General features: G+C 36.2%; 2 protein-coding genes across 2 annotated transcripts; both read right to left on the minus strand.

The window, feature by feature from the left end:
• Nucleotides 1-15465: 15465 nt before the first annotated feature.
• On the minus strand, nt 15466-33689 carry LOC140144999 (uncharacterized). The gene is made up of 3 exons (XM_072166792.1): nt 21275-33689; nt 20815-20874; nt 15466-18608 (listed from the first exon to the last, which is right to left on the minus strand). Exons 1-3 carry the CDS (start codon nt 33626-33628, stop codon nt 18597-18599), a joined length of 12426 nt encoding a protein of 4141 aa, XP_072022893.1. The 5' UTR covers nt 33629-33689; the 3' UTR covers nt 15466-18596.
• Nucleotides 33669-110179, minus strand: LOC140145001 (uncharacterized). Its single transcript, XM_072166793.1, has 16 exons — nt 110063-110179; nt 104392-104726; nt 103025-103190; nt 57468-57576; nt 56053-56090; nt 53775-53912; nt 53434-53541; nt 53066-53176; nt 52140-52259; nt 51795-51917; nt 51180-51314; nt 50694-50807; nt 48842-49039; nt 41723-41842; nt 33727-35119; nt 33669-33694 (listed from the first exon to the last, which is right to left on the minus strand). The coding sequence occupies exons 2-16, from the start codon at nt 104676-104678 to the stop codon at nt 33669-33671; spliced, it is 3186 nt and encodes a 1061-aa protein (XP_072022894.1). The 5' UTR covers nt 104679-104726; nt 110063-110179.
• Between the last annotated feature and the right edge of the window lie 29688 nt (nt 110180-139867).

Genomic DNA, 139867 nt, shown 5'->3' on the forward strand with positions numbered 1-139867 from the left:
AGCATCTGTCAAATATGGTACATATCTCTTGTCACTACTATAATTAAAAGGTGGTCTCCTAACAAATATGATCTGGTTTAGTTTTGTATGTGAGGTGAAGGTCAGAGTATAGTTGCCTTTGCAAATCCACAATATTAGGTATTGGTTTTACACCCACCTATGTTTACAACATCAATCTGTCTCAAAAATCTGTTATCGGTCAAGTATGTCACATATCTGTTGTCACTTACTGCTATAATTGAAAGTGTTCTCTTATCATGCAGTTCATATTGCATTGTACAATTTAAAATATGGGAAATTATAGCACTGCTGGAACAGGGTACGGTGTGCTACTAATAGCAAGATAGCACACTGCCATGACTGCAGAGTTGTATTTCTCCAAAAACTACAATTCAAATAATAAGCTAAATTGCCTAATACATTTGTGCATACTCATGAATTTGTATTTCTGCATTCCCCAAAAGGTCAACAGGAAGTCTCAAAAGAGGTCACCAGGTATATCGTCACCAAAAAAGGTATCCGCTAGGTCCCCGAAAAGTTATCGGTAGTTATCCGCTAGTTCCCCAAAAAAGTCACCGGGTGGTTACCCGCTAGTTTCCCAAAACAGTCATCGGGTAGTCATCCGGTACCTATTACCCGAAAGGTATCCACTATGGTTTCCCAAAAATTTATCGGGTAGTCACCCGGTACCTATCTAATTTGCATGTGAAATTTGCCGGTGTCTACCCGGTGACTATCGGGAAGTTATCCGAAAAGGTCTGATATTTTGCTATGGGTACTGCTCAGCAAACAAAAATGTATTACAGAAAACGTTTAAATGTCGGGTTATATAAAGGGTATAAAAACGTTTAAATAACATTCCAAAAACATTCTTGAAAACTTGATACAAAACATTCTAAACAGATAATTAGATTTTAAATATTTTCAATAATGTTTTAAAAACGTTTTCATGACCTTTATATAACCCGACATTTAAATGTTATTAAAAGGTTTCTAAAAAACATTTTAAGAACATTTCTGTGTTTGCTGGGTTCAAATATTTGAACATAATGTTATTTAAGTATTGACACAATATTTGGCAAAAATGTTTGCAAAAATAGTTTACAATAACATTTTTGATAACATTTAAAAATATTGTTGTACTGTGTTTTCATACAAAACGTTTTAAAACGTTATCATGACCTTTATATAACCCGACATTTTAATGTTATTAAAACGTTTTTACCTAAACCAAAAGCCAAAATATAACTTATTTAAAACGTTTTTTAAAACGTGTTTGTGTTTGCTGGGTATTTCAGTTTCAGATTTGCCGCCTGTGGCCCGGGCTTTGGCCCCCATGGACCAGATCGTGTCACAAATATTGTAAGGAACACTTGAGGTTTTGACTTTTAAAACCTACATTTTGCTCAAAAATTGTGCTGGGATAGGTCGTTTTTAACAGATTTACCACGTTCGCCTTGCTATAAACATTGAATTGCGTTATCTGTTGACCTAATGAGAAAAGTGTTTTTAGGGGGAAGTCTTAGCTTTCGTTCGATATAAAAAAATTCTGATTGGATGAAGGGAACACTTGAGGTTTTGACAGAAAGCAATCACAGAGGCCTTTTTCCAGCTAGAAGCTCACACATCTCTTACGATGCTCTTATGATGCACTCAACCGTGTAGTGTAATCAAAGACTGTGTTGAGACAATTCACTGTTTGCTTGGAAGGTCTTGAGCGAGAATGTGTGCTCAAGTGTATCGAGGTGGAAACTGCGCATAGATGGTTTATTAGAGAATCGTGTTTGTATACACACCTTTCTATATGTCTACGATGTACGATTATGCAGAAATGTAGCATTGTGACGTCATAGGTCTAATTTTGGCACCACATGGTGCAAAATTGAAAAATACTCCGATTTTGATGAAAATGGTCCCAAATTATTGGCCTTTCCATGATAAATCAGAAAAATAAAATAATAGTTTGTGCTATGTAGGATGTTTCGTTACCTCAGTACACATCAAAATCAACAATACCTATTGAGTCACATTGAGTTCTAATTTATATTGAATCAATTTGACCTTGACAAATTGTTGTGTTACCTGGATAAAAAAGCACCCAAGATAGTTAAAACTATCTTTTTTCTTATTTCTTGCAACAAGACAAATAATTTGAGACCAGTTTCATCAAAATCAGAAAAAATTTCATTTTCACCGGGCCCCTATGACCTATGACGTCACAATGTTACACTTTTGCCCTTAACTCCATAAACTTACATCATAGATAGGTCAAAGTATACTTTTTCTGAATCCTTCAACCAGTGGATCACGATGGTCTAAAGTTCAATGACCTTTTCCTACTAGAATGAGGGTACTGTTAAAATACCTAATCATGCAGTTATTGTTAACTACATGTATGCACACAACACAGGGGCACTCACAATAGGCAATTGAACCCTACTGGTAGCGCTGTGTTGTAGATATAGGGATGAACTAGTTAGCATCATATATCAAAAAGTATAAAATCTATGATTTTAGTACTTGCTCTATGTTTCAATTACTTATTCTTTTCCAAATATCTGAATCTTCAACCCGGTACAAGCTTTAATAACGGGGGAACATACATTTTTATTAAAAAGAAATCCTACCATCTGTCCAAACTCGCCGTGTTATTCCAATGCACATTTTGCTTCACCGGGCAGCCCTGGCTTGGTCATATTTGGAAGATTGGTGTCATAAAACCGTCATAGGTACAAATTTAGTACTTTCGGTCAATCAAGTATGGCTTATTCTCTACATGTCAATTTTAAATAATTGGCATAGTCCTTATAATAACGGTGACAAAAACGGTGAGTAAATGACAGCTAACAGCTGCCTTTCAGTGAAAAATACCCAAAAAACTCGGTCAGTGGAGCTCCGCTCGTACATGTCAATAGCGTCATTATCGATTGGATTAGTCGTCCGTAGCGGACAATTCGGTCGCTCATTGGATTAATATTATCAGGTGGTAATAAATTTGCATTGGACAATAGATTACTATATAATGGTTTAGTACTGCATATATCGGTTTAATCTTCAATAAGCGGGTCTATGGCTGAAAAGGTCACGGTGAATTTGCTGTGGACAAAACTGCACTATGTCCATAGCCTATAGCTCCATAGCTATAAGTACTATTCATCTGCCAAATATGGCAACTTTAACATGATTTGCACGATTGTAGTGCATGTGAACTGAAATCAATTGCACTACTAACAAGTAATACTACTCTACTAAAATGTTTAATACTCCACATGAAAGTTGGTAATAAAACAACCCCGGGAAAACAACTCGGCAAAGTAAGCAAACAATGATGGTACACAGTACAGTGATATGAAATGAAACGGATATTTCCCTGGGGATATTTCGCAACATGTAACCATTCGGGGATATTTTGCAATTTCGTAATGTTATCTTGATAGTTCAAAACATCTTGCGAATGGTAGTGAGCTTTGGCAAAATTGCATTGAATATTTCATAGCGAGTGTGTAAGAATTCAAATATCACAGATATGGTTGAATCCAACCAAAAGTGTCCACGGGCCAAAAATAAAACTCCAAAATAAAAATGTCTCCACAATTTTTTCCTTTTGCCCATTGATTGATGACATGTTGGCCTTATAGGAACCAAAAGTGCCATCACTAATCTTGAAAAATAAATCCAGGACGTGTGATAGTAAATGTGACATCAAAACCCAATGTTACCTACGAATACCACTCGGATGCTTTCATTATCGCAATACTAATCAACCTAAAACAACTGGAATATTCCCATTAACACTTTTTTCGTGTAATGTAGACCACGGGGTGTCAGGAAAATGCTAGTTCAACCAGAAAATATTTGTTTTATTTTTATAACGCGATCAATATGATCTTAGTCAATTTATGCTAGTTTATTTTTGAAAATGAAGTTTAGGTCAGTTTTTGTAATTTATTTATCAAATGAGTATGAATCAATTTACATATTGTATAAGAACGAGTGGGATATCTGTATTCAGGAATATTAGGAATTATACGCATACACCTAATGCTTTATAAAATGATAGGTGAAGAAACCCGGGTATTCGTAGGTAACATGAGCGATTTAACAATTTCTATATTGCGTTTAGAGGTTCAAATTTTGCTATTATGATAATGAATGAATAAAATGGTAGTTTTTAGATCTCTTTCAGATGGTACGTCCAAATGAATAAGTGCTTTTACCTTAGATCAAATTTTTTTTGATGCTTTTAGCAAGATTTGAACACTTCATTTTGATATACAAGTAGTTAAACAGCTAATTTACATAATAAATAATTGTTGAATGAATCCGTATATGGGTAATAATATTGTCCGGGGGTACCGCTTAAAGTTTTTGACAATTAACTTCCATTGGTAGGGACATTTCGTTACATTAGTCATGTATTATGCTGTATTCGTAAGTAACATTTCAGTATTTGTAGGTAAGAATTAGACTTTTGGTGGATATCGCAATCAAATCTTCATTTTATAAAGCACTTTGAATGTCTTATTTTCTTTATGTGCGTTTATTGATACTTGAAACCCTATCATGTATATTTAATGTCGGTTCACAGTAGTTGAAAGAGGATTGAAGTAAGAAACAAAGGCACTAAAGTGACTTTAATTTGCTTAATTGCACAAAAAAATCGCTTAAAACCGTTATTGCAGACTTGTGAGGTCCATCTTTGAGTCAGTAACGTCTTGTGGCCTTTCGTTTGAGGGCAACTATAATTAGCTTTATACTAGGGTCCAACACTGTGTTGTCTAGATCATGAGACAATGAGAAAAGTCGTTTTTTCCATGGTATTCGTAGGTAAACTTAGCGAAAACGTCAAAAGTTACCTTCGAATAAACCAATTTGGACACAAATTACTCAGAACCAGAAGGTCGGTAAACGTTTAAAATGAAACACACATGACAGCTGACAAATCCAAGTATTTATCCCCTTCTAATCTTCTTCGAATCTGATTTTTCTTTCAAATCAGCAGCCCATCGTCTATTTCAGTATATATTTTTCAACAATTAAGCCCTATTCAGTTTTGCATGGTGGGCATGTATGTGAATTCGCAACTTTCATTGACATATGATTTGATAGCAAACATACAGGCCTTCGTTATGTACCAATATGGGCATTGGCATGAATGGCTGTGTTTCACAATACTGTCATGATGTCAAATTGTATTCGTAGGTAACATTCGGTTACCGAAATTTACCAACGAATACTTGCTTTTATTGGTGACATCTCAGAAATGTTTAAACGCAGGCTATTGAAACTTGGTAGAAATAAAGAGTGTATTACCCTGCACCTATTGCTTAACTATTGTTTACTATTCTCTCAGTCTGTGGAAATGACACAGCTTTTAACATGTATTCGGAGGTAATGCATATTTTTTACCAAACCTACCTTTGTGCCATTTAGAATTTATAGCAGCTAAACACAATAATAAAGATGTCCGAATGCAATGCATTTCAGTATTGGACATATCAAAGCTTGTATCAATTGCGCATTTATTAGTGATTTCCATTTTTAAAGATATATCTAGTGCTATGAAAAATTGTATTCGTAGGTAATGTAAAAATATACCACTCAAAAAATTATCACAAAAAATTCATAATTATGTACAAATATATGAAAAATTGAACAGGCAATCTTTGAATACACACCTTTCAGGAAATCAATTTAGATTAAATCTAATGACTTCTTTTCATAACTGATTTAGATGTTTTTAAAAATACCTTAAGAAATATTTTGAAAAAATGGGTAAAAATAGCATGTTTTGGGGTCTCTGTGTCTAAGTTTTTCGCAGCAGGGGGTCTTATTATATATGGCGCGAAGCGTATGATCAAGGCGAATAAACACAATACAAAAACGAATGCCAATTGATTAATACTTTTAAGTTATGGCCCTGAACATGCCGTGTACACTTTTCGCTGGATTCGACCATATACTGTCGTAGGTCCTGTGGTTCTTGAGTTATGTTGCAAAGAGAGCTGAAACAACAACACTTTTTTAAAACGTACATAACTCATTCACAACAATAAATTAAGCAAGTTTTCAAAGTCTATGAAATATGTTAATTGATATTGGCTTAATCTATTTAAACTTAAGGTGGTACTACACACCTTGATAAATTTGTGACTATTTCTGCATTGTTCTCAAAAATTAATAACACACTGGTAAAGTTATGTATATTATAGGGACAAGGAATCCGGTTACTACACTACACTGAAATTTCAGTGACTCAAGACAAGCGGTACGTTATTTATGATAAGAAAAGAGGTACGCTAGAATGTACCTTATTTCTTAACATATATAATGTACCACTTGTCTTGAATCACTGAAATTTCAGTGAAGTAATTGGATTCCTTGCCCTATAATATACATAACTGTTGTTACCAGTGTGTAGTTATTTTTTGAGAAAAATGCAAAATTGGTCACAAAATTTATCAGGGGGTGTAGTACCCCACCTCAATCCACTAAATATCAAAACATTATACTTCTTGTACTTGGCATGTATCAAACCATATTGGCAAATGATACGCACTTTTCATGCAAAACGACGTCTTTTTAAATGCAGAAAGAACTATGCGGATGTAGCCTTTAGTAAAAGGTGTGGCACTTTTAAATTTGTACTAATTTTAAATGAATGTATACTTACCAAAGAACAGCTGAGTGTATATGTACATGAAGAACAAAAAATCAGTCGGAACTAACAGCTGAAACTCACAGTGCCCAGACACTCTTTTCTTCACAACACTTGCATTTTTTATCTAGAGAGATCGAATTATCTTTCCACAATGTATACGTGAAGTCTCCTTTTCATCTGCGTATATCCAAATCTCATGACGCAGTTTCTTTCAATCCCTCTGGGCCTCATAACACCTAGTGTAGACACTGCGGATTGATATATATAGCCTAAATGTTTATTAAAGATTCCACAATGTAAAATCCAGAATAGAATTATAATGACCGTGTGAATCAGTTAGGCCCTATGTATAAGTTTAATAAATGTGATAAAATTATAAGGGGAACATGTATTGTTGAATATAATTTGTAGATTTACTTCCCCAAAATGGGGTTTACTTTTTATGCGTAAAACCAGGAAATGAAGCCTGGGTAATCCCCTGTTACTATTCACGCTCATAGCTGATCATGCAATTCTGTTATTTATAATGCTGATGAAAGGACGTCATGGCTCTTTGTATATATGTCATAGAATGTTGATTCCCATTTACCCTCCAGAATGTTTTAGTCCGCGTAACGTGCGTCATCCGGGGAGGGGGGGGTGATTGAGAGCAGTGGCCATTGTTTTGGTATTGTTTAAATGCAATTTGTCCGAGGAATTTGTTTAATCTGGATTTTCGCGACAGTGTCTGATCATGACAGGGCCCTTGTCAATGACGTGACCAGTGGCCCATCTTGCTAAATTACACACAATCTTTTATCGTACAGGATCTTCTTTCTTCTATCGACCTTTTTATTTGCTCTAGCACTTACATGCTTACACCGATTTTGACCTAATTTGGTCACAACCATCACTGACTATGACCATACATGTCACATGAAATTCATGGGGTCACGGGTCATATGGGTCAATACGTCATTTCAACTCAAAATTATCTTTAGTTTCGAATTATTTCAATTGCAAACATTAAGTGAGTTGCTTTCTTATACAGTGCAACAAACACATACCGAAGTGACATTGTGCGTAAACAGAGTATAGACCTCAATAAAATGTATATGTCTGTAACGATACCGACGTGTCAATTATATTTAGGGACTATCTCTAAACTTCAAATTTACTAGTACTACTTTAACTTTGTGTGTGGCATACACAGATCGTGTTTTTGCCATGGTAGTGTGATGTGCCCTAGGTAATTTAATTTGATCATTTAAAAGCATCCTCTTTTTATGACATTTTTCAGTATGGTAGATATCTACGAAAAAAGCTTACTCCCAAAATTTCAGTTGATTCCGATTTTGCGTTTGCGAGTTATGCATGATTATGTGTATTACACTGCTCCATAGACCACTGTTGTAATTTCGTTCTGGTATACCAGAACGAAATTGAATTAAATGAATTAATCTGGTACATAAACATCATGAAGCCAGATGTTTCCAGTGATATAAAAATCTCAACTTTTTTGAGAAAAATGGGGGGATGCTGCTGTGGATCTTTTTAACTTTAGAATTTTAAGCTATTTCATGAGAGATATTTCAAGTAATCATGCAAGAAAGTGTGTACAAAGACATTTTTGTTATCATTACCATTACAGTGTACTGTTGTTGTTCATTCGTGTGAGAAATAAGAAAAGTCTCCCATAAATTTAAGGGGTGGCAAGGGGGGACTTCCCCCTAAAAATTATAATAGAAGAAAACATTAAGCAATAATTGCCCTGTGCATCTTACTTTTTAGCACTAACATCACTGTATGCTTTGGGGCCAAAAAGGGTAAAATTGCAAAATTTTGCGCACCTGGCCCACCAAATAGCAGAACACACCTTCAATTGGGGTTAAAATAGTGTAAAGTAAAAAAAAGTCACAGTAAAACAGGAACAAAATATGCTCATCCTGACCCCCCTAAAATTTAATACTACCGCCGCCACTGCATGTGGTAGATGACATGCAACACGTGCCGTACGAGGCTGACAGCCCGTTCAAAATAGACGGTTAGCAGTTACAAATTGGAAAGGAGGAGTAGAGAAGAGAAAGGGATAAAAGGAGAAAAACAAACAGAAAAAAAAAAAAAAAAAAAAAAAACGAAGGGAAAAGGGAGAAAAGAGAAGAGAAAAGTTAAATTGCCATTTAAAGTTAAATAAATACCACGGGTAGATGTCACATTTGGAGGAGTCTAAACCTGTTGATCTCAATTATGGAGTTGCATTAAACACTGGAAATTCAAAAAATGCTCTCTAAGCGAGTGTTCATAAATACTTTTGTGAGAGATTTAAAAAAGTGGGTCCTAAAAGGGGAATTAAAAAATCAGTCCTTAACAGGTCCCGCAGAAGTTTTTTGTAAATGGAGGGTTCTAACGGGATTCGTGCAATTTGGTTCATACTTTTGTTGAATTTGGGTAAAACATGTACCCTAACCAAAAAAAAGAGACAGAATATGTACCTGTACAACAATAAATAGTAAAATACTTCATCTTGGTACAAAGCATCCTTGATATGCGAAAAACATGACAAATCCAACGCAAGGTCAAATGAGTTCACATTTCAAAACATAAAAAGACAACCTCACATCACCAGAGGTCAAAGGTCAAAAAAGGTCAAATGTGCAATTTCGCCCATATATGAGGGGAGCATAGACTGCAGCTACTGTCGCCTCATTTGACCTGAAGAAATTAGATTGGTCCATTTCCCAAAATACCACAACATCAAATTTCAAAGTAATTAAGCAATATCATATTACAAGATCATATATTATAATAGTGAGTTCAGTACATACAACAAAATCAGTTCATTCACTTATCCATTAAAATAATTAACAAATTGATATCAACCAAAGTCAACAATTATCAAACGGAGGCAATCTAGAACCAAAAGTCACATAAAACAACACAATCAAAAAACATGCATCTCATACTACTAGAAACCACAAATAACCCAAATGATATTCGTGGATCCTGAGCAACAGCAGCTCTAGTTCCTGTTTTCGTAAGCAGCAGCATAGCATACCTTGGCATTTTGAACGGTAAACAAAATACCGGTACGTTGCTAGGGCACATACAAAGGTCTGTCTCAGCATGATTTCATCAGCAACGGGAATACCCTTTTTCTCCAAATGTCTAGTGAGGGCAGCAGACTTGTGTCAGCCACATCATGGTCTGATGTAGTTGATACCAGTCTTATAATAGGGTCCGTTTCTTGAAGCATGGCTAGTGTTCAAGCTTCCTAAGCCATCAGGTTTATGCCCGATTAGTCCTATATAATGGTGCTTACAATTCCACACCATACATTACCTAGAAAGATAAATTAATAAAATGGATCCACATTGGTAGGGCTAGCCTAGTGGCTTAGGAAGCCCGACAACTAGCCATGCATTAAGGGTACTTGCCCATCAATTTCATTCAGGGGCGTGTTTGAAAAACGGCACAGCGCATTAGTAAAAAGAATAAAAAATACTAAAATTTTCACCGGGGTTCGAACCACTGCCAATTGCACTATGAATGCTAAAGATGCCTACTGTGCCACGGTGACTGTGGTTAACATTCGGCGATTTTAAAAGATATACATATCAACACGTTTCTAGTGTATTGAAAATCAGGAATACGGTCATAGAAAGACATATGACTCTACTTGTCTGTTTGTTTTTCATTTAATACAAATTAATTTTGATGAATTGAACTGGTACGACACTTAGGACTCGTGATAAACGACGATTAATTTAGTAATACTAAAATGAAAACGCTGGGTCATTCACGACGTCATTTGTAATTCATGTCAAAACCTAGGGAGGACCACACACATCCGTGTTGCATGTATACGTGCGCAATCGATACTCAATGATCCAGACAATAGCGTTTGAATATACCGCCCTTATGTCACTTGCGGGAAGATATACTATAGGCCTACCCTAATAGCTTACAATAGATACCCCACCGTGAATAGCTTTCTTCATTGCCTCGCTGTGCCAGTATATACGCCTAGCGTACGCACTTTTGAACCATATTTTGTTCAAAAATGATAGGAAGGGACTGTTTTCAGCTAAAATGTTGATTATCAGCAGATGCTTGATGATACCGGGAAGTGTTGCAGAAAGATAAGCGTACTCTTTATTTATTCAAAATATCACATATCAATGAATTTAAATTCGAAATCCAAAAAGGAAATGTCAGGTCAAAATTTTCACCTTAGAATTATTGTGAAATAAAACCAAACCAAATTTAGGCTCCGCAAACAACGTCCAATTATTCCCATTGGTGTTTGCTACACGTGCATATAATAATAATATAATAAATATGATTTGGGGCTAATTTGAGAAGAGTTAATGCCTCGAGTTTCAAAATACACCGAGTGATGTTTTTTGATCAAAACATCGACAATTCAAGACACTGTAAAAACAAATCAAGAATTTTCTGGGATAATTGCAACTAAGTATAATGAAAGTTATGATCTAAGCTACCAGATGCATCATTAATTTCCTGACTATGATATTTAGTTGTGGGAAAAGATTACTTTAATGTTTTGGCGGGATTATTTCCCGCCAAAAATTTCAACCAAAAAGAGCATGTAGCCTTAAGAAATTGGAACTTAAGCTGGTTTCATACCATGCGCGTATTTTTGGGGGGGCTTTGGGGGCGCCAGCCCCCCGGGGTAAAAGCAGGGGCGGCCAAATTGAAGGGGCGGCAGTAGAAGAAGGGGCGGCAAAAACAGTGGCGGCAAAAACAAAGGGGCGGCAAAAAGAATTAGTACATAGAAAAGGGCGGAAAAATTTGATAAAGCATAACATTTTTGGGGAAAATGGTACTATACATCAAAATGTGCTGCTTTTAGGGCGCTAGCGCGTGAAACGGTTTTTTTGGGTTTTTTTTCTCTCTTCACTTTCTCAAACGACCGAGAAAAAAATTGGGTCAACCTTTTCGGGCTGTTGAGGAAGGGCGGCAAAATTGAATTTTCTTCAGCCCCCGGGGTTGGGGCGGCCACGGTACGCCACTGCATACTACCCTGCCGCTTGCCGCTGAGCGGCGTGGCGCACGCGCATTGCAGACAAACGGACACAATCAAGGCTTGTCATTGGTTGAAACGCCCTGCCGGGAAAGTATGCTGGGGGCATTAGTCTCTATGGTTACACACTCCAATTATGTAATGCAGATATTTTCATGGAACATTAATGTTCGAGCTTTTCGTGCACATAGCTATCGCGAAAATAACACTCACGGATTTTTAAAAACATTTTACGTATCTAGGTGTATATATGTAAAAAATTCACAAAATTATAAATTAAAAAACAAGTGTAGTAGATCCAAATCGGCAAAGGTGATAAAACATTATGATGATAAAAATAGAATAATAAAAGATTTTTTTTCTACCAGCAGTTAATACCATTTACTGTGATGTACCCTGAGTAATTTCATGATTTCGGGGCAGACATTATGGAAGTATTGTGCTCTGCAATTGAATGTAATTACTGATATGTGCCTTCAAAGAAAGGTACTTGTGAATCAGTCAATTTGCATAATGTGCTGTTAATCCAGTAGGGCCTAATAACGATAGAGATTTGAGTACGTCAAAGTGCCCATTTTTCCCTAAAAAGGATATACTCACCAAGTCTGGTTTATAAAACAACACCTCTGTCAATGTAAGTGGAGCAGAGTGGAGGAATACTTCTTCCTGAAGAAAGTTAGTGAATGGCGAAAGCAGCCGCGTTTGGAAGTTGTGGAAGATGTTGTACACAAAGAGGCATTATTTTGGATAATACTTCAGAGAACATACTTCGGTTGTCCAAGATGTAAATTCATATAGGTGTTAAAAATAAACTCGGGACAAATGTACACAATATCATAATTTAGTGAAGCAGTGTCGCAGCAGTATATGCCATCAAAGTCAGGCAAAACATTGCTATCTTTAAAAATCCGCCAACATAGCCATGATAATTAATTAGATGAGACCCCAAAGTTTATTTCTGAAAATAAAAGACCAGATTACCATTGTTATGTGCCCTGAGTAATTTAACTTGATTATTAACTTTGTTTATCATTCAAAATTATTTCATGAGATAGATGACATGTTTGGGAATCCCCTCTCATGTATCAAGTTGATCAAAAACAAATTGAATCATATGTAAGTTTGGATTGTTGGTAATCCCCTGTTCTCTAGGAAAATCCCTGAAATTGTAAAGTGAATATGACATCATGTTGGGAAAACCCGGGGAAAACTCTAGGAAGTGATGTATTGTGAAAAGTTAATGCTTGTAATTATTCTTGGGAATTCCCAGATTACATCATATGTTGTGAAACTAGTAGCTGCCTATTAATATAAAGGGATATTTTTTATGCTTGGTATACAGGGTGTATCAAAATTAAGTATACAGTTTGAAAAATGCCGCTAGATTAAAAAGTATGAGGTCTGTGGTCAAAATTCTCTAGTTGATATAAGGATTTGGTGGCTACTTTTGTGAAACGAGTACAAAAAGCAGTTGCGCGAAGTCAATTAAAATCAAAACAACATACAAATCACAAGAAAGTCTCATCACTTTCTTTAATGTTTACAGTTATTGCCAGTTTTAGTCTTAGTCTTCCACATGCCCACAATTCTTCTGTATGCAGATTTCGGCTCTTCTCAACATGGGGTTCACAGCACGTCTAATGAGAGGTCTGTCCTGCCTGAGAATGTCAACTTGTGAAATTATGCGTCTCTGAAGTTCATCAAGGCTGCAGGAGGACTTGTGAAAACATTTAATGCCAACTCTGCTTCATCGCCAATGAGGAAATCTTCCAGGAAACGTAGAGGACGTTCAAGAAGCCACTGACAGAACACAGTGCGACGTTGGTGATCTGCTTGCTGAAGTTGATGTCTCTTTATCGTCTGATAGGGATGAAATCGCAAGTCATAAACGAGTTATTCTGTTAAAGGTTGCAGATGGTATTCCAAGTCCATTTCAACAGCAGCTAATTTGACCTCCTGTTTGCCCCGCCTGCAGAGTGTTACGGACTGCTTGGATATTAGCAGCAGATCTTCCAGATCGGTGCGCGTGCGACCACAATGTTCTCTGTTCAGATTACGACTCGTTCCAGTTATTTGATACTTCGCAACATTTTTGTAAATAGCACCACGTGAAGGGGGACGTGCATTTGGGTACTGCTGGCGGAATCTCAGAAGCACTTTTGCTGGACTCTGGGTGCGATGGTACACTGCAACAAGGAAGGCCCTTTGCTCTAGCGTGTACTGTGGAGTATCCATTTTAATGTTGCTATTCTCCTTGTCAAGTAAAACCTAGCATATGTAAAAAGATAGTTGCCCAGATTTACCAAAAGTCACGTGTTATGTAACTCACACATGCACAGGATTGGAACCCTAACAATGAGGACAAATGATCTGTACACCTGCATGTTTCTCATGGCTGCACAACAATATCAAGCACCGGGCATTTAACCAATTGACTTCGCGCAACTGATTTTTGTACACGCCTCACAAAAGTAGCCACCAAATCCTTATTAATGGTCACACGCCAGTGATTTTTCAGCTGTAGGAGGACAAGATGTTGATTAAGTTATCAATTAGAGAATTTGACCAAAGACCTCATACCTTTTAATCTAGCGGCGTTTTTCAAACTGTATACTTAATTTTGATACACCCTGTATAAGAAAATGTTAAAACAATTCTTCAGAGTTAAAAGTTTTGTTATGGGCTAGCTAGTGTGCGTACAGACCATATGCCTTCAAAGAAAGGAAATTGCGAACAAGACATATCTAATGTAGTCAATGTACTACTATCCAGTAATATAGGAGAAGATCTAAAATTCATCAAAGTGCGTACCTCTTCCAAGAAAGGAATATATATATATATATATATATTATATATTTCGCTCCTATATTTTATAGTTGAGCACTTTATCTAGTGATGGTTTCACTATAATTTCTTACTATATATATATATATATATATATTCTTAATTCTGTCGACTTGCTGAAGTCTGGTTTATGAAACAACACATCTTTCAATGTAAGTGTAAACAGGGGGATCCAAGGCAAACCTGTTTCCTGAAGAAATTGTGTGTAAGATGAAAAATAGCACCATTTTGGAGATAGTCAACTGTGCGGGAATTTATGCAAAGGATATAAAAGTCTTCAGTGGACTTTGCTGAACAGTGATCTTCGCAGGACAAGTGAATCTGGAAATACATCAAGAAAATTGACATCAGAACTTTCAAATCAACAAAAGAAGAAGGCTGCTGGCTAATCCATGATCAAACATTTTGCTGGATAATTTTAAACCAAAATGATAGCAATTTCATCAAATTTGTGTGTTTTCAACATTCTTGTTATTAAAGTTGTTTAAGAGAAATGCATAGATGTGAATAGGTCTACTTGAAATCCTTATGTAAAAAAATGCCAATTTTTTTTAGACCTCTAATTTTATAAATGACTGTATTTTCTGGCGAAGGACTATTGTTGGACAATAAAGTACTGCTTATGTAATGTGTAACTTATCAGGCTATATTTCAGACTTTTCAAAATCTACTTAAGGGGCCTAACAGGTTTTTAGTTATGCCGAAATTTATGAGAGGGGGACTTACTTTTTTTAGAACCGTTTATCCCTGCTTAGAAGATGATAAAAGTACATTTTTGTAATCTTCAATGCCATCATGTACTCATCATGTACAAATGGACATTAGTTTATGAAATTTAGCACATTTTTATAAAATAGTCCATCAAGTTTACAAATTTAGCAGTACGACCATTACGTACAATACAATTCAGGTGACATACTTTTATTTATAACTTTGCAAATTTATGGCCTACAGACATGACTTATCCATCATTTTATAAGTTAAATAATTCCCTTCAAACCCAAGGGAGTAAAACTATTTAAAGACGAACACTAAGACTAAAACGTCACACATGTCTCTCACTTGAGACTGTTTAAAAAAAATCATGGTATATAATTATATAGTTACGAGTTTGACCTGATACCATAATTTACTATTAGTGGCCTAACAGACTTATTATTCGACGTAGAATATTCGATGTAACATATCTACGTTATTTAATGCAGTGGCGTAACTAAAGGGGGGGGCAGGGGGCAACGTGCCCCGGGCGCCACCCTTAGGGGGCGCCAAATTGACCAATTCAGCATCGATTCTGCGCCCCTCCAAGCGATGAAAAGCAAAATTTTCGCGCGCATTTCAGCACAATTGAAAGAACATTTTAAGACCGATATTCAACTTCTAGTAACCAACATTAATTAGTGGTAGGCCTTATTTGTTCAAGAATGGGGGGGGGGGGTATTATGTATCCTTAGCCCTGGGCGCCACAACCCCTAGCTACGCCACTGCCCTCGTCTAAGATATTCTCGGGTGGGGGGGTAGGGGCGCCAATTTAGTTTCTTGCCCCGGCGCTACCAACCCTAGTTACGCCACTGATTTAATATATTCCCATTCTATTTCCAGTAATGTTTAAGGCGCCCGACTTGTAATCCATAGGTTGTGAGCCCCGCTCGTGCCAACGTGTTGTGTCCTTGGGCAAGGCACTTTATCCTCGTTGCCTACTGGGGGATGGGGTGGGGTTGGATTGGATGTTTGTATCGTTGTTTGTTTCAATGTTGCAATATTGGCGCTGATTAAGCTGCTGCCTGCAAATTGCATTGTGTCTGTTTAGGTGTGTTTAATGTACAATTCTAGCAATTTGACCTGCGGGTCACCATTAGAAGGGCTTTTTAGAGTTTGTAATAAAGCCTCCCTTTTCTAACGAAAGTTTGATGACATAAAATCGATAATATATTTGTACTAGATATTCTACGTAACATATTATGGATTTCGTCATCAAAGATTCGTTAGAACTTAAACATTACTGGAAATAGAGTGAGACTAGATTAAATAACGTAGATATGTTACATCAAATATTCTACGTCGAATACTTGGATTCTGTAGCGGCCCTTATGGTCTCAGGTTTGACAGAGTGCCGATTCACTGCCGAATATCGACTCGTCTCTTTGTTAAACTCATGTCTAACAAGCATGGATTCTCTTGAGTTATAGAACAAGGGAGAGGGCAGCATATTGATTATTTAACGGTGATTCAGCGTGATATCAAGCATGATAAGTGCGAGAAAGTGCATTGCATATAGGGTTAGTAAACGATGCAGTACCGTACCTGCAATGATACCTGTTCTAATATTTCAAGAGATATCACGCGCAACATCTAATGCACTTTACAAAGTAAATCTACTTATTTCTTTTAATTCTTAGTTGTATCACCGCATACAAACATACATTTTTACAAAATTAAATCATCCACATTCTTCGTAGTACGGCATCATACAAACACAAATTGTACGATTACTAAATCAAACCATGCATATTAGTATTAGTTCAGCCTTATATCAACAAGTTGTAGTCTAACAAAGTGAAACCACCTACATTGTTAGTGGTACGGCCTCATACAAACAAGTTGTACTATTATAACATTAAGCCATCCAGATTCTTAGCAGTACGGTCAGAGTACGACTATCATACAAATAAGTTGTACAATTACAACGTTAAACCGTTCAGATTCATACAAACAAGTTGTACTATTCGTCGTTATATAAAAATTATACTATTACAAAATTAAACCATCTAGATTCTTAGTAGTACGGCCTTATATAAACAAGATGTACTATTATAAAATTAATTAAGCCATGCATATTCTTAGTAGTACATCCTCATAAAAACAAGTTGTACTATTACAGAATTAAGCCATACATATTCTTAGTATTACGCCATCATACAAACAAGTTGTACTATTACAATATGAAATGAAACCATCCATATTCTTAGTAGTACGGCCACATAATTATAAACAAGATGTACTATTACAGAATTGAGCCATACGGTTAAATACCACTAATAGGTCTGGGGATACATGGAAATACATGTACGACGTGTAACTAGACTATTTGTTTGCATGGCATCTAAAAAGACTGCATTAAAACTGCGCTGAAATTGATCAAGTTATATAGCCAAAAAAAGTACTGTTTAGGGTTTGATGCTTCAAAATGGTATATTTTCTCTCATTATATGACATTTTTGTTGTAATAGTACCAAAATTCATACGCACGGCTTCAGTGTTTGGTAAATATTCGCCCTACCATATTATGCGCACTGCCATTTTAAGGTGTTTACGGTTCAGTGCGTTAAAACAAGAAAAGTCTCAGTGCAGGTCAACCTATGTTGAGTTTTTGATCATTTGGCATCTAAATCATATAGATTCACCTGATATTAGTGGCATTTAACTGTGAGAGTTCTGAATATGAGAAAATTCCACCCGAAATTATCCATTTTCCCATATGAAACCCGTGTAGTAAATAATTAGTGGTATTTAACCATGCATATTCTTAGTAGTACGCCATCATACCAGTAAGCTGTACTTTTTCAGAATTAAGCTATACAATGTCATATTCTTAGTAGTACGGTCACATAAAAACAAGTTGTACTATAACAGAATAAAGCTATACATATTCTAAGTAGCACGCCATCATAAAAATAAGTTGTACTATTTCAGAATTAAGCTATACAAATTCTTCGTAGTACGCCATCATACAAGTAAGTTGTACTATTTCAGAATTAAGCTACACATATTCTTCGTAGTACACCATCATACAAACAAGTTGTACTATTACAGAATTTAAGCTATACAAATTCTTCGTAGCACACCATCATACAAACAAGTTGTACCATTACAATATGAATCTTTCCCCATGATGCATTTTGCCCTCTCCCTTGGAAGCGCATCGTATTGTGAATCTACCGAATTTCAGGGATCAATGACATGAAAATCTTTATGTTATTGAATATAAGCCCACCGATCTTTCGTATAATATTTAGTTGCTTAGTTGCTTAGTAGTTTTCCATCCACGTCCAATCAATGCACCTACACTGTTCACCAGGATACCTAATTACAAAAATATAAAACGTAAAGTAAAGAAAATTCGTTTACCTGATCTTTTTATATTACTGCCCTACAACAACAAAAGTACACAACAAAACTATACTCCACTAACATGGACGCACACATACAAATAAGTATAAACCAGCCTGTTCCACGACGACAATACGTTCGTGCATGTCTGTCTGAAACCGGTTTCTCGTTATATTCCGAGATATTAAGGTGTAGCGTTCTCTCTTGGGTATTTGTGTGTATTTTGGGACGTTTTTGACACTCAACGTGCTCAGCTAGCACTGCACATGCCTCAATACATGACGTCATATGCAACCTTTGAGCGTTAGATGATTGAAAAAAAAACAAAAAAAACCACGAAATAATTCAAATTTGCGAGTGAAAAAGTACCTCACTTTTGCAGTGCTTTTTTGTCTTCAAAATATGGGACGTTAAGGTGGTACTACACCCCCTGCTAAAGTTTGTGACTAATTTAGCATTTTTCTCAAAAATAACTACTATACACTGGTAGTTATGTTATTACAGGGGCAAGGAATCCAATTACTTTGAAATTTCAGCGATTCAAGACAAGTGGTTCATTTATATGTTAAGAAATGAGGTACATTCTAGCGGTACCTCTTTTCTGATCATAAATAACGTACCGCTTGTCTTGAGTTACTGCAATTCCAGTGTAGTAACTGAATTCCTTGCCACTGTCATATACATAACTTTTGTTATACCAGCGTGTTATTATTTTTTGAGAAAAATGCAAAAATAGTCACACATTTATCAAGGGGTGCAGTACCACCTTAAATGCTCTCTTTGAAATTTGTTTCTTCGGAGCAGTATTAACCGGTTGTCGTCAGTCGTCTCAGCAGTAAAGAGTAGCACAAAGCAGTGCCTTAAATCACTGATCAACGATGGTTGCAACTTGGTATCCCGTCTTACTTTGTGAATATCACAATCGTACAATTGTGAATATATCACAATTCGTCGGCTGTATTCCATAGTGGCGTATAGTGATTTTTGGTCATTTTTTTTAAAATTGGCACATATGTCTTTAATGATGTTCTCTTTCATTTTTTCTAAGTCTCATCAGTCATAATTAGCTAATTAATTAGTAATTAATTAATTAAATGTGGCGTATAGTTACAAAGTGACATTTTTCGTATTCCATAGTGGCGTATCGACCATACGCCACTTTTTATACACATTTTATAATTATGAAATATCGGCAAAAATGAAAAACATCGTATGTCATAGTGGCGTACGCGTATTGGACCTATACGCCACTATGGAATACGATGTTTTCATTTTGCCGATATTTCATAATTATAAAATGTGTATAAAAAGTGGCGTATGGTCGATACGCCACTATGGAATACGAAAAAACAAGGTATTGCGTTTTGTTCGTTTTCCATAGTGACGTATAGTTTTATTGTCAGTTTGCCAGCAAAAGTATGTATTTATTTCTTTTGAAAAATATATAACAATAAAATCTATTTAGTTTACTACAGAAATTTCACATCATTTACAAAATATAATGAATGTCTGATTTACACAACTCGATTTTAAATTGGCATTTCTTCAAACCCGATTTTCTCGAAAAGTTGTTTATTCGCGGCGCCCCACTATACGCCACTATGGAATACGGACGACGAATTTAGTACTATTGAATGGGTTGGATTTTCCCGTTTCCGTCTTGAACTAGGGCCCTCAACATTTTATTTTGACGGTTATCTGCTAAGAACGTATTTAACGTTGTTAATCGGTGACGAATCCATACTTTTTCAGTGGCGTATACGCGAACGCAAGTTACCGAAAGCGCGCACTATGCGTGATCGAGTAAAATTTGTCATACTAGGAACTCGTGTGTTTACATGTTAAATTCAGTTGGAGGTAGCGGATAAACATTGCCGTTTCATTCTGTAGTTTTATACGAAATAATCATGTGAATTAAACGATCGTTAACTTGTTTGCGTTGTTGAAAGGATATCAATATTGTTTCACAGTTGTTTGTCACCGCTTTATTTCACTAGCTTTATTTCGCTCGAGCAGCTAAAGCTGATATCGCAGGCGACGTGGACGCATCGTTGAAACCGGTGATAAACAACGGCGAATCCCAAAGAAAGTGCTATCCATACAGAGTACATTAACCAAGTTCTGTATGAAAATTGTACACAGTTTTAATATCTGTCTCAATCAATAAAGAAAATTGTACCTGCAAACGGAATTTTCCGCCCTTCGGCTTTGGCCGCTTTGAGAGTATAGGTTTTCTTTTCTGTGTATAAATAGTAAAGGAAAGATTTTTGTGAAAATCCTGGAAAAGTAACATTTTAATACCAACAAACATTTAAAGATACTGCTGCTGCTGATGATATTTTTGTTGATGATGATTCTGATAACAATAATGATGATAACAGGCCCGTAACCAGGGGGGCTGGGGCGGACCCCCATCCCAAAAAGTACCTTTTTTTTGACCCAAAAAGTCCCATTTGCGAGCGTATCGAGCGAAAAAATTAATACAATTTTGGAAAAAAATTAACTTTTTCAAAATCCGCCCCAGTCTAAAAAGGTCCAAATTTTGAAAAAAGGTCCACTTATCTCAAAATCAGCCCCCAATAAATCCTGGTTACGGGCCTGGATGATAATGGTAAATTACATTTATATTACGTAATTACCTGCAATGCTTCAGCTATTATGTCTGCAACAGCCTTCGTATTCGCCACAGTCAATCCCTCTTTCACAACAAATTGTATGTTTTTCTGGATATCTTCTTTCATATCACTAATCACTCTAAACTCGTCATCCAGCAGGACATGTAACAGTTTTTCTGAAGGATTAACTTTGAATGATCGGAGATAGCGACACATGAATCTTTTCAAAATAGTTGAAACTTGTTTCAGATCAGCATCGTTCAAATCGGATTTCATGCACCGATCTTCGAGCGCATTTTTAGTCTTTTTGTCCAGAGGGAGTTGATATTGCCTAGGCACTGTTTTACTCTTATCCTCAGCAACTATATCCTCAACCTTCAGGTACAGATCTACAATGTGTTTTAGCCGTATACTCGTATTCTGGCAAAGAATGGTCTTGATTTTTGAAACTGCATAATTGGAATATGAGCTTTCTATGTACTGACTTAGCAGCTCATTTGGGTCGCCACCGGTTCGTTTCAAAAACACCAACGCAATTTCCAATAGTTCAAGCAAATTTGGCGCAGAATGGCGATCGAGTGATTCACTGACGTCGATGTCTAGTTCCTTTTGTTCAACTGCCGCTTCAACATCGAACAAAATGGCAGTGCATGTATGAAAAATGTCGTCTGTAAACTCAAAACTTCCGAACAGGTTTTCACTTGTAAGAAAAGCACTGTGAATTATGACATCTTCTACTATTTTCTTTTCTATCTGACCAAAGTCATACTGATTACGTAACACTGGGTTGCAATCTAGATCATGGTATAAAATACACACACTTTTCTCGCTAAAGCGAATAATTCCATTTCTCCTTCTCAATTTGAGATCCACCCACGGTATGCAAACAGTGTTGTCGTCTTTTGTGATTACATCTAAACAGAATTCATAGTGGTTGAGTGCGAGGGCAGCCACTTCATTCAAAAAATCATTTTGAGCTTCTTGAAGCGTTTCAATAATGCGTTTCATGTCATTCCGCGGCTTTCGTCTTGGAAGCAAACTGGCTATGACTGGAGTATCCAAACTCATTAACTGAGGTTCTTCATCTTTCCCTGTTTTCCATCCCTTGCAGACTTCATTCCACGCATTTTCGAATTCGTTAAATTTGGTCTCGTAGTAATCCTTGCCAGTTTGGCACTGCAAATCTTGCAAAATATCACGATGTGTTCTGGTTTCTGCTGTTAAACTGTCAATGCGGTAACGTAAAAGATTGCTTATATAAAAGTTCCACTTAAGTAAAGCAGGCAAATACTTGAGATATGACAAGACTCCACATCGGCGAAAAATAAGGTACAAAAATGGATGTGATTGAAAACTGTGTGGGCCCTGAGAAAGAAACGAGGCCCTGCAATCTTCAAAGGATGCTGAAGGCATGTCCAATAAGAGTCTATCTACATCCGTATTAAAACACAATAAGTGAGGCGTTTTTGAGCTCTCTTGCTTAAAGGTATGAATCTCCCGATGCATACCTCTTACAGTCTTCTCAATAATTAATGCCAAATTCTGTTCAAACCGATTTCTGTCCGTCTGATCTGTCCAGTGGTATCTATTAGCAGGATCAGAAATAATGTTCATACTTTCTCTCAGTATGGCGTGTAGCAGCATAGTCACCTCTTCATAGTCTAAATTAAGTAGTTTTGTCAATGCTTCGAAATCCATATCAATAGATTCACTCAAAAATATCCTAACACGTTCTAAATGTATTTTGTCTGTTGATGCATGACCCTCAGGTCTAATGGCTTTCGAAATAGAATGCTTTACGCTCTTATCAATGCAACAGCCTAGTAGAGCTGAACAATTGAACAGTAATTTGATAATTCTGTACGTCACAGGTGATAAGGACCTTATTCCCAGAAGAAGAGATTGATGATCTACAGAAGAGTCCTTAGAACAGTGGTATCCTTTTTGATCTGAGTATCGCATCGTGTTTTTTGAAACATGAACTTCACGCAGTCTGTCCTTTATAATATCAGACCTGCAAGAACTACATTTAGAAAGTAGATCTTTTTGAGCGACGCCTACTACACAGGTCTGACCACATTTGCAATTATACTGGAAAACTTCTGGAAGAGGCTTTTTCATATTTTCAAATGTCACTGTAGGTATCCCAGATGCAGGTAGGTATAGATTACTGATGCGAACAGGTCGAGTTAGCAACTGCAAAAATGCCCCTGAGATATCTCCTGAATATATAATGGCCCCGATATGAACAACAACCGACGCTTTGTGGACGTCCTTCATAAGGCTCTCTGGCTGTAATTTTAACCAAGTAGGTTTAAGCGTAGCATGTTTATCATGGGAAGATGTTTCTATGAGGCGGTCAACGAAATCAGTGAAAGGGTGGTGTTCAGAACGTTCCTGCGTAAACCACGCCATTAGTTTGTCTTTCAGTTCCGTATTCTCTTGTTCAAAGAACCTTTTCGTTGGTCTTTGAAGATACAGTTTGTCAATGATAAGTCCAACAAACGCTAATCTGTATTCTACCTCGCCTAGCTTTCCACGTAATTGGTCTTCTTTCCCTGTTGCAAAGGCCTGGCAAACTTCATTGAATTTCTTAGCGTATGCTAAAGGATTGTAATTCAAATATCGCATATTACTGCTTTGTTCTCTTCTATACTCTTGTAACGTCGGGAAATACTTCGCACTCAAATATTCTGCATACTTTTCAGGCTCACTACTTCGTACTTTACATTTATCCATAGAAGAAACAAAATGATACTTCAACGCGTTTAGGCGTGGGTTTGTCGTTGAAGGTAGCAGCTTGCCTATAGCCATTGAAACGGTCTCGGTGTAAAATACTGTGTTGTCCACCATACCTTCAAAGTGAGTACTAAATACTTTGAATACTGTGCGAACATACGCTATAGCGCAGAGAAATTTCATAGACATCTTTGTTGCACTTGAGATCGTTTTTAAAACTACATCTGAGATATCTTGCCATGTGAAATCAGACCCCTGGGTGACGTGTTCAAACAAAAATTCTTGAAGTACATCGTAGCAAACGATGTTAAATGGGCAATCAAACGCGGCTACTTGATTTACAAGGTAGCGATCAAGCGTCTCAAGACATTTCATATTCAGCTCAAGTAAGCTCTTGGGTGAAAGAATGCTCCGCCAACATGATTCAACGTCGTCTTTATGGAAATATAGGGATTCAGACAGGTCCATGTTTATGAGTGTATATATGACTGCTCTAGCTCCGGAGATAAGACCATGGGTAGTTTCGTTCCTTATGATGCTTATAAAGGTCGGTAGAAGTTCTGTGTTTGGATCCACTTCAAGACAACGCCCAATGTAAAGACAAACTAAGTCATCATTTTCGCGACCTTCAACATTGCCAAGTAGGTTGACAAAGGCTTCAAATGTCGTTCTGGAAAGAAGAAACGTTGTTTTTCTTTCAATATCTATACCATCAGTTTTTAAGGCACTCTCAGCCAATTTCTGCAAATCATTGGCGCAAGTCTGCTGACTTTTTAAAATGAGCAATCTAGAAACATCGATACACAATGTCAAGAAGTGTAGCCATGGCGAATCGCTATTGACGAAGGTTGCGTGTGAGGCAATAATGCTGGCTTTCTTTTGCCATTCATCAATCCCACCGCAGAGTTCTACATTTTCCCTAATTGGTAAGACCTTTTTACAGACACCGGATACAAGCAGATAACAAATCTCTTCGCAGTGTGTGTATTCCTCATGCATACCAGCAAGCAATCGAACTTCAGGAACAACTGACGAGAAGTTTTCTCCAGTTTGGTCTTCTATGTTTATTTGACGATGGTCACGATTTGCACTATTGTCTAAGGAACCCAGTGTTTGGTCAATTGAACTTAGTATTTGGTCAATTTGAATGTCTTTCCAAATACAGGACTTTGCGATGAGTCCAACAACCCTTGGTAGCATATGATCTGTCCAAAATGCAACGTAGCACCTGGCTATTTGCACATACGGTTGCGTAACATCTATGACACCAGCAAGTCCATTTTTCATAAGAAACCATTTTGTTGTAGTTATGCGATGGTCCAAGTCACATTCTGGAAGAAAGTTGCTGGAAACCATCTTGATGAAGTCATCTTCAAACAGCCCACCTTGTACGTCTTCTAACTCTGGATACTTTTGTTTGATCATTTTTGCCAGTTGTTCGCTAAGGCGTTTTGTGGAAAAAGCACTGTCCACCGCGACATGGTCCAAAACTAAGCTTTGATATGATTGAATTTCTTCATGAAATAAATTGAAGAAGGGGAACTGGTAATGAAGCAGTGGCTTCTCTATCTTGTACGATTCACTGCACTGAGGTGAAGATATATCAAATAATGTAGGAGAAAAGATTTTCTCGTTGGCAAAAAAACAAGCCCACAGCTCATTGTTGCCAGGTCTTGACATAAGACTGCTCCATGCGTCCAGTTTCTCCACAGCAAAAACAACCTTTGCAATGCTATCACGAATGTAACTTTTTATGTAATGTTTCCGAGCTTCCGCATGTGAAAACCATTCTCTGAGTAAACTTAAGTCTGAAGCAACGTTTTCTTCCCAAGATTTTTGGGTTGCCTCCAAAGATTTTTTCTCTTTTTCTCGAACACAAAGTGCGACCTTTTGAGCCAGCTCGTTCACAATTGTAGCATTTTGAGACATAGTCTGGACTAGGGCCTTCACTTCTGACAATTCACGTGATTTCTCTTTATGCTCATACGAGATTTGAGCAAAACACCACAACAGCTGTTCAGTCATAATATCAGCTACACAACTATCAACAACACTTCCAATGGACGAACTTCTCGGGGATGTAACGGCATATGGGTGTGGCTCAAGCGTTTCAATTGTAAAAGGCTCCCACCCACCAGAAAAGTTGAACATCCAGGGTTGTTTTTTGCACGTGTCCGTATTTCTGTCCACGTGAAAGATGAAACACACATGTTTTACACCCCTGTCTTTGCATAGAGTCCCATTGTTGTATTCAAGCCGATACTGATCGACTAAGCTTTTGGCCAACAGCACATGTTTTGAATCATTCAGGGTATTGCATTGGATTACCAGCATTTTGGTACTTGACAGAAGCCAGAAAGTACGGAGTCTTTTATCCAGCTGATTGTAGGATTTGAAGTTGGATAGTCTCTCAATTTGGTATGTCAAGCAACCATCTGCATTCATCAAAATCTTTGTTAAGTCAGTATGAAATGTGCTGAAAGTATACAGAACTAGTTTTGACCCATCTTGCGTTATTTCTTTATTCAGTGTATTGAAAAAGCGTGTTGCGTTCTCGTCCATAACAATGCTCTGCATAAGGACAGCAATACCTTCATGTAATGGATAGTTGAAATATTTTTCTTTTATTTCCAATATGGTGGTTACGCTTTCATCCTTTTGGTCTAGGGCAAACACAGAGAGCGGAAGCCTTAATATAGCATCGGAACACATCATTCTTAAGATGCATGTCGTACAGACTTGAATTAATTGGTTCTTGTAATTAGTTGTATAAATGGATAAATCCGGAAGTGTTTTGTCCAACTTCATTACCATTGAAGGGATCATGTCGTCATTAAAACCAATGATGGATTCTTTCAAAGTAAATGTCAATTGATCTTGTTTCAAGGTAGTAACATCTTGGACCCATTTACGAACTTCAACCACGATGTTGTACTGTGACTCATTCATTGCATCAGAAAAATTGACTCGCTGCTTTTCAAATCGATTCAAAAATGGCGGATCGCATCTGCCCTGCTCCACGTCATCTTCATTTACTAGGACAATACACTTGAACTTCGGGTGGACGATACAGATGTGATTTGCAAATGGTCCTAGTGCAACTCGACATCTTTTGGACTGTTTGACCTCTCTGTAATTTTGATTCAGCATGTCGTATAATCCGCCGTATATTCTTTCTAGATTACGAAGAACAAGCGTACCCTCATTTTCCATTTGGATTATTATTTTCCTAAGAATCAAATGATCGTAAACTGGTGTGCAATCGTTCTCGTATTGACTACCGTAAAGTACCGTGTAGTTAGTCTTCATTACGGATTGTGTTAGAATACTAACAGCGGAATCATCATTCTGTGTGATGATCATTAGATGTCGAGATGTTTCATCTTGGAGGCATTCGTCGATTAAATTCAACACAGTGTTCCTTAAATCACCCTCTTTTTCACACGTGATAGTATCGTGATATTTTCTTGTGATAGTATTATACACCTCCGATGTCTCAACTTCTCTCAATCCTCCAAAATTTCTCCTGACGCTTCTTTCAATTGAACCGGGTATACTCGCATTAGTCGTGGCATATTTCACCATTGAGTAGAAGTCGCGAAGACCATGAAAATCCGCACGGATTTTGATATCAAACTTCTTGGACTTGTATGCATGGTAACCTTCTACAAGCTTGACAACATCTGTTGTATGTTCTTTTGAATAACCTGTACCTCTATTGTGTTTGTTGATTGCTTCAGCTGTTTCTTCAAGGTCTGCTTTTATTGGATCTGGACGCGACAATATCACAGCACGGTTCATTTTTGCTGCATCTAACGTCCAATTTGATATTCCAATAACTGCGACTGAAGGAAATCCTGTTTTATTAGGATCCAGTAGACTATGTAGAACTTTAAGAGGATTACATTTCGACCTTTCAGCTAGTCCAATTTCATCCAACAAAACAACTGGATACCTGCCATTGGCTCTGTATGTTTCAGCTGTGTCAAAGATCTTTTGAATGCCTTCCGATGTAGAGGACTCAGTTCCTTGAAAAGATAATTTGTATATTTTAGGTAATGTTTTGAAGAATTGTTTTTTTGATTGCTGTCCTTTCAAATGTGATTCAAGGATATTGACCGAGAGGGATTTACTGCTGCCTGGTTTTCCTACAATAAAAACAGGAATTTTGTTCATTATTGCAGCCAGAAGGACGAACACGTTTTCCTTCATGGCTTTGTTTCTAGCGATACCCTCTGGTAAGTCCATTACAGCTAACAGGTCACTTTGCTCGGCTTCAATCACACCGTCTACATAGTTGCATTTGAATCCACACTTCGATGCAAGGAACTTCCGGTATTTACTTCTATCTTCTTCCTTAGCCAGTCTTGAGTGGTAGCAAACGGCAAACGCAAGGATCATACCTCTGTAGTTTTCCTCTTCATAAACCGTTTCTGATACTGCTTTTCGTAGTTTTGCCATACCCTTGTTTTTCAAAAACACATTTATCATCCAATTTGCTACTTTGCTGCATCTGTTTACATCACGTAGACTTACACAGTAAGACGTGTTCTCATATTGTCGAATGAAAGCCTGCGATTCCACAAGCAAATTGACAAAGATTGGATTGATCCTCTCAGAAATTGTCCCATGTACCATTCGCTCGATGTAAACCTTTTCGTCTTTTTTATTCAAGGAACCGAAATCCCAAATGAAGTCTAGCATAGTGCCTGGCGGAGGATGAACACGATACACTAGGTTGTCTATGTATCCCGATTCGTCGATCCCTGGTTGTTTTAAGCCTGCATTCGTAGATTCTTTGTCTCTCTTTTTATAAGGATTACACGATGCAATACATACTAAATTTGGTGGGAGATCCTGACCGTCGAAACGATGGTGGCACACTATTTCATTTAATGTGCCAAGGAGGGTTGATGTATTGATTTCGTCAAAATATGCCCAAACTTCACGTTGAGTTCTATTGTCCCTATCTGTTTTCGTTGTTGATAATAGCTTGGTTCCAGCATGTACGTTGATAACTTCACTTTCAGTTCTACGGTCCCCATCTGTTTTCGTTGCTGATACTTTGCATCGTTCAACGAACTCACTGATTTCAGTTAGCGTGGTTCCAGCATGTACATTGATGATTTCAAATGTTGCATCGGAAATAGCGGCTAAATATTTGATCAACAGAGTCTTTCCACACCCAGTCTCTCCTTGAATAATAACAGGTACACGGGCATTAATTCTCATCAGAATTAACATCATTTTCAGCATGTTATCAGGGGTAACAACGTAGTGACTCATCAGTTCTCCGTGTTTTTGCAGAAATGCTGCTTCATCAAATGGCTTATCAGTAGTCCTGCACATTATTTGCAACGTCTTTTTGAGATCAGCTTCCGATAAATTCTCATAATCAGGCAGAGAAGCATTCTGAGATTCAAAGTATGTTTTAATTGAATCTGGTACGTCAGATACAACTCTATACAAGATGTGTATAGTGTTCAGGTCTTGTCTGTTAAAAATCACCAGTTCGTGGTTACTTTTATGCCATTCGATAACGCCTTTCATTCTATTCTCAAGTCGTGTTGCATTTGGTAGTCTAGGAAAGCTTAAGCCAGACCTCTTTGATTCGAATTGTTTCATTACTTCAAACGCCGATTGAAAGATGATCTTTACAAGTGATGATCGAATTCTGAGAGGCTTTATCTTGTGTATCAAGAAACTGAATCTGGTTTTCATTGACCATTCCAGTGTCGGTATGGAGAAGAAATCTGACCTTGTAAAATGTTCTAAAGATTTTGCAAGGACTTTCAGAAACGCATGAACAGCTGTGTATGACATTGGTTGTTGTTTGTTAAAAAGCTCTAATAGGATTAGCCGACATCGCGTCTGATCAATGACCTCAGCTTCATTTTCATCGGTTTGGTTTTCATCGATTTTCATCGGAATTTGGATCTGTGTTTTGTCTAGAGTTCTCTTGTCAAGAGCTTGTTTGTATCGACATACAACTTGTATTGGACTGCCTATATTTGTAGAAATAACTAGGTCGTCTAAATTCTGCCACCGTATGTGATGGTTTCTGAACATTCTGCATAGTGACAAAGAACCGCAAAGGTAATTATCAAAGGTGTTAGCTATTTCCAGATAAATCCGTTTTCCATACCACTTGAAGAAAACATCACCTACAGTGATCATGCCAACTATAGCAAGTTCAAATATCAATTCATCAAATATTTGAGGCTTCTCTAAGCTTGTTATGTCGAAGTGCAAATCATCATGTTCAGTACTGTTCCTTGTCATATCTTTAATATAAGTTAATAGTTCAACTTTATTCATGGTTGCTCCAATTAGAACTGACTTAACACTCATTTGGTTTGTGGATCTTTTGAATACGTAGTTTGTTTTCCCCTGACCGGCGTGGTCTGAAGTTACAATCTTAATGTTAGGATTGTCTGTTTGTAAGCTTCTTTTCATTTCCTCTTCAGCCATTGGTTTAACCTTGCGCACATTGCATGATGGGAAATGCTGCACCACTGGATGGTAGCGATTTCCGCGACATAAAATAGCCAACATGACGTCTGAATTACTTTTTGCTGTATTTTGTAGTCGCTTAATTCCCTCTATTAAGTCTATCTGTACTTCATCTCTAAGGTTTTCAACATCTACAAGAAAATAAGGCCTTTTGCTCAATATTGTTTTGCCAGCGACTGATCCCCAACATCGCGCTAAAAAAAGGGTAATATCCTCGGTGCTTGTTTGCTGTTGACAAAACATGATCTCACTCGGTTCGGGATAAGTTCTAGTCGTGCATGCACACAGTGTCATCAACGTAAGAATGTTGTCAATCGATCGGGCATCAACATCATAATATGCGACAAAAATATCCCCAGGTTCCACGATAGAATAGTCTGGATTTGTTGTTATATCATCTCCTAGTTGAGTAATTGACCTATGAATAATTTCTTGCCTTCCATTTTGTTCAATGAATGTATCTAAATAACAAGCAATGGTGACTAAACTCTTTTTTTGAATAGGCATTGTGTTCAGCAATGAACTTTTAAAATCAGGTACCTTCGGTTCTGTCTGTAGGTCAGCATGCGGACATATGAAGTGTAAAAGAGTTTTTATGTCTTCGGAAAAAGAAATTTTTCCATCAATATATCTATATAAATCCCACAATTGCCTCGAAGTGAAGTAGTTCAAACAGAAGTGTTCTGCTCTTTCTTTGAGTAAGGTTGATTCCCATGTTTCCAATTCACCCTGAAGTTTATTATGTGCGTCTTGAAGGTTCAATGTAGAAACTGGCTCCCATAATGGTCCCTCGATAAAACCTACTGCATCGTCTAATTGAGAATACAACTCTGCAATTTCGTAAGCTCTATTGATATTCTCAAGAAATTTAGCAGCTTCCGATCTGACTTCCTTATCTGTTTCAGTCTGTAGTTCAAAGGAACAATTAAGTAAAGCACGGTTTCTGATATCATCTAATAATTCACTACTACAAATTCCATATTGGGATTCTTGATGAGGATTTTCCTTCATCTTTTGATTCTCATTTTGATTCTCCTTTGAATTCTTGTTTGCAATCCCCTTTTGACTTTCCTTTGGATTGCCCTTTAAATTATCCTTTGGATCCTGCTTTGGATTCTCATTTGGATTCTCCTTTGGATTCCCCTTTGGATTCAATTTTGGATTCTCCTTTGGACGCACTTTTGGATTCTGCTTTTGATTCTCCTTTGGATATTGCTTTTGATTCTCCTTTGGATTCACTTTTGGATCATCAGTTGAATTCTCCTTTGGATTCTCATTTTGATTAACTTTCGGATTCTGCTTTGGATATTCCAAAATTATATCATAAGTATTTGTAGAACGGTTTCTCGTGAAGCAAAATCGTCCACCTTGTTGTACAGAGGCCCTAATGATATAGCTATCCAGTTTGCCATAAGTTGCTATGCTTTTGTAAACATCTTGTATGAGGTAAATATTATGATTACATTCTACTACCAAAGATTTAATGCATGTTTTTTCCTTTTCATTTTTAATATCCGATGGTCGTTCACTTATTTGCTGAGTATCTGTTTTTCCTTTTCCTTTTTTGATATCCAACGGTGGCACGCATATTTGCTGACGAAGAATCGCCATGAATCTGACAACACTTATCTTTTCACGTTCTAAGAACGGCATCATCTGTTCTTTTAGATCCATAAGTTTCAACCATTCATCTGAAAATTTCCCAAGTGCATCTGCCACATTCATCAGATCTTCATCTCTGATTTCTCTTAGAAAATGCAGTAGCGCTTTAGATTTGGCCATTTCTTCTAAAAACTCAAACATATATTCATGTTTATTTTCTTTTTTCAGTTTCTTCTTGAACCAAGACAGAGTGGGAATGTTATCGAGCCATGTTCCTACGGATTGGTTAATATCACTGGTAAGGGCAGTCATTTTTTCGATATCCTGCTCAGTCCCGGGATATACAGTTAATAGGACACTTCGTAGAAGACTTTGATGTTGTTGATATTCCTCAAACATGACAAGTTCCTTGAGATCACTATGTACATTTTCGTTTATGACGAGTTCATTGAGGTCAGTTTTCGGGTGAGAATGTATATCTTGTATCAATTGTATTTCCTTCTTCAATTTCTCAGGTGTGTCAATATTCTTCATCACCTCTAGCATATCTTTCAAAAGCGTTTGTGAATCTACCATGTAATTGCGTGTCACAATCTTTTCTAAAATGAAATGGTATTCTTTGCAACAATCGTCAACGAGGTACGTAGCAAATACAGATAATGTCAAATTCGCTTTCTCACTTACTTCTTCCGTCTGCGTAATCGCGCTTAATTTTGTAAATGCAACGTTTTGAAATATAACTGATTCCAATGTGCTCTCCACTCCATGAATATTGTCCAAAAATGTACACACATCTTTGTCGATAATTTCGATGTCACAAATTCTCCCTGTCTTGTATTTTTTGTTTGCTTTTGTTATGATTTTCATGTCTTCCTTCTTAATAAAATGATCTGCAAAATTAATATTCGTCAGGAATACGTCACATGTTGAGCGATGCTTCACATATTCAGTTTTCATGCTACATATTTCAGATAACTCACTTTTAAAAACGATAGCATCTTGACCCAGTAAACACGTGACGAGTTCAACAAGTGTGTTTTTCTTCTGTTCTGTCTCCAGAATGCCCCAAACAGAATCGTCTAATTGTAGCTGTTTCGTTTCAATGTTGCCTTTTATGTCCTGTAATAGTGTACATACTCGAAGAAACTTCTGACTTTCTTGTAGCTTCAACGACAGTCTCCCTCCTCGGAAACTCCATTCTATAAGTTTGTCCCAAAGGAAGAACTCTTCTACTATGTTTTCAATTGTGCTCATTTCAAGTGTTTCAAGAACTGCTAAGATAACTTTAACAATACTCTTTAGTTCAAAGAGGTCAGTTTGGTTGGAAGAAAGATATTGAAAAAGTTGTTCCTTTTCTTTCACACTTGCTTTTTTGTCTGCTATTATCTGCAAAATATGGCGATATAACCATGACAACCAAGATTTCGATTCAGTTGTATCACCCTTTTGCTGGTCATGTTTTAAGTATACCTTGACAAGCTGTGTAACTGTTATCTTAGATTGTTCGAAGCTACTGAAAATCATACCTTGGAATTTCGAGGTTATTTGAATGTCTCCAAGATTTTCAATTACTACAAGATATCCATAAGCCTGCTGGCAAAATTCTTCCAAATTTAGATTACATTCTTTCACCAGCTCTTTTAAGCCGTTTGATATCAATGAGTCAATATCTTCGGAACCAAATTGTTTCTTTACCTCTTCAGTTATCATTAGTTTCAAAAATGCATCGTAAGACTTCATTCTGTTCCATTTAGGTAGTATATATTTCTTGACATTATTTCTATCCGACTTTAACACGAAGTGTAATAATCTTTCTTGGTCAAAAGGCCATGGCTCTTCTTTAAGGATATCAAGAAATTTCTGTGCAAGAAGATTTGCTATCTGATCAAACATTGTTGCTACCTTAAATTCATGAAGAATACATATCATGTTCAGTCGCTCCGATTGTTCACATGCATCTATCAGTTGTGTCAGAGCTAACATAATTGTACTTATCAAGCTAGTAAGAAGGTTGGAAATATCACAATCTTCAGCACATTTTTGTATAAAATAAAATAGTCCATCTGGAGAATCGATTTTCATCAATAACTTCTTAATCATATCAGTCTTGGCGTCGCTTGGTAGGCTCTTTATTTTGTTCATAAACGAATCGCATAATTCTGACATCACAGCATTTGTTATAGGACTTAGTTCAATAATACCGTCAGCAAATGAAGCAGCTTCAGTTTTTAAGACAGGAAAAGAGTATATAACACCATGAAGCCACGTACCGTCAATTTCGTGAAGGAGTCCCATAAGAGCATTCTTAATATGTAGCTTATTTTGCTCAATTGGTTCCGACAGCCGACTCAGTTGTTCAACTGATGAAATAAGAACAGAAGCTGACTTTTTACCGATCTGTGGAAACGGTTTTCCAGCATATAATTTACCAAGTAAGATGACAAGAGATAGAAGATAATTTGGCTCAGGTGGTGACTGGCCTTCCCCTGTGTTTTCCAAAAGCTGTCTCATCCACTGTGCAAACATAATACGAGGTTTTTGAGGACGGGAACACGCCATAAAAAAGGAACGAGAAAATCTATCACTGTTGTTTAAACATTTTTGGAGATTATTATTGCTTGACTTCATGGCTTGTTCCATGCAAAGAAGTTTGCCCCTTAACATGCAGTTTTCGAATTCTTCCGTTCCTTCGGATAAGCCCGTGTGAATCAATTCATGATATGTTTCTTCACCATTTATCTCATGTGACGTTGTAATAATGCTTTTAATACCAGCTGATATTGAAAAACAAAAAGGTTGTGGCTCAAGATATATTGCACAATTCCCATAAAACCACTCTTCGGTGTTTTCGCTATGGGTCTTGAAGAAAGTGGTCGTTGAATTGCAATCGTATTTCTCAAAGTTGTTTCGATTTGCTTGGCTGATAGTAAGGCAGATGGTAGGTCCGTGACTAGGTCGATCTACGTTACTTCCGTGTATTGCGCTAACAGGTGTTGCGACCACGAAGTCTATAATCTGTGAAAAAACATTATTGCAAATTACTGATATTGAAGTTGGTCTCAGACATACGCACAAATTGGATATGATGGCCACATTTGATATTGATTGGAGCTCGCATGGACCTTGTGAATATGTTAGTAACGTCAATTAGAATATAAATGTGTTCAAAGGGGTTCCGTAGAAGTTATTCGCCGTAGATGTAGTGATGTAAGTAAAGATACACATTAAATTATTGTTATTGATCAGTGTACAGTGCCCCACTCAATGAATCTATACAAAACATGATTTGAGCATTTACACATTTCGAGAATATGCCTTTCCATCCACATCAAGCTTCTAATCTAGCGAGCGTATTATGAATACCATAAAAAACCCGATAGTTAGCATATGTGCTTACTCTCGAGCGCTTTTGAAACATGCAAACACGAAGAGCCCCATCCACAAAAGTGTAAAGGATTTTGTGCAAATCATCGAAACACATAGTTACATACGAATAAGTAAACCTGCAAATGTGTGTCTCAGCCCCATTAGCTCAGTTGGTAAAGTGCCGGACTTTGGTACAATTTCATGTTTTCAAAAGCGCTCGATAGAAAGCACCTATGCTAACTATCGAGTTTTTACGGTATGATATTTTACCATTCTCGAGGTTTAAAAACAATATTAATGTCCCCTAATAATCTGTATCATTTTGTTTGCTAACCATACAGAAAAGAATAACTTTTAGTATTGAACGTATAGACAAATCCAACAAGCCACACGGTTGTTTGATTTGGTCATTTTTTATTTTATCTAAAATATCATATAATCTTCAATTCTACACCTGGACAATACCAACAGCTATCACACTAACATATACAAATACGTTTGTAGCTATTTTTAGTATATCCGAAAACAAAAAATTGTTTTTAGTATATCCGTAAACAAAACAAAAAAATAAACATGAAATTTCATAAATGATATTTTTAGTATAGATTTTCGTTTCTATATCAAATTATTCATCTTTTTCTGCTATTTGTGATGTTCAAATACCATAATTATACAAGTGTCTACCCCTTACTACAGTTTACATGTCATCAAACAACCGTGGGCAACTGATGGTTAGGGGCTGTGCAATAATTATGGACCCTGGGGGTACATTTGGGGGGGCTGGGGTCAAAGATTTTTGGCACCCGAAGGGGGGGGGCGGAGGGGCAATTTTGGCAGCCGGGGAAGCAATTTATTTTAATTAACACGCTCTAAAAAGGCTCAGGAACTCAAATACCGTAAACGTTCGCCTAATGGCGCTTTTGGATTCTTAAAAATGTGAGAGCGCCATCCTTGTAAAATCTCAACAGCATTAAGGATACGTGTATGTTAAATTGAGCAACCTGGACATAATGCCTCAGAAAAAAATATCGTGACATGACCCAATACTTTAGGTCACTAGGCTAGTTGCTAGAGCAGCAAATGTTTTGGGTTTCTTCATGTATTCTTTCTCAAAGTGTTATTGGACTTAATTTGTAAATCGATTCATACGTTATACCTAACTCATTTTGGTAAATCTTTTTATAACATTGTAATTTCTTCATATTTTTTCAATATTCTTCAGTTCAAAATTACACCCTTCTATTGTCTGACCCGTTAGCTCAATCGGTAGAGGGTGCGCCTTGAATGGTGAATGGTACCTGTTCGAATCTTGATTTCTGCCCCCACTTTTATGTGAAGAAGGGTCAAGAAATGTTTTTGGATTTTGTCCCCATTTTACGAAAGAATATTGTGAATTTTTTTAAACTTAATTTTAATTTTCTTATTTTTTTTTAGATAAATAGGCACTGCGAACAAACGGCAACAAAAACCGCTGACAAAATTTGCTCCACCTGCTACCTATCAATGCGTGATATATTCCACTACATTTAACAGTTAAATGACCTTTGAAAAATAGAACGGCCTCAATGTTTCAAATTGTGTTACTACATTACTTTATTCATTTATGCATTATAAATGATCAGCTATTTTTTCTTTTCTTAAAAGGATCGAACCCAAGTAGATCAGACCATTGATCATATAACTATCAGACCACGGAGTAGTTACGTAACTCCGTGATGGTATCGGAACCAAGCACTGTTGGCGTCATTACGATCACGCTATTTTGGTATGCCTTTTTTGTGTACTGGTTCATTACTTAAGCGCGTGATCCCGTTGACATAGTAACATTACGTAACTTCGATACCGGGCTTCGAATTCGATACTGAATACGGTAGTTGTTGAGTGCACATAATATGGAAAGCCATTGGGGTATTGTGTGCCTTCCAAAGCGCCTTATAACATGTTCTCATTGTGTTGTGGAATCCTAGTCCGTATTCAATGATAGCTATAGAGGCCTTGCGTTTATCGATTTCCCGTAATCATGGCGCAGTGCAGTCCATTCAATCAAATGTTGTCATCAACCTATTTGGTCGTTATCATCGTAGTGCATTTTGTTATGTGTGTGAGGTCGCGGTAGATGCAATCATGCTTTTATGGAATGCATTTGAGTAGTCCGCCACTAGATTTACGGGATGATACGTCATATGCACAGTCTCTATTCAGTTGGTCGTTGTATGATTTTGTTCGTTCACTCATTCAAATTTTATTTATATCATTTGAAGACTGAGCCTATTATGATACATCCTCCGTGGAACAGTTTCAAACAAATATAGCTAGGGATTATTGGGGCAGAGGTTATCTTTTGAATCCTCTTAGAGGGCTATCATTTTTTTCGGAAGGGGGTCCCAAATTTACAAAAAGTCTGTGTCAATACAATTGCGCACCCCCTATTTCGGCAACAAAAATTTTATGATCCCAAACCCCCATGATGCAGTCATGTCTACAGTAGAATTCATCTCGACCTTTGCAGGACTTAACCCCATTAAAAGCTATTAAACCAAGATAACACTCATTGAAACAGCTCAACTGATTAAATCGGATCTTCTCTGGTTGTGCACAAGTGACTGTTTTCATGTGCGATATCGCAATAAAGCTGGTATTCATAGCTTCAGTTGGGTAACCGATTACAAAGGAAACGAAAGGAAACAATGTTATGTGTGGCTTTGTTCACGAAATCAGACAATGTCGTGCTTTTTGTAAACCAGCATTCTTGAAAATGAGCAACATAATGATTTTTGACTTAACACGGTTTAGAAATAATTTCTTCATATTTTTGGTGTTATCTGTCGTTTACATGTCCTTCCTAAACACAAAAGTACGACCCTCTCCAAACACCTAAATTAGCTAAAAATTTAGGACATGTTACAAAACTTTATTTTCTAGAACCTATTTAGAATAATTTAAATGTAGCTTTTACCGGTTTTTTGTGGCATCCTTCAGAAGTGAGCGGTCCGATACCAATATTTTCGGTCAAATCTCCATTCAAATAACACGGGAGTTGGCTAGCTATGCCTTGCCCTCACTCATATTTTACAAAAGTACGACCATTTCTGAACATCTAACCTAGCTGTAATTTTAGGTCATGTTAGAGAAATATATTTGCTAGAAGTTTTGGAGAATAAATAAAATATTGGCTGGTTATTTTTCACACAGTGATGTTAACTAGGCAAGTGTCCATTCTCCCAACATACATCATTTGTAGGGGTCACGCGTCAATGGTGAGAGCACTGTGTATTGTGTATAGGAAAACGGACAGTAACTGCAGTATGCATAATTGTATTGAAATCAGTCTTTTTGAATAAAATAACACACTTTCTGTGGTCATCGTGTGACTCCCTACATTTTGGTCATAAAACATTTTATGACCCACTGCTATTATTCTTTCCAAGACTTTATGACCCCCGTATATTTGGGACCCCCTTCGAATAAAATGATATACCTCTTATGACCACTGATGCATAGGCAAGGACACTCGCGCGAATTGAAAGTTCGTCTCACACACATGACAATCAAATAGGTTCATTACAACATTTGATTGAATGGACTGAGTTACTCTAAAATGAAACGAAAAAACAAAGAATCATGAAAAAGACACATAATAAAGATAAAATAATATAAACAATGTTAAAGATAAAATCAAGAAAATAGAGAATAAAATTTCCTCAAATCAGAAAAAAAAACATTGACAGACATCATAATCTGTCAGAAATTACTGCATGAGATTCGAACCATCAATCTTCTCCACAAGTTCTTTTTATCCTCGCACTATAGTCTAATGCTCTGCTCACTGGGCCACAACGTATCAGGTGAATGTTTACCGTATTATCATGAACAAGTTTGTTCGATCTTGCTCATAATTGTATGTGTCGATAGGTTTCATCCTTTAACTACACGTACCCTTAATGATCAGTGATAATAGTCGGCTTTTACAGGGATGGCGCTCTCTCATTTCCATGAACTCCATACCGCCATTAGGCGAACGTTTACGGTATTGCAAAATTTTGCGTTGGCTACGCTCGCATCATATCTATAGACCATTTAAGGGTAGACGAGGTATTGTTGGTCGAAGCAGCCAAAAATTGATTTGTTCACAGCATCCTGCGAATGGTAGTGAGCTTTGGCAAAAATTACATTGATAGCGAATGTGTATAAAATAAATAAAAATAAATTTCGGATTTGTATAGCGCCTTTTCCCAGATCTAGGGTTCAAAGCGCTGTAATTTCGATGCCATGGTGAATCATCAGAATCAGATTGCATCAACTAGGCATTGTGCAGCCGAACCCGGCGCTTATAACCTATCCGCACTTAGATTGTAACATCCACCATTTAGAAGTGTAGAAGAATTCAAATATCACAGATGTACTTTGTAGGTCCTGTGGTTCTTGAGTTATGTTGCAAAGAAGGCTGAAACAACAACACTTTTGTAAAACGTACATAACTCATTCACAACAATAAATCAAGCAAGTTTTCAAAGTATATGATTTGTAGAATGAATTTTTGCAAAACATCAAAATTTTACTGCTTCGACCAACAATGCTTCGACCTTTAAAGTTTCCAAATTGGAACGCCCTAAATTTGGCATGTGCAAAGAGGGGAGGGGGTTCAAAGAGGGTTTGGTAAGCCGAATGAGGGGGGGGCAATTATTGGCGAGGCATTTGAAAATTTTACCGGTGGGACGCTGGGCTCGTAATTATTGCACAACCCCTTAGAATTTATTCCGCCATTTCCGGGGTCCATCCGTGATGTTGTGATTGCCCAATTAGGTGGATAAAAGCCACTTAAAAAATCGATCTTATTTGGTAAATACTTTTCTTATAATTCCTATCTTCCTACCGTTGGTGGCGTTTTCTAACTTCAATCAAGTTGGAATTAGCGAATCGAAAATTTGAAAGCGAGGACGATTGTGTAGCCTGGCTATAATTAGCGAATCGAAAATTTGAAAGCGAGGACGATTGTGTAGCCTGGCTATCGTCCTCGCTTTCAGCCTGATTGGAGTTAGCCAAGCCAAAACGCCATCAACGGTAGAAGGTGCCAATTATGAGAAAACTGTTGCATTGTGTTGTCTATGTGTAACTCGGATGATGGAATGCAGCTCAAAAATTCAGGTCAAAATTCGAGGTTCTGGTTAAACTGTGGTCCGTCGGTACCAGTGAGGTCATTAGTACTATTAATCTCACATTGGGACCCATAGAACCCCAGAACATCTCGTTACAGTATATATTTGTATATTAGTAATAATATTACCTGTCCCCAAACCTCCATGTAATTATACAATATAGACGAATCCAACGAGTCAAGCGATGGTCAGAATTCATTCGACCATTACTGGGTCCCATTCGCAACAAATAGGCGTAGAGACTGGCCAAATGGGTGTGTAAAAGCCGCGTAAAAGTCAAAGTCTATCTTTAGTGTATTGTTGTTGTAAACATTGATAAATCTTTTGTCTACAACACGGCTGATGAAATGCATTTTAAAATCCCTACAAGGCTGCATCATTTCACATTTCAGGTGGGATGGCCCAAACGGGGACCCAGCAATGTCTGCCGTTGAGGTGCAGTAATGTGTGATATTGGGTTCTACTTTGGAAATATGTGCTTATTTAAGCATCTAGCGGCAAGTTCGCGTAAAAACTGGCAACCAATTTATTTTCTTCGGGGATGCTGTAAAGTGCAAACTATTCTTTTTCTGAGACCTCTAGGCTAGGCGAACAATTTGCGTCAACTTTTACAAAAATTGGAGCAACTTTTACTTTTGACCCATCCACAAAAATCAAATCGACCTGTGACCTTTTGTTGCCCATAACTTCTTAACTTTACATTTCTGGGATCTGTGGGGCCAGACGCATAATTTGACATGTTTTAAAGTGCTATTGGAATAAAATTAATTAATTGCCCCCTATACGATCCTATGGGGTCATTTGTGGGTCTTTTTGAGGGTCGCGGTCTCAAAATATTGTTTGGCAGACAATAGATTCGAGTTTAGCATACCCAAATTAACAAAAATAAGCTGGTTGACAACTTTTACGCAAACTTGCCGCTAGGAACGCGATTTTTCCAAAATAGAACCAGTCTAATACTACAATTCAAACGATTTTTTTAAATGACTTCAGCATATAATGCGCAATTTGTGGCACAATTCCTGCTCTACTATTTTGTAATAGTATCTCACAATTTAACAATTGCTGCCTTTTTGACTGGTTGGATAATACTTACCTTGACTGCTGTCCGAGTGTGATTCGTATGATTGAACTCGCACATGCACAGATTGCAAATGTACATGTCGCAATAGTTGCATTTAAACCGGATATCTAGACTATGTCCGCATGTGCGTGTCTGCTGAAAAAAGGATGATACGAACTTAATAAAAATAAACCAGGAGGGGTGAGAGTTCATAAGGACAATGAAGGGTGAGTGGCATTAGCATAAAATCATCAGACTAGGGACACTGCCAAATCATGCAAAGAGGGGGCCTTTTATATTACAGCAAAGGCATGTGTTTAAAACGTCCAAGCACAGCAAAAGTACATGGTGTATATGGCTAATTTTGGACAGCATGAATAAACAGCAGGTCTTAGCCCTGCTTTTAGTAAAATCTGAGACTTGCCATTAAACTTGGGGGGAAATGGAACGTTTTAGAACTTCAACAACTTTAGGACTTTGAATGGAAGCAATTTTTTTCTTCAAAAATGGCGAAAATGAAAAAGCAGTTATTACAAATGACATGCATTTACAAAAATTCAATGGGCCCTTTGTAGTTCTCCATAATAGTTTGATGAAAGAAACTGGCATTTATTTACCACCAACACTGTTTAAAGTAAGCTCAAAGTATTATTATGAATTGGTACGAGCAAATCCGTCCTCTGTTGTCCGTAGGGGTGTGCAAACGAGCAAAAATATCAAACGAGTGGATTCTTTGGCCATTGTGGCTGCTAAAATGAATCTGGAAAGCATTTTGGCATAAAATTAATTTATGAACTGGTTCAGTGGACTTTGGACAAAATATAAGAATCGTAGTTTGTAATATGTCAGTTGCATTATGTTTTTGAGGTCTCTGAATTGAAACAAATTGAAATGATTGTGGTATTTTTATGCTGTTAAATAAATGTACATCGTAAATTGACATACAAAATGAGTTAAAAAGAAACGGTATTCTACATTATATCTGCTAAAGCATGTTATAGCAGCAAATTCAACATAAATCGGTTGCTTCCGTAAGTGTTTTCGCCTGACGATCGATAGGCTGTTGACGTTGTTTACATTATGACCCGTATTCAGTACACACCTCAGGAACTCATCTCAATTGGTAGAAACGTTCATAACATTAACAATAAACCCTTCCATGTAGATAAATGGAAGTATATGAAACATCCAGTTAGCAACCTGGACAACCGATTCTTTTGTTCTGCAAGGCTCACTCAGTCATTTAATGAGGCAATACAAACGATCGAATTTGGTGTTGAAATGAGCTAAATTTTGCGTTACACCTTTTCATTGTAAAATTAATTTTTCGGCCAAATGAAAAGCAATCCTTTTCATTGTTTCAGTAAATGTCAGGAAAAACTGTAGTGCTTGATACTGTTTTTTTTTTTCAAATCCTAGTGTTAAATTTAGGCGTGAAATTTAGTCATTTAGTGTAAGATTTTCGATTTTGATAGGCTTAAACTCTGCCCGCGAGCCTTTTTTTTTGGATCAACCTTTTAGCTTTTCAAAGTAAGATAATTCGCTAATGAAGGATTTTTCCCAACTTTCTAACGCACATCACCGTGAGCGATATATCATAGTTTTGTCAGAATTTCCGTTTTGATTTCACCATCTTTCACTGTCGGCTGAAAAAATTTCAAAATCAACACGTGAAATCTAAGGCCAGTACTAGCATTGTGGATCGATATCCCTGGGTTTAATAGGAATACCGGCATGGCTATAGCGTTGCCAGAACTTCAATATAGCAAAGAAATTCCCAGACCTATAGCGCTCCTACTGATCATGTTTAACCAGAACACCCAATTGGGGATTTAATCGCTGGTCGGGCAATTTGCTTTCAATGAAAAATTGACCTGGATAACAACAAAGGAAATATCGACTATTTCTGCTGGTTGCTCTCGAGATAAAAGTACTCACCATTACCTACTTTTACTTAGTTTGACATTTTCGGAGCACGAATGGAAAAAGGGTAAAACAAAAACGGAAATTCTGACAAAACTATAACATATAGACCCACACGATGTGCTTTACAGAGGTGGGAAATATCTTTCTTTAGCAAACTATTTTAGTTTAATAAAAATATCACACTAAAAGACACAATGTGATGCTTAATTTTAACACCAGGATTTTAAAAAAAAAATGTATATCCAAGCACCAAGTTTTTAACTGACATTACTGAAAAAAAAAAAAATATTGCTTTATATTTGACCGAGAAAATTAATTTCATAGCAAAAAGGTGTATCTCTGAATTGTGCTGATTTTTACATGTATCGATCGACTTTTAGCGCGACTAAGCATTTCTAAAGAATTGGTTGTCCAGGCGGCTGACTGCATCTTGGTATAGCTAACATCACCAGACGGGGATGCCGTGCTGGTAAGAATAAGATCAGAACAATCGATACTCTTGTCAATAGACATGATAGACTTAACCCCAAGCCCTAATCACCGGTACCAAACACCTTTTCCCGGGCTGGCCTAGCCAAACAAAGGAAATATTTCTTGTTGTTTTGGAAACTCTTTAATTGCTCATATTATTTTATCTTTGGAACTGGTTGTTCAATTTCAGTGGGGTTTTTCTGCAAACACCTTTCCTTGCAATCAATACCGCTTTCTGAAACTACAGAATTTTTTTATTCAATAAGCTTAACACACATTCACCTGACATTCACTGACATTTGGGTCTTATTAAATCCTCTGAAAATGTTGACTTTGCATGTCGACAGGGATCCTGTAAATGTAATCATGGCAAATAAGGTAAAAGTAGCTGCTGCGTGATCCCTGATTTGGCAAATTACTTTCAAATTCAAAGTTCGGCCGAGGGTAAAGACCAGGTCGCCATTCTGGGCCCGCACCTTTTCCAATACGTACTAGTGTTTTAGTTAGCCTTCCCAAGTCTACAGTACCCCCACCATCAAAGAAATCAAGCTTTCTGCCAAGAATTTTCTTGACCAATGCTCGCTCGGTCCTAAATAAGACTGATGAACTTGAACAGGTGGCTATGAAGAATGAAAATGCTGATATAGCTGTAATTACTGAATCGTGGGTCAAAACTAATACCGCACCCGAGCAATACAATATTGAGAGCTACAACGTATTCAACAACCATCGTGTTCACAGACGTGGAGGTGGCATTTTGATCTATGTGCGTGACAATATCAATGCAGAGGTAATTAATGAGGTGGTTGTCCCAAATGAGCTGGAGGTCACATGGTTGTTAGTCAGTCATCCAAAGCTACCAAGAAGAACTCCATACCTAGTCATTGGTGCTGTTTACATCCCACCTGACTCTCCTCATGAGGACTTGTTGATATCTCATCTGATTGAAACCATTGACTATGTTCGTTCCTCAAAACCACAAGCTGGTGTAATCTTGTTAGGCGATTTTAATCGTACGAATATTAGACCATTATGTGTAGGAAACAGATTGACACAGGTAGTTGACTTGCCAATTAGAGAGGACGCAATTCTGGATTTGATTATAACAGATTTTGCTGAGTTATACAAGCGACCCCACATCAGTTCTCCAATTGGGCTTAGTGACCACAATATTGTGTCAGTTGGGTACCTAAATTTTCCAAATGTGTTAATATCAAGCAAGTTAAGACTGTTCGGCCAATCAAAAACTCTAATCTCAAAGAATGTGGTAGATGGATCCAGAGTCAAACCTGATCCACTGTGTTTAATGCCAAAGATGTCCAGGCCAAGGCTGACGCTTTCTATCAAACAGTTAATGAGGGTATTGACAATTTTTTTCCAGTCAAAACTGTCAGGTTACATGTTAATGACAAACCTTGGATGACAGACCGTGTCAAGAACTTAATTAACCAAAGGCAGAAAGCGTTCGCCAAGGGTGACAAATCCACATGGACTGACCTCAAAAACAGAGTTATCAAAGAGATCAGAAAGGCAAAAGCTGCCCATAATATCAATAAGGTTAGGAAACTCCAGAAGACTGAACCAGGTCGATGAACAAGGAGATCAGGTACCTGGCAAACATGTGAGTGTTACTAGCGCCATCAATCAACACTTAGTCAGTTTTTCTAACTCACAGCAGCCATTGAAGTTGACTGATCTCCCTGCATATCTACCCAGTCCTGTGCCACCGCCTATGGATCAACCATGGGAGATCTACCATGATCTTAGTAAGTTGTCTGCTTCCAAAGCAGGGGGTCCTGATGATATCCCACCACGGCTTCTTAAAGAGTATGCATATGAGTTGAGCCACCCGGTAGCAAATATAATCAATGCATCCCTTAAGCAAAGTATTGTTCCTACCCAGTGGAAGGAAGCCAATGTCATCCCAATCCCCAATCAAGCTCCGCCTTCAATCGACAAGTTGCGTCCAATTTCTCTAACTTCGTGTCTTGCGAAAGTCGCTGAAGGAAGAGTTTGCAAATGGATTGTGGATACCATTCAGCCCCATGTAGACCAAAGACAGTTTGGAAACCAGAAGGGATTGTCTACCACCCACTGCCTTGTTGATGTCTATCACCACTTGATGTCAGGGGCCGAGAAATCAAAAAATGTTGGCACACTTGTGCTAACAGATTTAATGGACCATAAGATCACAGTCACAAAGCTTTTCAAGCTTGGTGCTTCTCCTTCCCTTGTGCAGTGGGTGGTGGACTTCCTTTCTGGGAGGAAACAAAGAGTGAAGTACAAAAATACTTACTCTGAGTGGGTACAATTACATGGTGGTGTACCTCAGGGCACTATCATTGGCCCTATTGCCTTTTTAGGCATGATCAATAATGCGCTCACTGAGTTTGATGACAACAGAATGAAGGTTTGGAAGTATGTTGACGACCTTATAATAGGTGAAAATAGAGCCATTGATGATGTCACTGAGGTACAGCAGTGCTTGGAATCTCTCCATGAGTGGTCTGTCAGTAACAAACTTAAGTTGAATCCAAGCAAATGCCAAGCCATGAGTGTGTACTTTGGTAAAAACAATCCCCCCGATGTTGATCTACGCATCTCTGAGCACTCCCTGGCAGTAGTCCAGAAAGTCAAGTTGCTGGGAGTTATCATCCAAAATGACTTGAAATGGCAAGGCCAGGTAGACAATATGCATTCCAAAGCTAATGGAAAAATGTTCATGTTACGTAAACTTAAAGAAGCAGGTCTCAACGCAGGTGAAATCCTCTCTGTCTACAAAGGTTATATGAGACCGGTGTTAGAGTATGCAGCCCCCTTATGGCATGCAGGTCTCGCTCAGAGCCAGGAGGACCGTTTGGAGAGAATTCAGAAACGTGTATGTAAGCTGCTCCTTGGAAAGGAGTATAAATCTTACTCCGAATCCCTTGCAACTCTAGATCTTGAGCCTCTACACTCCCGCAGACGGCAGATTTGCAAGGAGTTTGCCTCCAAAGCACATGCATCTGAAAAATTCTCCAGATGGTTCCCTGCCACTGACTATTCTTCCTCAATGACCCTAAGAAAGCCCCCTAAAGTCAAGAGTTACAGGTGGAAAACCAAAAGATTCAAGGAAAGCCCAGTTCCATACATGGCTGAACTCCTGAATCATGCTTAGTATTCCCCTGTCCATCTAGTGATTTGGTTTGATTCATTTTTTGTGCGAATGGATGGATGGGAGGGTCTGGTATGATTTGGTAGCCCAAGCCCTTAAGTGCAATTCCCTCTCCTGTCATATTATTATATTATTATATCTTTTTATTATGCCGTCACATTGATATTCTATTAGGTTGAGTTTTTGTGCAATGGTAAGTGTAGGAGTGCATCAGTGGATGTTGGTGGGTGTGTATGGGTATGGAAGGGTGGGGGGTGTGGGGGGGGGCGGGTGTGCAGGGATGTGTTTGAAATATGGTGCTGGGGTGAGTTCGGTTGAGTATGAGCTACAGCTATTGTACCTTTTAAAATTTTCATTGAGTATGTATTGTGCAATAATTCTCGCTATTCACAATAAGGGCGCCGCCAGCGGTTTGCGATGTAATCGTGATGTATCATGGGAAAAGGGCGACATCCAAGTCCGCGCAATACGAATATTACCATGCTATTACATAGGAACACGTGACAATATTTTTTTAGTTTGTCAAAATAAAGGTGTTACACGCGAATCGATACTCAATAATACTTAATAATGTGATTTGAAATGTGCACAATTAATTTTTTCTCTATCGATTTGCGTGTAACACCGTTATATTGACAAACTAAAAAATATTGTCACGTGTTCCTATGTAATAGCATGGTAATATTCGTATTGCGCGGACTTGGATGTCGACCTTTACCCATGATACATCACGATTACATCGCAAACCGCTGGCGGCGCCCTTATTTTTTTTATTTTTATGTCGGGCATATCTAGGCATTAACAGCTGAAATGTAGGAGATAACGCTGACGAAACTTCGGCCAGATACAAGTGACCTGGTGAACGAAGTGGGTCGCCGTAGATAGCTGGTCGGGGTAATTTTATAGGACAGGCAAGTGTAGCCGACAATCGGGCGTTACCCTGATCGGAACCGCCTGTAACAAGGTCTTTTTATCATGGATCATCTGCCCCGCCATTACCAGATGAACCACGGGCAGAGCAGAGATTTTTTTTTTTTTTTTTTTAGGTCCTGCGGGGAATCGAACCTGGACCTCTCGCACCAAAGGCAAAGACCTTAACCAGTGGACCACGCTGCTCCCCTTATTGCGAATAGCGAGAATTCAAGTTTTTGTATGTATTTTATTATTGCCTTTCTTTATAAATTTGATTGTAATTATTGTAATTCACCATGCAATTCAGCCATTTTGGCTGCTATTTGAGTGTTTTAATAAAATATACCTGAAATAATGCTTCAATAAATGCAAAAATTCATGCAAGGCATGCAATGAAGCAAGGCTATAAATAAGTACTGACTGTATTTGGTCTACAGAAACCATTGGCCATGTACCCAGTTTTAACGAAAGTCTACCTCCCCGTAAAGGATCAGAATCCCGGTCGCTGCTCGTCGACAACAGAGTGGCATTTGAGCCCGATAACCAACGCTGAAATACCTTGCAATGTGGGCATTTTTTGGTGAAATAAACACTAAACCTGTTAAAAGCAATATAAGCCCTATCCAGGTATTGCTGCTTATGGCATAAAATATTATCTTCATTAAAGTATTAAGATAGATTTGACAAACCTTAGTTTCTACATTTACTTGGGGCTGTTGTGTACCAAATACTGGTGCTGCCCTGGTTGCTACTGCCATAGCACCTGGATTAGAAGTGTTGCAAGCTGGGCACACTGCACTGGTAGCATCGTACTGACAGAGGCAACCATCACATGTCCATTTTCCTGGCTTAGGTTTGATATTGGCCATCAAATCTGCACCAGGTTTCTGTTAATCAATTGGAAAGAACAGTTAATGTTAGTTCAATAGCAATATCAGATTTAGATAATTGTTTTAACAAAGGTATTATAAACTGTCAACGACTTCAAGTAGCTTGAGCTTCATGTTATATCTGTTTATTATGTACTCTATGATTGATTATTGTGTTTTAATGATTGCAGCAGGTGTATATTTGGCTGATTTTAATTGTTTTAGCTTTGTGTAAATTGGCCAAGCATTATTGATGTTTGTGTATTATTATGATTGCTGGTTCTATCCTGTTGTAGATTAAGATTATGTATTTGATGGTTTTTATGCTTTTGTAGTTTTAAGATGTTTGAAGTTTACTGTAATTTTTGTGCAGCGCCTAAAGACCCTTTGTTTTTCGTGCATTATAAATGTCCATTATTAATAATATGCTGTTGCACATTCAGAACCGCATGAACAAACATAATTATTTTGTTGTTGTTTATAAACATGAAGACGCAAATTCAGGTTATTGATATCTTATAGTGACCGTGTTGTGTGACGTAGTCTTAAATATTTAGAAGAATCTGTCTAAATGTGAGTACAACATCTCACATAGTGCAGTTATGCAGCACAGCAAACATGATTCGACCTTTGCAGTACTTAAACCTGGTTAACAGGAAATTACTCCAGCAAAATCAATCGATAAAGTCTAGTCCATCCTGCATTGGATGGTGGACTATGCCCAAATATGCCACCTGCCAATCAATAATCACCCACTTAAAATCCCCTGACTCTCTCCACTGACCAAAATTATGGACAGATTTGGGAGTTGTTTTTGCTGATATCTGACATTTACATATCAGGGAGGTACGACCATTTGCAGATGCCCCATCTACTCAGTTTTTAGCCTACATGTAATGTATACATTATTCTTGATTGACATCAAGTACAAAAAATATCCGTCAAGTCTTTTAGTTTTAATGCCCTTCGGAAGAGAGCGGTCCACAAAATGAGTGATAGTCACTAAAAGTTGCATTCGATTTACACAGGAAATTTTTGCAGGCCATGCCGTGCCCTTCCTTACTAAAACACAAAAGTACGAATATTTCCAAACATCTAAATTAGCTAAAAATTTAGGACATGTTACAAAACTATATTTTCTAGAATTTCAGAGAGTACAAAAAATATTGGCCGGTTAGTTTTTACACAGTGACGTTAACTAGGCAATGCCCTATACCTCTAACATACACCGTTTGTAGAGGTCACACGTCAATGGTGAGAGCACTGTGTATTGTGTATAAGAAAATGAACAGTAACTGCAGGTTGGCTTTCATTTGGATTTGATTGAGAAACAGTGTCTTCCTTCCACGTTACCAAATAAGGTCTCTTACGCCTTGTCATATAAGTTTAAACATTCAAAACAAATACATTGGCCAAATGTTGTGAATGATTTGTCCCAGGTATTAAAAATATGCTTAATCTATACGCCCCTGCCAAGATTGAGAAAGGTTATGCATTTTATTCAGATTTTAAAAGTATTTCTAAAGCTACCTGCTTCTTTGCAAACAATTAGAAGTGTTGCTATTCTGAAACTGGGGTGAACAAACTTTATAGTTTTCGAGGTCGTGTAGTTCGAAAAATCAAAAGTTGCCAAATCTGAGTATCCCCCGGGGTTTATACTGACATTACTTACCACAGGTTGGTTTACATTTGGATTTGATTGAGAAACTGTCTCTTCCTTAACGTCTTTATTTTGTGCAGTAGTAGAGCGGTCTTTTGCATTTGTGACCGAAACACCGTCGAAGACCTTTTACGATGTGGTAATATAGAAATTAAAAATATATAATTAGTAAAGATCCAAACTAGTTTATCCTTACAACAACAAGCGATTATCTTAGCAGGGATTTGAACTCATTACCATCGGATTTCTACTGATATTTAGATTACCGACTGGGCATACAATAAAAAACGGGAATAAAGGTATCAAAGCAAATTAGACAATGCTCGTCGTCAGTTTGTGCATAATGCCAAATATAAACCGTCCTGACTGAACATGTGCTTTAAATGATATGAAAGTCTTTGACAAATTGTGCCAGAAATCTTATTACACCTCCCACGGCGCGGCTTTTTGATACCATTTGATCCATTGATACTGTCTTTCATATTTGAAATTAATTACCTCAGCTTGGCTTTCATTTGGATTTGATTGGGGAATGTTGTCTTCCTTAAGGTCTTTGTTCTGAGCAGCAGCAGAAGCGTCTTCTGCATTTGGGCCCGGATCACCATCGAAAACCGTTTGCCTTATGGGAATTTTCTAGTAGAAATAAACATGAAATCTTTTATAACACAATAAGCCTTAATGATTATGTAGTATCAAATCCTTTTTAGGTTTTTCTGGTTATTATATCATATAATTTAATTTAGTATCAATCCTTTTCAGGTATTGCTGGTTTTATAATGTCATATAAAATGAATACAACATCCCAGTTTATACTCCAGTGGGTACTAGGTACAATTGACCACACGGGGACATGGGTCTCATTTTAGGTTATTTGGTATATCAATGAACAATTTTTTATCTCAATTTTGGAATGTGGATTGGCAGTTGTTTTTCTTCATTAAATTTGGCAGGAAAATGTGATTTTTGGTATAGCGATAGGGTCCAAATTTCTTGTAATAAGAAGATTGGTATATGCATGGATGGGTCGACTTTCAATTTCAAAATCCGCACCCAAACCAAACTTGATTATTCCCCGGGGTTTATACTGGAGTTACTTAGCACAGGTTGGCTTACATTTGGATTTGATTGAGAAACTGTCTCTTCCTTAATGTCTTTGTTTTCAGCAGCAGCAGCAGACGGGTCTTCTTTATTTGTGCCCGGATCACCGCCGAAGATCTTTGCGATTTCGGAATTTTCCTGTAAAAATAAAAACATATTCTGTCATTTAGAGTACAGTAGCCCATAAACTCAGTGTGACCTTTGACCTTCCTGATATTGCACAAGCTGCATGTGTGCTATATGAAAGGACATTTCAAAGGAATTAAAATCAGAAACTTAATAAAATGTCAAACTTTTTACTCAATACAATCAATTAGACTTCATCCAAGCTGAACAAAGAATTGAATCATTCTTATTTACCTGTGAAGTATCATCTTTCTTTTCTTGCAGCTTGATATTGGTAGATGGCAGGGTAGGAGCACTATTATCCGCATTAACAGCATCCAAATTTGGTATCTTCTTTTCGGATGCATGTAATTCCTGTTCAAAGGTAGACAAATTGTACCATAAATCCTGCCCAGAAATAAATACATCACCAAAGCTTAACATAGTTGGTGTGATCTTTTGCATGTCATTTGATCCAATGATACGATCTTTTCTTACATCCTACGCTTAAACCCCAAAGCTTAACATATTGATAAGATTTCTCATGCCTCATGTGATCAATTGAATACATGAATACAAAGTCCTTTTAAATCATTTTAATTCCTTCAGTTAGATTTACCTGGTCAATATGGTAATTTTTACGGGCAAATGAATGGATTAACCTGTATTAGGTATGACGATTAGCATTTCAGGGACTTCGTGGGGTTCATTTTAAATGCTGGACTTGGGTGGTTTTGTGAATCATATACAAAGACAACAATGTTTAAATGAGATTACCACAAGTAAGATAATACAAAATAAAGCACACAGGTATGTATAATGTTGATAAGCATTCTGCCATGTAATATAAACCACACACGTTCCTTTATTAAACCCATTTTTTTAAAGTCACTCTCCAGCAATGAATGTTTTACAAGTGGACTTTTATACATACTGGATTTCAATCAATGTGTTACAAGACTCAAATCATGGAATTGGGCGGTTCTTTCATACATGCTATTTTCACATGCTCAAATAGACACAGAGGATGAATTTGAGTTGTTCTTTCCTACATATGACAGGCCTATGTATAGCAACAATGTCCCATGCTTAACTCAATTTGGCCAAAGTATGGACTTGGGTGGGTTTTGTATTCATATATTCAATTGATAGGGTCTCTTATAAGAATTGAAATTACTTACCACAGGTTGACTTTCATTTGGATTCGATTGGGGAATGTTGTCTTCCTTAAGGTCTTTGTTAAGCGCAGCAGCAGAAGAGTATTCTGCATTTGGGCCCGGATCACTGGAAAACTGGAATAAAGATATCAAAGCTAATTAGATATACTCGTCATTTTTTGAATACCTGTTACCAGATTACTATAAACTTGCCAATCGAACACGTGCCTCGAGCGATAAGAAAAGTCTTTGACAAATTGTGCCATAAATCCTGCCCAGAACTTAAAACGCAACACTTAAATTACACACAAGACTTATCATCTTGATGTAATCTTTTGGGTGTCATTTGATCCGATGATACGGTCCTTTATAGTTTTACTGAAATTACTTACCCCAGGTTGGCTTTGATTTGAATTTGATTGGGGAATATTGTCTTCCTTATGGTCTTTGTTATGAGCAGCAGCAGAGTCTTCTGCATTTGGGCCCGGATCACTGGAAAACTGGAATAAAGGTATCGAAGCTAATAAGATATACTCGTCGTCATTTTTTGAATACTTGTTACCAGATTACTATAAACTTGCCAATCGAACACGTGCCTCAAGCGATTAGAAAAGTCTTTGACAAATTGTGCCATAAATCCTGCCCAGAACTTAAAATACAACACCTAAATTACACACAAAGCTTAACATAATTGATGTGATCTTTTGCAAGACACTTCATTGAAGTTACTTACCTCAGGTTGACTTTCAGTTGGATTTGATTGGGAAATGTTGTTTTCCTTAACGTCTTTGTTATGAGCAGCAGCAGAAAAGTCTTCTGCATTTGGGCTTGGATCACCGTTGGATTCGACCTTTTGAGATGTTGGAAATTTCTAATAAAAATAAACATGAAACCTTTTATAATACGATAATAAGCCTTAAACAATTACGGAGTATCAAATCCTTTTCAGGATTGCTGATTATCATGTCATATAGATTGAGTAAAACATCCATAATTTCAATCTTGCTTGTAAAAAGATGGAAATAGATGTATACCGCCGGGGGTACTCAGTACCATACAGGGATGTGCCGCAAACATGGGTCTCATTTGCGGGATTTGGTAAATCAATGACCCTTTTTTCCAGGGCAGCGAAAAATAATTTCCTTTCTGGGAACGTGAAGTGCTGTTTGGAATATTTTCTGCCAGCACGGAGCCGGAGCGCGAGTAAGAACGGGTGGGGTCACCGTCCAGGGCCGAAGCCCCAGCGGGGGTCCAGGCAGGGGCCGGCCGTTGTACGAAACTACGAATTACAAGCAGGTTGCAAACATTTATACCAAACATCTGAAAATTCAAATATTAAAAAAAAATCAGTCAATTTGAGAAAGTACTAGGCCTATACGGTGTAGTACGAAACGTCTTTGAGGTATGTTTAACATCTTTATGTGGAAATACTTTTGGATTTGTACACAAGAACATTTGCAAATTATGAATTATGGATAATCCTGATGAATTTATTTACGGAATTTAGGTCTACTTTTTGAGAAAATTAGCGCCATATAAAAAGGCCAGATTTTCCCGTGTAGCATCCGACTGCTTTGACCTTTGATGTTTTGACCTCGTCTGTTCATGCGCACATAATCGTAAATATCACTCAAATTGTCGTGTTTTCATTTCAAATTTTGTAGAGATCATATTCACAAGTTCCCAGGGGCGTAGGCAGTTTTTTTGGTCGGGGGGGGCAAAAAAATTGGGTAATTTACACTATTTTGTCCATTATCAGGATGAAAATTTTACACTATTTTGGCCCATGATCGGGCTGAATTTCGGTAGAAAAGGGCTCCTTGCCCCTTTTCTTTTCTTTTGCCCTTCTGATTTGCTCTTTTATTTTTTGTCAGAGTGGCACTTTTTTCTTTCATTTTTTTTTGTCGGGGGGGGCACTCTACCCCACCTTCCCCACCGCTTGCTACGCAACTGCAAGTTCCAGCAAACATAATTTTCAACACTAAAATTGTTAATATTATACCGATTTTGCACAATTTTTATGCAAAGTTGAGACTATAGCTGATTTAGTGGTATGAACCCTTGAAAAACAAGATGACAGTTATAGACTCTAGCGCGTTTACTTTCTGGGATCCCAGCGGTGTCGTCTGGTCTGGAGCTCTTGTTGACGCAGCAGCGTTAGAGACTACAGTGGATCGAGTCATATACAAAATTTAAAATCAACAAATTAAAAGGCATCTGTTTATTTTCATATTTTGTTTACAAATAATCCTCGCGTTCAATTTTATTGATCAGAAATATATTTTACAAGAGGTGGTTTTCACAGAATATTTTCAGATCTGAAGGAAAATGGTATTAAATGATTAGGATATTAAAAATATTTTTACCGTCTTGTTTTTTTTTTCTGCGACTATGATTTTTTATCTGGGAACGCCGGTACCACGATACCGGGGATTTCAGAGTGCCACCCCTGACAAAAAATGAAAGAAAAAGTGCCCTCTGACAAAAAATGAAAGAGAAAATCAGGAGGGCAAAGGAAAAGAAAAGGGCAAGGAGCCCTTTTCTAGCAAAATTCAGGGCCAAAATAGTGTAAAATAAAAATTTTTCCGCGCTACCCGCGCACATTGTAACAATAAAGCCTTTTATAGCCGGATAATGGGCGAAAATAGTGTAAAATACCATTTTTTTCGCGCTACGCGCGCACATCATCCCAATAAAGCCCTTTTCGGGAAGCTCGAAGACATACAGTCCCTATGTATTGTATGATGCAACTGCATTTTTTTTTTCTTTTTCCCCAAAATTTTATTTTGCCCCCCTGACCAAGAAAGCTGGCTACGCCCCTGACCTGGTCTTTGCATTACTGCTTTGTAGGTAGGAAGAAAAATCTTTGCCTGAATGGTGAATAATAATTTGAATATAATTATAATTTAAATAAAAAGAATCCATTTAAAAAATATAAATAAATCAACAACCCTGATTGGCGGTATAATAGTCCAAATTGTGCGAAATTTGAGTCATCAATCTATACTTACATTTACTGGCAGTTTTTGGTCGCCTTGCTCTTTGTTATCTAAATGAAATCAGGAAAATAATATTAGCAATTATTACTAATAAAAGACTAAACAAGAAATAACATGACATGAAAATTTCTTTGCATAACTTGACTTACATTTTGTTGATTTGAAAAATTCAAAAACCTGTGAATAGAAGGGTCCTTTTGCTACCCTTCCAAAGTTGCCCTATTTCCCAAAAATAATGGTGATTTTAAAAAGTTGCACTTTTCAACATCCTATACATGTAATGTACTAGAATTGATTTAATGGTGTGTTTGTTTCTTTAATTTTCCTGTATACGATAACCAAGTCACCCATGCAATCATCTTGCAGTATAAAACAATGATTGATTTACATGTACGGGGTTTTTCTAGAAGGTTTTATTGATGCGGTGTTTCAAAAATGGTAAAATCAATTTAGGAGTTACAAAACATTTCTTTGCATAACTTGACATTCATTTTGTTGATTTGAAAAATTCAAAATGCTGTGAATAGAAGAATCATGTTGCTACCCTCCCTCCCAAAGTAATTCCTAGTGATTTTATCATTTAGAAACAACTGCTGATTAAAAACGTCAATGAAAACCTTATTTATGTCAAAATTAGCTTCAAAGAATCATTATTTTGCACTACATGATGGATGTAGGGTGACTAAGGGATCAGAGACAGAAAGGTGAAGGAATTAAATTAATCATAATATTGATAATAATTTGTACATTACATGTATGGGATGTTGAAAAGTTCAAGTTTTTTTAAAGCATTATTTTTGACAAATGTGACTATTTTTGACCAAATCAAAAGGATTTTGAGAAGAGATAACTTTGGTAGGGTGGCAAAAAAGATTACTCTATTTATACCTTTTTAATTTTTTAAATCAACAAAATGAATGTCAAGTTATGCAAAGAAATGGTTTGTAACTCCTTAATTGATTTTACCATTTTTGAAATATCGGCTCAATAAAACTTTCTAGAAAAACCACGTACATGTCAATGAATCATTGTTTTATACTGCAAGATGATTGCATGTGTAACTGGGTTATCTATACATAGAAATTAAAGAAAACAAAGCTCACTAATGTCCATTTTTGTTATACATTAATACATAAAATATTAGGGCGTGACTGGATTGGTCAAATCGCTACCAGCTACCTCCAAAACAACTTTCTAGCGACGCAAATTACAGTCTGTACAAGTTATTAGTAAAACGTTGTACTACTTGTATAATGACAAAAACAAATATTGTTGATTACATAACATATTAATACAAAAAGTTGCTTTTTATGAATGATTACCAGTTGGCGTCGGAAGCATTTAAATTTGGGGAATTGGGGGGGGGGGCGTGCGCAAAAAATGTTGATTTCAGACTATTTGAGCCCAAAGTGAAGGTACATCTTTACCTTCTTCCGGGTTTTTATCCGCTCCTCCTCGAAGTCCTCCAGCAAACTTGATGTAAATATTAGATTCATCTTGTATCCCGTGGTCTTCTATTGTAAGCAGTTCAAATAACTGACGAATTTAGAGAAACAAAAAAGTAGGCAAAAAAAAAAAAAAAAAAACGAGGAAACGTGTTTCAGCAAATTAATGTACTTTAATAACTAACAACACTTGAAAACTAAATTCACACTTGTTTTCAAGCTGAATTGTTGTATTTATCGGAATTTTGCAAGCATTTAGAAGCATTATTTCCTGGGATTTATTTCAACTCGTTATTGTTTCTTGTAGAAAGGATTTTTTTCAGGGGGAGGCAAGGGGGGATGAGGGGATCAACATTAGACAAAATAAACATAAATGGGCTAATTAAAGTACAAAAGAGGTCAAGGCGTCCAGCATGGCAACAAAAACAAAAACCATTTTCGTATTTAAAGGGCTCATAAAAGGTTACCAGTAAACGTCAAAATGTCGACTCTATTAAAGGATATAAAAAGTTGCTCATAATGTTATTTAAAACTTGGCAAAAGAAGAATGTTGACATTGTTTTAACATTGACAATAATTATTTTAATAATTAGCCTAATCTTTCATAGACGCAACATTTATGTCATTTAAAAAGTTACATAATATTTTAGGGATATTGTCAGGGATATGGCTACTCCAAATTCTAGAAACATACACCATTAATATTTTTGGATTCAAAACACATGTATTATCCTGTTATAGCTACATTTTAATCATTTAGGTAGTTCTAACTGGCAATAATTGTCAAATATTAATATTTTGTTCTATTTGAGGGTAAATGGGCCAAACACATGTAATTATGCATGTTTTCTTACAATTGCAGTCACAACATGTCAAGATAGCAAGGGCACGTCACATGCCATGCCAGCGGCACGGTGAAGTTGGCTCGAGATTAGAGATTAGAGATTAGACATTCGTTATTACGTTGAATATTACACTTTCAATCGTTTTTCTGCATCGATCAAGGGTACTGGAGTCATTTGAGACCGTTTTTGGACTTTCAAAAATTTTGGCCCAAAAATGTCAAAATTGTTGTACTTCGTTATTTGGGCGAATTTCGACCTAAAACCCACTTTTATGCATCGGTCAAGTGTTCTCGAATATTTTTACACCATTTTTGGACATTCAAAAATTTTAGCCAAAAATTTCAAAATTTTTGAACTTCGTTATTTGGGCTAATTTCGACCTAATAATCACTTTTATGTATCGATCAAGTGTTCCGGAGTATTTTGACACTATTTTTGGACATTCACAAATTTTAGCCAAAAATTTCAAAATGTTTCAACTTCGTTATTTGGGCGAATTTCGACCTAATAACCACTTTTATGTATCGACCAAGTGTTCTGGATCATTTTGACACTATTTTTGGACATTCAAAATTTTGGCCAAAAATTTCAAAATTTTTGAACTTCGTTTTTTTTGGATAAATTTCGACCTAAAACCCACTTTTATGTATCGGTCAAGTGTCCTCGAGTATTTTTACACCATTTTTGGACAATCAAAATTTTAGCCAAAAATTTCCACATTTTGAACTTCGTTATTTGGGCGAATTTTGACCTGAAACCCACTTTTATGCATCGGTCAAGTGTTCTCGAGTATTTTTACACCATTTTTGGACATTCAAAATTTAAGCCAAAAATTTCAAAATTTTTGAACTTCGTTATTTAGGCGAATTTCGACCTAATAACCACTTTTATGTATCGGTCAAGTGTTCTCGAGTATTTTTACACCATTTTTGGACATTCAAGAACTTCGTTATTTAGGCGAATTTCGACCTAATAATCACTTTTATACATCGGTCAAGTGTTCTCGAGTATTTTTACACCATTTTTGGACATTCAAAAATTTTAGCCAAAATTTTTGAACTTCGTTATTTGGGCTAATTTCGACCTAATAATCACTTTTATGCATCGGTCAAGTGTTGTCGAGTATTTTTACACCATTTTTGGACATTCAAAAATTTTAGTCAAAAATTTCAAAATGTTTGAACTTCGTTATTTAGGCGAATTTCGACCTAATAACCACTTTTATGTATCGGGCAAGTGTTCTCGAGTATTTTTACACCATTTTTTGGACATTCAAAAATGTTGGCCAAAAATGTCAAAATTTTTGAACTTCGTTATTTTTGATAAGTTACGAGCTAAAACCCACTTTTATGTATCGATCAAGTGTGCTCGAGTATTTTTACACCATTTTTGAACATTCAAAAATTTTAGCCAAAAATTTCAAAATTTTTGAACTTCGTTATTTGGGCTAATTTCGACCTAATAATCACTTTTATGTATCGATCAAGTTTTCCGGAGTATTTTGACACTATTTTTGGACATTCACAAATTTTAGCCAAAATTTCAAAATGTTTCAACTTCGTTATTTGGGCGAATTTCGACCTAATAACCACTTTTATGTATCGATCAAGTGTTCCGGATCATTTTGACACTATTTTGGACATTCAAAATTTTGGCCAAAAATTTAAAAATTTTGAACTTCGTTATTTTTGATAAATTTCGACCTAAAACCCACTTTTATGTATCGGTCAAGTGTCCTCGAGTATTTTTACACCATTTTTGGACAATCAAAATTTTAGCCAAAATTTCCACATTTTTGAACTTCGTTATTTGGGCGAATTTTGTACCTGAAACCCACTTTTATGCATCGGTCAAGTATTCTCGAGTATTTTTACATCATTTTTGGACATTCAAAAATTTTAGCCAAAAATTTCAAAATTTGAACTTCGTTATTTAGGCAAATTTCGACCTAATAACCACTTTTATGTATCGGGCAAGTGTTCTCGAGTATTTTTACACCATTTTTGGACATTCAAAATGTTGGCCAAAATTTCAAAATTTTTGAACTTCGTTATTTTTGATAAATTTCGACCTAAAACCCACTTTTATGTATCGGTCAAGTGTCCTCGAGTATTTTTACACCATTTTGGACAATCAAAATTTTAGCCAAAAATTTCCACATTTTGAACTTCGTTATTTGGGCGAATTTTGTACCTGAAACCCACTTTTATGCATCGGTCAAGTATTCTCGAGTATTTTTACACCATTTTTGGACATTCAAAATTTTAGCCAAAATTTCAAAATTTGAACTTCGTTATTTAGGCAAATTTCGACCTAATAACCACTTTTATGTATCGGGCAAGTGTTCTCGAGTATTTTTACACCATTTTTGGACATTCAAAAATGTTGGCCAAAAATTTCAAAATTTTTGAACTTCGTTATTTTTGATAAATTTCGACCTAAAACCCACTTTTATGTATCGGTCAAGTGTCCTCGAGTATTTTTACACCATTTTTGGACAATCAAAATTTTAGCCAAAAATTTCCACATTTTTGAACTTCGTTATTTGGGCGAATTTTGTACCTGAAACCCACTTTTATGCATCGGTCAAGTATTCTCGAGTATTTTTACACCATTTTTGGACAATCAAAATTTTAGCCAAAAATTTCCACATTTTTGAACTTCGTTATTTGGGCGAATTTTGTACCTGAAACCCACTTTTATGCATCGGTCAAGTATTCTCGAGTATTTTTACACCATTTTTGGACATTCAAAAATTTTAGCCAAAAATTTCAAAATTTGAACTTCGTTATTTAGGCAAATTTCGACCTAATAACCACTTTTATGTATCGGGCAAGTGTTCTCGAGTATTTTTACACCATTTTTGGACATTCAAAATGTTGGCCAAAATTTCAAAATTTTTGAACTTCGTTATTTTTGATAAATTTCGACCTAAAACCCACTTTTATGTATCGGTCAAGTGTCCTCGAGTATTTTTACACCATTTTTGGACAATCAAAATTTTAGCCAAAAATTTCCACATTTTTGAACTTCGTTATTTGGGCGAATTTTGTACCTGAAACCCACTTTTATGCATCGGTCAAGTATTCTCGAGTATTTTTACACCATTTTTGGACAATCAAAATTTTAGCCAAAAATTTCCACATTTTTGAACTTCGTTATTTGGGCGAATTTTGTACCTGAAACCCACTTTTATGCATCGGTCAAGTATTCTCGAGTATTTTTACACCATTTTTGGACATTCAAAAATTTTAGCCAAAAATTTCAAAATTTGAACTTCGTTATTTAGGCAAATTTCGACCTAATAACCACTTTTATGTATCGGGCAAGTGTTCTCGAGTATTTTTACACCATTTTTGGACATTCAAAAATGTTGGCCAAAAATTTCAAAATTTTTGAACTTCGTTATTTTTGATAAATTTCGACCTAAAACCCACTTTTATGTATCGGTCAAGTGTCCTCGAGTATTTTTACACCATTTTTGGACAATCAAAATTTTAGCCAAAAATTTCCACATTTTTGAACTTCGTTATTTGGGCGAATTTTGTACCTGAAACCCACTTTTATGCATCGGTCAAGTATTCTCGAGTATTTTACACCATTTTTGGACATTCAAAATTTTAGCCAAAAATTTCAAAATTTGAACTTCGTTATTTAGGCGAATTTCGACCTAATAACCACTTTTATGTATCGGGCAAGTGTTCTCGAGTATTTTTACACCATTTTGGACATTCAAAATGTTGGCCAAAAATTTCAAAATTTTTGAACTTCGTTATTTTTGATAAATTTCGACCTAAAACCACTTTTATGTATCGGTCGAGTGTTCTCGAATATTTTTACACCATTTTGGACATTCAAAATTTGAGCCAAAAATTTCAAAATTTTGGCCCAAAAATGCATTTTTAGACATTCGAGATTAGAAATTAGACATTCGTTATTCCGCAGAATGTCGATCTAAAACCACTTTTCTACACAGATCACGTGTCCAGGAGTAATATGACACCATTTTTGACCTTCCTGAAAATAGTTGACCCAAAAATGGCATTTTTAGAAATTCGAGATCAGAAATTGGACATTCGTGATTTTCGAAAATTGTCATATAAAAACACTTTTCTACACCGATCAAGGGCCATGGAGTCATCTGACACCACTTTTGACATCAAAAAAATTTTGACCCAAAAATTGCATTTTAGACCTTCGTGATTAGAAATTAGACATTCGTGATTTTCGAAAAGTGTCATATAAAAACTACTTTTCTACACCGATCAAGGGCCATGGAGTCATCTGACACCACTTTTTGACATCAAAAAAATTTTGACCCAAAAAATTGTATTTTTAGACATTCGAGATTAAAAATTAGACATTCGTTATTCCGCAGAATTTCGATCTAAAATCCACTTTTTTACACCGATCACGTATCATGGAGTCATTTGACATCATTTTAAGACATTTTTGCACTTTAGACATTCGAAACATTTAGACCAAAAAATCGAAACATTTTGACCAAAAAATCTAAATTTTAGACATTCGTTATTTCGCAGAATTTCGATATAAAAACCACTTTTCTACACAGATCACGCGTCCAGGAGTAATTATGATGACACCATTTTTGACCTTCCCGAAAATATTTGACCCAAAAAATTGTATTTTTAGACATTCGAGATTGGAAATTAGACATTCGTAATTTTCATAAAGTGTCATATAAAAACCACTTTTCTACACCGATCAAGGGCCATGGAGTCATCTGACACCACTTTTTGACATCAAAAAAATTTTGACCCAAAAATTGCATTTTTAGACATTCGAGATTTGAAATTAGACATTCGTTATTCCGCAGAATTTTGATCTTAAATCCACTTTTCTACACCGATCACGTGTCATGGAGTCATTTGACATCATTTTTTAGACGTTCGACACCACTTTAGACATTCGAAAAATTTTGACCAAAAAATCTTAATTTTTAGACATTCGTTATTTCGCAGAATTTCGATATAAAAACCACTTTTCTACACAGATCACGTGTCCAGAAGTAATATGACACCATTTTTTGACCTTCCCAAAAATATTTGACCCAAAAATTGCATTTTTAGACCTTCGAGAATGGAAATTAGACATTCGTGATTTTCGAAAAGTGTCATATAAAAACCATTTTTCTACACCGATCAAGGGCCATGGAGTCATCTGACACCACTTTTTTTCTTCAAAAAAAAATTTGACCCAAAAAATTGCATTTTTAGACATTCGAGATTAGAAATTAGACATTCGTTATTCCGCAGAATTTCGATCTAAAATCCACTTTTCTACACCGATCACATGTCATGGAGTCATTTGACATTTTTAGACGTTCGACACCACTTTAGACATTCGAAATTTCGATATAAAACCACTTTTCTACACAGATCACGTGTCCAGGAGTAATATATATGACACCATTTTTGATCTTCCCGAAAATATTTGACCCAAAAAATTGCATTTTAGACATTCGAGATTGGAAATTAGACATTCGTGATTTTCGAAAATTGTCATATAAAAACCACTTTTCTACACCGATCAAGGGCCATGGAGTCATCTGACACCACTTTTTGACATCAAAAAATTTTGGGCCCAAAAAATTGCATTTTTAGACATTCGAGATTTGAAATTAGACATTCGTTATTCCGCAGAATTTCGATCTAAAATCCACTTTTTTACACCGATCACGTGTCATGGAGTCATTTGACATCATTTTAAGACATTCGACACCACTTTAGACATTCGAAAAATTTTGACCAAAAAATCTCAATTTTTAGACATTCGTTATTTCGCAGAATTTCGATATAAAACCACTTTTCTACACAGATCACGTGTCCAGGCGTAATATGATACCATTTTTGATCTTCCCGAAAATATTTGACCCAAAAAATTGCATTTTTAGACATTCAAGAATGGAAATTAGACATTCGTGATTTTCGAAAAGTGTCATATAAAAACTACTTTTCTACACCGATCAAGGGCCATGGAGTCATCTGACACCACTTTTTGACATCAAAAAAATGTTGACCTAAAAAATTGCATTTTTAGACATTCGAGATTAGAAATTAGACATTCGTTATTCCGCAGAATTTTGATCTTAAATCCACTTTTCTACACCGATCACGTGTCATGGAGTCATTTGACATCATTTTAAGACGTTCGACACCACTTTAGACATTCGAAAAACTTTGACCAAAAAATTGCATTTTTAGACATTCGAGATTAGAAATTAGACATTCGTTATTCCGCAGAATTTCGATCTAAAATCCACTTTTTTACACCGATCACGTGTCATGGAGTCGGGTGCAGGGTGTCAGTCCGAAACGTCCTTAGTCCGAAACGTCTTCAGTCCGAAACGTCGTCAGTCCGCAGTGCAAATTTACTATATCTGGGGTTCGTCAGTCTGAAAGTCATTTTAGGTTCGTCAGTCCGAAAAAAGCTTCACTAGTCCGAAAATAAAAACACGTCTTTAGTCCGACACTTCATCAGTCCGAAGTCTTCAGTCCGAAACGTCTTTAGTCCGAATCTGAAAAGCACGTCTTTAGTCCGAATCTAAAAAGCGCGTCTTTAGTCCGAATCTGAAAAGCACGTCGTCAGTCCGAATCTGAAAAGCACGTCGTCAGTCCGAATATGAAAAGCACGTCGTCAGTCCGAATCTGTAAAGCACAGCATCAGTCCAAATTTGACAGCCACGTCAATATAATAAAATAAAATAAAATAAAATAAAATAAATGGAAAACAAAATTGAATCCTCGCTTAATTTTTGTATTGAGTTCACAGATAAGATATGAAACATTAGCCTAACCCGAACCTTAACCCTGCCCCTAATCCTTACCCTAAACCTAACCCTAACCCGAACCTTAACCCTGCCCCTAATCCTTACCCTAAACCTAACCCTAAGCCTAAACTAACCCTAACCCTAATCCGAAGCCTAACCCTAACCCTAAGCATTATCTAATCCTAGGTTCTTAGGAGTTGTTCCGGTGCCTAACCATAACCCTGACGCGAACCCGACCCCTAACACTAGACCTAACCCTAACTTCTAAACCAAGCCTATACTAACCCTAAGCCTAATCCTAAACCGAAGCCTACCCCTAACCCTAAGCCCCTAACCCTGAGTTATTTCGGCGTCTAATCCTCACCCGAACCCTAAACTTAAGCCTAAGCCTAACCCTAACCATTACCAGGGTACACCCGTCAATCCGAAACACCGTCAGTCCGAATAACCGTCAGTACTATTTTTTAGGATTACTAACCCTAACACTAACCCAAAAAATTCGGATTGACGGGGGTTCGTACTAACTGTGTTTCGGACTGACAAGGATACCCCCATAACCGATAAGCCGAAACCTAACCCTAACATTAACCCTAACCCTGAGCCTTACCTTAACCCTAGGTTCTTAGGAGTTGTTCCGGCGTCTAACTCCAAACCTGACCAGAACCCTAACCTTACCCGTAACCCTAATCCTTACCCTGACCCTAGTTTCTTAGGCGTCTAAAAATAACCCTTACCCGAACCCTAACCCAAACCTTAACCCTAACCCTAATCCTAAACTTAAGCCTTAACCTAACAATAACCATAACCATAACCCCACGCCTAACCCTAACCCTTACGTATATCCTGACCCTAATACTAAGTCCAACAATGAGCCAAACCCTACCCTTAATCCTAGTCCTAAATTTAAGCCTAACCATAACAATAACCATAACCCTAACCCTAACCCATACCCTAATCTTTAACCTAACCCTTAAACCTAACCCTAACCCTAACTCATGCCCTAACCCTAATCCTAACCCTTACCCGAACCCTTACCCTAACCCGAGCCTAACGTAGGCACCATTGAGTATAATTGTGCCTATAGCGCGAATTATAAGGCTATCAGTATTAAGGTCAAGTTTTGACAACAGGTTAAGATTCTTAGGTGTTCTTCCGGGGTCAAACCCGAACCCTAACCATGACCCTGATCTTAACCCTTACCCCAACGCTAAGCCTAACCCTTAGCCTATAATCCTAACCCATAGCCTACCCCTAACCCTAAACCTAATCCTAAACCGAAGTATTACCCTAACCCTAGGTTCTTAGGAGTTGTTCCCGTCTCTAACCCTAACCCTGACCCGAACCCGAATTCTAACCCTAATTCTAAACTTAACCATAACCGTAACCCTAAGCCTAAACTAAAGCCTAAACTAACCCTAAGCCTAAGTCTAACCATAATCCTATACCGAAGCCTAACCCTAAGCCTTACCCTAACCCTAGGTTCTCAGGAGTTGTTCGCGTCTAATCCTAACCCTGAACAAACCCAAACAAGAACCCGAACCCTAACCCAACCCCACCTTAACCCTAACTCGAACCTATACCCTAACCTTAATTTAACCCTAATCCTAATTTTAACCCTAACCCTAACCTATACCCTAACCCTAATCCTAAACCTAAGCCTAAACTAACCCTAAGCCTAAGTTACCCTAATCCTAAGTCTTACCGAAGTCTAACCCTAAGTCTTACCCTAACCCTAGGTTATCTACCCTAGGAGTAGAGGGGTGATCTCTGACCAAAGTTTTAAAATACTTGTGGAAATAATTGTAGTGACATTGTGTGAGTGGGAAAATAACCTTTATTGTGTGACCCTTAAGGGTATCCGTAGGGAGAACACTTTGTTTTACGGCCAGGTCTGGCCAGGTGCATGTTTGTTCGCAGTCTACAGGTGTAACTAGGTTGTTGTATATTCTATAATTTTCCTGGTGTGTTAACTGTGATTACATCTAGACACCAGTTTATTTTTTATTTGAACGGGACCCTAATTTAATGAGAAAAACGCCGAAAAGAGAGGCGGCAAAAGCCGATTTGCAGACAATTTTGTAGCTACAGACAGCTCGTATTCCATATAACAACTACGGAAACCAATCAGTGCCAGAAGTGTTGATTTATATTTCATCCACTTAGGTTTGGCTTAACCCACTAAAAGGTAAAACTTTAAGGCTGATCATTTTAATTATAAATGTAGTGTGTGTGTAAAAGTATATTTCTCAAAATGGAGGAGAGCGCCTATGACTATTGTCCGTTCTGTCTACATGGTCTATGATAATTATTTTCTTACCGAAATATATTCACTTAACACAGACCACGGTTGCCAAACAAATGAGGGCAAACCGCGGGTCAAATCATTGAAAAGTCGCCCAATATTTTTTTTATCAACCGTTGGTTTCTATGAGATAAAAAACTACCAGAAGTCGCGTAAGCCAATGTTGAGAAGTCATGCAATATTTTTCTTAAACCATCAATTGGTGTCTATAGGACAGGAAATTGTCGCGAGGAAAATCTTCAAAACTCATCCTATTGACCTAGGCCTATTACATCGCGGGTTTGGCAACCCTGCAATATATACAGTTATATAACATGTATAACATCGCACCGCATTGTGAGGTGAACGAACTGAATGTTGACATTGTATTCAGGATTTAAAACAAGAACTGTCTTTAACCAGACAATGCGGTTGGTATAAAACATAGCGTGTGATATCAACTTCAAATTCTAAAAACAAAAGTAAAGAAATAATTTAGGGCGAAATAAATAAACAGTGTACAGCAGGTGCTATCTTGTCAATAATGATAAGAGGAACATGAAAAAAACCAGCAGAGAGCATGCACCCCAGTAAAGAGTTAAATAAAGCAAGGAAAAATCATAATGTGCAGAAGGCCTACTTTTCGGATGATATTCACAGAAACAAAAATAAAGAACTAAAGATCTAAAAACAAAGTAAAGAAAATGAGGGCGAAATAAATAAACAGCGTACAGCATGTGATGATAATTATACACTTCGACCAAAAATTTAAAAAATACTTAACACGCGACATAAATAAACAGCCATCTATCAAGAATGACAAGAGGAACATGAAAAAAAACCACCTAATATATGAGAGCATGCACCCCAATAAAGAATTGCTTTAAAATAAAACAATGAAAAATCATGACATGTGAAATGTATGTTGATACACTTATAAATAATACTCAAAAAAAAAAAAAAAAACACCTTATCTACCGATATTTCCACAGTTAAACATACTCAGTGATCACTTGTACTAAAACAAAAATAAAGAAATACTTCACAAATGATAAGAGGAACACATAAAAAATAAATAAGCGATCATGTCCCAAAAAAATTAGTAAAAGATAAAATAATGATAAAACGTACAAGAAGGGCAAAATATTTGTCGCAAAAACTTATTAAATGCTCATTTGCTCTAAGATATTTAATGTTTGCAATTTACTCCTAGTTTATCATTTATTTATTATTTATCTACGCTTATATATCTTTTATTTATTTATCTATTAATTTATCTATTTATCAATTTATTTCAATATCATTATTATTAAGTGCCTATTTATAATGATATTTAAATCTATCAACATTATGCTTACGTCATCCAGGAGTTATTATCCCACTTGAAATCGCCATATAAACACAAATTAATAAAGAAATACCCAATGGGTGAAATAAAAAGCATGATCTATCTTTTCAAGAATGAAAAGAGGATATAAAAATATAAAACAGAGCATGTCCTATAAACATGATAAAGAATTATTTAAAATCGTACAAATGTGAAACATGTAATATGACATATACTTAAGGGATCTGGAATGAGCGTTTTGAGCGTTTCGACAGTATTTTTGTGGGAAATGAGAGCATCAGACATATCGAATTGCATTCTGAATACGAAGAATGTCTTTCTCATATCAAATAATTTTCATTTTTTGAAATTCACGATATAATGCAAATTTTATGACAAATTATTAAAATTTGATATTTTTCAATTTTTGATATATAACAGTCCTCGAAGTAAATTTTATAAATCTAATGATATATTCTTAAAGTGTATGTAGCTGGGAGGAAAAGCCGACGATCAACTGAAAATTTTGACCTTTCATATTGAAGATATGGATTTTATTTCCCAAAAGACCTATTTTTTTGGGGGAAATCCATATCTTCAATACGAAAGGTCAAAATTTTCAATTGATCGTCGGCCTTTCCTCCCAGCTACATATACTTAAAGAATGTATCATTAAATTTATAAAATTTACTTCGAGGACTGTTATATATCAAAATATCAATTTTAATGATTTGTCATAAAATGTGTATTACATTGCGAATTTCAAAAATCAAAATTATTTGATATCAGGACATTCTTAGTATTCAGAATGCAATTCGATATGTCTGATGTGCTCTAATGTCCCACAATAAATACTGTCCAAACGTTCATACCCTAGCCCTTAACATAAAACAAAATAAAACGGTCATGATAATATGACATTAAGGGCGAACACCACTAATGAAGCGTCTTGGTTGAAATGCACGTGAAAATTAATGTCTTTCTTTGCTCAATTTGAGGCCTTTTTGGCTCTCATAGTTGCCTGATGTACCCCGTTACATTTTATTAAGAAACAAGGTAGTATAGTCTCTCTCCATTGATTTTGCAATAGCGTCTCCAGGAGGGGGCTCAGAGGGCTTTCAGATTTATGCGGTGGGGGGGCTTAATGGCTAAAATCGCCAAAAACCGCCTGATTTTACATATCCCTCTAGCGTTGGTTGTCAGTAGATTGCAGTCACTCCTCATCAAGTGTTGACAAAGACAACAGTGGTTGTTGAAACGTACACAGTAAGTGCATTTTCTTGGATCAGATACTACGAACTCTGGTTTACTAGTTTACTCTACCGATCCTGATGAATTTGTTCAATCAATAACGATATCTGGGGACCAATCACAAGCCAGATTCATTTAAAGATGCATTACATCATGACCAATTTTAGTTAGGCCAGAAATTGGCCTAACTCTCCATAGAATCCCGTGTTAAAAAGTTATCCGCAATCCAAAGTCAGTAGTCCACTTGGGAAGCTAACAAACAGAGGGCGTACGGTGACTGAAAAGATTAGATGTGAAAATCTGTCAATTGTGCACAAATAATAATCAGAGTTTTAAGCTTAAATGCAATAGCCAGAAGCACAATTGGCAAGTGGAGTACGGAGAAGTCTAGCTACACCCTGGAAGAGAAAAAAACAGTATTTGAAACGAGGAAATGTGCAATATGACTTAATGTAATACATTAGAAAAGGCTTAAAAGGCAACTATTAGGCCCTGATTCATATTTAATCATCATTTAGGCCTGTAAATTAGATTGTCTGTGTAAATTTAGCAGGATCCGACTTTTTATGACGACTTTCAAAATGTGTTACATTTCAGAAACACCAAGCTGTTTGTGAGGTGGCGTTAGCTGTATGGGTTATAGGTTGAACTTTTTACAATATTTCTGGAAAAAACATCCTGAAATCCATATATTAATTTTTACAATGGATGTCGTCATCTGACCTTCTGCTTGCAGAAAGGGGAAGTTTTGAAAAACTGAGTTGTTTTCCCGGCCCCTGTCTGTACAGAAAGTCAGTGGGGGTTATTTACTGGTGTGCACCCTAAAAGGCCCTTGTCATAACCAATGGTGGCGGCATGATTTTTCCCGTGCATGAGGGTTTAGGGAAAATTAAATTATATGTCTAAACTTGAGGTTGCATGTGTAAAACATGGTCTTTTTTTAACGCACGTTTGGGGTATTGAGAGGATATTTCTTGACTTGCACAATCATGGTAAAGATCCATGTCATACATAAGAGATTATAGGACATACAATACTTGGTAGGCCTAATGATAATGCGTAAACTTTGTACCTGTTAGGGAACTGAAATCAGACTGAAAACACAAACGTCATTCGAGGCTCTGTCTCACCAGTTGCATTTACAAGGCCCTTGTTATAACCAGTGGTGGCGGATGATTTTTTTCTGGGGGAAGGGTCACACAAGGTTCTGAACAGAAACGTCACATACGGACCAACCCACACTACCGAGAACCGCGAATGCCGAGAACCGCGAAAGCCGAGAACCGCTCTAGTTTCGTTTGATTCGGGCATTTTACCCCCTGGACATGGCTTCTTGCGTTTTTGCTCATTTTAGTACATTGTAATGCATAGTGTGTTAGCTGATAATAGTTTATGGGTGGCTTCAAAACTCAACAGCCGGTTGACCGGCAGTTAGTGGCGGTTGAACTGCATTCCATAATGTTTAGAACAATAGAAACCGGCTATAAGGCGAGTCTGCACATTATCGCCTCCCACTTTCGTGGTGACCACGAGCCCTTCGTCGTTAGCTTGCCACCGCGTCGAGTTGTATGCTTGGCCACTAGCAACTACTAGAAAGCTACAGCAGTGGACGCCGTTCACCAGTATTTCTAAAAGGCTGCTAGAATAAGAAAACATTTTGATGCTCTTTTCTTGCACATGCTGAGGAAGCCTGATTACCTTTTTAAAATAGCCGAGTGGGAGGGTTTTTAATGAAATATTTTGTGTGTAAAAACTGAAGCATCATAATGTATAAAAAAATATTTGAATATTAACTGTACATCATGTATGACGATTCATGATACCCAATGGTGCTACAGTTTATGTGGTTTAGAAAGCAGAGAATTTTATTTCAATTTTATATACGCCAAAATATTTTCTGAATTTAGTGGAAATTAACTATGTAAAGTCCCCACTAAAAATTACTGTTTCGTCTTTATGGGAATCTAATCGCCAATATCTGGGAGAAAATTTTGAGGACCTACAAGGACTTCTCCTATAAATTGCAAAAATCCAGACCGTACGAAAAATGGTAGGCTCCATACTGACCCGGTATAATATTGGAGTATAGCACGTGCGTTCAAATCGATAATGTTGGCTGCCCATTTTATTGTCGGATTTCTGTATGTAGAACACGCAGTTATCAACAATTGAGCCAGGTGGTGGCCGCATTGCATTCTCTAAATTCAGTAAATTTTCATCGTCAACCGTGTAATTGAATGGGATTATTTTGAAATTTTAAAACGCTTGAAATATCACAAACAAATAGGCCTATGTTGATAAATAATATAAATACAAGCTAAAACCGTTGGGGTTCGATAATGAACCCCACAAAACTAACCGAGTATATTGGAAAATGCCATACGGCCGGGCGGTTTCACAAGTTGCCGGCTCGATCGTGTCATCCGCCGCCTGAATTGAGCGCTATACACATTAATGTTTTTAAACATATACAATTCCAAAATATGGTACGTTACTGCATACATGATAGCGGCGCAGTGCAGCGTGGGTTCAAGCCCCACCTCTGCCGAAATTCAATTTCCTTTTTTTAAATTTCATATTATGTTAGGGAAATATGGCTGCGAGAAGTTATGTATGACGAAGAGTGGTGTGCTAGAAAGCTATGCTTTCCTCACCGGCTTACACAACCTGAAATACTGGTACTTGAAAACTTACGACTCTCGTTGGTGTTGATATGTCGACTATTGTCAACTGAAATTAAATTATAATTATCCCGTCTGTGATGAGCATTATCATGATAAAATATTCTATGCATGGCAAACTTGAGAATAATATGGTTGGTTTTTCTTTATTTGATTTGTGATAATTGCCTGAAATGAACGTTTTTTATTGCATTAATTGACTTGTTTGAACTGTCGTAGGCCCTACACTTCCAGGTTGTTCTTCAGCTGTAACTTTTTTGATAAATTTAGGAAGACACTAATTAATGTAAACAAATATCTGGACTGACGGTTATCATTGTTTTTTCGCCAGCCCATCGGGCTGGTACCTATTTCTGGGATGGTGTTTGTATGCTCAAGAGATTATTTTTTATTGGTATTGGAATGACTTTTGTTTAAAACTTTTGTGGTTGAATTTTTTTAAATATTTTAATTCGATTTGTAAGGAAAAGTAAGTATGTTTTGCCGTTTCAACGAACGAAAACGAGTGAGTATTACCAAAGTTATGTTTGAACTAATTATGACTTTAAAAGTTCTAGGTATAGGCCTAAATGTAACAATAATAGTTAATATATAGCATCATATGGTCAGCAGAAGAAAATCTGACATCACCTATGATGTCATATCAGTGTCCCTTGACCGGGGTCCTTACTCCTTGACCACTGAACAGCGTGATATCATGTTGATAACAGATCTATAGAATCAAAATCTTCATCATATCCCGGATCATATCACAGATTCTCAACAATCTGTGATCATATGGACCATATTGATGTGAAAGTAGTTATCTATCATATCCTGTGTCGTTTTATGGATAAAAATGACTCAAAATGTTATTGATGAAATGGTTGCTATCATAAACATCAGTTTTGTCTTTTCAACGGAAAAATCCGATGCAAAAAAAAGTTTTTAGGGCCTAGCTATAATATGGGCATAATTTATGCATGTAGGCCTATAGTATTGAACAATGTACCCCATTTGACATGCACTTATAGATAAATAAATTGTCTTACTTTATTAATTTAATAACTTCTTTATTATAAATAAAATGACACATAACTATTTGATTCATAAAATTACATTCAACAAAATGATTGAAGAGAAAACACACAAGGCACTAGGCAGACTGTTATAGAATGGAGTATGTAAGATTCCATGTCCATAGCTTCGCAGGAGTTTCCGACTAGCACTCAACATGATCAGCACATTCAGAAAAACACAGTTTAAGAGTGAAGATTGTAGTGAGTAACCAGTCCTTTATAAATGTGCTGGCCACTATCTATTATAATATAGTAGGCTTAAACTATACATTGCGAATTAATTAAGTTATTTTAAAATAAAATGTACATGTAAGTTAACTCAAACCGGCAGTGTATATATCGAAAGCAGTGAAATCGGACATTCCTAAGCGAAGATATTGAGTTCGTAAGCATGGTATTACAAAATTGGAAATTGAGATATCCTGGGTAAAAAGCTGAAAAGACAAAAAAAACCAACAACAACAACAACAACAAAACAAACAGACCAGAACAATTTGGAGTACATGTAATGAATTAAAAGAGTTGACATGAGATTAGGAATTAATGTTTTCTGCTGTTTCAGTGTGCATGTTCTCATCGTTGATGGTTTGGTGGACTGTCATGTAGATGTAAGCGTGATCCTAAAAATGCCTTTCACATTGACCAAAACTAATTACAAGACCTCTTCTACATTGAGGCTGGCTTTCCCTTTTAAAGGGAATTTTTATTAATACAACAAATTAGTTAATAATTATGCTTATGCTAAAATCATTATATAATTTTTTATAAAGCTTTCTTTATGTCTTTCAATTATATTAAACTGGTAAGAAGTATACAGTACATGAGAAAATTGTGGTGTTTTTTTTTTACTATTATTTATTCTATGGTTTTCTAGCCACTTATTATAAATCTGACATATTTCTGGTGAGTTTTGTAACTTTTTTATTTTTTGATTTAATTTTTAATGCTATACAGTAATGATAATGTGATAACCGTTACAGTTTGTTAAAAAGACCTGACTCAATATGTAAGACTCGTGTAATATGTAAATATTACATTATTACATGAACCCATGCACGTTGATAGGGAAAACATTTAACCCTTCAACAAATATCTACGTGCGTTCTTTTTGACAATAACACGCAACAGATGTTGACCATTAATTCTGTTTAAATGATGCTGTAGTGACATCAAAGACCATTTCAAACAACTGTTACATGTAGAAATATTCACATAAACGATCAATTTTAATTGAAATAGACATTAAAATAGACATTATCAAAGTATTTAAAAATACTTTGATAATGTCTATTTTATGGATAAATTAATGTAAATGTTAAATAATGTAAGATCCGTGTTGTTGAGTTTGTATTATCGACTATGCTAGCTTATGCTGACGTGTAGAAAACGTCATTCGGACCAGCTGTGTACAAAGAGTTTTGCAATGATGTGATGTGTAGATCTGAATCGTGGCAATATGAGCGTGTTTAGGCTATATTATAGTAAATTTGCTGAATTTTAAGTACATCTTTGACGATTATCTTTAATTTATCGCTACGGCTGCTGTTTATAGCGAATCAAATTTACCAAATTTAAAATAACTATTCCTCCCTCAAATGGTGAGATAATAACTGCAAACATGGGCATCAATCCCGGGAGACAGGGAGACATAAATCCCGGGGGACAAGGGGAGTGGATATCCCTCATGTTTTTAGATATATGACACAATATCAAATCCCTCCATGTTTTGTCAAAATGCAAATTTCATGTCAGTATACGTATACAGAATTACAGTAGATCAACCGATAAGCAAACATTTGGAAATTATTTGTTAGTAATGACAAAAATTCACAAGCAGTTTCACATTTACAAAACAGAAACATAAAAAAAATCGAATTTATGTAAATTATGGAAAACAGATGCATGTGGCATGATAGAGGCAATGCTCTTGTATTAACAAAACTGTCTCCAGTCATGAGCATAATTACAACTAGAGCTGCTTGACATTGACCTCAGAGGCGGATTTAAGGAAAAGGGCCCTGTCAGCAAAATATCCCGGGGCCCGGGGCCCAATGGTAAAGAGTTGAAATCAGGAACGTACCTGAATTTTGTCGGGAGGAGAGTAACAACAAAATTTGATAGTGATCATTAGTTCGGCCCAATGTTATGAGATACGTGCGCGTAGTGCGCAAACATTCATTCCATTTCATACTATTTGAAGTAAAAGTTGATGTAGGCCTATATTATTTCGGTAAATTACGCAAGAAGCGCGCGAAAATTTGCAATTTCACACTATTCTATACCCAATTCGAGGGTTTATCAGATTTGTGAGTGTTTCATACTGCAGTTACTGTCCGTTTTCCTATACACAATACACAGTGCTCTTACCATTGACGCGTAACCTCTACAAATAGCGTATGTTAGAAGTATGGGTAATTGCCTAGTTAACGTCGCTGTGTGAAAAATAACCGGCCAATATTAAAAGTACTCTTCTAAAATTCTAGAAAATATAGTTTTGTAACATGTCCTAAATTTTTAGCTAATTTAGATGTTTGGAAATATTCGTACTTTGGTGTTTTAGGAAGGATATGTAAACGACAGATAACACCAAAAAATATGAAGAAATTATTTCCAAACCGTGTTAAGTCTGCAAACCACCATGCTGCTCATTTTCAAGAACGCTGATTAACAATAAGCAGAGTATTGTCTCATTTCGTAAACAAAAGCCCACACAGAATTGTTCTCTAGCGTTCGCTTTATAATCGTTCACCCAACTGAAACTATAATACCAGCTCATTGCTCCATTGTACATGTAAAGCAGACACATATGTTGTGTGGATTTAACCAGAGAAGATATGATTTAATCAGTTGAGCTGTTTTCAATGAGTGTTATCTTGGTTTAATAGCTTTTAATGGGGTTTAAGTCCTGCAAAGGTCGTGGTGAATTCTACTGTAGACATGACTGCATCATGTAAACGGTACTAAAGAACAAGGAATATTTCCTTTTCTATTTTTTTGCTTGATAGTCAAGAAGCAAGCAAAATCCCAGATTAATGGTCATAATCTGATCTCAAGGAATACGAATCCAATACGTTGGTACGCTTGAATTTTGACATTAGGGGGGATAAAAAAAAAAAAAAATCTTAAATCCAGGGCTTTTTGGCGAAAAATTTAATTTATGACACAAATGCGCGAAGCGCCCGAAAATGTTGCCATTTTGAAACAAAACTGTTAAAATATGGTGCAAAAGGGGATTTATCCCCATCCCCACACCCCCGGATCTACGCCTATGCACCTTAGGGCCGGATTTGCCTTTTGGGGGCCCTGGGCCCGGCCAAATTTGGAGGGCCCCAAACTCACTGTAAGGAGGGCATATACGAGCGCGTATGCACTCAAGTGGCTTAGTTTAATTTGATTTACGTATAAGATTGCGGCAGAAGCATAACAATTTAGAGAGAGTCGGGCATATTTTGTTTTCGATTTTACTATGACATTTGCGGGTGATCGAAGCACGAAAAAAATGAAGGTGAATTTTGCTGTAATATAGGGCCAGTGCGCGCTTCTCGCGGGCAAAATTATGCAATTTTACCCTATTTTGGCCCAAAACATGATGTTTTAGGTCTAAAAAGGAAGGTGCACAGGGCAATTGGGAGGGAGGCACATTTTGGGGGCCCTGGGTCTGGGCCCATTTGGGCTCTGTACCCAATAATATTTAACATTATGAGGCTCATAAACCCATGTAAAGGTACACTGCCCAAGTGCTGAACCATGAACTGATATTGCTTTAAATTACTTTTTATAAACATTTTAGACCCCGGGGACCTATAATGTTTTGACCTTTGGAACTCATGAATAGTTATTGAGAAACGACAGACCCTTTGTATTGACATTTTGGGCCCCAGGGAACTCTTGATCTTGGGTATCCGGGCCAAAATTGGCAAAAAGTCATATCTAAGGGAAAGACCTTCAGGCTCAAAGTGCATCACGGTCCACATACGGAGTCCTTTGTAGTTTTAGAGCCAGCTTTGATGGTACGCTTATATCATGGACCCATACTAGATGACCTACTTGTATTTTGAGAATGTGTAATGCACCAATTCGTAGTCCTGATTCTATAGAAATTGTGTTCCCAAATATTAAATTTGGACAGCTAGGGCCCTTGACTTTTAGCTACTTTTGATCTGTGGCCAAAATGGGCAAAATTTAATGAAACTTTTCAAGAATCATAAATGAGGCATAAATAGAATGTCCTCTGCATGCACGGGCATATATAGCCTTTTCAGTACTATTCTACCCACCGGACCTTTGAACCTTGCAGAAACAATTAAAGCAAAAAAACAAAAACCAAAAAAAAAACTTTGGCCAAAATAACAGGGGCCTTGTCAGCACTTGCTGACAGCTTAAATCCGCCACTGATTGACAACACGCATTATCAGACACGGGGGGGGGTGGTCGTAGGGTCTGTGAAAATTAGTGCTGGCACATTTTGTCACAAAATTCAGTACTAAGAGTGCTGACTTCAATATCAATCCATGCATGCTTTGTAATTGTGAGTCTCAAGTCTTATAAAGTGTCAGTGGACCAGTGTACTATTAACAAAATTGCACATTGTGTGCGGGCCCTTATATTTTTAGTTGAAAGCAATGATAAAAGTGTAAAAATAATGCACCAAATAGCTTCAATTGGACCTTCATTTTGCACAGATTTCCAACTTCTCAGGGGAACATCCCCTCAGACACCCTATACATATGGATAAACATGTGCCTGTTTTCGCTTCTGTTGGACACCCGTACACTTTATGTTTTAAGCAATAAGACAAAGGTAATTAAAATAATATGTATACATAATTATTATCAGTTGCTTTGTTTTGATAATGTGATATCAAACACCCAGGGGAATTTTATTTAACCAGTGAATTTACTCAACACACTTCAAGATCAAGATGAAACGATCGCTTGTAAACTTGATAACACCACGTAAGATAGTGCAATCAGCGATTTTCAAGAAAGTTCATTGACCCAATTAGAGTGGTTCGTCGTGACAAGAGAAGATATCGCTAGTATCCCTGCATACAGCAGAACTCGCTCCGAAACTCCTGCGTGTTCGCAAGCGTTTCAAATTACACCCTATTCTCTTGCGTGTGTTCCCGTCTGAAACTCCCCATCTTTGAACTCACTTTATAGGCATTAAACCTGAATCGTTAGTGAAATCAAGACGATCCCTTGTTCACAGTGGTTCCCCTTCGTGTCTATGCTCATTTTTTTCACTAACGATTCAGGTTTAGACGGCAAAACAGTCAATGAAAGTTGTCCTAATTTCGGCCAAATTTGCTGAAAAAACGGGGATCAGCCAAATGTATACAAAGCAGCGATCAATCGATATCGGGCTACCAAGTTGTAAACAAACCCGAGGTCACGATTCACGAGTGGTGAGTGGACAGCGAGTGTGATCAGAACAGAATGATGGAATCTGCTATGAAATTGTGGAAAATATCAAGTTTGATTGAATGTTTTGGGATATATTGGTAAGTATGAGTCTTTGTGTACCTAAATATTCGATTGTTACTTGGTTTGAGCCCGGGTACGCGGGTCAGAGAGAGTTTCTTTGGCTGTTTGGTTGCATGCATTCGTACGTGTGGATATTGCATTTTCACATGCCGTGTCGATCGCAATATGAATTTTATTTCCTTCTTTTTTCCGAATAAATACTTGACTTGGTGGTTTGGTTTTTAATTCTGATCTTTTGTAGTACATCCTTTATTGTTTCCGAGATGAGATGACTTCCCGGATCCAGGCAAAGAATGATATTCGTGCATTATGTCATCATTCGTCATGATAAAATCAGCTGTAGCATTGCTGCACGTAGACTTCATGCTTGTGATGTAATTGTTGGCTTTGTATTTTCATGTCGATCGTTGTAATTATTTCTTCTTCAAAGAATATTTTCCGAATAAATAGTTGTGGGCTGGTTTTTAATTCTGACAAAATTTTTTTAATAGGAGCTGAGATGAGATGACACCCCGAGTGGTACATGCAAATTAGAAATGTTATGAATGTAGTGAAATCCTAAAATAATCTGGTGTATTAACCATGTTAACTGTAATGTAGTATGTACTGCATCTGTGCATCATGTAGGAAGGGTAAACAACATGATTGTTTTTTCCTTTGTAATTTGTTGACTTGACAGAGCCCAACAACAACAAAGTTCTACATGTACATGTAAATACATGGTTGTCCAAATTAAACACAAATAATCCACCTGATGAATTTCCTTTGGAACTCGTGTTTTTGGTCGGGAAGTTAAAAATTTATGTGTACCGTGTATACAAAACAGGGCAAGAAATCATTCAAATACAAAATTCATTTATTGCCTGTTCATGTGATGGGATTGTGTGTTCAGCAGTGGCGGTGCAGTGCATGCCGGGGGGGTACTAGTAATCCCCAGTCGGAGATCTCCTCTCCAGTTCCCCCCCTTGTGGCACAATTTTGTGGAAATTTAATGAAATGCCCCCTCCGGCAAAAAATATCTGATGCCGCCACGACTGTTCAGACTGTATAAAACGAGTGCTGCAATTTGATTTTCATACTTTGAAACTAAATTGTTTTTGTTCCTTTTGCTGTATACACAGGTGATTACCCAACCATGAAACAGCTCTGAGGCTTCAGACCGTCATCACATGGAAAACGGTTAACCGGAGAATGGATATCAAGTTTTACGCCTTCAGCTTGCGAAATACCTCAAGGAATTACCTCAACTCCATCAACGTAGCACCAATGATAATACCAGAAATCCTAATCCACTCCCCAAAAGTACCATCAAAAAGTATCATCGTATCATTACAGATTGCTTCCAGCAGAAGTTCTTCCCAAAGACTGCACAACTGGAACTCGCTCCCGTATACATGGATATTAACTTCCATTAGACTCTACGCTGCATTACATGCATCACATGCTTATAAATGTAGCAAATTACATTAGGCAACCACAGGGTGATGTTCCAGATGTAGTTTAGTTGGAAAAAGAGAGGAGTCACTCAATTGTGCACCCTCAGAAATCAACTTCTAATCAATGTCTGTAGATCAGAAAAAATGTGTACAAAACGACAATCTCCGTTTTCTGTTAAAATATTCAAAAATTTCCTTGGGTTGAACAGGTGTCAAATTTTATATAACAGGGTCAAAATTTCAAAATTGTTCAGATTTTGTCAAAAACTATATGCCAAAGTGTTCCGCTGGTGAGTCGTCTCCTAATTCTGACCTTTTTGAACTCTGAAACAGTATGCCACAGATAGATCAAACTATAATTATCTGAATCGTTATTACCAGAGGTATACCATGCCGTGGTTTTTGACAAAATCTGACCATTTGTAAATTTGACCCTGTAGTATGAAATTTGACCCCTAGGGACAAAATGTTTTTAACATAGCTTATCGTTTTCTACTAATTTTTAGGTCGTCCTAAGGAAAAGACCTTATGGTATCACGAGTCGTGTGTCTGTCTGTCTGTCTGTGTGTGTGTGTCAACAATTAATGTAAGGCTTTTTGATCTCATGTGTGTACATCCATATCAAAACGATGCACTTGTCGGCTGCTACATGTCAGACTCAACACAAGTGGAGGTCACTTCAAATCATCCCAAGTCACATGGTTTAGAATACAGAGAACATTCCTTAAAGAGGAAGCCCTGCCAGAGCAGTTCTTCTGATGCTAATTGATGTAATAGCATTAAAATTAATAACATTAAAACATCAATTAGGATATATCAAATTCAGAGATAACCTTGTCACTGATTAATTTGATAACCAGGCAGGTTTGGTTCACCCCAGAAGAAATGATCTGGCGGGGCTTCCTTTTTAACCATGTGACTTGGGGATGATTTTAATTGACCTCCACTTGAGATGAGTCTGGTATTTATTCCTAGCTATTATTTGAAATGAGACACATGTAGCAGCCGACAAGTGCATCGTTTTGAAATGGATGTACACATATGAACAGTTCAAATCCTATTGCAACCATTATTTATATGTTTTGTTTAATCCAAGTGTGTGGAAATATTGGATCCAACACATAATAATGATAAAATTGGATGCTTTACGCCCAGTATTTATTGGTCTCACTATGAGTTTTAAAATATTGGAATCGACTACATCTTGTCCAATATTTAAAACTCAGTCAATCCAATTTTATATCAAACTTGAGTCATAGCTGCACTATGGGAACCCTCATGGTGTTCAAGGTCGTATACGAGGTCCAAGTTCATATGAGGTCAAATTGGCTGAAAATGAAAAAAAAATGGTTTAACAAAAATGCAAAAATAATGTTTCACATGAGTATTTACTGTGTGTAGTACTATATACAAATACAAATACGAAGTTATTTTAGTTGTTAGTTGTCCAGCTATTTTTTTTTGCACTACATGTACATGTACAATGTAGCTTTTGGTTTTTGCTCATGTAGTGGGAGAATTTTTTTTTTCAAAAATCTTCCAGCCCCCCCCTGAAGTTAAATGGTGCATGCCCAAAATATTGAGCATATTTTGCAATTTTCAGGAAGAAAATTATTGTTTTCTAAACATGTTGAATATGGTACTGAATTGTTCATTTTTCCATTTTAACACAAAATTATTCATTGTAATACTGTATTGCATAAAAAAATCATGTACATTAAACATAAAATAGAAAGAAATTAAATATAAAGTGTGGAAGCACTCGTATCTTTCAGTGTGTTGCAGTACATTATTTTGTACCGTTGCTTAAACTTTTTCAGAGGGGCTTTCTTTTTTTTAAAGTCGCCATTTCAGAAAAAAAGGTGACTTTATTTTAAAAGACTACTTATTTTTAGAACGGGAGATTTTTGTAAAAAAAAATACGCCTTTTAAAAAATAAGATTTTTAAAATAAGTCGCCTTTTTAGAAATAAGACGTCTTTTTAAATTAAGTCGCATTTTTAAAAATAAGACGTCTTTTTGAGGTTTTGGGTTGACAGGGGTTCGGATTGACGGTGTTTCGGACTGACTGGGTGACCGTGTCCCCGTAATTCTAACAAGTTGACAGCCCTGTGACTGTGTTACATCACTTGGCCCAGGTACTATTAAACGAGTACAGGGCGTTAGTCCAACACGCTGCTAAAATACACTCTGCCAGTCCGACACGCCGCTAGTCCGAAAATGAAAACCACTGCGCTAGTCCGAATCTGGAAAACACTCCTTCAGTCCGACACTGCGCTAGTCTGAATCTAAAAAACACTGCGCTAGTCCGAAAAACACCGCGCTCACCCGAAATTGAATTGGGGGAAACACTGCGCTAGTCTGATATTCGGACCAGTGCAGTGTTTTTCAGATTCGGACTAGTGCAGTGTTTTCAGATTCGACTAGCGCTGTAGTTTTCAGTTTCGGACTAGCACCATGGTTTTCAGTTTCGGACTACCGCAGTGTCGGACTGAAGAAGTGTTTTCCAAATTTGGACTAGCGCAGTGTATTTCGGATTTGGACTAACGGTGTGTCAGACAGAAAACTGCTTTCAGATTTGGACTAGCAGCGTGTCGGACTGTTGCAGTGGTTTTTATTTTCGGACTAATGCATGCTTTTTTTTCGGACTAGCGCACCTCTTAAGTATAGGGAATTTGTGTTGTCGGACTAGCGGCGTGTCGGACTGAGCGGTGGACACCTATTATTTCTAGGGAGCGGGATTGCAATTGACAGCCGCATTAATACCACACCTCAAGAAAATAGAGTTGATGGGACCAGGGATATAAAGACAATTGGCCGTGGCGTGGATTCATGTGTTTTGATACCATATCCAAAAGTCAAAGATTGTTCATTTGTTTACATGTGCATAAATAACCATTTAGATTTACAATTGGGATTTTTCAAGTAGGTCCCTAATTATAGTCAGCATTCTGACTGAGTGAGATATGAATGATGATTGCATGTGATACGTCGTGCCCGAGAAGGGTTCTGTGTGCCCGAATATCGTGAAATTATGCACTGCATACATGCCCGAATATCGTGAAATTATGCAAATGTCCATAAATATCTTGAAATTGTGCCCGAATATCGTGAAATTATGCAAATGAGACTTCTGTGGAACTTTCCTTTGATATGAATTTATGTATGCTACGCGCTACGGTAGTGGAATTCGACAGGTTCGCTGACGAAATCCAAATTTCAGATGACCATTTTGCATTATTGTGCAACAGTTGGACTTGACATACCCCTGGAATATTTATTGGTATGTCGTTTTCTACTGAATAATGAAAACATTTCATGGTTCTTGAGCATGATGTTTTCTAATTGCGATCTCTCGTTCCACGGTCATTGCATAGTAAACACAAGGTAAACAACTGAGAGAGGCAACTGATCAATCGATACCCGATAACAACGTATCACGTGATATCACGTGGTTTTAGCATGGTTTTAGCAAGTCGACCGCGGCAACCGCAAAGGATCTTGGATACTAGCGATATCTTCTCTTCGTCGTGACCACCGCTAGTCTTCGCTGTGAAGGATGCTGTGAGTATTCAGTCATGCATTTCTGGTCGCCGATACATTGTCAGTCAGTGACCGTTATGTTCTTAAACGGCGAAGCTTCGTGGTCACCACGAAAGTGAGCGGCGATAATGTGTATACTCGCCTTACAGAGTAGAACCGGGCGTCACTAGTGCGCAACTGGCGGATGAGTTCTGAAGCCCTCCATATAAATTATGTGAACTTATGATTATTGTTTTCAGTGCTCTGAGACTAATGAATAACAAGAATCAGCACATCATTTATAAAAAGAAATTGAACAACTTTGTTACTGATGATATAAGGGAGTGTTCAGAGATGTTTTTATGGGATGGGTTGCTTGCATTCTGAATTTTAAAAGGTTTAAAACATCTTGGCTCCCTAATCCAAGCCCTAGAGTATTATTAAGCACTTCCTAAATGAAGAAAATCAGTGTAGGGAGTCAGTAGCACGTCGTCAAAGTATATCGCCCAGTTTGGGTGCATGGTCTCGAAAATATTGCACTTGAAATTGTTTGCTTCAAATAGCCTATGGGATATAAAATCCTAATTCTAATCTTAACATTTTTAAAGCTATAGACATGATCCAAGACACAGTACACCCAAATTAAGTGTTAAGGCGAAAAAAACCCAAAACATTTAAGTACCACCTTCCATGCGTGTTGGTGTAACCCACAAAAAGACATCTTTATTATGACGTCATTGTGACGTCAAATGGGGGGGGGGGGGTTGGAGCTTCTTTTTTTTTTTTGTTTTTTGAAAAATGAAAATACTCTATGATATACATTAATATAATTTTGTAAAAGATTTAATGATAAGTTATGTTACAAAAATAACATGGAACGAATATATGGTTAACTTGTTGTAATTGGCCTTATAGTCATATAATCAGAATTTCAGACCCCATGTCCAGGGGGTAAAATAACCGAATCGGATGAAACAAAAGGCATTTTCCCACTAATACAATGCCACTACAACTAGTGTCCACAAGTCTTGAAATAATATCTCACAAAGTGGTTCAGAGATCACCCCTCCCCCTACTAGGAGTTGTTCTAACCCTGACCCAAACACGAACAAGAACAAGAACCCGAATCCTAACCCTAACCTTAACCTAAGCCTAACAATAACCGTAACCCTAACTCTAACCTATACCTTAACCCTAACCTTAACTCTAATCCTAAACTTAACCTTAACCCTAACCTATACCCTAACCTTAACCCTACCCCTATCCTAAGCCTAACCCTAATCATAACTCTAAACCTAATCCTAACCTAAGCCTAACCTAAGCCTAAGTTAACATAACCTAACCCTAATCCTATACCGAAGTCTAACCCTAAGTCTTACCCTAATCCTAGGTTCTTAGTAGTTGTTCTGGTATCTAATCCTAACCCTGACCCAAACACGAACATAAACCCGAACCCTAAACTTAACCCTAAGCCTAACCATAACCGTAACCATAACTCTAACCTATACCTTAACCCTAATCCTAAACTTAACCTTAACCCTACTCTATGAAAAAGGAATAAAAATCAAAACCACTAATCCCTCCAATTAGCTCCTGCTGATTTCCCATTATAGAACTAAATTTATCAAAAAGTGTGCCAACAGGTATCATAATAACATTATTACATAACAATTTCCTATCTTTTGGATTGTCTGCTGTGGTTTATCATATGGGGTGGGCTTGTCTAGCTGGAAGTGTAATTGACCAAAGGGGGGTAATTATCAGTAATTGGGCCAAGGGGACGGGTTATGCAGGAAACTACAGAAAATTGTGTTGCCTAAAAATAATTTTTGAAGAGTATAATCCAAGGTGAACGGCTTGAGGAGGGTAGGTGCAAAACTTCCTTTGACGTCTGCATTATGATCCCGGGAGGGTAAAATTGGGGGAACGCCCTCCCTCGGGCTCCACCCAGGATAAGTCTGTGATGTTAAAATGCTCATCATCGAGGGAGGAGACATCCTCAAGTCGGCGTACCGGTAAAAGGCGGTCTTTTGGAGCAGCGAACAATTAAAAATGGGGGAAATTTGATGTTTGGAATGAAATCCCTGTTTAGGGTGTCGTTTTAGCCAAGGGTTAAATCCTTGTTTAGGGTGTTTTTCAAAAGTTGATTATCGCGGATGGTGTACAGGCCACAATGGGAGTGACCCCCCCCAGGGATCTTTCTTGGCTTTCTGGTTAAAAATCGCCTGAAAATACAGAAATATGAGGATTGAGGAATGAGCAATTTTTGTTGAGTCTCTTAAAGCTGAAATTATCAAAATCAAGGGTGTTTCAGAGCTGTCATTTTGGTCAAATATAAAGGGGTCTTTCGGAGCTGTGAAATCCAAAAAGGGGGAACTTTCCGGGGAAATACACATATGGTCATTTGTGTTATTGTGCCCCCCGGATCTTGCCCCCCTGTTCATAATTATTGTACAGCCCCCCGGGGCACAGCCCCGTAACTTGGTGGAAAATAACAGACGGTAACAGTTAGTAAAAACTTCTTTAATTTTAATTGAAAAATATCAGGCACTTAGATACTTTCCCAGATGTTTTCCTCTCATCCTCATATATATTAGGGCAAATAAAACATAAAATAAACATGTTTTACGTCTCCTCCCTCTTCCTTTTTTGAGATTTCTTCAATTATATTTAGTGCCTAGAGGTTTCTTCAATGAGAGGGGCCAACCTCTCAGAACAACAAATAAAAAGAGGCCTCCTCCTTTTTCCAGGCATTATTGTGTACGCTAAAACAGCTCTAATTATGGATATTTACACCGATTTTGCAATAAAAAATAAAAAATAAAAAGCCCCCTCCTCAACCTTTTTTTTTTCTTCAAAAATCCGGATGTGAAACATGTTTTTTATTTTACTTGGCCTTTATCATATCAAATACACACTAGGCCTACATAGTGCACTCTTGTGCACCACCATATACAAGTACAAAATACAAGACACAAGGCCATACAGGTCAAGTTTGTCCCTTCTCTGTCGGACCATGATGGGATCATAGTGGATTACAATTACATCATTTTGAAGGTCTGGTCCAAACATGTTTAATAGTGTTACATAATACATGTAGTAAAAGGCACTAAAATTATGTGTTCAGCATAAAGCCTAAACATGATAAAAGTAGTATCTCTTGCGCATATGATCATGATAATGTTGGATCAAAGCTGCGTATATATTAGGTCTACTCATATTAAAGCAGTATTAACGTGCGATTTGCATATCAAATAGATTCTTATTATATTTTCCACAAAATGTGTGCTTTCACTGATCACATTGCTATTTCTCTCCAGCACCTATATAAATTTGCAATTTTTTGGATTTTCAAAAATCACGAATGTCTAATTTCTAATCTCGAATATCTAAAATGCAATTTTTTGGATCAAATATTTTCGGGAAGGTCAAAAATGGTGTCATATTACTCCTGGACACGTGATCTGTGTAGAAAAGTGGTTTTTTAGATCGAAATTCTGCGAAATAACGAATGTCTAAAATTGAGATTTTTTGGTCAAAATTTTTCGAATGTCTAAAGTGGTGTCGAATGTCTAAAATGATGTCCAATGACTCCATGACACGTGATTGGTGTAGAAAAGTGGATTTTAGATCGAAATTCTGCGGAATAACGAATGTCTAATTTCAAATCTCGAATGTCTAGAAATAACATTTTTTTGGTCAAAATTTTTGATGTCAAAAAGTGGTGTCAGATGACTCCATGGCACTTGATCGGTGTAGAAAAGTAGTTTTTATATGACAATTTTCGGAAATCACGAATGTCTAATTTCTAATCTCGAATGTCTAAAAATGCATTTTTGGGGTCAAATATTTTCGGAAGGTCAAAAATGGTGTCGTATTACTCCTGGACACGTGATCTGTGTAGAAAAGTGGTTTTAGATCGAAATTCTGCGAAATAACGAATGTCTAAAATTGAGATTTTTGGTCAAAATTTTTCGAATGTCTAAAGTGGTGTCGAATGTCTAAAAATGATGTCCAATGACTCCATGACACGTGATCGGTGTAGGAAAGTGGATTTTAGATCGAAATTCTGCGGAATAACGAATGTCTAATTTCAAATCTCGAATGTCTAAAAATGCAATTTTGTGGGTCAAAATTGTTTTGATGTCAAAAGTGGTGTCAGATGACTCCATGGCCCTTGATCGGTGAAGAAAAGTGGTTTTATATGACACTTTTCGAAAATCACGAATGTCAAATTTCTACTCTCGAATGTCTAAAAATGAAATTTTTTGGGTCAAAATTTGTTGATGTCAAAAAGTGGTGTCAGATGACTCCATGACACTTGATCGGTGTAGAAAAGTGGTTTTTATATGACAATTTTCGAAAATCACGAATGTCTAATTTCTAATCTCGAATGTCTAAAAATGCATTTTTTTGGGTCAAATATTTTCGGGAAGGTCAAAAATGGTGTCGTATTACTCCTGGACACGTGATCTGTGTAGAAAAGTGGTTTTTAGATCGAAATTCTGCGAAATAACGAATGTCTAAAAATTGAGATTTTTTGGTCAAAATTTTTCGAATGTCTAAAGTGGTGTCGAATGTCTAAAAATGATGTCCAATGACTCCATGACACGTGATCGGTGTACTAGGAAAGTGGATTTTAGATCGAAATTCTGCGGAATAACGAATGTCTAATTTCAAATCTCGAATGTCTAAAAATGCAATTTTTTGGGTCAACATTTTTTTGATGTCAAAAAGTGGTGTCAGATGACTCCATGGCCCTTGATCGGTGAAGAAAAGTGGTTTTATATGACACTTTTCGAAAATCACGAATGTCTAATTTCTAATCTCGAATGTCTAAAAATGAAATTTTTGGGTCAAAATTTTTTGATGTCAAAGTGGTGTCAGATGACTCCATGGCCCTTGATCGGTGTAGAAAAGTGGTTTTTATATGACACTTTTCGAAAATCACGAATGTCTAATTTCTAATCTCGAATGTCTAAAAATGCAATTTTTTGGGTCAAATGTTTTCGGGAAGGTCAAAAATGGTGTCATATTACTCCTGGACACGTGATCTGTGTAGAAAAGTGGTTTTTAGATCGAAATTCTGCGAAATAACGAATGTCTAAAAATTGAGATGTTTTGGTCAAAATTTGTCGAATGTCTAAAGTGGTGTCGAATGTCTAAAATGATGTCCAATGACTCCATGACACGTGATTGGTGTAGGAAAGTGGATTTTAGATCGAAATTCTGCGGAATAACGAATGTCTAATTTCAGATCTCGAATGTCTAAAAATGCAATTTTTGGGTCAAAATTTTTGATGTCAAAAGTGGTGTCAGATGACTCCATGGCCCTTGATCGGTGTAGAAAAGTGGTTTTTAATTTTCGGAAATCACGAATGTCTAATTTCTAATCTCGAATGTCTAAAAATTAATTTTTTTGGGTCAAATATTTTCGGGAAGGTCAAAAATGGTGTCGTATTACTCCTGGACACGTGATCTGTGTAGAAAAGTGGTTTTTAGATCGAAATTCTGCGAAATAACGAATGTCTAAAAATTGAGATGTTTTGGTCAAAAATTTTCGAATGTCTAAAGTGGTGTCGAATGTCTAAAAATGATGTCCAATGACTCCATGACACGTGATTGGTGTAGGAAATTGGATTTTAGATCGAAATTCTGCGGAATAACGAATGTCTAATTTCAGATCTCGAATGTCTAAAATGCAATTTTTGGGTCAAAATTTTTGATGTCAAAAGTGGTGTCAGATGACTCCATGGCCCTTGATCGGTGTAGAAAAGTGGTTTTTAATTTTCGGAAATCACGAATGTCTAATTTCTAATCTCGAATGTCTAAAATGCATTTTTGGATCAAATATTTTCGGAAGGTCAAAATGGTGTCGTATTACTCCTGGACACGTGATCTGTGTAGAAAAGTGGTTTTTAGATCGAAATTCTGCGAAATAACGAATGTCTAAAAATTGAGACTTTTTGGTCAAAATTTTTCGAATGTCTAAAGTGGTGTCGAATGTCTAAAATGATGTCCAATGACTCCATGACACGTGATTGGTGTAGGAAAGTGGATTTTAGATCGAAATTCTGCGGAATAACGAATGTCTAATTTCAAATCTCGAATGTCTAAAAATGCAATTTTTTGGGTCAAAAAATTTTTGATGTCAAAAAGTGGTGTCAGATGACTCCATGGCCCTTGATCGGTGTAGAAAAGTGGTTTTTATATGACACTTTTCGAAAATCACGAATGTCTAATTTCTAATCTCGAATGTCTAAAAATGCAATTTTTTGGGTCGAATATTTTCGGGAAGGTCAAAAATGGTGTCATATTACTCCTGGACACGTGATCTGTGTAGAAAAGTGGTTTTTAGATCGAAATTCTGCGAAATAACGAATGTCTAAAAATTGATATTTTTGGTCAAAATTGTTCGAATGTCTAAAGTGGTGTCGAATGTCTAAAAATGATGTCCAATGACTCCATGACACGTGATCGGTGTAGGAAAGTGAATTTTAGATCGAAATTCTGCGGAATAACGAATGTCTAATTTCAAATCTCGAATGTCTAAAAATGCAATTTTTTGGGTCAAAAAATTTTGATGTCAAAAAGTGGTGTCAGATGACTCCATGGCCCTTGATCGGTGAAGAAAAGTGGTTTTTATATGACACTTTTCGAAAATCACGAATGTCTAATTTCTAATCTCGAATGTCTAAAAATGAAATTTTTTGGTCAAAATATTTTTGATGTCAAAAGTGGTGTCAGATGACTCCATGGCCCTTGATCGGTGAAGAAAAGTGGTTTTTATATGACACTTTTCGAAAATCACGAATGTCTAATTTCTAATCTCGAATGTCTAAAAATGCAATTTTTTGGGTCATAATTTTTTTGATGCCAAATTGATGTCAAAGTGGTGTCAGATGACTCCATGGCCCTTGATCGGTGTAGAAAAGTGGTTTTTATATGACACTTTTCGAAAATCACGAATGTCTAATTTCTAATCTCGAATGTCTAAAAATGCAATTTTTTGGGTCGAATATTTTCGGGAAGGTCAAAAATGGTGTCGTATTACTCCTGGACACGTGATCTGTGTAGAAAAGTGGTTTTTAGATCGAAATTCTGCGAAATAACGAATGTCTAAAATTGAGACTTTTTGGTCAAAATTTTTCGAATGTCTAAAGTGGTGTCGAATGTCTAAAAATGATGTCCAATGACTCCATGACACGTGATTGGTGTAGGAAAGTGGATTTTAGATCGAAATTCTGCGGAATAACGAATGTCTAATTTCAAATCTCGAATGTCTAAAAATGCAATTTTTGGGTCAAAAATTTTTGATGTCAAAAAGTGGTGTCAGATGACTCCATGGCCCTTGATCGGTGTAGAAAAGTGGTTTTATATGACACTTTTCGAAAATCACGAATGTCTAATTTCTAATCTCGAATGTCTAAAATGCAATTTTTGGGTCGAATATTTTCGGGAAGGTCAAAAATGGTGTCATATTACTCCTGGACACGTGATCTGTGTAGAAAAGTGGTTTTTAGATCGAAATTCTGCGAAATAACGAATGTCTAAAAATTGAGATTTTTTGGTCAAAATTGTTCGAATGTCTAAAGTGGTGTCGAATGTCTAAAAATGATGTCCAATGACTCCATGACACGTGATCGGTGTAGGAAAGTGAATTTTAGATCGAAATTCTGCGGAATAACGAATGTCTAATTTCAAATCTCGAATGTCTAAAAATGCAATTTTTTGGGTCAAAAAATTTTTGATGTCAAAAAGTGGTGTCAGATGACTCCATGGCCCTTGATCGGTGTAGAAAAGTGGTTTTATATGACACTTTTCGAAAATCACGAATGTCTAATTTCTAATCTCGAATGTCTAAAAATGCAATTTTTGGGTCAAAATGTTTTGATGCCAAATTGATGTCAAAAAGTGGTGTCAGATGACTCCATGGCCCTTGATCGGTGTAGAAAAGTGGTTTTTATATGACACTTTTCGAAAATCACGAATGTCTAATTTCTAATCTCGAATGTATAAAAATGCAATTTTTTGGGTCAAATGTTTTCGGAAGGTCAAAATGGTGTCATATTACTCCTGGACACGTGATCTGTGTAGAAAAGTGGTTTTTAGATCGAAATTCTGCGAAATAACGAATGTCTAAAAATTGAGATGTTTTGGTCAAAATTTGTCGAATGTCTAAAGTGGTGTCGAATGTCTAAAAATGATGTCCAATGACTCCATGACACGTGATTGGTGTAGGAAAGTGGATTTTAGATCGAAATTCTGCGGAATAACGAATGTCTAATTTCAGATCTCGAATGTCTAAAAATGCAATTTTTGGGTCAAAATTTTTGATGTCAAAAAGTGGTGTCAGATGACTCCATGGCCCTTGATCGGTGTAGAAAAGTGGTTTTTAATTTTCGGAAATCACGAATGTCTAATTTCTAATCTCGAATGTCTAAAAATTAATTTTTTTGGGTCAAATATTTTCGGGAAGGTAAAAATGGTGTCGTATTACTCCTGGACACGTGATCTGTGTAGAAAAGTGGTTTTAGATCGAAATTCTGCGAAATAACGAATGTCTAAAAATTGAGATGTTTTGGTCAACATTTTTCGAATGTCTAAAGTGGTGTCGAATGTCTAAAAATGATGTCCAATGACTCCATGACACGTGATTGGTGTAGGAAATTGGATTTTAGATCGAAATTCTGCGGAATAACGAATGTCTAATTTCAGATCTCGAATGTCTAAAATGCAATTTTTGGGTCAAAATTTTTGATGTCAAAAAGTGGTGTCAGATGACTCCATGGCCCTTGATCGGTGTAGAAAAGTGGTTTTTAATTTTCGGAAATCACGAATGTCTAATTTCTAATCTCGAATGTCTAAAAATGCATTTTTTGGATCAAATATTTTCGGGAAGGTCAAAAATGGTGTCGTATTACTCCTGGACACGTGATCTGTGTAGAAAAGTGGTTTTTAGATCGAAATTCTGCGAAATAACGAATGTCTAAAAATTGAGACTTTTTGGTCAAAATTTTTCGAATGTCTAAAGTGGTGTCGAATGTCTAAAAATGATGTCCAATGACTCCATGACACGTGATTGGTGTAGGAAAGTGGATTTTAGATCGAAATTCTGCGGAATAACGAATGTCTAATTTCAAATCTCGAATGTCTAAAAATGCAATTTTTGGGTCAAAAATTTTTGATGTCAAAAGTGGTGTCAGATGACTCCATGGCCCTTGATCGGTGTAGAAAAGTGGTTTTTATATGACACTTTTCGAAAATCACGAATGTCTAATTTCTAATCTCGAATGTCTAAAATGCAATTTTTGGGTCGAATATTTTCGGAAGGTCAAAAATGGTGTCATATTACTCCTGGACACGTGATCTGTGTAGAAAAGTGGTTTTAGATCGAAATTCTGCGAAATAACGAATGTCTAAAAATTGAGATTTTTGGTCAAAATTGTTCGAATGTCTAAAGTGGTGTCGAATGTCTAAAAATGATGTCCAATGACTCCATGACACGTGATCGGTGTAGGAAAGTGAATTTTAGATCGAAATTCTGCGGAATAACGAATGTCTAATTTCAAATCTCGAATGTCTAAAAATGCAATTTTTTGGGTCAAAAAATTGTTGATGTCAAAAAGTGGTGTCAGATGACTCCATGGCCCTTGATCGGTGTAGAAAAGTGGTTTTTATATGACACTTTTCGAAAATCACGAATGTCTAATTTCTAATCTCGAATGTCTAAAAATGCAATTTTTGGGTCAAAATTTTTGATGCCAAATTGATGTCAAAGTGGTGTCAGATGACTCCATGGCCCTTGATCGGTGAAGAAAAGTGGTTTTATATGACACTTTTCGAAAATCACGAATGTCTAATTTCTAATCTCGAATGTCTAAAATGAAATTTTTGGGTCAAAATATTTTGATGTCAAAAGTGGTGTCAGATGACTCCATGGCCCTTGATCGGTGAAGAAAAGTGGTTTTTATATGACACTTTTCGAAAATCACGAATGTCTAATTTCTAATCTCGAATGTCTAAAAATGCAATTTTTTGGGTCATAATTTTTTTGATGCCAAATTGATGTCAAAGTGGTATCAGATGACTCCATGGCCCTTGATCGGTGTAGAAAAGTGGTTTTTATATGACACTTTTCGAAAATCACGAATGTCTAATTTCTAATCTCGAATGTCTAAAATGCAATTTTTGGGTCGAATATTTTCGGGAAGGTCAAAATGGTGTCGTATTACTCCTGGACACGTGATCTGTGTAGAAAAGTGGTTTTAGATCGAAATTCTGCGAAATAACGAATGTCTAAAATTGAGACTTTTTGGTCAAAATTTTTCGAATGTCTAAAGTGGTGTCGAATGTCTAAAAATGATGTCCAATGACTCCATGACACGTGATTGGTGTAGGAAAGTGGATTTTAGATCGAAATTCTGCGGAATAACGAATGTCTAATTTCAAATCTCGAATGTCTAAAAATGCAATTTTTGGGTCAAAAAATTTTGATGTCAAAAAGTGGTGTCAGATGACTCCATGGCCCTTGATCGGTGTAGAAAAGTGGTTTTTATATGACACTTTTCGAAAATCACGAATGTCTAATTTCTAATCTCGAATGTCTAAAAATGCAATTTTTTGGGTCGAATATTTTCGGGAAGGTCAAAATGGTGTCATATTACTCCTGGACACGTGATCTGTGTAGAAAAGTGGTTTTTAGATCGAAATTCTGCGAAATAACGAATGTCTAAAAATTGAGATTTTTTGGTCAAAATTGTTCGAATGTCTAAAGTGGTGTCGAATGTCTAAAAATGATGTCCAATGACTCCATGACACGTGATCGGTGTAGGAAAGTGAATTTTAGATCGAAATTCTGCGGAATAACGAATGTCTAATTTCAAATCTCGAATGTCTAAATATGGAGTTTTTTGGGTCAAAATATTTTGATGTCAAAAAGTGGTGTCAGATGACTCCATGGCCCTTGATCGGTGTAGAAAAGTGGTTTTTATATGACACTTTTCGAAAATCACGAATGTCTAATTTCTAATCTCGAATGTCTAAAAATGCAATTTTTTGGGTCAAAATGTTTTTGATGTCAAATTGATGTCAAAGTGGTGTCAGATGACTCCATGGCCCTTGATCGGTGTAGAAAAGTGGTTTTTATATGACACTTTTCGAAAATCACGAATGTCTAATTTCTAATCTCGAATGTCTAAAAATGCAATTTTTTGGGTCAAATGTTTTCGGGAAGGTCAAAAATGGTGTCATATTACTCCTGGACACGTGATCTGTGTAGAAAAGTGTTTTTTAGATCGAAATTCTGCGAAATAACAAATGTGTAAAAATTGAGATTTTTTGGTCAAAATTTTTCGAATGTCTAAAGTGGTGTCGAATGTCTAAAAATGATGTCCAATGACTCCATGACACGTGATTGGTGTAGGAAAGTGGATTTTAGATCGAAATTCTGCGGAATAACGAATGTCTAATTTCAAATCTCGAATGTCTAAAAATGCAATTTTTGGGTCAAAATTTTTGATGTCAAAAAGTGGTGTCAGATGACTCCATGGCCCTTGATCGGTGTAGAAAAGTGGTTTTAATTTTCGGAAATCACGGATGTCTAATTTCTAATCTCGAATGTCTAAAAATGCATTTTTTTGGGTCAATTATTTTCGGGAAGGTCAAAAATGGTGTCGTATTACTCCTGGACACGTATGTCTAAAAACGAATGTCTAAAAATTGAGATTTTTTGGTCAAAATTTTTCGAATGTCTAAAGTGGTGTCGAATGTCTAAAAATGATGTCCAATGACTCCATGACACGTGATCGGTGTACTAGGAAAGTGGATTTTAGATCGAAATTCTGCGGAATAACGAATGTCTAAAAATGCAATTTTTTGGGTCAAAATATTTTTGATGTCAAAAAGTGGTGTCAGATGACTCCATGGCCCTTGATCGGTGAAGAAAAGTGGTTTTTATATGACACTTTTCGAAAATCACGAATGTCTAATTTCTAATCTCGAATGTCTAAAAATGAAATTTTTTGGGTCAAAATATTTTTGATGTCAAAAAGTGGTGTCAGATGACTCCATGGCCCTTGATCGGTGAAGAAAAGTGGTTTTATATGACACTTTTTGAAAATCACGAATGTCTAATTTCTAATCTCGAATGTCTAAAAATGCAATTTTTGGGTCATAATTTTTTGATGCCAAATTGATGTCAAAGTGGTGTCAGATGACTCCATGGCCCTTGATCGGTGTAGAAAAGTGGTTTTTATATGACACTTTTCGAAAATCACGAATGTCTAATTTCTAATCTCGAATGTCTAAAATGCAATTTTTGGGTCGAATATTTTCAGGAAGGTCAAAATGGTGTCATATTACTCCTGGACACGTGATCTGTGTAGAAAAGTGGTTTTTAGATCGAAATTCTGCGAAATAACGAATGTCTAAAAATTGAGATTTTTGGTCAAAATTGTTCGAATGTCTAAAGTGGTGTCGAATGTCTAAAAATGATGTCCAATGACTACATGACACGTGATCGGTGTATGAAAGTGAATTTTAGATCGAAATTCTGCGGAATAACGAATGTCTAATTTCAAATCTCGATTGTCTAAAAATGCAATTTTTTGGGTCAAAATTTTTTGATGTCAAAAAGTGGTGTCAGATGACTCCATGGCCCTTGATCGGTGAAGAAAAGTGGTTTTTATATGACACTTTTCGAAAATCACGAATGTCTAATTTCTAATCTCGAATGTCTAAAATGCATTTTTTGGGTCAAATATTTTCGGAAGGTCAAAAATGGTGTCGTATTACTCCTGGACACGTGATCTGTGTAGAAAAGTGGTTTTTAGATCGAAATTCTGCGAAATAACGAATGTCTAAAGTGGTGTCGAATGGCTAAAAATGATGTCCAATGACTCCATGACACGTGATTGGTGTAGGAAAGTGGATTTTAGATCGAAATTCTGCGGAATAACGAATGTCTAATTTCAGATCTCGAATGTCTAAAAATGCAATTTTTGGGTCAAAATTTTTGATGTCAAAAGTGGTGTCAGATGACTCCATGGCCCTTGATCGGTGTAGAAAAGTGGTTTTAATTTTCGGAAATCACGAATGTCTAATTTCTAATCTCGAATGTCTAAAAATTAATTTTTTGGGTCAAATATTTTCGGAAGGTAAAAATGGTGTCGTATTACTCCTGGACACGTGATCTGTGTAGAAAAGTGGTTTTTAGATCGAAATTCTGCGAAATAACGAATGTCTAAAAATTGAGATGTTTTGGTCAAAATTTTTCGAATGTCTAAAGTGGTGTCGAATGTCTAAAAATGATGTCCAATGACTCCATGACACGTGATTGGTGTAGGAAAGTGGATTTTAGATCGAAATTCTGCGGAATAACGAATGTCTAATTTCTAGATCTCGAATGTCTAAAATGCAATTAATTAGGTTAAAATTTTCATGATTTCAAACAGTGGTGTCATTTAACTCCACGGCCCTTCTTCGGTGTAGAAAAGTGGTTTTAATTTTCGGAAATCACGAATGTCTAATTTCTAATCTCGAATGTCTAAAAATGCATTTTTGGATCAAATATTTTCAGGAAGGTCAAAATGGTGTCGTATTACTCCTGGACACGTGATCTGTGTAGAAAAGTGGTTTTAGATCGAAATTCTGCGAAATAACGAATGTCTAAAATTGAGATTTTTTGGTCAAAATTTTTCGAATGTCTAAAGTGGTGTCGAATGTCTAAAAATGATGTCCAATGACTCCATGACAAGTGATCGGTGTAGGAAAGTGGATTTTAGATCGAAATTCTGCGGAATAACGAATGTCTAATTTCAAATCTCGAATGTCTAAAAATGCAATTTTTGGGTCAAAATTTTTTGATGTCAAAAAGTGGTGTCAGATGACTCCATGACACTTGATCGGTGTAGAAAAGTGGTTTTTATATGACAATTTTCGGAAATCACGAATGTCTAATTTCTAATCTCGAATGTCTAAAAATGCATTTTTTGGGTCAAATATTTTCGGGGAGGTCAAAAATGGTGTCGTATTACTCCTGGACACGTGATCTGTGTAGAAAAGTGGTTTTTAGATCGAAATTCTGCGAAATAACGAATGTCTAAAATTGAGATTTTTGGTCAAAATTTTTCGAATGTCTAAAGTGGTGTCGAATGTCTAAAATGATGTCCAATGACTCCATGACACGTGATTGGTGTAGGAAAGTGGATTTTAGATCGAAATTCTGCGGAATAACGAATGTCTAATTTCAAATCTCGAATGTCTAAAATGCAATTTTTGGGTCAAAAATTTTGATGTCAAAAAGTGGTGTCAGATGACTCCATGGCCCTTGATCGGTGTAGAAAAGTGGTTTTTATATGACACTTTTCGAAAATCACGAATGTCTAATTTCTAATCTCGAATGTCTAAAATGCAATTTTTGGGTCAAAATTTTTTGATGCCAAATTGATGTCAAAGTGGTGTCAGATGACTCCATGGCCCTTGATCGGTGTAGAAAAGTGGTTTTATATGACACTTTTCGAAAATCACGAATGTCTAATTTCTAATCTCGAATGTCTAAAATGCAATTTTTTGGGTCAAATATTTTCGGGAAGGTCAAAAATGGTGTCATATTACTCCTGGACACGTGATCTGTGTAGAAAAGTGTTTTTTAGATCGAAATTCTGCGAAATAACAAATGTCTAAAAATTGAGATTTTTTGGTCAAAATTTTTCGAATGTCTAAAGTGGTGTCGAATGTCTAAAAATGATGTCCAATGACTCCATGACACGTGATTGGTGTAGGAAAGTGGATTTTAGATCGAAATTCTGCGGAATAACGAATGTCTAATTTCAAATCTCGAATGTCTAAAAATGCAATTTTTGGGTCAAAATTTTTGATGTCAAAAGTGGTGTCAGATGACTCCATGGCCCTTGATCGGTGTAGAAAAGTGGTTTTTAATTTTCGGAAATCACGGATGTCTAATTTCTAATCTCGAATGTCTAAAAATGCATTTTTTTGGGTCAATTATTTTCGGGAAGGTCAAAAATGGTGTCGTATTACTCCTGGACACGTATGTCTAAAACGAATGTCTAAAATTGAGATTTTTTGGTCAAAATTTTTCGAATGTCTAAAGTGGTGTCGAATGTCTAAAAATGATGTCCAATGACTCCATGACACGTGATCGGTGTACTAGGAAAGTGGATTTTAGATCGAAATTCTGCGGAATAACGAATGTCTAATTTCAAATCTCGAATGTCTAAAATGCAATTTTTGGGTCAACATTTTTGATGTCAAAAGTGGTGTCAGATGACTCCATGGCCCTTGATCGGTGAAGAAAAGTGGTTTTATATGACACTTTTCGAAAATCACGAATGTCTAATTTCTAATCTCGAATGTCTAAAAATGAAATTTTTTGGGTCAAATTTTTTGATGTCAAAAAGTGGTGTCAGATGACTCCATGACACTTGATCGGTGTAGAAAAGTGGTTTTTATATCGACACTTTTCGAAAATCACGAATGTCTAATTTCTAATCTCGAATGTCTAAAAATGAACTTTTTGGGTCAAAATGTTTTGATGTCAAAAAGTGGTGTCAGATGACTCCATGACACTTGATCGGTGTAGAAAAGTGGTTTTTATATGACACTTTTCGAAAATCACGAATGTCTAATTTCTAATCTCGAATGTCTAAAATGCAATTTTTGGGTCATAATTTTTTGATGCCAAATTGATGTCAAAGTGGTGTCAGATGACTCCATGGCCCTTGATCGGTGTAGAAAAGTGGTTTTTATATGACACTTCGAAAATCACGAATGGCTAATTTCTAATCTCGAATGTCTAAAAATGCAATTTTTGGGTCAAATATTTTCGGAAGGTCAAAAATGGTGTCATATTACTCCTAGACACGTGATCTGTGTAGAAAAGTGGTTTTTAGATCGAAATTCTGCGAAATAACGAATGTCTAAAAATTGAGATTTTTTGGTCAAAATTGTTCGAATGTCTAAAGTGGTGTCGAATGTCTAAAATTGATGTCCAATGACTCCATGACACGTGATCGGTGGAGGAAAGTGGATTTTAGATCGAAATTCTGCGGAATAACGAATGTCTAATTTCAAATCTCGAATGTCTAAAAATGCAATTTTTTGGGTCAAAAATTGTTTGATGTCAAAAAGTGGTGTCAGATGACTCCATGGCCCTTGATCGGTGTAGAAAAGTGGTTTTTATATGACAATTTTTGGAAATCACGAATGTCTAATTTCTAACCTCGAATGTCTAAAAATGCAAATTTTTGGGTCAAAAATGTTCGGGTAGGTCAGAAACGGTGTCATATTACTCCAGGACACGTAATCTTGGTAGAAAAGTGGTTTTTAGCTCGAAATTCTGCGAAATCACGAATGTCTAATTTCTAATTTTGAATGTCTAAAAATGCAAATTTTTGGGTCAAAAATGTTCGGGAAGGTCAAAAATGATGTCCAATGACTCCATGACACGTGATCGGTGGAGGAAAGTGGATTTTAGATCGAAATTCTGCGGAATAACGAATGTCTAATTTCTTATTTTGAATGTCTAAAAATGCAATTTTTTGGGTCAAAAATTTTTTGATGTCAAAAAGTGGTGTCAGATGACTCCATGGCACTCGATCGATGAGGAAAAGTGGTTTTTATATGGCAATTTTTGGAAATCACGAATGTCTAATTTCTAACCTCGGAATTTTTTTGGGTCAAAAATTTTTTGATGTCAAAAAGTGGTGTCAGATGACTCTATGGCACTTGATCGATGTAGAAAAGTGGTTTTTATATGACAATTTTCGGAAATCACGAATGTCTAATTTCTACTCTCGAATGTCTAAAATGCAAATTTTGGGTCAAAAATGTTCAGGAAGGTCAAAAATGGTGTCATATTACTCCAGGACACGTGATCTGTGTAGAAAAGCGGTTTTAGGTCGATATTCTCCGAAATAACGAATGTCAAAAAATTGAGATCTTTTGGTCAAAATTTTTCGAATGTCTAAAGTGGTGTCCAATGTCTAAAATGATGTCAAATGACTCCATGACAAAATGGTGTCAAATATATGTAGAAGACTTGAAGTATACATAAGAGTTGTTTTAGGTCGAAATTTGGCCAGATAACGAAGATACAAAATATTGAATATTTTGGCCAACATTTTCGGATGTCCAAACATGGTGTCAAATATATGTAGAAGACTTGAAGTATACATAAGAGTTGTTTTAGGTCGAAATTTGACCAGATAACGAAGATACAAAATTTTGGGTATTTTGGCCAAAATTTTCGGATGTCCAAAAATGGTGTCAAAAGACTTAAGAAGACTTTTAGTATACATACCAATCGTTTTTAGGTCAAAATGTGGTTAGATAACGAAGATACAAAATTTTGACATTTTTGGCCACATTTTTTCGGATGTCCAAAAATGGTGTCAGAAGATTGTAGAAGACTTAAACTATACATTTCAGAGTTTGATTTTAGGTCGAAATTTGGCCAAATAACGAAGATCCAAAATTTTGTATATTTTGGCAAAAGTTTTTGGATGTCCAAAAATAGTGTCAAAAATTGTAGAAGACTTGAACTATACATAACAGTTGTTTTTAAGGTCGAAATTTGGCCAGAAAACGAAGATATAAATTTTTGAAATTTTTGGCCAAATTTTTTGAATGCTCCAAAATGGTGTCAAAAGACTTTAAGAAGACTTAAACTATACATAACAGTTGATTTTAGGTCGAAATTTGGTCAGATAAGGAAGATACAAAATTTTGAGTATTTTGGCCAAAATTTTCGGATGTCCCAAAATGGTGTTAAAAGACTTACGAAGACCTGAACTATACATTACAGTTGTTTTAGGTCGAAATTTGGCCAGATAACGAAGATACCAATTTTTTGAGTAATTTGGCCAAAATTTTCAGATGTCCAAAAATAGTGTCAAAAATTGTAAAAGACTTGAACTAATACATGACAGTTGTTTTTAGGTCGAAATTTGGCCAGATAACGAAGATACAAAATTTTGGGTATTTTGGCCAAAATTTTCGAATGTCCAAAAATGGTGTCAAAAGACTTAAGAAGACTTTAAGTATACATACCAATCGTTTTAGGTCAAAATGTGGTCAGATAACGAAGATACAAAATTTTGACATTTTTGGCCAAAATTTTCGGATGTCCAAAAATGGTGTCAAAAGATTGTAGAAGACTTAAACTATACACAAGAGTTTGATTTTATGTCGAAATTTGGCCAAATAACGAAGATCTAAAATTTTGAATATTTTGGCAAAAATTTTCCAATGTCCAAAAATAGTGTCAAAAAACTGTAGAAGACTTGAACTATACATATTAGTTGTTTGTAGGACGAAATTCACAAAAATAAGGAATTTCACAAATTTTATATTGAACGTATAGAATTATTCAATTGCGAATGTCTAATCTCTAATCTCTAATCTCGAGCCAACTTCACCTCGCTATGCCAGCAAGCTGCTGACCTGCTGGTAGCTTTAAATACACCACTGGCATCCACTGTCTGTCAATGGGCTATTCCATTTAAAATTCACACTACCCCTGTGGAAGATTTTGGAAATATCTTCCACATGGGGAGTATGAATTTCAAATGGAACCAACACATTAGCAGCTCCATTTAAAACTCACCCTCCCTCTGTGGAAGATCCAAATTAAATCTTTCTCAGAGGATGTATGAGCTGCCTAATGTGCTCATTCTATTTTAAATTCATACTTCCCCTGTGGAAGATATTTCTAAAATTTCAGGGGGAGTGTGGATTTTACATGGAATAGCCCAATGTAAGTTGAATAGAGTGAATGAACATGGTATTAAAAATGACTGGTCATCATTTTCTTTTCGGTATTTCCTTAAAAAACAACATACCTGATATTTGTCTTCGCCGGTGAGCTCAAATTGTTCACGAATGTTATATTTGCTACTTATCCTGCGTTTCAGCGATTTGATTGAAGAGGTTTTCTCTAAAGTTACTGTCCAGATTGCGTGTTCAGGTGAATCAACATGCACGAAAAGTTGAAGAGTAGATTTTAACCTGAAAAGAAGATGAAAAAATAATTTAAAACCGATTGACAAGCAGAGGAGAGGGGGAGAGGGAGGGGAAGGGGAGGGGCAGGGAAAAATGAGACATAGGAGAGAGGGGGAAAGGACGGAAAGGCAGTGTTGGCAGTAGAAATGTGGGGAGGGAGGTCTTATTTGAGCTCTCTGACATACCTTGGGACTTCAGAACAAAATGAAATATATGTTTTATATGAGAAGAAAACATCGAAGGGTTCAACAGACATACAAATGTTAGTGAAATTTGCCAGATTTCGACTAGACCACCATTAAGGGTAATTCGTAATTACGTCCTTATTTTAAGCAATAGATACATATTGACGTGAAAATAAGATAAACAGTATGTTAATAGCTTTGTAGGCTATATGTGACACGATCTGGTCCATGGGGGCCAAAGGCGGCAAATTTGAAACTGAGATAAAGGTAAAAATATGGAGTAAAAAACAATAAAATACATAAGAAAATAGACATCAAAAACTTCATAAATTTAGAACCAAGTATGCTAGACCTTTGGTGTTTTCAGTAAACGATAGCCTATTGTATGTGTAATGTAATAATTACAGTAACTCAATTTTCAAAAATGCCTCCTTTGGCCCCCATGGACCAGATGGTGTCACATATATATTTAAAAATACAAAAACTGTGCATTGACTTTAACTTATGAACCAATTAATATGACTTGAACCAACAAGTGCATTCAAAATTTTGAGTATACGCAATGAGTTTGTTCATAAATTTAATATAATAGAAAATATATTAGAAAGCGTGTTTTACAAAAATTAGAATGCATGCAGAGCCTGATATTAATTTTAATACATGTCTATAGCCTTGATTAATACAGTATACGAAAAACACCTTAAAAACACATGGTTTTGCCCATATTTCAAAAAAAAAAAAAAAAAAAAAAAAAAAAAAAAAAAAGAAAAGGGATTTAGCTATGTTTCATTTGGCAAAACAGGATGATATTTTTTAATCCAAAACATGTAGTGCTGTATTTTTAAGGAATCAGGAGTAGGTAACTTAGGGTTTGGGGTACGATCAGTGTTTGGGTTAGGGTTAGTTGAGGGTTACATTAATATAGAATACGAATAAATGCAATAAATCATTTATAACGACCATTATTGTTTTTTGGATTGATGTCCATTCGGACTAGACTAACGAGTTATAAGCAAATTTACCTCTTCTTGGACTGCGATTCGTTGGGTGGGCTGATGAGATTTATTTTGTTGGAGTAATCCCTAGTCCCATTTGGTGCACATTGCGGAATAAGTTGTGGCTGTCGGCGTTGTGTACAATGCAATAATGATGTTTTAAAACGTTTGTGTTTTTCTCTAGTTTTCATTCGGCATTTACGAGTCACAAGTTTTGATTCGGAGTGATTGTATGTAGCAAGACATCCATGAAGCTGCCTCCATTCTTCAACAGATTCAGCCGATTTGGGAGTAAACCAAATACCTTCAGCCATTGTAATTGTTAGATTCGATATAACTCACAAAATATGCCTCATTCGTTGCTGAAATTAAGAAAGAAATAACACAGATTATGCCCTTCACAATTTTTAATTTAATTAATTATTAATTACTTATTATTTTCTTTATTTTGAAACGAGCAGTCACAGCTCAATATCAACGGTAGCGGTACATTTTGGCACCGCGGATTTATTATATTGCAATTATATGGTTGATATTATACTTTGATAATAATGCAGGGGTGTTATTTGTTTGTTCAGCATCATAGTTAAGATGACCAAAGTAAGAATGTATCAAGTTAATGGGGTATTTCTTTTTAACCCTGTACCTCTACAGGTGATGTTTTACTATTATCACCTAAGGTGATGTATTAAGTAAAGTAGCTAGCTATATATACTAGTAACTCTCCAAAGCTGTGGCACCTGTACTAAGCCAATGCCCTATCAAACCGGACACTCTACTGTACTGAAAACATAGTGTTGTTTTATCATGTTATATTGGGTAATAATCAATAAATTATCAAGTACTTTTTAAAATAAATTAATATTTCCCTTTCTGCACTATGCACCTTGATTTATATTTGAATGTTTTAATAAAATATTTTAATTAATTATTAATTAATTAATAATTAATTAAATAATAATTTAATGAATGAATGAATGAATGAATGAATTAATTAATTAATTAATTACTGCATAAATAAATAAATAAACCCCTCAAACAAAGAAACCCGTAAATAACCAAACCCATACATGAATTTATTAATAGGTAAACAATGTAAATAAACACACCAACAAACAAGTTATTTTTTTGCTTTGAAAAAAAACAATGGTATCCCCAATATGTTTGCGTTTGCTTGAAATTCATATTATTAATCTTTTGAATACTGAGAGACAGAATGAGTAGTTATTTATTAGTCAATAAATAAATAAATAAATAAATAAATAAATAAACTAGAGTCAACAGACGCTGAATACAAGCCGCAGTTTGACCCCTATAACTTGACCCCTGGGTTACAGATGGGGCCAACTGCTCTTGCATTGTGCTTAGGATGGCATAAGAAATATTCTTGGTGAATTTCAGCTTAATCGGAACTTAAACATGGATTTTGATTTTTTTAAATTTTTGATTGACCTTTTTACCCCCTTAATTATCTTTGAAAAAAAAAAAAAAAAAAACCTTATGTACATCGACAAAATGCATTGTTCCAATTTTAATTAAAAAATTCTAACCTGTTCAATTCTTGAGATAAAAATTCTTGAAGTTATTCAGCTAAAAACAGGAAGTGACCCCTTATTGACCTTTGACCCCCAAAATAAAAATACCATGCATACATCAGGAAACACTGATTCATGTATGATGGTTATATTATTCTGGTCTGTTTACATTTTGAGATAAAAAAATTTTGAACAATTTTGATAATTTTGGTTTTTGACCGGAAGTAACCCCTTAATGACCTTTGACCCCAAAACTGTAGGCATCCTAAAGACCCTGGATAGTAGCAATGCATGTGTGCTAATGGCGACTCTCTGCTATGTAATTTGTAAAGACAGTGATTTTTTGAATATTTTTTGCACATTTTTCGGACTTTGACCGAAATGACCCCTTAATGACCTTTTGACCTCAAATCTGTTTACAAGTTTTGAGCACTTGTTAACGTTGATTCATATGCATGAGTCACATGATCATTGCATGTAATTTGTGGAAGGAGTAGCATTTTTTGTGAAATCAACATTTTTGACCATAAGGTCAAGGTCAAAGGTCACAGCGAGGTCAAAGTGAAATGGAAGGTTTGGCCTAGCCCAGTGGTCATTTGGGTCAAGTTTGATTGAAATCTGTCAATCCCTGGCGGAGCTATGATTGGTTGCCAGAAGAAAGAAGAAGAACTAGATCTGGTTACAGATCGGGACCTAGCCGGGGACGGAAATGCCAGTCTTAACTTAAAGTTTGACCTTTGACCGGCTATTATGGACATCTCACACCATTAATGGTGCATCACTGTAGCATGTAGGGGCTTTATCCGTCTTCCATAGGCTGAGATACAGCTACTTTTCCGTAATTTTAAATATTTTTTTGCAAATTTGACGTTTTGACCTCCTTAATGACCTTTGACCCCAATATAAAAAAACCCTCATATACACCGAGAAAATGCATTGTTACAGTTTAAATTTAAAAAATCTGCTATGCTTAATTATGGAGATAAAAATTTTTGAAGTTATTTAGCTTAAAACCGGAAATGACCCCCTTAATGACCTTTGACCCCTTATCTGTGAACACCCTATAGACACCGACCAAAGTCGAGTCACATGTTCTAAGCATGTCACCATCACATGTAATTTGTGGAAGAAGAAGCATTTTGAAGATATTTGGTTTTATACCGGAAATGACCCCTTAATGACCTTTGACCCCAAATCTGTGAACACCCTATAGACACTGGATATAGACAATGCATATGTGCAAGTGACGTCATTGTAGGATGTAACATGTAAGGGAAGAAGCATTTTGAAATTTGTTGCCAGAAGAAAGAAAGATCCGGTAGCATTTCAAGACCTAGCCGGTGTCCCGGCTAGGTAAGAAGAAAGAAGAAGAATTGAGAAGAGACAGCACAAGCCGACGTTTGACGTCGGCTTGTAATAAATAAATAAATAAATAAATTAATTAATTAATTAATTAATTAATTAATTAATACAGTAAAAAAACCCAACATGCTATCAACGGCAAAACACTTAACACTACTGAAGTACTACCCTTGTATTTGCTGTTCACATTTAGCATGTAGTACATGTACCGACAGGCAGGAAAAAATTATAACGCAGGGGAATCCCACACAGGATCATGCAACCGTTTAAAGGGATGCACCAGTTTAGACATTATGTGGAGGCATATGTAGTTTGTGGAATAGAAGTGGGGAAAACCATATATTTTAAATATATGGGAAAACTTGCACTTTGTGGGGAAATAGTGGGGTGATGGTCGCCTTCACGTTGGACTTCAAGCTGACAAATGCCATGAAATAATATCGGGTACACTTAAGGGATCTAGAATGAGCGTTTATGGCGTTTCGACAGTATTTTTTGTGGGACATGAGAGCACCTCAGACGTATCGAATTGCATTCTGAATACGAAGCATGTCTTTCTGTAATCAAATAATTTTCATTTTTTGAAATTCACGATATAATGTAAATTTTATGACAAATTATTAAAATTTGATATTTTTCACATTTTTGATATATAACAGTCCTCGAAATAAATTTTATAAATCTAATGATATATTCTTAAAGTGTATGTAGCTGGGAGGAAAAGCCGACGATCAATTGAAAATTTTGACCTTTTATATTGAAGATATGGATTTTTTTTCCCAAAACTAGCATTTCTTAGTACCACAAAATTACTTGAAAGTGATCCTTGTTCTCTAATAAGCCTATTTATTTGAAAAATCTATTACAAATCGGATATATATATAAATTAAATAACATGACAATTTAGTCGGTGAGCGGAACGAGCAAAGCAAAACAAAACACCGGTCAATGGCATGTACGCCTTACCTGAGAAATACATCAATGGCAACAGATGTACATGTAACACATGCGAAGTCAAAATCGATATGTATTGTACAGGGTGAGTAAAAAAAAAGTGCAATAGAGAAAAAAAATCCATTTTTATTTCAGAACTAAGTTTAGGTTTTAAAACATTTTCTAAATGATATATCCATTAGTGACCTTGTGTGAAAAAATCAAGGAATTAGCATTTACCGTTTTGTTTTGATGACACATTTTATAGCGATACCCAATTTTAATGTTTGTCCAAGAGACATCTAAAATTTGAATGTCAGCCTACTCTGTGTAAGGTAGATTTGGGACAACTGCCATTTTCTTAACCTCCTTGGCATTGAAATAAAATGGAGCACCCAAAGTGTTATTGCCCTTGGTCTTGTTTAAGGAGAAGAAACATTATTTGTTGTTATTTTCACTTTAATTTACTTTAAAGATGTTTATTCTCTATCAAAAACATACAAATTTGTAGGCGGTTTTTTCAAATGTCGTAACGAAATGCGGGCAAATTGAAGTGGAGTGAATTACAAATCATCCAGTAAGTTGAACATATTGGGATTACAAAAATAGGAGATGGAGTCGAGTGAGCTATGAAGGACTTTTAGTAATGTTTGAAAGTTTGTTTGAACAGAAAAAAAGAAATAAAAGCAACGCAAAAATCAACCTTATTTAAGTTAGTCAGTTTCAGAGCTGGTGCTTTTATCATGCATGGTGTGCTCTCATTCAAAATACACAGTACCTCGTGGACAAGTAATGAAATTGGGTATCGCAGCAAAAGGACTTATAAAAATTAAACGGTAGTTGCGATTCACTTCATTTTTTTCACAGAAGGTGACTATTGAGTGTGGCATTAAACTTTCAATAATTTGAAATTTCAATCGATTCTTTGCTGTATTGCACTTTTTGAACTCACTCTGTATATGTATAGGGCCCTATGGTCGTATTTTCCGTATGCAGAAACACACAATTATCAACAATATAGCTAGCGCTATAATACAATTGATTTTATTTTTGAAAAGGCCATACATACCAGTAATATATAATACATAAACAATAATATGTACAGCCCTCTTAGTGCATTTTGTGCAAATTGGATCACACACCTGAATGGAGTTCTTTTTTAATGGACATTTTTATTTCACATGTATAAGTATACGATGCCCGGATACGATGATAAAGATTAGAAAAGACTGAGAAGGCTGAGGCCTATTTAGGGACTTAAAGGTGCATAAAAAAGAACCACATACAATTGACCAACAAACAACTTGAACAAGTACGAATATAATTAAAGTACTTCTGAATAGCCGAAACAACAAACGTGCTATACCTAATTGAATTGGTTATGAAGCAAAGGTGCCATACCAGCGTCAGAAACAGAAGCTATTGGCACTGGATGCACCATTTTAAATTATGTGGGGATAGCACTGAAGGTATACAAGTTGCACATCCTGAAGAAAGAAACAGGATAAAAGACTCACCTCACACTGGATAAAGGTTGACAAACAATTGTGTTCGTGATCACATGCCTTTAATGAGTTGGCTGGTATTATCGAAACTCGCCCAGCTTCGCGGCTGAAGCCACTCCATGGTAGAGTGAAGCCCATTATGCCCCTTTAATTGGCAAAATCCAGACTACTTCATTTCTAGCACGAAAATTAACACCGTACATGCACATATTGCATTGAAACACTTCATGTTCAGCAATGTTTAGTGTATACATACATGCATATAGAGTCTACAACATAATGAATCATCAAAAATCACAATTTTCCCTAAATTCCAACCGTTAACAATTTGATTGAAATGAGCAATAGTAAAAACGAACTTACATTGTGACAAATAGGATCTATCGCATCCAGCTTCGAACAGCAGATTATGGAAAATTATATAATTTACACTCTTGATTTTTCCAGACCTGGATTTTTCTCTGTTCTCATCCGGGTTCCAACAAGTGTGCACGCAGGAAAAATAACTTCGGGGAAGTCCCACATCTGACATAGAATCATGCAACCGTTTAAAGGGATGCACCAAGTGCACGAAGTAAGGACGATCCACGGGTCAAAGCGCGTAAAACACAAGCACTGAATGGGCCATTTTATGTTATGCGGGGATAGCTTTTAGAATAATTAAAAAGTTATAGAACTTGCATATTCTGAAAAAAAAACCAGGACAAAGAGACCATACTGGAATAAGGGTTGACAAATTGCAAAAAATATTCATACTTTTTGTACATGGCTGTGTAAATCTGGCGAAAGATGCGGTTCAAAATAATATTCCTATTATGCAAATAGATAGGACAAACGTTATACGCTATTAATATATTGATATCCAATAGGAACGTAAGGGGGGGGGTAGGTGCAATGCGCGCAACCCGGACCTTTAAAACATACTGTATTTGTTTAAATGTTACTTTTACCTTGAAAATTAGGTACCTTAAAATTACCAGTTTTATTAGTCACCTACCTTTTTGTGGGACATGAGAGCACATCAGACGATGGGTGTCAATCCTGGGGGGGGGTGGTGAAGGGGCACATGTTACCCCACCTTTAGGCAAAATGACCCATTTATGTTCTTTTAAGCCACTTTTTGACAATTCAGGGCGATCCCCCTATTTAAAGTCGGATTGGCGCTTATGCATCAGACACACCAAATTGCAATATGAATACGAGGAATGTTCTTCTGATATCAAATAATTTTGATTTTTGGGATGTAAATTTATATCTTCAATACGAAAGGTCAAAATTTTCATACATGTATGATGGCCTGTTTTTCCTCCAAGCTAAATACACTTTAAATAAATATCATTAGATTTATAAAGTTTACTTCGAGGACTGTTAAATGTCAAAAATGTTTATATAATAATCTACCATAAAATTTGTAATATATCTCGAATTTCAAAAAATATAAATTATTTGATATTAATAGGACATTCCTCGTATTCAGAATGCAATTTGCTGTGATGTGTATTATGAATATTATGCATTTTACCTTAATTTCTTATCTCGTTTGCTGAGAGGAGCTTTTTGAGATAAGTTACATATGTACGATTGCTCATGAGATATTTGACATTTAACCTACTTGACTCTTTAACTCCTGAACTTACCACCCTAGTGCAATATGCTTACTGACTTTAAAAAAAATTTCCTAGCAATGAGAGGATTAATTTATAGTATATTACAACATGATAGAATATATTTTATTTTGGGCCCATTATGACCTTCGACCTCGTAGGAAGCATAGGGGGGAGTAGAAAAAATTGAACAAATTCTAGTTTATGCTAAAAAACATTGGTTCCGCAAATGTAACAAGAAAAAATGCTAACTCAAATATCACTACACAGTGCCATGTACTAATGATGTACTTTGATCAGCGTCACGCGTCATATCAAAAGCAAAGACCTAAAAATAAAACAATTGGTCATTGACAGGAAATTCCCCAAGCTTTATTCTCGGACTTATTTATACGCATACAAAAGTAAACCCAACATTTTGGAAGTAAAAACTCAAATTTTCCAAAATATATGTACGCCTACCCCTTTTTAGTTTGTTCAAATTTTATGTTAGTAATGCATAATGCATAATGGTCACCTTACATGATAATGAATTTTACATGTGGAACCTCTAGTGAAACACTTATAGATCAATCCACAGTGTTATGCATGCTGGGTGTTATGAGGCTATGGAATTGACATAAACTGCGTCATTTAATGTATGAGCTTTGGATGTAGGCCTACGCAGTTGATATACGTGAATCATTCACTGTGGAAAGAGAACTCGATCCCCGATTCGATCTCTCTTAGATCAAGCAATGCAATAGTTATAAAGAGCTCAACTGATACACAAAGTCATAATCTTTGTTCTTCTAGTAGGCCTTTACTTGTTCTTCGGTAAGTATGCATTCATTACCATATCATGTAAACTAATCGCATAAGCATAATGATTGAATGTCGTATCCTGTGTAAATAATATCCATTATGTTTATAGCCCATATAGAGGTTATCCGTGTTCTATATTTAAGCTGCATATCCTACCAGCGACTCATATACCTTGTTTAGGACTTTCAAAAGAAGTACCTGCATGTGCAACCATGATTATTTCAAAATAGCTCGCCAAAGTCATGAGGAATACTACGGGAACCAGCGCCTTTTGTTAGAAGTCACGCATGAGTAAAGTGGATAACCTCTATTAAGGTTACGGAAAGAAACGTATAAAAGAGTATAAAAGACGTATAAAGTAGTTCTCTAAAATCAAGTTTTCTCAGCAATTAGATATCGCAGTAAGAGAAATGTTGGCGCGTTGGATGTACCTCTATATTATTATTATTATTATTATTATTATTGTTATTATTATTATTATTATTATTATTATTATTATTATTATTATTATTATTATTATTATTATTATTATTATTATTATTATTATTTTGGAATCCGTTTGAAATCCGTTCGTTTATATCCTTTTTACACACCATGTAAACGAGACCAAAAGTGTGTTCATGGTTTTTTTTTCTTCAAATGTGCCCCGTATAAAACCACGACTGGTGATTGCTTTCTCCTTGTTTGTATTGTGCTACAAACCGATTAATTAAAGAAATAATGTCACCATTTATCAGAACCAAATATAGTACCGATTATATTTACGCTATCTTGATTACGGCAAGTACCTAAATTATTTCTCAACCTCCTGCCACTCGCTATCCCATTAAATTTTCACTCCAAATTGAAGCTAGTATTGCAAAAATGAGGTTTTTCGCCACCAGTGCGTCCAATTTATTTAATCGCATTGATATCAAGAAATTGCGTAAACTGATGCGTAGCCGAATGGTTAGAGCACTGGACTATGAATCTACTATGGGTTCAAGCTTTTGAGTCCCTCTTTTCTTTATCCTTTTCTTTTTTCCTTTCTATTTTTTTCCTTTCTTCCTTTCTTCCCTCTTTTCTTTATCCTTTTCTTTTTTCCTTTCTATTTTTTCATTTCTTTCTTTCTTCCTTCATTCATTTCATTCATTCATTTCATTCATTCATTCATTCATTCATTCATTCATTCATTCATTCATTCATTCATTTTTTTTATTTCCACAATTCACATAAAAATAACAAAATACGGACTAAAATATCATTACAAATAAATTTGCCTATGTGCACTAAGATCTTAGTTCAGATTCAGATCATTAGCGATAGATTATTCATGGCAACCATGAACAAATAAACAGTTTTCAGTTACCATGGCGAAACATTATGTGCATGTGGGTATCAATGAATGATAGCTGGTGATCATGCAGCTGCTTAATTTATATGCTATCGTCAATTTTGAACATTAAAGTTATACGAGGTATTAATGGTCGAAGCAGCCATAAAAATCGATTTTCATTATCTGAATCAATATATTATTGAAAAATAACACTTTGGTGTTTTGCAAAAGTTCATTCTACAAATCATATACTTTGAAAACAATTTATTATTGTTAATGAGTTATGTACGTTTTACAAAAGTGTTGTTGTTTCAGCCCTCTTTACAACATAACTCAAGAACCACAGGACCTAGAAAAGTATATCTATGATATTTGAATTCTTCTACACGCCCCGGCTACACGCTCGCTATGAATTGAGCAATGCAATTTTTGCTGAAGCTCACTACTATTCGCAAGATGCTGTGAACTACATTTTTTGTTGCTGCTTCGACCAACAATACATCGTATTACCTTAACAGGAAAGCAAATACATTTAGTCTACGTTTAGTCTCGCTTGGTATTCAACTAACTTAGACACAATTTTAAGTGTATTATTGAAACCGATAAAATTGCTCAAAATATTATGCATGCCAAAAATCCTTTTTTAGAATGAATGTTATTCATATTTCATGTATCAGTTCATCACAATATTTTACATTATATCATATTCGGTTTGAATATTTTCTGTCATTTTCTATCATATATTTTGTACTTTTCTTATCCATTAAATATATTATATCAATATATTTTGTAATTTGTATTGTATATCTTGATCTACAATATATAATGCATTGTAATATTCATTCAATAATTGTATATATTCTTGCAATTTATTATTATCATTTATTATTATATTACTAGAATCATGAATAATGTCATTGTAGATGATTGATGAATAAAATATGAATATATAAGTATCAGCTGATTTGATGTTATGATATGAAAATGTTTTTACCTCACAGGACCTCACATGTTTTCATACAATCCTAGATAGTGAGAACCAATCAGAGCAAACGTTAGTAAAATATGAGGCGTGCATAAACGTTGTACAATTGCACGGGCATTTATGTTTACTTGCATTTTCCAACATTTTTAGTGACAATTTTGTTATAAAAATAGCAAAAATCACGTGATTTTTTTTTGTCATGTATGAAATAGGTTAATAAAAGCCTATCCCTTATTGTCCGAGAAATTGTACAAAATAATGCACTTGTACTGAGATGTTGATCTCACTGACCTTTTTGTTCCTTAAGACCGGAGGAAAAGTTCGACATATCGCACGACTCTCTAGGATATTTTGTTAAAAAGATACAAAGATACGTGCACAAAGTACAATAAGTGACTATGTCTCATTAACCAATGATCGTACAGATACGCGACCACTGACCTTTTTGTTCCTTATGACCAGAGGAAAAGTTTGACATACAGCACGACTCTCTAGGATATTTGGTTAAAAAGATAGAGGATTAAGTGCACAAAATTAAAAAAGTGACTATATCTCATTAACCAATGGTCCTACAGATATACGACCGCTGACTTTTTTGTTCCTTATGACCAGACGAAAAGTTTGACACATTGCACGACTCTGTAGGATATTTGATTAACCCTAACCGCCTAAGGGCTTTTTGGCGACGGGAAGGGAAAGAAGGAAAGAATAAAGAGAGAAAAGAAGGAAAGAAGTTGTTTGCTCTGGGTGGGATTCGAACCCGAGACCCCTCGCATGCCAAGCACTCGGTCGGCGACACTTTGCCACGGGTCTTGGGCTTCGCTGGCCAAGAAGGAAATAAGCTGTTTGCTCTGGGTCGGATTCGAACCCGAGACCCCTCGCATGCCAAGCACTCGGTCGGCGACACTTTGCCACGGGTCTTGGGCTTCGCTGGCCAGCGAAACCGTGCCTATATATCACTTAGGGCGATTGCGTCATCACACCACGTGGGATGCATGCACGAACAGCGCATATATCAAGTAGTATTTTGTAGTATTCAGGAGCGTTAGGGTTAAGGAAGCCTATGCTGAGTTTCGATAGTGGTAACCTAACCCTAACCGCCTAAGGGCTTTTTGGCGACGGGAAGGGAAAGAAGGAAAGAATAAAGAGAGAAAAGAAGGAAATAAGCTGTTTGCTAACCGAACCCTAACCGCCTAAGGGCTTTTTGGCGACGGGAAGGGAAAGAAGGAAAGAATAAAGAGAGAAAAGAAGGAAATAAGCTGTTTGCTCTGGGTGGGATTCGAACCCGAGACCCCTCGCATGCCAAGCACTCGGTCGGCGACACTTTGCCACGGGTCTTGGGCTTCGCTGGCCAGCGAAACCGTGCCTATATATCACTTAGGGCGATTGCGTCATAACACCACGTGGGATGCATGCACGAACAGCGCATATATCAAGTAGTATTTTGTAGTATTCAGGAGCGTTAGGGTTAAAAAGATACAGAGTTAAGTGCACAAAGTACAATAAGTGACTATATCTCATTAACCAATACAGATACACGACCACTGACTTTTTTGTTCCTTATGACCAGACGAAAAGTTTGACCTATAGCACGACTCTCTAGGATATTTGGTTAAAAAGATACAGAGTTAAGTGCACAAAGTACAATAAGTGACTATATCTCATTAACCAATGATCGTGCAGATACGCGACCACTGACTTTTTTGTTCCTTGTGACCAGAAGAAAAGTTTGAAATATGGCACGACTCTCTAGGATATTTGGTTAAGAAGATAGAGGGTTACGTGCACAAAGACCAAAAAGTGACTATATCTCATTAACTAATGATCCTACAGATACGCGACAGCTGACTTTTTTGTTCCTTATGACCAGAGGAAAAGTTTGACATATCGCACGAATCTCTATGATGATTGGTTAAAAAGAAAGAGGGTAAAGTGCACAAAAGTACCGGTACAAAAAGTGTCCATATCTCTTTAAACCAATGATATTAGGCCTTGACCACCAACGTCAAAAAGAACTATAGATTGACCCAGTATAACACCCCTAATCATCCATGAAACCCTTGACCCACCACTTACTCTCAATGACACCTCTTGACCAACCATGACACCCCATGACCCACTCCGACACACCATCACCTTCTGAGAACCTTATCATATGGCACTTGAGTACCAAAGATCCAAAATAAAAATGACAGACACGTCTCTTTATAAAGGAATTTGATCAATAATTGATATTTTCAAATTGACGTATAAGTGACATATATATTTATTGCTTTTAAGCTTTCCCTCCGGTCTTTCCTTTTAAAGGGAATTTTATCGAACGAATTTCTCAACACGCATGCTCAATTCAATTAATAAATCAACCTCTATGCAGAAAACAAATTATCGTTTTGTCAAAAAACACTATTTTCTCTGAAAATAGTGACATTTTATGTTTTTTATATTACACACTATCATCGCTTGAATATTTGTTTTAATAAAAGTATCATAAATATTTAAGGGATCCAAAATGAGCGTTTATTGCGTTTCGACAGTATTTTTGTGGGACATGAGAGCACCTCAGACCTATCGAATTGCATTCTGAATACGAAGCATGTCTTTCTGATATCAAATAATTTTCATTTTTTAAAATCACAATATAATACAAATTTTATGACAAATTATAAAAATTTGATATTTTTCAAATTTTTGATATATAACAGTCCTCGAAGTAAATCATATAAATCTAATGATATATTCTTAAAGTGTATGTAGCAGGAGGAAAAGCCGACGGTCAATTGAAAATTTTGACCTTTCATATTGAAGATATGGATTTTTTCCCAAAAGACCTAATTTTTTTGGTGTTTTGGGAAAAAATCCATATCTTCAATACGAAAGGTCAAAATTTTCAATTGATCGTCGGCTTTTCATCCCACCTACATACACTTTAAGTATACATCATCAGATTTATAAAGTTTACTTCAAGTACTGTTAAATATCAAAATATCAATTTTAATGATTTGCCATAAAATGTGTATTAAATTGCGAATTTCAAAAATCAAAATTATTTGATATCAGAATGACATTCTTCGTATTCAGAATGCAATTCGATATGTCTGATGTGCTCTAATGTCCCTAAATAAATACTGTCCAAACGTTCATACCCCAGCCCTTAAATGAAGGTAATTATAATGTATTATAGTCAGGCTTTCCCCATGTTCCCACGTTCGATTCAGAAGTAAACACTAAAATGATCCACGGCGCAAAGAGCGTAAAACACAAACACTGGATGTTATGCGGGGACAGCTTTTAGAATAATTAAAAAAGTATAGAACTTGTACAGTCTGAAGAAAAAACAAATAGGAAAAAGAAACCAATCTCATACTGGAATAAAGGTTGACAAATGGCATAAACATTTATATCTTCTATACATGACTGTAAATCTGGCAAAAGATGATGGTTCTAATATTATATTTGATTTATTTATAATTTTTCCTATTATGAAAATAAAGATGAGACAAACGTGTTACTGGATAAAAAGTTGACAAACAAGTTTTTTTGTGATCACACGCCTTTAATGAGTTCGCTGGTATTATCAAATACGACGAACTTCGCTGTAACCACCCAATGGTGGAGTGAAGCCCATTATATCCCTTTAATTGGCATAATCTAGACTATTTCATTCCTAGCACGAAAATTAACACCGTACATGCACATATTGCATTGAAACTCTTCATGTTCAACAATCCCTCATTTCAAATCATTAGTTTTGGTTTCTCTTTTGTTCAGAAACCAAAAATCAAGGGATTAAAAAGTGGAGATGAACTGGTCTGCAATCATAACACTATTGTGCTGGGAGGACACAAGAGGGTATATATAACCAAAAGTATAATGGCCTATAAGCATACGTATATAATAGCCTATTGTGCTAACATTGTCATTATCGGATATCTATCAACGCGGGCGACAGTTGATGTTCTCTGCCGTAGGTGGCACACTTTCTTGACACCTTATAATTACACCCGAGTTCTATACGAGGCCTACATGTAGAAATCATGTGCATATATTGAGGGGTGTGGGGGGTGTTTTGTTTATTTGTCTGAAATATAAACGATGCATGATGATGTAGATGATTTGATTATGAATTAGATTATTCCCCGGAAAGCACAACCCATACCTCTTACCTACGTTCCCTCCGCCACCTATATATAACCTCCTCCCTCTTCCCCTCCCCACACTCGATATCGACTCTTCCCTATTATTCCACTCCACTCTTGAGCTCCCCTCTCCCCCTCCTTACCTTCCCACTTCCAATGCTCTCCCTCCCCCCCGGTCCTCTTTCCCCCTTCCCCCTCCCCCCCCCCCCCCACACACACACACCCTCTTTCCCTGACGATCTCTTCTCTCTCTCTTCTCCAATAAATATTAAACCAGCTTTCTATGATATTGGTCTTCCGTCATGCGACATGCACATAAATAGAGTTGTGTATAATAGTGTTTATATCACTCAAGTATCACTCAAGTCAAGTGTCTATTGTAATGTCTGTGGAAATATTTCGATGGTCTATATATTTTCACAGTGAAATAAGCCAAGGCTATTTCGTAGTCTCAAGTCAATGCTTTCAAACTAAATCAATGCTTTCAAATGTAGACTGCTTTGTTCGACTTCTCTGCTCGTGAATATTGCACTGCGAAGTTTAAACATTTCTTTTGTATACTTAGATCAGGTAACTTCAAATCCTGTAATTTTCTTCGTCACACCACTTATAAGAAACTGAAACCAAAACCGAAACTACCTGTCACAAATGTTTAGTTTTAAACAAAAGGTAGAAACAATGAGTTCGATATCTTGTGATTCAAGTGGTTAGGCAGGACAATAGGAAACCACGTGACCAAAACCAAAACCAAAACTAAAACTAAACATTTGAAATGAGGCAATGTTTAGTGTATAAGTGATCTCTTTTTTACAGAAGTAGGGAGGGTCACTATGATATTAATGTCGATAATTATGTTAAATTCAGCCAAGGGAATGGGAAGGACCATCCCACCACTAGATTATCTTCCGATCCATTTAAACTTAAAATTCAACGTTGCAAAACAGAAGCGCACGTGACTTTTTATTTTAATCGCGAAAGAAACAATGTCTAGAGTACACAGCCGCGTTAAATGTAGTGTGATGACTCAAGTTCATAGCAATTTAGGCTCAGGTAATTTTTTTATAGATGGCCTCGAATTCTTTGTCCGATTGCCTGAAATTGGTGATATTAATCAAAGTATATTTTAAATGGCAGCTATTTTGAAATTAACGATAACAGTGAAAGAGCATTAGTTGAAATTAATTAGTTCAAAGAAATTTTGGAGCCTCCAATGTGATAAATATGGTAGTGTTACGCACAAGCCGAGTTATGTCGCAAAATATAATGAATATGGCGGGCAGTTTGAGATCCAAAATGGCTGCCAAACGGCTGCTCGATAAAAATGCGATGGTAACAACTTGATTAGAGTTCCTTGGCCTAATCTCCGCCTGAAATTGTCAAAAACGATGTAGCCAAAAAGCCAATCAATAACACAGGCAACCGTACTAAATCATGACACACCTTTGTTATGTATGTGACCGAGCAACGCGCCAGTATTTTGTTTACCATTAAAAATGCCAAGGTATGCTATATGTTGCAGTTGAAATTGAAACAAACAGAAATGATGCATGATTTAAATTAGGAATTTTGAGTTCGATAGTAAAACAAAATACCATGTTTAGTGTCGGTCCTCCATTTCGTTCAGCTATTCGAAGAAGTTATTTGAATAGATCCTATTTGTCACCATGTAGGTTAATTTTACTATTACTATTTTATTTATTATTAAGGGTAAGAGGGTAGGGAAAATTGTGATTTGTTGCTGATTCATTTTTACTGCATATAATATTTATGAAGAATGTATATGTACATGTCACTGAACATTTCTGAGCGCCCGCTTGAAGAGTTTCAATGCAATTAATACATGCACGTACACAACAATTCAGTACTATATTGATGGTTTTCCACCCGAATTTTTCAAAAACAGTCCAATTAATGAGTTGAGTGATATTTTGGTGAAGTTTTGCAACCTGATCTTGACCACTGGATCATTTCCACTCCAATGGGCATCCAGTCTTATTATTCCTATTTTTAAAAAGGGGAGTAAAACTGATCCAGCAAATTACCGTGGTATTTCTTTACTTCATATAATGAGTAAAGTTTTTTCTAAAGTTTTGCTCGAAAGGTTAAACTTTTGGGCTGAGGCTGAAAATGTTTTCCATCAAGAACAGGCCGGCTTCCGTAAAGGTTTCAGAACCACAGATAATGTTTTTATATTGGATACAGTTATCAATAAATATCTTTCATGGAAGCGTGGAAGGGTCTATATAGGCTTTGTAGATTTTCGTAAAGCTTTTGATTTAATAAATCATGATGCTCTATTATTTAAGCTGAAACGATATGGTATTACTGGTAATGTTCTTAATGTTTTGAGTTCAATGTATATGCAATTAAGAGGGTTTATCCGATAGACTCAGATGGTAGGTGGAAGATGGGGGTCAGCAAATTTTGTTCATATTTTGTCAATCAAACATGTGTCCATGAGTATTTACAGTGGAGGTATTAAAAATTTTGAGGACCCCCACTGGGAGATACTGGACCCCCTCAAATTGACCCCCATGATTGTCTTCTCAGACACAAAAACTTTGAAATGTGCACTAACTTTTGATTAGGGCCACGTAATAACGCGCATCTGCAGACATTTTATTTATACTTCACAGTAATTATACACATTTTGTCTCGACATAACAATTAAAAATTCTTTGTACAACATTTGGGTTGTTCCATTTTCAGAGAGGGGTGTAATGGCCTTTTCAGCAATTGTGTAAATGTGAAAAATCCTAATTTTGAAGCAAAGTTTGCAAGATGATTGTGAGAGTTCCTCAATATTTTTGTCAAAGTTATTTACTTGTTGGATAAAGTAGATATAGGTTGATCAATTGAGCAAATAAAAATCGTGGAGACTTTTTCCGTTTTAAAATGAGCACATCTTACTTTATGCTCTTTTTCAGAAAAGTGCAAAATACTAATTTTGAAGCAAAGTTTGCAAGATGATTGTGAGAGTTCCTCAATATTTTTGTCAAAGTTATTTACTTGTTGGATAAAGTAGATATAGGTTGAACAATTGAGCAAATAAAAATCGTGGAGACTTTTTCCGTTTTAAATGAGCACATCTTACTTTATGCTCTTTTTCAGAAAAGTGCCAAATTGCGATATTTTCATGCTAAACTCAGGTACGGTGATTTTTCTAAGTTTAAAAATGAAATTTGATGAAAAGGGAGCCTATCAGAAGTAAACAACATCAACAAAACTATTACATAATAAATTGCGGCCTAAATTGTGTTGGATAAATGCTTATAGAACAGGACTATTCTATAAAGGGGTTCAGTACCCCGGGTCAGTACTAAAATTCTGTCTGTGCCGATTTAAAAATAATCTTGCTTTATGCACCCTCAAATGAATATTACCTTTTTCTTCCAAGGAACGCAGGTAGGGCCCTACAATAATTATTTCTATCACTATGTAGTTAACAACAAAGACAATAATATATTGGAACACTACATTGATCAAGTAGGGTGTTATTGTGTTAAACATAAAACGCTTATGTATCTATGATTCTCGATTTTTGAAATACCAAAAATGCTGACACATTATATGGATTTTGGGGTTTGTATTGAGGATCCTTTGATGGTCAATATACTAGTAAACTGCTCTCTTTCATCTGAGTGACCTCTGTCTATTAAGGGGGTGCAGACCACCAAATAACCTCTCCATCATAGTGAAAAGCATGTAAAAATCAACATTTTTAAGCGGCAATTCTACCACGCATGACAATAGTTTTCTTTATTTTTAGCTGTATTAAATAAAGCCTAAATATTCACTTAAGCTCCAATTTTGTCTATCTTTACAGGTAAGGTTCAGTTTTTATTAACAAATGTTAGAAAGTGATGGCTGCTATTTCAACATCGAAATTAGTACTAAAACGGGCTCTGTTAGCAGTTATTCGGAGAGGGCCTATACTTTTCTTGTGAAATCGAATTTGCTTAATGTTACTGGGGAAATTCGCTTAAATATTAGTATAAATGGCCATTGCCATGACAACTGCCTTCTCTTTGAAATCTCCAATACATGTAGCTTAAAATTAAAGAATCCATGTATATCAATAGTATACTTATAAAGTGTAATACAAACTTTTTAAATGCAACAAATTGCTCAAAATGAAGAAAATGGGTCAATTTGAGGGGTCAAACTGCCCAAAATTCAAAGATCATAGATTACTGGGGAAATTCGCTTAAATATTAGTATAAATGGCCATTGCCATGGCAATTGCCTTCCCTTTGAAATCTCCTAATACATGTAACTTACAATTAAAGAATCCATATATCAATAATATACTCATTAAGTGTAATACAAACTTTTTTTAATGCAACAAATTGCTCAAAATTTGGGGTCAAACTGCCCAAAATTCAAAGGTCATAGGTCACAGAAAAATGTTGTTGCTGTCATCTGGGATGAGGGAGGCAACAAAAGTTGGTATATTGGGTTTTACCTTGATGATAATGGGGATGAAACGCGGGGGACAAAACCTTCGAGTGGATCACCTGATGCGCGTTGGTACTGATACCGGAGATGAAAGTTAGCAGCGACCACATGGCACTGATGATGATATCTAGGACACTATCATGCAGCAGTTTGAGATTGTGCCTGTGACACTTATCAGTTTTCATAGCAACATAACAAGTAGCCATTAATATTATGGGTTTTTTTTTGTAAATTTTACCTCATATTGTGGAGATGTCCTTACAAATTTTACTCCCAAATAGCCAGTATTGGGGATAACAAATTTCCTTTCCCTCATCTTATTTTAACATACCACTGTCACCGTAGAAGGTCAAGGGTCAATACACATGGCTTAGTTGGAGCTCTCCCATACTGACAGTGTAAAAAAGAGATCAGGAAAAGAGAATTTATTATCCCTGATATTGGCTATTCCGGGTAAAATGTTTAGGTCATGTTCACATGATGAGGGAATTTGTCAAATGTTACTGGGGAAATTTGCTTTAAAATTAGTGGAAACTGCCTTCTCTTTGAATTATCCTAGCTCACAATTAAAGAAGCCTCATATAATCAGTAATATAAAGTGTAATACAAACTTTTGTAATGCAAGAAATTGCTAAAAATTTAAATACAATAAAATCCATTAAACTATCAAAATTGTATAAAAGTCTGCAGTGCAAAAATCTACATTTTTTACTTGATGTAACGTATGTTGTGTGTCTATTTCGTTTTTCCCATTTATAGTGTTATGTAAGTTTTAACCTGTTGTCTAGCTTTTTCTGTAATTTAAATATGAGGTCTATGGGCCTGGTTCAAAATTTGGGTAAAAAAGGTGCATTGGGTCAGAAATGGTCGTAACTCAACACATGAAGATTTGAGACTTCTTCTAACTGCATAAATAGATTGATTGACCCAAAAAAAACATAGACTAGACACCAGAACCTGGTAAAAAGACCCAAAAATGACAAAGTTATGGCTAAAATGTGATTTTCAGGGAAAATGTGGCCATTTTGGATTTTTGCTATGCACATTCTTTTTTGAAACCCAGGCTTAACATTTTGTAATTTCGTGTTGAGATAGGCCTAGGTTAAATAGAACATACAAAAAACCTTATCCCGAAGCAAAACAAAACAAGTCCCATTTATAGCCCACTCCTAGCATTAAGTTCCACCCCAGGTTATTAGGATTTAGTACTTTGGGGTATGGGGCCCTACTAGGTCTAGTTCCTATAGCTTAAGTACTGCTGCATGTGAAATGATTAAGAATCAGAATAGGAGCTTGTGATTTTCATAATAATCATAATACCACTAACATGTATGAATACGAGCTTGTGACATGAGAGGGGCTCATATTCAAGGAGCATTATCCACTGGCGATTTTACCAATATGCTGTAAAAGAGAAACCCCTACCCCTGTACTTGATTTGCATTCTTAAATGTGGTTCTTTACTCCTCAATGGAATAACTGACTATTGGCTCAAGAAAAGGGACTGCTACAGTGAAAAGATCTTATATTTGATGTTGGCGTTATATACAGCATCATTATACCAATGTCACATATTGGGAAAATCCATGTTTGTATTCTATGAAAAGTAAAAAAGTCTCCATGATTTTTATTGCATTATATAAATGACCTATGTACAGAGGTATTCTCCTGTAATGAACAATTTGAGAAAGATTGAGGAACTCCTACAATGACGTCACAAAGTAGATGGATATTTCCCTTTTTTTCAAAAGTTGTAAAATGTGAAATATGGGCCCCACCCCTGTTCATAAATGGAACATCCCAATATAAACATTTGTTGTTTTATATTTTTGATAAAGACAAAGGATGAAAGAAGATGTGTAGAAAAATTTACTTTCATAGATGCTTGTCTTAGGTGCCAAAAATTGTTCAAAATGGCATAAAACGGCATTTTACAAGTCAGGGAAATACGTGTTAGGGGGCATATTTTAGGGGCCCATATTTCTCAGGAGGGGCATAGCAGATTTTTTATACTGATTATTATGAACACTTATCCAAACTTATTAAATTGCCAAAATATGGTTGAAATTTGCTGACCCCCATCTTCCACCTTTTTCCCATGGCATCAGTATTTCTCAGAAAATCTCTCTTAAATGCTTGTGTCAGAACATCTACAAGTATAACAAATGCTTTTTCTTGTAAGGCTGGAGTTCAGCAAGGTTCTTTGCTGTCACCATTTTTATTCAAACTTTTTATAAACGATTTGAGTACACGACTGAACTCTGACGACACTGAAAAAGTGCAGATAAATCAATGTTTTATCAGTCATCTATTATTTGCTGATGACTTAGCTCTTATAAGTGGCACTATCTTTGGTCTACAAAAACAACTTGATGTTCTAGCAGAATATTGTCATGAATGGGGCCTTTCAGTAAATATAGATAAAACTAAAATCATGGTATTTAAACGAGGTGGTGTTCTTAAACGTGCTGAGAAATGGTTTTATAAGGAACAAGAATAGAAGTGGTCAATACCTTCAAGTACCTAGGTAAGGTGTTTTCAAGTAATGGGAACTGGCTTAATGCACAGAAATCCACTGCATCGCAAGCTAACAAAGCTTTCTTTGGTCTCATAAAGATTTTGAAAAGCTATAGTCCTCTCCCTGTGGATGTTCTATTCAAGATTTTTGACACAAAAATAAGACCTATACTCCTTTTCGGTAGTGAACTTTGGGGAACATCTGAGTCCCAGATAATTGAAAGAGTACATATTAAGTTTTGTCGTTATGTTCTTGGTGTATCTAAATCATGTAAATCTATCCCACACTGTGCCATTCGTGGTGAACTTGGTAGAAATGCACTGTTGGTAAATTCACTTATTAACTGTATTAAGTATTGGTTTTACATTTTATCACTGGATAATAACAGGTTTTTAAGACAAAGTTATGAGTTTCAATAAAAAAAGGCAGAGAATGGTAAAGAATGCTGGGCTATGAAGATCAAAAATATTCTGTACTCTTACGGTTTTGGTGAAATATGGATTGCTCAAGGTGTTGATAATGTAAATTATTTTATTGATGTTTTCAAACAGAGATGTAAAGATATTGATATACAAAATTGGCGAAATGCATTAAGTACATATTCATCACTTACATTTTATACTCAAATCAAAGAAAATCTAGTGGTGGAAGACTATTTATTGTGGCTGGAGAAACCATTTCATAAAATACTTCTGACCAAAGCCAGATTGGGTGTTCTTGAGTTAGAATATGTTCGTGGAATATGGTTTAAGGTTCCTCGAAATTTACGTATTTGTAAAATCTGCCACACTGGTGAAATTGAAGATTTGTATCATTTTGTATTAAAATGTCCTGCTTATGCTAATGAAAGAAATCGCTTATTGCCAGAGTGTATTCCAAATTTCAATTATTTTATTACTCTATTTCAGTCTAGAAATCAACAAACTATAATTTCATTATCAAAATTTATTTTTAATGCTCATAAAATCAGGCAAACTCTTTTGCCCCCTGGTGATGGGTAAATATATTGTACTGTACTTTATTGTATTGTAAGGCCGAAGGCCTATATATACTGAGAAATAAAATCTCTCCATATGGAGAGAACTGAACTGAACTGAAATAAACTGTCGTGTTTTTCATGTTTTTGGTGAGTGTGTAATGGCAGGAGTCATATTTTCCCTGTCGTATCAATTTAAAGCCATAATATTATAACATTTGCTGAGGAGAACGCCCTCAAAAAAATTTAAATTCAGGTTTTTGCACGATTGTAATGTACTTTAGTAAACAAAGATTCTGCAAAAATCAAGACTTCAGGTGCTGTAGTTTTGTCAAAATCCGAGATTTGGAATAAACCGCCGGAACCGGTGTTTTATTATTACGATGGAAATATTATTCGAACGCGTATTCGATGTCAACACCCCCTACGTACACGGCGTGCGGGACACACACACACATGCCAGATGATCGTCCCATATTACAACCGCCGGAGTAACATTTTATTGAAAATAAATACTATTTTTATATAATATTTTTAAAGAAATGTTATAATATGGCTTTAAGTAAAAAGCTACAATGTATAATATTAATATTTTGATCTTGTAGGGAATGAGTCAAGGAAGCCAATAATTGCGTTTATATTTCCATAATTCTTGTGGTTTTTGAGTTAAAGCCGGTTCGGAGGTGTCCTTTGGACCTTTGAGATGTGTTTGTACACAAAATATTGAGACAAATAAAGCTGACACACAGGGACAAATGAAGCTGACACACAAGACAAGTGGTATTGGGTCCATAAAGGAGATTCACGGCTTGAAGGAAGGAGAGTCATTATCGCCCTATAATGCAAGTTTTTTATCAGGGGTGATAAATGTCCAATACTTTCATTTTGATATACTATTGGCATAAAGTCAAGAACCGCAAGACCTTTTTCTATTAAACTACCCCACATAATTTAACATGGTGCATCTCTAAAAACCGGTTGCATGATCATGCACGGGAAACTGGGAATCCTTTCTACGTTATCTTTCCTGCGTGCTTATATGTATTATTTTACTCAATTACTACATATATAACACACGCTGGTTTAATGGCACGGTGAAGTTGGCTCGAGATTAGAGATTAGAGATTAGACATTCGTTATTACGTTGAATATTACACTTTCAATCGTTTTTCTGCATCGATCAAAGGGTACTGGAGTCATTTGAGACCGTTTTTGGACTTTCAAAATTTTGGCCCAAAAATTTCAAAATTTTTGAACTTCGTTATTTGGGCGAATTTCGACCTAAAACCCACTTTTATGCATCGGTCAAGTGTTCTCGAGTATTTTTACACCATTTTTGGACATTCAAAAATTTTAGCCAAAAATTTCAAAATTTTTGAACTTCGTTATTTGGGCTAATTTCGACGTAATAATCACTTTTATGTATCGATCAAGTGTTCCGGAGTATTTTGACAATTTTTGAACTTCGTTATTTTGGATAAATTTCGACCTAAAACCCACTTTTATGTATCGGTCAAGTGTCCTCGAGTATTTTTACACCATTTTTGGACAATCAAAATTTTAGCCAAAAATTTCCACATTTTGAACTTCGTTATTTGGGCGAATTTTGACCTGAAACCCACTTTTATGCATCGGTCAAGTGTTCTCGAGTATTTTTACACCATTTTTGGACATTCAAAAATTTAAGCCAAAAATTTCCAAATTTTTGAACTTCGTTATTTGGGCTAATTTCGACCTAATAATCACTTTTATGCATCGGTCAAGTGTTCTCGAGTATTTTTACACCATTTTTGGACATTCAAAAATTTTAGCCAAAAATTTCAAAATTTTTGAACTTCGTTATTTAGGCGAGTTTCGACCTAATAACCACTTTTATGTATCGGTCAAGTGTTCTCGAGTATTTTTACACCATTTTTGGACATTCAAAAATTCAAAATTTTTGAACTTCGTTATTTAGGCGAATTTCGACCTAATAATCACTTTTATGCATCGGTCAAGTGTTCTCGAGTATTTTTACACCATTTTTGGACATTCAAAAATTTTAGCCAAAAATTTCAAAATTTTTGAACTTCGTTATTTGGGCTAATTTCGACGTAATAATCACTTTTATGTATCGATCAAGTGTTCCGGAGTATTTTGACAATTTTTGAACTTCGTTATTTTTGATAAATTTCGACCTAAAACCCACTTTTATGTATCGGTCAAGTGTCCTCGAGTATTTTTACACCATTTTTGGACAATCAAAATTTTAGCCAAAAATTTCCACATTTTTTAACTTCGTTATTTGGGCGAATTTTGACCTGAAACCCACTTTTATGCATCGGTCAAGTGTTCTCGAGTATTTTTACACCATTTTTGGACAATCAAAATTTAAGCCAAAAATTTCCAAATTTTTGAACTTCGTTATTTGGGCTAATTTCGACCTAATAATCACTTTTATGCATCGGTCAAGTGTTCTCGAGTATTTTTACACCATTTTGGACATTCAAAATTTTAGCCAAAAATTTCAAAATTTTTGAACTTCGTTATTTAGGCGAGTTTCGACCTAATAACCACTTTTATGTATCGGTCAAGTGTTCTCGATATTTTTACACCATTTTGGACATTCAAAATTCAAAATTTTTGAACTTCGTTATTTAGGCGAATTTCGACCTAATAATCACTTTTATGCATCGGTCAAGTGTTCTCGAGTATTTTGACACCATTTTTGGACATTCAAAAATTTTAGCCAAAATTTTTGAACTTCGTTATTTGGGCTAATTTCGACCTAATAATCACTTTTATGCATCGGTCAAGTGTTGTCGAGTATTTTTACACCATTTTGGACATTCAAAATTTTAGCCAAAAATTTCAAAATGTTTGAACTTCGTTATTTAGGCGAATTTCGACCTAATAACCACTTTTATGTATCGGACAAGTGTTCTCGAGTATTTTTACACCATTTTTGGACATTCAAAATGTTGGCCAAAAATGTCAAAATTTTTGAACTTCGTTATTTTTGATAAATTTCGACCTAAAACCACTTTTATGTATCGGTCGAGTGTTCTCGAATATTTTTACACCATTTTTGGACATTCAAAAATTTTAGCAAAAAATTTCCACATTTTTGAACTTCGTTATTTGGGCGAATTTTGTACCTGAAACCCACTTTTATGCATCGGTCAAGTGTTCTCGAGTATTTTTACACCATTTTGGACATTCAAAATTTTAGCCCAAAATTTCAAAATTTGAACTTCGTTATTTAGGCGAATTTCGACCTAATAACCACTTTTATGTATCGGGCAAGTGTTCTCGAGTATTTTTACACCATTTTTGGACATTCAAAAATGTTGGCCAAAAATTTCAAAATTTTTGAACTTCGTTATTTTTGATAAATTTCGACCTAAAACCACTTTTATGTATCGGTCGAGTGTTCTCGAATATTTTTACACCATTTTGGACATTCAAAATTTTAGCCAAAATTTCAAAATTTTGGCCCAAAATTGCATTTTTAGACATTCGAGATTAGAAATTAGACATTCGTTATTCCGCAGAATGTCGATCTAAAAACCACTTTTCTACACAGATCACGTGTCCAGGAGTAATATGACACCATTTTTGACCTTCCCGAAAATAGTTGACCCAAAAAATGGCATTTTTAGAAATTCGAGATCAGAAATTAGACATTCGTGATTTTCGAAAATTGTCATATAAAAAACACTTTTCTACACCGATCAAGGGCCATGGAGTCATCTGACACCACTTTTTGACATCAAAAAAATTTTGACCCAAAAATTGCATTTTTAGACATTCGTGATTAGAAATTAGACATTCGTGATTTTCGAAAAGTGTCATATAAAAACTACTTTTCTACACCGATCAAGGGCCATGGAGTCATCTGACACCACTTTTTGACATCAAAAAAATTTTGACCCAAAAAATTGTATTTTTAGACATTCGAGATTAGAAATTAGACATTCGTTATTCCGCAGAATTTCGATCTAAAATCCACTTTTTTACACCGATCACGTATCATGGAGTCATTTGACATCATTTTAAGACATTTTTGCACTTTAGACATTCGAAACATTTTCACCAAAAAATCGAAACATTTTGACCAAAAAAATCTAAATTTTTAGACATTCGTTATTTCGCAGAATTTCGATATAAAAACCACTTTTCTACACAGATCACGCGTCCAGGAGTAATTATGATGACACCATTTTTTACCTTCCCGAAAATATTTGACCCAAAAAATTGCATTTTTAGACATTCGAGATTGGAAATTAGACATTCGTGATTTTCGAAAAGTGTCATATAAAAACCACTTTTCTACACCGATCAAGGGCCATGGAGTCATCTGACACCACTTTTTGACATCAACAAAATTTTGACCCAAAAAATTGCATTTTTAGACATTCGAGATTTGAAATTAGACATTCGTTATTCCGCAGATTTTTGATCTTAAATCCACTTTTCTACACCGATCACGTGTCATGGAGTCATTTGACATCATTTTAAGACGTTCGACACCACTTGAGACATTCGAAAAATTTTGACCAAAAAATCTCAATTTTTAGACATTCGTTATTTCGCAGAATTCCGATCTAAAAACCACTTTTCTACACAGATCACGTGTCCAGGAGTAATATGACACCATTTTGACCTTCCCGAAAATATTTGACCCAAAAATTGCATTTTTAGACATTCGAGAATGGAAATTAGACATTCGTTATTCCGCAGAATTTTGATCTTAAATCCACTTTTCTACACCGATCACGTGTCATGGAGTCATTTGACATCATTTTAAGACGTTCGACACCACTTAAGACATTCGAAAATTTTGACCAAAAATCTCAATTTTAGACATTCGTTATTTCGCAGAATTCCGATCTAAAACCACTTTTCTACACAGATCACGTGTCCAGGAGTAATATGACACCATTTTTGACCTTCCTGAAAATATTTGACCCAAAAATTGCATTTTAGACATTCGAGAATGGAAATTAGACATTCGTGATTTTCGAAAAGTGTCATATAAAAACCATTTTTCTACACCGATCAAGGGCCATGGAGTCATCTGAAAAAAATTTTTAACAAAAAAAAAAAAAAATTGACCCAAAAATTGCATTTTAGACATTCGAGATTAGAAATTAGACATTCGTTATTCCGCAGAATTTCGATCTAAAATCCACTTTTCTACACCGATCACATGTCATGGAGTCATTTGACATCATTTTAGACGTTCGACACCACTTTAGACATTCGAAAAATTTTGACCAAAAAATCTCAATTTTTAGACATTCGTTATTTCGCAGAATTTTGATATAAAAACCACTTTTCTACACAGATCACGTGTCCAGGAGTAATATGACACCATTTTTGATCTTCCCGAAAATATTTGACCCAAAAAATTGCATTTTTAGACATTCGAGATTGGAAATTAGGTAAGCTGACAATATTATTTATAAAGCCTACCCAGTCGCACTGCAGTTTTTAGCGGGATCCCGCAAGTGGAGCGTACCTCGTCCCATTTTTTCACACTTCTGTAAGTAGCAATTAGCACCTCTTGAGCTTTCCGATAAAATCAATGGTCAATAATAGTAGTGGCACCGGTCGCGGTACACCGCAGTAAGACGGACTTCTGCACTAGTGCACATTGAATAAACAATGTTCATTGTTTACGCTGGTTTAAATCATGGGTCAATATAACTATAAACAGATTCTAGAGAGTGTGTGAATGTGTGATAATGGATGAATATAACTGTTTATTGTTTGTTGATGGTATGGGTAGCTAGTGATTTTTGCACTAGTATTGTGTTAGCATGGTGCTGTGTGCGATGTATTAAATTCGTCTTTGAGCTCTGTTTTGGCATTTTTGGGGGTTTATAAGATATGCCCGAAAATTGGGTTTGATACTTTGATTTACCGATTGTATTAATAATACTAATACCGCTGCATTTTGTTGTATACAAACGTATTTGTGGTCAATTAGAATGCAAAAAGATGAAAAATGTGAAAAATGTTTCTTGATTTTTATAAATTAAGGTCGGTATTCTTTTGTACACCTTTTCCCTTTTTCAAAATTAGGGCGGTCGATTGCGGCCAAATATAATAATGTCATTGAAAGAAAATGGAATTGGCCAAAATACTGCAGATTGTAGGCTAAATGTTTTTGATTTGAACTGGCCGGCAAAACGAAAATCGAAGTGGCAAATGCAATGCAGATTATTATAATATTATTGACTTGTGGCTGCCAAATCCAATGTGTGAACTGCCAAATCCCATGTAATTGATTTAATCTGACAATTAGCACGATTAGGATAGAGTTGTAAACACGGCTGCCAAATCCAATGTGTGAACTGCCAAATCCCATGTAATTGATTTAATCTCGCAATTAGGATAGAGTTGTAAACACGGTCCCGTTCCCGGTCAATCGAGAACAATTCACACACTTCAGTGGTAAACAGAATTAACAGATTAGCTCATTATACCATTGAATGCTCAAACAATGCTTATTGGGCGGCGATTGAATCAGGAGGTGTATCGGCGATCAGATCATGACAACCTACGAAATGGATAATTTGAATTCGTCGAAAAAATACTGGAAACAAGGAAATACTGTACATTGTCACAAACGTTTTCAGGACTATAATTATTTTTATTAATGAAGCTTGGTTGATCATATACATGAAATTGATACGACTCGATTAAAAAAGTAAGACTTTGAAGCATGTTTTAGATCGCCCAATGTTTTCATTTATCATGTAAAGGGGGAAACCCCGACTCTGTGCGAAGCGTTTTTCAAATATACTAATTACAAATTTTAATAAGTACATTTTAAGGAGTTTAAGCTCATATAAAATTATATAAAAATCAGATTTGTTCTCTCTTGGGAATATTTATTATAAATATGGACTATACTTTTCAGCATCATTTCTGATTCTGATATCGTAGAAAAAATATGCAGGGAATGCTTGCACCCTCCTTTCTAGAAATACCGCGAAACTGGGAAAGATTGCCCTTTCGCACGTGTAGTGGGGTGTATGAAAACACGAGGCGATTGTGCAGATTTTTTAATGCGGAAAAGGGGATTCATTTCGTCGACGGGTCCTTAAAGAACTTTAGCAAAATTACCCTCGATTAGAGAAAAGCGAGGGTAATTAATTTTCTTTCACTGGTTTCATTTTCTGATATTGGATTTCATAATTTGATCTTATATACCTCGACACCTGCTGATGTTTGACCTTTTGTATGTCAACACATTCCTGGTGCTCTGGAGGTCAGCTGGGCAGGGGAGTGAGTTTCAGGGCTGTAATTGCCAGAGGGCATATAGTATGGTGACCCAAGTGAAGTCCAGCTGGTTAGGATGACAGATTGACCACTGAGTTTTTAAGACTAACTTTCATGCTCATGGCAATTGCCATGGCAACTGGCTGTCAAAGCTGAAAACATTTGAAGAAAGCATGGATTCAAAAGTTTTAAGGATATGTACATGAAATGTGTCGTCATGCCGTGTATTGCATGCGACGAGCGACTGATGTTTTCAGGACAGTTATCTGACATTTTCGCGGTATAAAAACAGTTCTATAACCCATGTAATATTACCATGAGGAATGTTATAATTATGTTACTATTAGGCTCATTTATTGGTGTGTTGAAATCGAAAACCTTTCTATGTTATACCCAGGGTCTATGATTAAACCATTGTTACCAATTTCCAGCTATTTTAAAATGAGTCCTATTTTCAGGGTCATTTTAAATAAAGAAATCAGTAGCCCAGAATGGCTCCCAATCGGCTTTTAAAAAGCTATAATCCAAAAGCTTCAACCCCGCCAGGCCATTTCCCCTACCAGTTATATGTTAATTAACAATATAAACATGATTTAAGATAAGAGTTTCAAATCAGTGACTTTAGGTAGGCCTATGTAAATAGATCGGTTCTGGAAGCTTACTGCGGTAGGCTTCGTATTGAGTTGATGCGATGGTGTTTATTGATCAGTCTCACACTTTTCGGTGATAAAACAGATTAGCTGATAACAACTAATTGTGTCGGCGGCCTGCGGTATAAAAAACAATAGATGCGGCGCGTCCGTTCTACTGCAGGAAACCTTATAAATAATATTGTCAGCTTACCTTAGACATTCGTGATTTTCTAAAATTGTCATATAAAAACCACTTTTCTACACCGATCAAGGGCCATGGAGTCATCTGACACCACTTTTTGACATCAAAAAATTTTGGGCCCAAAAAATTGCATTTTTAGACATTCGAGATTTGAAATTAGACATTCGTTATTCCGCAGAATTTCGATCTAAAATCCACTTTTTTACACCGATCACGTGTCATGGAGTCATTTGACATCATTTTAAGACATCTTTAGTCCGAATCTGAAAAGCACGTCGTCAGTCCGAATCTGAAAAGCACGTCGTCAGTCCGAATCTGAAAAGCACGTCGTCAGTCCGAATCTGAAAAGCACGTCGTCAGTCCGAATCTGTAAAGCACAGCATCAGTCCAAATTTGACAGCCACGTCAATATAATAAAATAAAAATAAAAATTTTTAGACATTCGAGATTAGAAATTAGACATTCGTTATTCCGCAGAATTTCGATCTAAAATCCACTTTTTTACACCGATCACGTGTCATGGAGTCATTTGACATCATTTTAAGACATTCGACACCACTTTAGACATTCGAAAAATTTTGACCAAAAAATCTCAATTTTTAGACATTCGTTATTTCGCAGAATTTGGATATAAAACCACTTTTCTACACAGATCACGTGTCCAGGAGTAATATGACACGTCTTTAGTCCGAATCTAAAAAGCACGTCGTCAGTCCGAATCTGAAAAGCACGTCGTCAGTCCGAATCTGAAAAGCACGTCGTCAGTCCGAATCTGAAAAGCACGTCGTCAGTCCGAATCTGAAAAGCACGTCGTCAGTCCGAATCTGTAAAGCACAGCATCAGTCCAAATTTGACAGCCACGTCAATATATTAAAATAATAAAAAAAAATATTTAGACATTCGAGATTTGAAATTAGACATTCGTTATTCCGCAGAATTTCGATCTAAAATCCACTTTTTTTCACCGATCACGTGTCATGGAGTCATTTGACATCATTTTAAGACATTCGACACCACTTTAGACATTCGAAAAATGTTGACCAAAAAATCTCAATTTTTAGACATTCGTTATTTCGCAGAATTTGGATATAAAACCACTTTTCTACACAGATCACGTGTCCAGGAGTAATATGACACCATTTTTGATCTTCCCGAAAATATTTGACCCAAAAAATTGCATTTTTAGACATTCGAGAATGGAAATTAGACATTCGTGATTTTCGAAAAGTGTCATATAAAAACTACTTTTCTACACCGATCAAGGGCCAAACCTAACCCTAAGCCTAAACTAACCCTAACCCTAATCCGAAGCCTAACCCTAACCCTAAGCATTATCTAATCCTAGGTTCTTAGGAGTTGTTCCGGTGCCGAACCATAACCCTGACGCGAACCCGACCCCTAACACTAGACCTAACCCTAACTTCTAAACCAAGCCTATACTAACCCTAATCCTAATCCTAAACCGAAGCCTACCCCTAACCCTAAGCCTTCCCCTAACCCTGAGTTATTTCGGCGTCTAATCCTCACCCGAACCCTAAACTTAAGCCTAAGCCTAACCCTAACCATTACCAGGGTACACCCGTCAATCCGAAACACCGAATAACCGTCAGTACTATTTTTTAGGATTACTAACCCTAACACTAACCCAAAAAATTCGGATTGACGGTGGTTCGGACTAACGGTGTTTCGGACTGACAAGGAGACCCCCATAACCGATAAGCCGAAACCTAACCCTAACATTAACCCTAACCCTGAGCCTTACCTTAACCCTAGGTTCTTAGGAGTTGTTCCGGCGTCTAACCCCAAACCTGACCAGAACCCTAACCTTAACCGTAACCCTAATCCTTACCCTGACCCTAGTTTCTTAGGCGTTGTTCCGGCGTCTAAAAATAACCCTTACCCGAACCCTAACCCAAACCTTAACCCTAACCCTAATCCTAAACTTAAGCCTTATCCTAACAATAACCATAACCATAACCCCACGCCTAACCTTAACCCTTACCTATATCCTGACCCTAATACTAAGTCCAACAATGAGCCAAACCCTACCCTTAATCCTAGTCCTAAATTTAAGCCTAACCATAACAATAACCATAACCCTAACCCTAACCCTAACCCATACCCTAACTTTAACCTAACCCTTAAACCTAACCCTAACCCTAACTCATGCCCTAACCCTAATCCTAACCCTTACCCGAACCCTTACCCTAACCCGAGCCTAACGTAGGCACCATCGAGTATAATTGTGCCTATAGCGCCAATTATAAGGCTATCAGTATTAAGGTCAAGTTTTGACAACAGGTTAAGATTCTTAGGTGTTCTTCCGGGGTCAAACCCGAACCCTAACCATGACCCTGATCTTAACCCTTACCCCAACGCTAAGCCTAACCCTTAGCCTATAATCCTAACCCATAGCCTACCCCTAACCCTAAACCTAATCCTAAACCGAAGTATTACCCTAACCCTAGGTTCTTAGGAGTTGTTCCCGTGTCTAACCCTAACCCTGACCCGAACCCGAATTCTAACCCTAATTCTAAACTTAACCATAACCGTAACCCTAAGCCTAAACTAAAGCCTAAACTAACCCTAAGCCTAAGTCTAACCATAATCCTATACCGAAGCCTAACCCTAAGCCTTACCCTAACCCTAGGTTCTCAGGAGTTGTTCGCGTCTAATCCTAACCCTGAACAAACCCAAACAAGAACCCGAAGGAGTAGAGGGGTGATCTCTGACCAAAGTTTTAAAATACTTGTGGAAATAATTGTAGTGACATTGTGTGAGTGGGAAAATAACCTTTATTTCGTTTGATTCGGGCATTTTACCCCCTGGACATGGCTTCTTGCGTTTTTGCTCATTTAGTACATTGTAATGCATAGTGTGTTAGCTGATAATAGTGGTACGTTACTGCATACATGATAGCGGCGCAGTGCAGCGTGGGTTCAAGCCCCACCTCTGCCGAAATTTAATTTCCTTTTTTTTTAAATTTCATATTATGTTAGGGAAATATGGCTGTGAGAAGTTATGTATGACGAAGAGTGGTGTGCTAGAAAGCTACATGCTTTCCTCACCGGCTTACACAACCTGAAATACTGGTACTTGAAAACTTACGACTCTCGTTGGTGTTGATATGTCGACTATTGTCAACTGAAATTAAATTATAATTATCCCGTCTGTGATGAGCATTATCATGATAAAATATTCTATGCATGGCAAACTTGAGAATAATATGGTTGGTTTTTCTTTATTTGATTTGTGATAATTGCCTGAAATGAACGTTTTTTATTGCATTAATTGACTTGTTTGAACTGTCGTAGGCCCTACACTTCCAGGCTGTTCTTCAGCTGTAACTTTTTGATAAATTTAGGAAGACACTAATTAATGTAAACAAATATCTGGACTGACGGTTATCATTGTTTTTTAATACAACAAATTAGTTAATAATTATGCTTATGCTAAAATAATTATATAATTTTTATAAAGCTTTCTTTATGTCTTTCAATTATATTAAACTGGTAAGAAGTATACAGTACATGAGAAAATTGTGGTGTTTTTTTTACTATTATTTATTCTATGGTTTTCTAGCCACTTATTATAAATCTGACATATTTCTGGTGAGTTTTGTAACTTTTTTATTTTTTTATTTAATTTTTAATGCGATACAGTAATGATAATGTGATAACCGTTACAGTTTGTTAAAAAGACCTGACTCAATATGTAAGACTCATGTAATATGTAAATATTACATTATTACATGAACCCATGCACGTTGATAGGGAAAACATTTAACCCTTCAACAAATATCTACGTGCGTTCTTTTTGACAATAACACGCAACAGATGTTGACCATTAATTTTGTTTAAATGATGCTGTAGTGACATCAAAGACCATTTCAAACAACTGTTACATGTAGAAATATTCACATAAACGATCAATTAAATACTTTGATAATGTCTATTTTATGGATAAATTAATGTAAATGTTAAATAATGTAAGATCCGTGTTGTTGAGTTTGTATTGTCGACTATGCTAGCTTATGCTGACGTGTAGAAAACGTCATTCGGACCAGCTGTGTACAAAGAGTTTTGCAATGATGTGATGTGTAGATCTGAATCGTGGCAATATGAGCGTGTTTAGGCTATATTATAGTAAATTTGCTGCATTTTAAGTACATCTTTGACGATTATCTTTAATTTATCGCTACGGCTGCTGTTTATAGCGAATCAAATTTACCAAATTTAAAATAACTATTCCTCCCTCAAATGGTGAGATAATAACTGCAAACATGGGCATCAATCCCGGGAGACAGGGAGACATAAATCCCGGGGACAAGGGAGTGGATATCCCTCATGTTTTTAGATATATGACACAATATCAAATCCCTCCATGTTTTGTCAAAATGCAAATTTCATGTCAGTATACGTATACAGAATTACAGTAGATCAACCGATAAGCAAACATTTGGAAATTATTTGTTTGTAATGACAAAAATTCACAAGCAGTTTCACATTTACAAACAGAAACATAAAAAAAATCGAATTTATGTAAATTATGGAAAACAGATGCATGTGGCATGATAGAGGCAATGCTCTTGTATTAACAAAACTGTCTCCAGTCATGAGCATAATTACAACTAGAGCTGCTTGACATTGACCTCAGAGGCGGATTTAAGGAAAAGGACCCTGTCAGCAAAATATCCCGGGGCCCGGGGCCCAATGGTAAAAAGTTGAAATCAGGAACGTACCTGAATTTTGTCGGGAGGAGAGTAACAACAAAATTTGATAGTGATCATTAGTTCGGCCCAATGTTATGAGATACGTGCGCGTAGTGCGCAAACATTCATTCCATTTCATACTATTTGAAGTAAAAGTTGATGTAGGCCTATATTATTTCGGTAAATTACGCAAGAAGCGCGCGAAAATTTGCAATTTCACACTATTCTATACCCAATTCGAGGGTTTATCAGATTAGTGAGTGTTTCATACTGCAGTTACTGTCCGTTTTCCTATATACAATACACAGTGCTCTTACCATTGACGCGTAACCTCTACAAATAGCGTATGTTAGAAGTATGGGTAATTGCCTAGTTAACGTCGCTGTGTGAAAAATAACCGGCCAATATTAAAAGTACTCTTCTAAAATTCTAGAAAATATAGTTTTGTAACATGTCCTAAATTTTTAGCTAATTTACGTGTTTGGAAATATTCGTACTTTGGTGTTTTAGGAAGGATATGTAAACGACAGATAACACCAAAAAATATGAAGAAAT

The sequence above is a fragment of the Amphiura filiformis genome, unplaced genomic scaffold, assembly GCF_039555335.1.
Source record: "Amphiura filiformis unplaced genomic scaffold, Afil_fr2py scaffold_112, whole genome shotgun sequence".
NCBI lineage: Eukaryota > Metazoa > Echinodermata > Ophiuroidea > Amphilepidida > Amphiuridae > Amphiura > Amphiura filiformis.

What these genes read in the sequence shown, in the direction of transcription:
- LOC140144999 (XM_072166792.1), bottom strand. Translation starts at nt 33,628, where the DNA reads ATGATTTTCAGTAGCTTCGAACAATCTAAGATAACAGTTACACAGCTT. An exon ending in TAATAGCTGAAGCATTGCAG is followed by an intron (nt 20,875 to 21,274) that starts GTAATTACGTAA and finishes ATTTATACACAG; the next exon opens with AAAAGAAAACCTATACTCTC.
- LOC140145001 (XM_072166793.1), bottom strand. Translation starts at nt 104,678, where the DNA reads ATGGCTGAAGGTATTTGGTTTACTCCCAAATCGGCTGAATCTGTTGAA. An exon ending in AGAAAGATGATACTTCACAG is followed by an intron (nt 51,918 to 52,139) that starts GTAAATAAGAAT and finishes TTATTTTTACAG; the next exon opens with GAAAATTCCGAAATCGCAAA. An exon ending in TTTCTCAATCAAATCCAAAT is followed by an intron (nt 51,315 to 51,794) that starts GTAAGCCAACCT and finishes TATTTCTACTAG; the next exon opens with AAAATTCCCATAAGGCAAAC.